Below are 125,950 nucleotides of genomic sequence, written 5' to 3'. Positions count from 1 at the left end.
CAGGGTTAATTATTTGTTGAAGTCAACATTCATAATAAGTGTCCTATTTCTTCGATTGCTTGCATTTTGATATAAATGAGAGCGGGGGTATACGCAAGTGAGCAGTAGCTCACAGTTGATCTTGTTTTGACCTGACTCTTAGTGTTTCTGACCCCTACCATGTCATGTTCTCAAGCTTGAGACTGTTATTTACCTCTGACATCTTGTTTGCTGATCGACTGACCCTTAGCACAAACTTGACTCTGATTCTCATCTCAAAATTTGGATTTGTTTACACTGGTAGCTAAGACTTAGCTACCGACATTAAAGATTATAGACATTTTGCCAAGAATTCCTCTTTAGTTGAAATCCCTCTAACTGTATACTGATTAAAAATAATTTAAGCTAAAATACTATAACTCTAACATAAGCCAGAAAAAGGTAATTTGTTTGTCAGTTACTATATTATTATATTATTACTATACAATAATATTACTATAATATTCTTCAGATAAATCTCAAGTAAAATAGACAATATACAATTAAGAATAAAAATGCTTGTATATTTAATAGCTGAGCTAATTTAAAATATAATCATTACAATTTTGAGGAACAACTTTTTTTTTAGAACTCTGAGCACTTCTGGTTTTCCTTTTCATCACCCAAAACTCAACCATTCCTTCTTCTCATATATAGACAGAATATACAGTCAACTCCAGAGTAGCTGACACCCTACATGCAAATCAGAAAAAAAAGTGTAAAAATAAGAAAATGTGTAATGGCTGACATTAATTTAGTGACTGAATGACAGACATGAGGACATTGTGTTGTTTCAGCACAATTATATAACCAGCTCAGTATTTTGTATGGTATGTATATACCTTAACGCCCTACCAGATACAAAGCCTGTGTGATTACACAGCTACATACTGACTCAAATGTCAAGTATTTATAAATGACAATGCTGTATTAAAATATATTGAAATATACTGACTTTTTTTTAGCATTTGAGAAAATTATGGTTGCAGTCATCAGTCAAAGACATTGGATATATCCAGAGGTAGACTAAAAAATTATTGGGTGGCCTGGGGGTGGTATGAGGACTAAAAGGGATGGGAGAATTAGAGACCGAGAGGTCATGGACATTTCTTGTAGATTTATGGCCATACATACACAGTGCATGTTCAACTTGCATATTCAGAGCTAATGATGTATATGCACTGTCCAAGAATCCACTTGGGTGATTGCTCATAGAGAAGCTCTTGCTTTGGCTTGACCTGCAAGATACTGTACATCAGACAAATAGAGCAGATACTCAAGCTATGTTTTGCCATTTTGTCAGTTTGCTGATTTTTACATAATTACACTTGTAATTGGTTGGTATAATCTATGCCAAAACCACTTTCAAATTCCCTCCCGTACCAGGACCTGATCTTCCCAGGCAGTCTTCTGTCCCAGTACCGACAAGGCCTTTAAGGCACACTGGGTGGAGCTCATCTTCATTTCTATAGCCCTTGGTCTCTCACCTATTACATAGCTGGGGTTATAGTGGGGGGCCAGTCCTCTGGTAACCACAAAAGTTTGACTCCCTGCTCGCATCTGTACTGCAGCATGCCTTCCCAGTTGTCACCAATTTTATGATGGTCTTTGGTATGACCCAACTGCAAGTAGAATTTGCGATCTCCCGATTGAGAAGTGGACATGCTAACCACTAGGCCAACTCATAGTATAAAACCACTTTCGAAGTGTACTTGTGAGGTGGGAAAGCACTGATTCCCAACCATCAACTGCAACATTTCGCTGATCCTACTTGATGTTTGAACTGACAAGACCATAAATAATATGGAGAATGTGGTGAATGGTTTTAACCAATTCTTTGTAAATGTGGGACCAGATTTAGCGGCAAAAATAAAGGAACCCGAGACAACACAATGTGGGGACATAGAAGATATGGGGGACAGAAATCCAAGTACAATGTTTCTAACTGCAACAGATGATGAAGAAATTATGCAAATTGTAAGAAAATGTAAAAACAAAACCTCTGCAGACTGGAATGATATAGACATGTTAACAGTAAAGACAGTTATTGAGGGAATTGTGAAACCACTCATCCACATCTGCAGTTTATCTTTTCAATCAGGTACATTTCCAGACAAAATGAAAATTGCAAAAGTAATACCATTGTTTAAAACCGGAGATAGACACCATTTCACAAACCACAGGCCTGTTTCTTTACTCCCCCAATTCTCCAAAATACTTGAAAAACTTTTTTCAGATAGACTGGACAAATTCATTGAAAAACACAACCTACTTATGGACAGTCAGTATGGACTCAGAACGGACAGATCAACATCGATGGCATGAATGGAACTAATAGAGGAAATCACAAACTGTATAGACAATAAAAAAATAGCAATTGAAGTATTTGTGGACCTAAAAAAAAAACATTTGATACCATTGATCATAGTAGATTATTAAGTAAACTAGAAAAGTGTGGTGTTAGGGGAGTTGGGTGGAGCTGGCTGCCGAGCTATCTAAGAAACAGGCAACAGTTTGTGCAGATAGGTGACCATAAATCTGATTTCATGAACATTACATGCAGGGTACCACAGGGGTCAATATTAGGTCCGAAATTATTCATATTATATATCAATGACATATGTAGAGTTTCGCAAGTACTGAAATTTGTTTTGTTTGCAGACGACACCAATATTTTTTGTTCCGGTGAAAATTTGCAGCAGACTTTGGAGACAATCACAACTGAAATAAACAAACTGAAACTATGGTTTGACAAAAATACATTATCATTAAATCTAAGCAAAACAAAGATCATGTTGTTTGGGAGACACAAAATAGATTATAATGTAGAATTGATAATAGACAATACTAAGATAGAAATGGTACAGGAAATTAAATTTCTTGGTGTGATTTTGGATCATAAAGTCTGCTGGAAACCTCATATAGGATACATACGAGCAAAACTGGCAAAGTGCTCGGCAATTCTGTGGAAAACAAAACATATTCTTGATTGCAAATCTTTGCGTACTCTATATTACTCGTTATTTTTGCCATATCTGACTTACTGTGTCGAAGTCTGGGGAAACACCTACAAAACCACTCTGCAGCCGATATGTACAATACAGAAAAGAGCAATAAGGACAATAAACAAAACAGGATACAGAGATCACACAAACTCACTATTCATAAAATCAAATGTTGAAATTTATGGATCTGGTCAAATTCAGAACAGCACAAATAATGTACAAAGCGAGAAATAATCTATTGCCAAAAAATATACAAGGAATGTTTAGTGAGAGAGAGGGGGGATATAATCTAAGGGGAGACCTAAATTTAAAAAAAAAAAAACAGATTCGAACAAATATGAAAAGCATGTGCGTATCGAGCTGTGGGGTGACTTTATGGAACAGACTGAAGACAGAAATAAAACAAAGTGCAAATATAAATCTGTTTAAAAAAAGGTACAAAAAATATTTTTAAACAAGTATATGGAAGAGGAAGTATGTTAACGGAGATGATGAGGGATAAATCTATAAATGGAATATGGTTGATTGTTATATTAGAACTAACTTAGTATATGGTATATATGGTATATATTTATATTTACAGGGATAGGTATGTAGTAGATATTCATTTTTGCAATTATATATTTATATAGATATTTATGAAGTGTATATATGGTGTGTATATTATATATACATATATATATATATATATATATATATATATATATATATATATATATATGTAGTTATATATTTATATAGATATTTATGAAGTGTATATATGGTGTGTATATTATATATATGTAGTTATATATTTATATAGATATTTATGAAGTGTATATGGTATGTAGTATATATTTTTGTAATTATATATTTATATAGATATTCATGAAGTGTATATATGGTATATATTTTTATAGGTGTATTAATGTAGTTTGGATTTCGGGGTAGTTAAAAAGGGGTGGGAAATTAAAAAAGTATTGTACTTCTTCCCACTCCTTTTTTGAACAATGTGCGGTGTTTTGTAATGTCTTAGCTCTTTATATTATTTTTTTTAATTTCTCGTTTTCTTTCTTTTGTATGTACAAATAGTTACATACATTTTTTTATACATGTTCGAAATAAATTCATTCATTCATTCATTCGAATTCGTACTTGTCAGAAGATGAGTTCCTGTATGCAACTTCTGGAATATTTGAGTGCCCTCTTCTGTCATTCCCAGAGGGATCACCCAGTGGCTGGATGCTTTTGGTCAGGCATATCATTCATTAACCCAAGGACAAATCTTTGAATGTCACTATAAGCTTTTTCTCTGCTTTCCCAGGCGTTTGGCATGGAGATTTAATTCCAGATACTATGACACTACGGAGTATTGTTTGCTTCCGTTATTGCATGTTAATTAGACTGTCCAATTAAGGTACACTGTAAAAAATGTCCATAGAATTAACAGTGAATTTATGTAAAATCATGACAAAAAAAATGTAAATACAAAAACAATGAAGCAGTGTGTAATTTACATCAATATACAGTGCTGCTTGAAAGTTTGTGAACCCTTTAGAATTTTCTATATTTCTGCATAAATATGACCGAAAACATCATCAGATTTTCACACAAGTCCTAAAAGTAGATAAAGAGAACCCAGTTAAACAAATGAGACCAAAATATTATATTTGGTCATTTATTTAGTGAGGAAAATGATCCAATATTACATATCTGTGAGTGGCAAAAGTATGTGAACCTTTGCTTTCAGTATCTGGTGTGACCCCCTTGTGCAGCAATAACTGCAACTAAACATTTCCGGTAACTGTTGATCAGTCCTGCACACCGGCTTGGAGGAATTTTAGCCCATTCCTCCATACAGAACAGCTTCAACTCTGGGATGTTGGTGGGTTTCCTCACATGAACTGCTCGCTTCAGGTCCTTCCACAACATTTCGATTGGATTAAGGTCAGGACTTTGACTTGGCCATTCCAAAACATTAACTTTATTCTTCTTTAGCCATTCTTTGGTAGAACAACTTGTGTGCTTAGGGTCATTGTCTTGCTGCATGACCCACCTTCTCTTGAGATTCAGTTTATGGACAGATGTCCTGACATTTTCCTTTAGAATTCGCTGGTATAATTCAGAATTCATTGTTCCATCAATGATGGCAAGCCGTCCTGGCCCAGATGCAGCAAAACAAGCCCAAACCATGATACTACCACCACCATGTTTCACAGATGGGATAAGGTTCTTATGCTGGAATGCAGTGTTTTCCTTTCTCCAAACATAACGCTTCTCATTTAAACCAAAAAGTTCTATTTTGGTCTCATCCATCCACAAAACATTTTTCCAATAGCCTTCTGGCTTGTCCACGTGACCTTTAGCAAACTGCAGACGAGCAGCAATGTTCTTTTTGGAGAGCGGTGGCTTTCTCCTTGCAACCCTGCCATGCATACCATTGTTGTTCAGTGTTCTCCTGATGGTGTATTCATGAACACTGACATTAACCAATGTGCGAGAGGCCTTCAGTTGCTTAGAAGTTACCCTGGGGTCCTTTGTGACATTGCCAACTATTACACGCCTTGCTCTTGGAGTGATCTTTGTTGGTCGACCACTCCTGGGGAGGCTAACAATGGTCTTGAATTTCCTCCATTTGTACACAATCTGTCTGACTGTGGATTGGTGGAGTCCAAACACTTAAGAGATGGTTTTATAACCTTTTCCAGCCTGATGAACATCAACAACGCTTTTTCTGAGGTCCTCAGAAATCTCCTTTGTTCGTGCCATGATACACTTCCACAAACATGTGTTGTGAAGATCAGACTTTGATAGATCCCTGTTCTTTAAATAAAACAGGGTGCCCACTCACACCTGATTGTCATCCCATTGATTGAAAACACCTGACTCTAATTTCACCTTCAAATTACCTGCTAATCCTAGAGGTTCACATACTTTTGCCACTCACAGATATGTAATATTGGATCATTTTCCTCAATAAATAAATGACCAAGTATAATATTTTTGTCTCATTTGTTTAACTGGGTTCTCTTTATCTACTTTTAGGACTTGTGTGAAAATCTGATGATGTTTTAGGTCATATTTATGCAGAAATATAGAAAATTCTAAAGGGTTCACAAACTTTCAAGCACCACTGTACTGTAAAACTCCTAACCAAATATCACTGTTAATTTAACAGTAAGAATATGTTGAATTGATCATATTTTTTGTAGAATTTACAAATTGTTGTAGTTTAAACACAGACAAACTGTAATACTAAAACAGAATGTGATAGTTAAAATTACATCATTGCCCTGTTAAAAAAAAATTTAAAAAATGTCAGTAGAGGCTCTCCGGCACATTTCGTAAAACTCTAAATCAAATAAAATATCTGTCTAGTAGATCATTGCTGGTAACCATCATTTTGGAGCCACAAAAACCAATAATCGAGAACACTCGCAATTCATTCCTAGATGCTTTGTTATTGTACAATGAATAGCCATAAAATTAACAGTATTGATTATTGTACATTGAATACCTGTAAAATTTACATTGTTATCATTAATTGTACATGGAATCCCAGTGAAATGTACAAGTTATTCTGTAATGTTGTTTACATTTCACTGTATTTTTAACAGGATTATTCTGGCAACCACAGCTGCCAGTATTTTTCCGTAAAAACAACGAATTTTTTTTTTTACAGTGTAGGGAAGGTAGGAACATGTTGCTACTGACTTTCAGGAAAACTGAAATAGCCCTACCAATACCTGTAATCACAGCTAAAACAGAAAAGATAAAATAAATTTATATATATATATATATATATATATATATATATATATATATATATATATATGTACAACCCCGATTCCAAAAAAGTTGGGACAAAGTACAAATTGTAAATAAAAACGGAATGCAATGATGTGGAAGTTTCAAAATTCCATATTTTATTCAGAATAGAACATAGATGACATATCAAATGTTTAAACTGAGAAAATGTATCATTTAAAGAGAAAAATTAGGTGATTTTAAATTTCATGACAACAACACATCTCAAAAAAGTTGGGACAAGGCCATGTTTACCACTGAGAGACATCCCCTTTTCTCTTTACAACAGTCTGTAAACGTCTGGGGACTGAGGAGACAAGTTGCTCAAGTTTAGGGATAGGAATTAACCCATTCTTGTCTAATGTAGGATTCTAGTTGCTCAACTGTCTTAGGTCTTTTTTGTCGTATCTTCCGTTTTATGATGCGCCAAATGTTTTCTATGGGTGAAAGATCTGGACTGCAGGCTGGCCAGTTCAGTACCCGGACCCTTCTTCTACGCAGCCATGATGCTGTAATTGATGCAGTATGTGGTTTGGCATTGTCATGTTGGAAAATGCAAGGTCTTCCCTGAAAGAGACGTCGTCTGGATGGGAGCATATGTTGTTGGATATACCTTTCAGCATTGATGGTGTCTTTCCAGATGTGTAAGCTGCCCATGCCACATGCACTAATGCAACCCCATACCATCAGAGATGCAGGCTTCTGAACTGAGCGCTAACAACTTGGGTCGTCCTTCTCCTCTTTAGTCCGAATGATACGGCGTCCCTGATTTCCATAAAGAACTTCAAATTTTGATTCGTCTGACCACAGAACAGTTTTCTGCTTTGCCACAGTCCATTTTAAATGAGTCTTGGCCCAGAGAAGACGTCTGCGCTCATGTTTAGATACGGCTTCTTCTTTGAACTATAGAGTTTTAGCTGGCAACGGCGGATGGCACGGTGAATTGTGTTCACAGATAATGTTCTCTGGAAATATTCCTGAGCCCATTTTGTGATTTCCAATACAGAAGCATGCCTGTATGTGATGCAGTGCCATCTAAGGGCCCGAAGATCACGGGCACCCAGTATGGTTTTCCGGCCTTGACCCTTACGCACAGAGATTCTTCCAGATTCTCTGAATCTTTTGATGATATTATGCACTGTAGATGATGATATGTTCAAACTCTTTGCAATTTTACACTGTCGAACTCCTTTCTGATATTGCTCCACTATTTGTCGGCGCAGAATTAGGGGGATCGGTGATCCTCTTCCCATCTTTACTTCTGAGAGCCGCTGCCACTCCAAGATGCTCTTTTTATACCCAGTCATGTTAATGACCTATTGCCAATTGACCTAATGAGTTGCAATTTGGTCCTCCAGCTGTTCCTTTTTTGTGTCTAACTTTTCCAGCCTCTTATTGTCCCTGTCCCAACTTTTTTGAGATGTGTTGCTGTCATGAAATTTCAAATGAGCCAATATTTGGCATGAAATTTCAAAATGTCTCACTTTCGACATTTGATATGTTGTCTATGTTCTATTGTGAATACAATATCCGTTTTTGAGATTTGTAAATTATTGCATTCTGTTTTTATTTACAATTTGTACTTTGTCCCAACATTTTTGGAATCGGGGTTGTATATAAAATAAGAGCACTGAATGTAACAGTGGTAAGCAGGAATGTGAAATATGTGGGCTCAGTTATTTCATGGGGTATTTAGTCCTGTATGATCCCTTTAATAATAATCTATTTGACGTACGTCTTGTTCTTTGTAAAATAATATTGAATAGGCACAAGGAATTGACTCAAGCTCTCTTGATGCTATTTCAGTGTTTGACCTCTCTTCCTCTCTCAGTCCTCTACATCAACTTTGTTGTCTATTTCTATAACAAGATAGTCCATACTGTTCAAAGAGCTAGATAGCTCACTACAAACTTGCTTGGTGACCAGATGACTTTCTGTAGATGACTTTGAGTTACATTTTCACTTGCAAAATGCGCTAAATGTATGCTCCAAAATCTTTGTTTCATAAGAAAACTAATTAGATTATAACACCACTATTAAAGGGTTTCCTGTATATTTACAGACTATTTTAGCTAAAGAGCATTATAAATGTGCACTGCTGTATTAGCTAGCTAGCTGACTTAGCCCATAGCTTCTACAATCTTGCTATTTATTTGTCAGCTATTGGTAAATGTTACAAGGTAGCTAGTAATGAAACCTCAGACAACACCAATATCAACACCATTATAAAACAATCAAACAAAATCACAGCAATTTATTAACAATATTTCCAGTGTTTGACAAATTATGAAATATCTCTATTTTAACACAGTTGAATTCTTTAGGCAAAACTGTCCAATTAACTTAAAGACTCCATATAATGGTAGCTATAATTTTCAGCTACAACATTTCAGGTGAATCAGTCATATAGGTCAAATTTCTATATTTACTACGATGTTTGAGAAACATTTGCACTTTCACATATTGTAATCAGTTGAGTAAAACATTTTAAGTGTTGTGTTTTATTAAGGCTGGTAGAAAATTATGTGGGCGGCACGGTGGTGTAGTGGTTAGCGCTGTCGCCTCACAGCAAGAAGGTCCTGGGTTCGAGCCCCGGGGCCGGCGAGGGCCTTTCTGTGTGGAGTTTGCATGTTCTCCCCGTGTCCGCGTGGGTTTCCTCCGAGTGCTCCGGTTTCCCCCACAGTCCAAAGACATGCAGGTTAGGTTAACCGGTGACTCTAAATTGACCGTAGGTGTGAATGTGAGTGTGAATGGTTGTCTGTGTCTATGTGTCAGCCCTGTGATGACCTGGTGACTTGTCCAGGGTGTACCCTGCCTTTCGCCCGTAGTCAGCTGGGATAGGCTCCAGCTTGCCTGCGACCCTGTAGAACAGGATAAAGCGGCTAGAGATAATGAGATGAGAAAATTATGTTCCTATTTGTTCATTAAAAGATCTTTCATGATAGCCTATGTTTTTGCATTTTTCATTTCATGAAATGGTTTGTGCATGTGTATAGTTTATGCCAATGCTTGTTGAAGCACTTCAGAAACGGCAGGGATCAGCTGATCCGCATAGTCCCTGTGACGTGCATCTCGTATTTGAGTACGCATTGATACGATTTCCTCCGATATGTTCCTCATGTGGTACATACGGGCGATCTTTGAGTCCACTCTGACACTGTTCCCCACAGACTTCAAAAATCCATGCACTGTAGTCTGAAACACTAAACGAGGATTTACAATGACTTTGAAATTATTGAACTTTGTAGGATCATTGCTTAACCTGTAGATATGGTCTAAAATGTTGACTCCTGTCACCTTCTTCCAAGAGTCTGGTGAATACTCAGGTCTTGGATCCTTTATGGAAAGAGGAAAAAAGTTATTTTCAAACTCAAAGCCCACACTCTGACTGTATTTCCTCTCCAATTCAGGCAGAAGCTCTTTCCAGTTGTTTAAATTCATAGGCAGGATGAATTCATCCAAGTCTTGCAGAGCTACATAGTGACTCTGGTACATGTAACGATACACACAGTCATTGAGTGCTGCAATTTGCCCAAAGTAATGCAACTCTCCTGGTGATACTGACGTTTGCCAACCTCTGGAAACTTTGATGTATGATGAGACACTCCAAGGGATGATTTCCACAAAGTTCTGTCTGACGTAGTAATCCAGGACTTTCTGTGTAACAGGATCGCAGCTGGTTTTGTAAATGGCAACCTTCTGGACACCGAGTATCTTGAACATCTCCATGGCCTGCACAAGCATCAAGACATTCACAAAATCAAACATGGTAGAAATGCAAACCGTGAATTCGTAAGGAAAAACTTCCAGCTTCTGTTGATTCCTAACAGGTTGGAAGGCATGAACATCCAGCAGGGATCCATTCTCTTTCGGTGATGGAGAAGTGATTGCCACATGTGTTGGTGTTGGACATGTTTCCGGTATTTTGCAGGTAATATCAGCTGTGCCGTATTCAAACCCAAAGTGGTCAGAGTGAATTTCGTATGCAGCGGGTACAGATACGTTCTGTCCATTGCAGCACAGCAAGCAGTGATAATTTGTGTTTTCACTACGAAGCACTATAGCAATTGTCTGGATCATTTTCACCGCATGGCGGTGCTCTATGTAGGAGCTGACCATATATGTTTTAAGATTGTTGACTTTAATGATCAGATCAGTTTGCACTGGAACGCCACACGCCATTAAGGGTGGCTGCTTCTTTTTCCCAACAGGGTAGACAGTAGGAATGTAGTCGCTATTACTTTTTTCTCCAATTATCCAATAAATGAAGAAAATAAATACAAAACTAATGAGAGGGAAGAAGTGTATCCTTGAAAAAGCAAACTCCTTTGATGAGACTTGTTCCGTCCTGTGAAGTAGAAAATGAAAACAGTGATCAAACTTGGGAATTTAATGATGTGTAGGTAGTAGCTTAAAAGGTTATTTGGCTTCAGACTGAAGGGAAAAACAAGAAGACAGAGTCGTCTATATCCCCCGCCCTATATACCAAGTTTCAAGATATTGTCACGTTTTTCAAGTTCTGCTGCAGGAAACCAACCCTACCTCTTTACACTGACCTCAGCAGCCCATGGCATAAGCTCACCGGACCTTTGGTCCAGGTGAGTTAAAAATTAAAATTTCTCACATTTCTTAGTATAAAAAGGCACATATACATTACTTAATCAACACATATACCAACTTTCAAGACCATGCCACTCATAGTTTTCAAGTTCTGCTCTGGAAACAAAACCTACCCCTCAGACTAACCTGTGAGACTAAGTCTAAAATTGTTTCCATGGAAACATGAAAAATTAAAATCTCAAATTTCTTAGTATGTAAAGGCACATCATCATCTTGTTAACATGTATACCAAGTTTCAAATCCGTATGATGAATAGTTTTGGATAAATGCTCCGAAAATGAACAATGCTCTTAGAAACCAAGTCAAAATCTAATTTTATGTAAAAATTTTAAAAATACTTTTTTTTTTTCAAAAATCCAAAATAACAAAAGGCACCAGTTCACATGTTGCTTATATGTATACAAAGTTTCATGAAGATATCTTCAGTAGTTTTAAAGATATGGCCTGGAAATGAAAACGTGGCCGGACGGACAGAACCCGTTTCTATATCCCCCACCAAACTTCGTTTGGGTGGGGGATAATAAACATGAATTCTGCTTTTTGAATCAGATTTTAACCACATTTGCGGTTTCATTATTGGGATTTGCAAAAACAAAAGATTAACAAAACCAAAGTCAGGTTATTAGAGGAGAGTACCTGGGACCGGAGTAATGAAAAGGTGGCCTAGCTCCTTGCTTTATTTAAATACTCTTTAGTTTTTGTTGTCACCAGTGCCAAATATGCTCATCCATGTTAGGAGTACCTAACTATCACTACTCAGTGTATGTCAAGAGCTTCAGTTAGTGTTCACATCAAACAACAGACTGGAGAAAAATGTGGGCTGGTTTGAGTATTTCAGAACATGTTGGGATCTCCTCGGATTTTCACACACAGTCTCTGGAGCACAGAATGGTGCAAATCTCATCTCATTATCTCTAGCTGCTTTATCCTGTTCTACAGGGTCGCAGGCAAGCTGGAGCCTATCCTAGCTGACTACGGGCGAAAGGCGGGGTACACCCTGGACAAGTCGCCGGGTCGAATGGTGCAAATGCAAGCAAAAAAATCTAGTGAGTGGTGTTTCTGTTGGATAGAAATGCCGTGTTGATGACAGGTCAGAGGAGAATGGCCGCACTAGTTCAAGTTAACAGGAAGCCTACTGCGACACAACTGGCATCAATAAAAGAAGCCATGGCCTAATGGATAGAGAAGCAGCTTTGGGACCAAAAGGTTGCTGGTTTGATTCCCTGGTCCAGCAGGAATGGCTGAAGTGCCCTTGAACAAGGCACCTAACTGCAGGCTACTCTGGGTATTTTGTACGTTGCTCTGGATAAGAGTGTCTACTCAATGCCTGTAATGTAACTAACCGCTCTTTACCAACATGGTGAGCATGAGGTTCTACTTCTGTCAGCCAAATACAGAAATCTGAAGCTAATGTGTACAAGCTCACCTGAACTGACCAGTCAATGATTTTCCAATCTTCAATAGTCCAGTTTAGGTGAACCTGAAATACTCACACCAGCCTGTCAGGCACCAACAATCATGCATGCCATGGTCAAAGTCATGAAGATTATATTTTCCCCCCTTCTGAAGTTTGATGCAATCTCCTGGGATTTTCTTTTATTGATGCCATGACTAAGTAGGAGAGAGCCAACAGACTTGGGACAAGTTTTCAGCTTTTGTAGATTGTGTGAAATTCTTTGCAGGTAGCGTCACATTCATATTTCATTAGAGAAGATTTCCTGTACCCTTTTACCACAAGATTAGTTTCTCAGCTTGCCACATATACTGACTTCACTTTTTCTTTCATTATATTTTTGCAGGGAGACCTGAGACACTGAGGAGAGACATGGGACATTATGTTGAGAGATTTGGGACACTCTGGGGAGACATGGAACAAAAATAAAATACCTTGGCCTGCATGTTTAATTTTTATTTATAATCAAAATCTTGTAACATATGAACTGGATGAACACACAATGCTGGTACAGTGCTGGAAAAATATCAGTTTACCCAAAACCTGACACAACAAAACAGTTTCATTCTCAAGAAGGAACGAAAGTTTAATCCTTATTCAGGTACATGCCCACATTTTTAACATACATTTTAAACAATTTTATATTTGTAAACCATAAGAAAATACCTGGAACATGAACTGTCCCAACTCTCCCCATCTGGCCATTTTGAAAAACAAAAAAACAAAAAACAAATCCTTCATCCCCCCGAATTGAAGTTTATATATTATATTATATTATATTATATTATATTATATATATATATATATATATATATATACACACACACACACACACTCTCCAGGCTTCAGACAAATCCCAAATTTACCAGTGTACATTATACCATAGAACGGAGGTGAAGGTCAAGTAGAAAATACAAGTTTTGGTTGACAAAAATATTGAACTGCACAAACCTTACTGCAGTGTCCAGCTTTGTGGTTCCAAAGGAAGTAGGTTACTCTAAGGGGCAACAGCTAATTTCTGATGTAATATAAAACCTGATTAGTTGAAATTAATTTATGGGAATACAAACTCTCCTAAGTCTCCCCCTTGGCCCAAGTCTCCCTGCTTTCCCCTACCGCTGTGACATTCTGCTTATTTGCATTTGCGTCATTATGAAATGTGGTTTTGTTCGATATCTCTTTCAGCAGTAGGCCAAAAAAAGTAGTAGCAGTTAAGTTGAAGCGAGACTAAAATCCTTCACTAACTGCATCTTGTTTAAAAGATGTTTTTTTTTATTTCCCTGAGGGAACCTGCCCAAAGGGATCAATAAAGTTCTATCTTATCTAATCTAATCTAGATAGTGCTCTACTTTTGTAGTGTTACCTATACTTGTTTACACACACAAGAAAACAGTGTATTTACAACATAAGTGCATTTATAAACCCTCATTGCAGACCTACTCAAACAATTTTAAAAAATGATAAAGAACATCCATAATGCCCACTAAGACAATGTCTTTTTTTCCCCACAATAAATAAATAAATAAATAAATGTAGCTTTATATTTAAAACATCATGGCCCTGTTGTATATAATTATTCCCCGGCAAAAACAAGTCCCCCCCCTTTTTTTTAAAAACACATTTAGGATAATGGATTCCAGAATTCAGTAAAAGTTGACAATATCATTAATAGTATTGATAGGCTACTGTTGAAAATGCAAACAATTCAAAAAAGAAACTGAAACTATATATTATATACGGATAGGAACTTGGACATTAACATTATATCCCATATTAATATTAGTTTGTAAGTAAGCATTAATGGTGGCTGGTCAAATAGAAAACTTGGAGATAGCAAAATTAAAATGGTTTAAAAGCCACGTACCTCTGTAGGGCATTCATGTCCATCTTCTCCTGTGCTAGTATGTGTATAGGTGTAACACACAGATGTGTACCATCCCTTTTTGATATGAAAAATAGAAAATTACCAAAATGCTTTACAAAAATAGCTCATCAGCCAAGCCATGATATAGATCACCAATGTCTTTATATATTGGCCTATATCGAAAACAGAGCTTATAATAATAAAATCAACATTGTGACATCCATAAATATTAGGCACTTGTTAAACAGCAGAAAGCAAAAATCATGTGTCTTGGCTTCCATTTTGTATAACGGCTCCAAACCCCATCGAACTGCAGTAAAACCTGCTCTCTCTGTATTCTGTGAGTCAGGAAGTTACACCCATGTGTGTGTGTGTGTGTGTGTGTGTGTGTGTGTGTGTGAGAGAGAGAGAGAGAGAGAGAGAGACAGAGACAGAGAGAGAGCATGTTATAGAAACTGTCTATACAATTCCAAATACCCTTCTGCTGTTTGCAGGGGAAAATACATTTTTTCATATTCAGTCAACACTTTATCCTGGTCAGGTTTGCAGTGGATCGAGAACCTAGCCTAACAATGGGCACAGGACAGGAGAATTCACTCTGGAATGGGCACCAATAGAGATCTTGCAGTCACGTGACCGGAAAGTTAACAGCTGCCATCTTGTCGGTAAAAAACACAGCTGAATATTGCTGCACTCATGTACAGAATGGATCAATTTCAACCGACGGACTACACGGCTCATTTTTCTAATGAACAGATAAATATGTCTAAAATAAACGATCTACAGATTAGTGACCCTTATCGATTACCAGATGTAGTTTTCACGACCGTGTCAGTGGATATTGAACTGCCAGCGGAATACCCAGACGTGTATAATTACCTCATTAACTTTCCCTCAGTGTTCAGTGGTGAAGCACTGTGTGGTTATAAATCAGTTATCTTTACAGAAATTCAGGATTTGTCAGCGACTCAGATGTGGCATCTTGTAAACAAGAAAATAACAATCCTCATTGGACGGGTAAGTCACTTAAGTATTACTAGTACTGCACTGACCAGCCGATTATAGAATAGAATAAGGTAATTCCAGCTGTAATTCCAAATCGTCCGTCTTGTTTACCACGGATCTGGCGTTGGAGAGGTAAAGGCTTAGCAGTGGAGATTTGAGTGGCTGTTTTCTGAGCTTAGTTAACAGGCCGGCTCTGCCTGCAGTCTCGCTTTTGCTTCCGCTCCCGAAGCCGCCTCCTTCGCTTTGCTTCCGATAACAATCCACGGAGACCCCGCTGGTCTCGCTATCTCGTCCGGAATGTTGTGCGTGCGATGGAAATCGCTACAAACCGTCATTTTCTGCTGGAAACCAATGTCCAGTAAGTCCATACGGTTGTAGTGGATATTGAAGTCCGATACAGACGAACAACACGCAAAAATACACACAAAAAACATAAAAAACGTGGGGGCGTCGTGGCTCAGGTGGTTAAGGCGCCATACCATGAATGCGGGCGACCCGGGTTCGATTCCGGCCCGAGGTCATTTCCCGATCCCTTCCCGTCTCTCTCTCTCCCGCTCATTTCCTGTCTCTACACTGTCCTATCCAATAAAGGTGCAAAAAGCCCAAAAAAATATCTTTAAAAAAAAAAAAAAAAAAAACATAAAAAACGTGCACAGGTAGGGAGAGCTTGTAGCCACAGCTGTTGTAATAGAATTGTATATAGTAGGGTTTTCCAGAAGAAAAGGTAGAAGCAGAAGTAGAAGGCGGATGGCGTTTGACCGACAAGATGGCGTCTGTCACAATCTGGATCGGCTGTGACGTCACATGCAAGATCTCTATAGACTACACTGACCATAGCTGCTAAAAAGTGTGTGAATGTGTGAGCTCATGGTGCTGTACCATAAACTGGAGCCCTGGGAAATTCTGTTACAGACAAGATGCTAGTGAATTGAAGGGCACCATGCATACGCACACATTTGTATGTTCTTTCTTACATAAGGACAATTTAGCATAGCCTGTCTGCTTAATTACATGTTTTTGGACAGTGGGAGAATACAGGAGAACCCAGAGGAAAACCCACTCAAAACAAAACTTGCTCACAACCCCCTCCCCCATGATTTAAATATATGATGACAGGACAAAAACTGACCAGCTAGTCACCCAAATAATAGGTGGTCGACCAATAAATGTGGGAAAAGCTGAGTGTGCCTAATAAACTGGCAATTATGTTTATGTACTGTTACCTAAACATAGGTTGTTCTTACCTTTTCCATTGCTAAATAGTTGCTGAAATGACCATTTCTGTCAGATGTTGTATAGTATATTACAGACACTCACCGGCCACTTCAACTCTTTGATGCAAAACATATGCACACCCCTTCTAATGCACAACATGGGTCAAAAATGACCCGCATTCATTTTCCAGGTTATTTCATGCTGACTGAGTTTTTCTTTGCTCTATCTTTTGAAATCAATTTATTTTATGATTGAATATTCCAAGTATTCTTTAAATATCTTGTTTTTAATTACCACAAATCATTAATTTAATTTTTTCTTTCCTACTTTACGAACAAAAATACTTTTTATATTACTACACATGAGTCATCCAAGTGTGATTTAAAATTAAATGTCTTAATACTATAATAATAATTTGTTTCAAGTAATTTACAACACCCGCGTCACAAAAAGGGCACAGAGCATCATCAGGGACCAAACACACCCACAACACAGACTATTCATGCTCCTACCATCTGGCAGATGCTACAGGAGTGTGAAAGCAAGGACTACTAGACTGATGAACAGTTTTTACCCCCAGGCCATCAGGCTTTTGAACCACGGATTATATTAGCAATTTTGCACAAGACACTGCATGGTATATCTACCTCTATGTTTGCACATCGTTTGTTTGCCTCTCTTTTTTTTTTTTTTAAATGTTTTCATTTTTCATTCTACTTTTATATTTTGCATTCCATATGCACTTTATATTTCATATTTTATATATATATATATATATATATATATATATATATATATATATATATATATATATATATATATATTTTGGTCGGGCAGTTGCAAAATAAGAATTTCATTACCCAATAATAAACCGCTGTGTCTGTTATTGTGTATATGACAAATAAACATCTTGAATCTTACTTTAGCAGTGAATGGGGCCAGTTATTTATTTATTAACTATGTAGTTAGCTAAGCCAACTACAATAAAATTAGCTAACTAAAGTAGAATATGTCAACAGCTAGGTAGCTAATAGTAATTACTTGTAACTTTCTGACAAGTAATCTACTCACTCTCAAGGTAACCTAAACATAATCAATTTTTTTCTAAGGTAATGTTAGAACAATTGAAAAACATTACTTACATGTATTAGATGGGCAAAGGGCGCTGTGCTGAGCTGTGAAATCTCTGACACAAGCACAATTCACAGTTCCCACCAAACGCTGTAGTAAATGCATGCGGGTCGTTTCTGACCCATGTGTGTAAACTTGATGTAGAATTACAAAAGCTGTGCTTGCTCATAACTTAAGGAAAAATAAAAATGATGATTTGTGCTAAACAAAAACAAGATATTTACTGCATATTTGGAAAAGTAAATGACAAAATGAATTTATTTCAAAAGTATATCATAGAAACACTCAGCCATACATGAAATAACCTGGAAAATGAATGCAGGTCGTTTTTGACCCATGTTGTGCATTAGAAGGGTAGTGATACAAAAAGGGTTTTTACTCAAAAAGTAAGAAAGGAAAAAATAAGGATGTATGATGATCAAAAACAAGTTAATTGAGGAATACCTTGAATACTGAATGATGGAATTAATTTATTGCAAAGATATATAGAAGATAAAAACTCAGCTGGGTCACTTTTGACCCATTGTTTTGCATCAAAGGGTTAATAGGAACTTGTAAATTCCTGTTCTTGGCTGGCAGGAGTGGAACCCAATGTGGTCTTCTGCTGTTGCATGCTGAGATACTTTTCTGTTCACCATGGTTGTAAAGAGTTGCTATGAGTTACTATATCCTTCCTGGCAGCTCAAACCAATCTGGCCATTTTCCTCTGACCTCTCTTATCAACAAGACATTTCCACCCATAGAACTATCGCTCACTCAGTGTTTTTTACACCATTCTGTGTAAACTCTAGAGACTGTTGTATGTGTAAACCCCAGGAGAGCAGCAGTTTCTGAAATACTCAAATCAGTCTATCTGAGACCAACGCCCATGCCACAGTGAAACTTACACTTTGAGGCCACAATTTCTCCCATTCTGTTTGAAGTGAACATTAACTGAAGCTCTTGAATTGTATCTGCATTGTGCTGCTGTCAAGGGACGGGCTGATTAGAGAACTGCATCAAACAGCAGGTGGATGGGTGTTCCTACTAAAGTGACCAACGAGTGCCGTAATTAGTATATGACACAGTGATTTACATTTCACAGGAAGTTGTGCACATATCACATTTGAGGAATACTGCAGATTGATACATTGCTATATTTCAAAGCATCCTTTAATTGCAGTAAACAGTCAAAAAATAAAAACTTTTATAGATCTGATGCAGCCCAAATGCGAAATTCAATGGACATACTATTGTGTACACACACACACACACACACACACACACACACACACTCTCTCACTGGATATGAGCAATCGTGCATTCTGATTGGCTACTCTACTACTAAGCTAGAGAAAAACAAAATGGCGGAATGTGTTGCTGAACCAACTGAGGATGAAATAAAAACTACTCAAAAACAATTCCCCCCCCCCCCCCCCCCCCAAAAAAAAAGGAACAAAAAGTATTTGACGGTATGTGATGCTCTGAATAATGTATTGGGAAAACTTGGGTCTGGGCATTCATGTGGATGTTACTTTAACACATACGACCTACATCCGATTGTTGCAGATCAAGTACAGTGGCCTCTTTCAGCAGGATAATGTGCCCTGCCATATTGCAAAATTTGTACAGGAATGGTTTGAGGAACATGACAAAGAGTTCAAGGTGTTGACTTGGCCTTGAAACTCCAATGTATCTCAAAACAGACAGGAGGCATCATTTGAAATTATTTTTCTTGTTAACATGTTCTTCTGTGACTCTGCTTTGACAGGAAAATGGGTCAAATGCAAATTAAAGCAATAACCCGTAAGAGGGCATGTGTTCATGGAATGCAGTCTTAACAGTTAGCTTTATTTGCTACATCACATAACAGGCAAATAATCTGTTTTATTGACAGAACATCACCTGAACAGTCTTATTGATTTAACCCAAGCTTATTAATGCATAATTCAAATTATTGTCATGCAAACACAGGTGTGTACATATTAAAGGCTTTATAAACAGCTCTCTATTTTTGTGTCATTTTCACCTCCTGAAGACACTTCCTGTCTTCAAATCGTCTTAAACTACTGGAGGGCAGAAAATGATTATAATAACTATTATTCTATCCACGTTCACTGGATATGAGCAATCACACGCTCTGATTAGCTACTCGACTACTAGGCTATTAGCTCATATACCGTGAATAGAGAAAAAAATGGAGTTGGTTTTCAGTTGGTTTGCCAACTGCCAAAAAAAAAAATCCAAAGAAGAACCACCACCCAAAAATTTGATTGTAAGAACGTATCCTTTTGTTATTTTTCAAGAATTATTATAGCATTTTTCACAAATTGCTACTGTTATTTCGCTGGTTTGTTTACATTCTAAGCCGAAATTATTTTGTCAGACGTTTTGTATCAGGATTTTATTTATTGACTTTGCAAAAAATAACAATAAAAATGCTCCATTTCTGAAAACCCAGTGAATGTGGATAGAATAAAACAGTTATTCCACTCAATCTCATCATACATGGCTTCCATCCAACTCGGCGCTACATGCCTCATCAGCTATCAGCTCGTGTACAACTCGATTTTGTAGAATAACTTATTTATAGCATAATTATAGCATTCATCTATTTACACACACACACACACACACACACACACACACACACACACACACACACACACACAGGATATCACATGCATACAGAGCCCCTAAAGGGACATGAAACTTTCATGTGCGCACGATGACAAACTTTAAAAAGTCTTTTTTTTTTTTTAAACATAGCCTTTTAGGGGCTCTGTACTTGAGTTGTGTGAGCGTGTGCGTGTCTGTGTGCGCACGAGATAGTGAGTGAGTGAGCTAGCGAGAGAGAATATCAGGAAATGTGCAGGCCCTTCAAATGAACCTGTCTGAACACCAACCACCATGTCTCTTACAAAGTCACTGAGATCACAGTTACTCCATTCTTAAGGTAAAGCTGGATACTATAAACTGAGAATTAGTTTTATGTACCATCAGCTCAATATGAATTAATTCAAAAGACTCTTTCAGAATTTCATCCTCCAAGCCTTCAATAACCGTTTCTGTCAAATGTTGCATTGGTATATTTAGCTACTTCATAGGAATTTTTTACATAGATCATCTTTTACACATAGGCATCATGGGAATCCGGAATACCACAGACCGAACTGAGTTTCAAACATTTGATAAATTGTTACTATATTTAAAAAACATTTTTAATTTTCTCTAAAAACTGCATTCAGTTTTACAGTAATCAAGTACAGTAAGTAGGTCAGTTTTTCTTCTGAAAAGAAGAAGAAAGGAAAAAAAAAATCCAGTGCTCTGCTGACAACAATGCTGCTTAGGCTCAAATGAAGCCTGTTAATCCTAGATACATAAACATCTGAGATCTCATACAGTGGGAGCTGGGATTATCTACACAGAAATATTTCATTAAATAGGAGACTTCATTTGTGTGCAGGAAATTGGCCCCAACAGGCTTTACAATTATAATAGACAAGCAAATAGAATTAATCTAAGATGAAGCTTCTGTCAATATGGTTTCACATGATTAAAAAAAAGGATATAGCTTGAATCTAGTGTTCTCATTAATAGACATTTACAATTTTATTTTATCTAAATATGACAAAAGGTCTCATTTCTGGCTGATCAGATCTGTGAGATTGTATAGTATGTCAGAACAATGTATCAATCTGATTAGAAAAGACAAAGTGGATGTACAACCCCATTTCCAGAAAAGTTAGGATATTTTCCAAAATGCAATAAGAACAAAAATCTCATCTCATGCCGCTTTATCTTGTTCTACAGGGTCACAGGCAAGCTGGAGCCTATCCCAGCTGACTACGGGCAAAAGGCGGGGTACACCTTGGAATTCGTGTGAACCTTTATTTAACTGACAAAAGTCCAAAGGAAAGATTTTCAATAGTTTTACTCACCAACTTCATTGTATTTTGTAAATATAAACAGAGTTAGAATTTGATGCCTGCAACACACTCAAAAAAGTTGGGACAGAGGCATTATTACCATTGTATTACATCATCTTTCCTTTAATAACACTTTTTATTCATATGGGATCTGAGGATACTAATTGTTGCAGTTTTGCAATTGGAATTTTTGTCCATTCTTGCTTGATATAAGACTTCAGCTGCTCAACATTCTGTGGTCGCTGTTGTCTGATTCTCTTCTTCATGATGCACCATACATTCTCAATAGGAGCCAGATCTGGACTGGCAGCAGGCCAGTCAAGCACATGCACTCTGTGTCTACGAAGCCACACTGTTGTAGCCAGTGCAGAATGAGGCCTGGCATTGTCCTGCTCAAATAAGCATGAACTTCCTGGGACAAGACATTGCCTTGATGAATACACATCTCTCTAAAATCCCAATATATACCCCAATATATCAATAGTATTTTCACACACGTGTAACTCACCCATGCTGTGGGCACTGACGCCCCCATACCATCACAGATGCTGGCTTTTGCACCTTTCTCTGATAACAAACTGGATGATTGTGTTCACCTTTGACACTGAGAACTCAACGTTTGGTTTTCCTGAAAACAATCTGAAACGTGGACTCATCTGACCACAGCACATGTTTCTGCTGTCTTTTGGTCCATCTGAGATGAGTTCAGGCCCAGAGAAATTGGTGGCGTTTCTGCATAGAATTGATGAATGGCTTCCTCCTTATGTAATACAGTTTCATGTCGCATTTCTGGATGCAGTGGTGGACTGTGTTAAGTAATAACCTTTTTCTGAAGTACTCCCAAGATCATGTGGCTATACTGATCACATTCGCATGACTGTTTCTCAGGCATTGCTGAGGGCTCAAAGGTCACACACATTCATTGCCCTTTACGCACTGAGATGTCTCCGAATACCCTGAATCTTTTCACAATATCATGGACTGTAGATTTTGAAAGACCTTAAATCTTGCATTGAGAAATGTTCTTTTTGAATTGACTAACATTTCTCTTGTGAATTTTGGCACAAAGGAATGAGCCACAACTCATCCTTGCTTGCAAAGATTGAGCGTGCTCCTACCCCATCATGATAGCAATTAACCTGATTATTGTGGAATCTTCCAAAATGGTGCTACTTGAATATCCTATAAATTTTTAGACTTATTTTGACTCTGTCCCAGCTTTGAGTGTGTTGCTGGCATCAAATTCTAACTTTGTTTATATTTACAAAATACAATTAAGTAAGTTGGTCAGTAAAACTATTGAAAATCTTTTCTTTGTACTTTTGTCAGATAAATAAAAGGTTCACACAAATTAATCACATTTTTTTTGTTTTTATTGCATTTTGGAAAATATCCCAACTTTTCTGGAAATGGGGTTGTCATCTGCATTGCTTTAGGTGTTGCACAAGTGATGAGTTAAAGCCAAACAAAATCCAAAAAATAAACTCTCAAGCAAGACATGTTCAATTCACACAAGCTGATAGCCGATGAGGTGCGTAGCACCGAGTCAGCTATAAACCATGTACAGCAAGATTGAGTGGAATAATTGTTTTATTATATCCACAGTCACTGAATTTTGAGAAACAGCATTTTTATTTTTTGCAAATTCGATACAGTGGGGCAAAAAAGTATTTAGTCAGCCACCAATTGTGCAAGTTCTCCCACTTAAAAAGATGAGAGAGGCCTGCAATTTTCATCATAGGTACACTTCAACTATAAGAGACAGAATGGTGGGAAAGAATCCAGGAAATCACATTGTAAGAATTTTAATGAATTAATTGGTAAATTCCTCGGTAAAATAAGTATTTGGTCACCTACAAACAAGCAAGATTTCTGGCGCTCACAGACCTGTAACAACTTCTTTAAGAGGCTCCTCTGTCCTCCACTCGTTACCTGTATTAATGGCATCTGTTTGAACTCATCAGTATAAAAGACACTTGTCCACAACCTCAAACAGTCACACTCCAAACCCCACTATGGCCAAGACCAAAGAGCTGTCAAAGGACACCAGAAACAAAATTGTAGACCTGCACCAGGCTGGGAAGACTGAATCTGCAATAGGTAAGCAGCTTGGTGTGAAGAAATCAACTGTGGGAGCAATTATTAGAAAATGGAAGACATACAAGACCACTGATGATCTCCCTCGATCTGGGGCTCCATGCAAGATCTCACCCCGTGGGGTCAAAATGATCACAAGAACGGTGAGCAAAAAATCCCAGAACCACACGGGGGGACCTAGTGAATGACCTGCAGAGAGCTGGGACCAAAGTAACAAAGGCTACCATCAGTAACACACTACGCCGCCAGGGACTCAAATCCTGCAGTGCCAGATGTGTCCCCCTGCTTAAGCCCGTACATGTCCAGGCCCATCTGAAGTTTGCTAGAGAGCGTTTGGATGATCCAGAAGAGGATTGGGGGAATGTCATATGGTCAGATGAAACCAAAATAGAACTTTTTGGTAAAAACTCAACTTGTCGTGTTTGGAGGAGAAAGAATGCTGAGTTGCAGCCAAAGAACACCATACTTACTGTGAAGCATGGGGGTGGAAACATCATGCTTTGGGGCAGTTTTTCTGCAAAGGGACCAGGACGACTGATCCGTGTAAAGGAAAGAATGAATGGGGCCATGTATCATGAGATTTTGAGTGAAAACCTCCTTCCATCAGCAAGGGCATTGAAGATGAAACGTGGCTGGGTCTTTCAGCATGACAATGATCCCAAACACACCACCTGGGCAATGAAGGAGTGGCTTCGTAAGAAGCATTTCAAGGTCCTGGAGTGGCCTAGCCAGTCTCCAGATCTCAACCCCATAGAAAATCTTTGGAGGGAGTTGAAAGTCCATGTTGCCTAGCGACAGCCCCAAAACTTCACTGCTCTAGAGGAGATCTGCATGGAGGAATGGCCCAAAATACCAGCAACAGTGTGTGAAAACCTTGTGAAGACTTATAGAAAACATTTGACCTCTGTCACTGCCAACAAAGGGTATATAACAAAGTATTGAGATGAACTTTTGTTACTGACCAAATACTTATTTTCCACCATAATTTGCAAATAAATTCTTTAAAAATCAGACAATGTGATTTTCTGGATTTTTTTTCTCATTTTGTCTCTCATAGTTGAGGTATACCTATGATGAAAATTACAGGCCTCTCTCATCTTTTTAAGTGGGAGAACTTGCACAATTGGTGACTGACTAAATACTTTTTTGCCCCACTGTAAATAAAGACTTTATATAAACGTCCGACAAAATAATTTTCGCTTAGGCGGACTTCTTAAAAACCTATCAGTGGCTGCATGAATTGACTTGTGTTTTTTTTTGTAGAAAATGTCGTCTTGCTGTCATGCCAAGATATACTAGAATAGCTTTAGACATTGATTTAATTCTTCCTTGGACATTGCAGTTCTGTAATTTTCAAACTTCTTTGAGCTTTTGAACCAGTCTAAAAAAAATTCAACAAATTTTAATGCTTAAAGATGAAGAATGTAAACAAAGTGGTGAAATGACAGTAGCAATTTGTGAAAAATGTAATAATTCTTGAAAAAAACATACGTTCTTCCCATAAAATGCTTTCATTCCATATTTTGTTGCTTTTTTTTGTATTTTTTGGGGTTTTGTTTTCAAGTCGAGTTTTTATTTTGTCCTCGGTTGGTTCAGCAACACACTCTGCCATTTTGTTTTTCTCTACTCACGGTATATGAGCTGATATCCTACGAGTAGAGTAGCCAATCAGAGCATGCGGTTGCTCATATCCATTGAATGCGGATAGAATAATTACTGTGATCTTCTGTACACTACAACATGAAAACAATGTATGCAACATACTAAAAAATGTCATTGGTTACAGTTTTGATGACAGTGATTCAGGTGGAAAAAGGATAGATGAGAAAGAATGAAGTTACTTTAACTTCTATGTTTGGAAGAGTCAACTTTTTTTTATTTGTATGTAGAATTATGTGATGTAATTGTCTACTACCAATAGAATTGCTATTCAGATGGAATGTGTGTTAAAAATATTGTTGCCTAAGGACATCTGTAGTAATTACAGTGGCATGCAAAAATTTGGGCACCCTTGTTGAAAATGCCTGTTACTGTGAATAGTTAAGTGAGCAGAAGATGAACTGATCACCAAAAGGCATAAAGGTAAAGATGAGACATTTCTTTTCAGCGTTTTATGCAAGATTTGTGTATTATTTTTGTTTTGTACAATTAGAGAGTGAAAAAAGAAAAGGAACACCATGCTAAAGTTTGGGCACCCCAATACATGCGAGTTCTCAGGTAACTTTTACCAAGGTTCCAGACCTTAATTAGCTTATTGAGCTGTGGCTTGTTCAAATTCTTCATTAGGAAAGGTCAGATGATGCAGATTTCAAAGTTGTATAAATTCTCTGACTCCTCAAACTTGTCCCTAAAATCAACAGCCATGGGCTCCTCTAAGCAACTACGTCGCATTCTGAAAAATTAAATAATTGATCCTCACAAAGCAGGAGAAGGCTACAAGAACATAGCAAAGTGTTTTCAGGTAGCTGTTTCCTCAGATTGTAATGTTATTAAAAAATGCCAGTTCAGAGAAACAGTGGAGATCAAGGTGAGGTCTGGAAGAAAGCTTTCTGAAAGAACTGCTCGTTGGATTGCTAGAAAGGCAAATAAAAACCCGTTTGACTGCAAAAGACCTTCAGAAAGATTTAGCAGACCCTGGAGTGGTGGTGCACTGTTCTATGCAGTGACACCTGAGCAAATATGACCTTCATGGGAGAGTTGTCAGAAGAAAACCTTTCCTGTGTCCTAGCCACAAAATTCAGTGTCTGAAGTTTGCAAATGAACCTCTAAGCAAGCCTGATGCATTTTGGAAACACGTCCTGTGGACTGATGAAATCAAAATAGAACTTTTTGGCCACAATGTGCAAAGGTATGTTTGGAGAAAATACCTCTCCAACTCTTAAGCATGGGTGTGGATCGATCATGCTTTGGAGTTGTGTTGCAGCCAGTGGCACAGGGCACATTTCATTGGTCGAGGGAAGCATGGATTCGAATAAATACCAGCAAATTCTGGAAGCAAACATCACACCACCTGTAAAAAAGTTGAAGTTAAAAAGAGGATGGGTCCTACAATAAGACGATGATCCAAAACACACCTCAAAATCTACAATGGAATACCTCAAGAGGCACAAGCTGACGGTTTTGCCCTGGCCCTCACAGTCCCCTGACCTAAACATCATTGAAAATCTGTGGATAGATCTCAAAAGAGCAGTGCATGCAAGACAGCCCAAGAAACTGGCAGAACTGGAAGCCTTTTGCAAGGACGTCTGTGCGAAAATCCCTCAGGTAAGAACTGAAAGATTATTAGCTGGCTACAAAAAGTGTTTACAAGCTATGATACTTGCCAAAGCGGGTGTTACCAAGTACTGACCATGTCAGGTGCCCAAACTTTTGCTTCAGGTCCTTTTCATTTTTTTGGTATTTTACGCCTGTAAATGATGGAAATAAAAATGTCATCTTGTGGAAAATATTAAAGAAATGTGTCATCTTTACCCTTATGCCTTTTGGTGATCAGTTCATCTTTTGCTCACTTAACTATTCACAGTAACAGACATTTTCAGCAAGGGTGCCCAAACTTTTGCATGCCACTGTATAATCGACAGGAATCTGGAATCAACAGTCGAAGATAAAACTGTTTCAATCATAATGAATGAGATTCAAATAAGCTGATTTTTAATGGATTTTTTTTGCAAATAATGTGCCAATGGACATTCATATGCTTCGTTTTACCTTTGTATTTTCACAGTACTGAATAAATGCTTTGAGCTATAGTTTACATTGGCAGGATTTGCTGACATTTCCTGTGCAAAAAGGAAAAGGGAGGTGACAAAGTGAAACAAATTCTTAAAGGTTTCACATATTGCTTCCTGTTTTGTACAATTTAGCTAAACTTCCCTCCAGAAAAGAGGAAGATACTCTTACCACATGATAACTCTCAACATACATTTCACATATAGTTAATGGCTTTTCATAGATTAGTTATGCACTTTAGGAAATGTCCAGTGCTTTCCTAAGCACTTCAGAAACAGCAGGGATCAGCCTGTCTGCGAATTCCCTGAGACGTGTGTCCTGTATACGGGAGTGTGTTACTACGTCTGTATTTGTAATGTTCCTCAGGTGATACTTGCGAGCAATCGCATGGTTCACTCTGACACTACCATTCACCGATTGCAAAAAGCCATGAACTGTAGTCTGAAACACTAAACGAGGATTTACAATGACTTTGAAATCATTGAACTTTGTAGGATCATTGCTTAACCTGTAGATATGGTCTAAAATGTTGACTCCTGTCACCTTCTTCCAAGAGTCTGGTGAATACTCAGGTCTTGGATCTTTTATGGAAAGAGGAAAAAAGTTATTTTCAAACTCAAAGCCCACACTCTGACTGTATTTCCTCTCCAATTCAGACAGAAGCTCTTTCCAGTTGTTTAAATTCATAGGCAGGATGAATTCATCCAAGTCTTGCAGAGCTACATAGTGACTCTGGTACATGTAACGATACACACAGTCATTGAGTGCTGCAATTTGCCCAAAGTAATGCAACTCTCCTGGTGATACTGACGTTTGCCAACCTCTGGAAACTTTGATGTATGATGAGACATGCCAAGGGATGATTTCCACAAAGTTCTGTCTGACGTAGTAATCCAGGACTTTCTGTGTAACAGGATCGCAGCTGGTTTTGTAAATGGCAACCTTCTGGACACCGAGTATCTTGAACATCTCCATGGCCTGCACAAGCATCAAGACATTCACAAAATCAAACATGGTAGAAATGCAAACCGTGAATTCGTAAGGAAAAACTTCCAGCTTCTGTTGATTCCTAACAGGTTGGAAGGCATGAACATCCAGCAGGGATCCATTCTCTTTCGGTGATGGAGAAGTGATTGCCACATGTGTTGGTGTTGGACATGTTTCCGGTATTTCGCAGGTAATATCAGCTGTGCCGTATTCAAACCCAAAGTGGTCAGAGTGAATTTCGTATGCAGCGGGTACAGATACGTTCTGTCCATTGCAGCACAGCAAGCAGTGATAATTTGTGTTTTCACTACGAAGCACTATAGCAATTGTCTGGATCATTTTCACCACATGGCGGTGCTCTATGTAGGAGCCAACCATATATGTCTTAAGATTGCTGACTTTAACGATTGGGTCATTATTCACTGACACTCCACACGCCATCAAAGGTGGCTGCTTCTTTTTCCAGTGAGGGTAAAAAGCAGTGGGCTTGTAATTATTCAAATTTCTTAAGCCAGTGAGGAAAAAAAAGACAGATATGAACACAGAAACGATAACTGTGATGAAGAGGGTCCTTGGAAAAACAAACTGCTGTGAGACTTGTGCTGCCCTGTGAAGTAAAACAAATAAAAGAACTGTAAAACTTCAAAGGTCAGTGCTCTGTGTACACACACACACACACACACACACACAGACACAAAAAACCTGCATAAAACTTTGTGATATGACACATTGGGCCATTTTATGGGGCAACCAAATGGTTAGGTCAGGACTCACCAGTTGAAATACAACTGAAGGACGAGCTTTGAGGATGATATACACAATCTGTGACATTCAGTCATGCCAAGTCATGTTATCTAAATGGTAAATGGTAAGTGACAGACATGCCAGGAAAAAGTAAAAGAAAAACAAAAACTGGGCCCGTTCATGTATCTAACTCCAACTTCAGATATTGTCAAGTTCTATCTGTTCCAAAAGTACTCTTGGATTTAATTTGCTTTTGTTAGACATTCTATTAATCTGTTAATTATAATATGTCTAATGATGCGTTCGATTTGTAATTCACAGCAAGAAATTTCAGCTGTGGAACCTTGTGGTCAACGGGGGCCTTTCTGTGTGGAGTTTGCATCTTCTCCCCGTGCCTGCATGGGTTTCCTCCAGGTGATCCAGTTTCGGGCAGCACAGTTTCCCCCACAGTCCAGAGACATGCGGTTAAGTTAATATGGGACGGCCTTGGGATGAGGTGCCCTTGAGCGAGGCACCTAACTCCCAACTGATCCCCGGGCGCTGTTAGCATGGCTGCCCACTGCTTTGGGTACATGTGCGCGCTCATTGCTCACGTGTGTGTTGACTGCTTCAGATGGGTTAAATGCAGAGAGGAATTTCACAAGCGTGTGATGAATAAAGTTGTGCTTTCGTTCTTTCTTGCTGATAGATTGGCGACCTACCCATGGTGTACCAGGCCTCAGAGTTAACTTTTGAAATGGTCTCAAAATTTTTTTGCCCCCCCCCTTGAATTTCCTTTTACCCTAAAATTTTGCAGTATTTCAGGAAGTTTTCAAGTACATGGTTCAAGGCAAAACTGATATATTTTCTAGGGGTATAACTGAGTTATTTAGACAAGTACATGTTTTTTTAAAAAACAATATTTTTAAAAACAACATTTATTTCTGCAACAGAAGAACAAGACAAGCCCTCAAAACAAGAAACATAAATCAATATCATATGCAAGACTTGCGTACGGTACTAGTACGTAATATGTCTTTTTATACAGAGTTTAGGACACAAAAACACATGTTGTTTTACTGCAAACAATGACTAGCAATATTGCAAGGATGAATTATAAAACTAGAGTCTGTGCTGCAGTACTGTCTTATCTTTCAGTTTGCTATTGCATTTAGGAGGAAATCAAACAACCTTTACAGTGTGGTTTACTATTTGAGACACAACAGCACAACGTTCATATATATTTTATATACAGTGGGGCAAAAAAGTATTTAGTCAGCCACCAAGTGTGCAAGTTCTCCCACTTAAAAAGATGAGAGAGGCCTGTAATTTTCATCATAGGTACACTTCAACTATGAGAGACAGAATGGGGGGAAAGAATCCAGGAAATCACATTGTAGGAATTTTAATGAATTAATTGGTAAATTCCTCGGTAAAATAAGTATTTGGTCACCTACAAACAAGCAAGATTTCTGGCTCTCACAGACCTGTAACTTCTTTTTTAAGAGGCTCCTCTGTCCTCCACTCATTACCTGTATTAATGGCACCTGTTTGAACTTGTTATCAGTATAAAAGACACCTGTCCACAACCTCAAACAGTAATACTCCAAACTCCACTATGGCCAAGACCAAAGAGCTGTCAAAGGACACCAGAAACAAAATTGTAGACCTGCACCAGGCTGGGAAGACTGAATCTGCAATAGGTAAGCAGCTTGGTGTGAAGAAATCAACTGCGGGAGCAATTATTAGAAAATGGAAGACATACAAGACCACTGATAATCTCCCTCAATCTGGGGCTCCATGCAAGATCTCACCCTGTGGGCACAAAATGATCACAAGAATGGTGAGCAAAAATCCCAGAACCACACGGGGGGACCTAGTGAATGACCTGCAGAGAGCTGGGACCAAAGTAACAAAGGCTACCATCAGTAACACACTACGCCGCCAGGGACTCAAATCCTGCAGTGCCAGACGTGTCCCCCTGCTTAAGCCAGTACATGTCCAGGCCAGTCTGAAGTTTGCTAGAGAGCATTTGGATGATCCAGAAGAGGATTGGGAGAATGTCATATGGTCAGATGAAACCAAAATAGAACTTTTTGGTAAAAACTCAACTTGTTGTGTTTGGAGGAGAAAGAATGCTGAGTTGCATCCAAAGAACACCATACCTACTGTGAAGCATGGGGGTGGAAACATCATGCTTTGGGGCTGTTTTTCTGCAAAGGGACCAGGACGACTGATCCGTGTAAAGGAAAGAATGAATGGGGCCATGTATCGTGAGATTTTGAGTGAAAACCTCCTTCCATCAGCAAGGGCATTGAAGATGAAACGTGGCTGGGTCTTTCAGCATGACAATGATCCCAAACACACCGCCCGGGCAACGAAGGAGTGGCTTCGTAAGAAGCATTTCAAGGTCCTGGAGTGGCCTAGCCAGTCTCCAGATCTCAACCCCATAGAAAATCTTTGGAGGGAGTTGAAAGTCCATGTTGCCCAGCGACAGCCCCAAAACATCACTGCTCTAGAGGAGATCTGCATGGAGGAATGGGCCAAAATACCAGCAACAGTGTGTGAAAACCTTGTGAAGACTTACAGAAAACATTTGACCTCTGTCACTGCCAACAAAGGGTATATAACAAAGTATTGAGATGAACTTTTGTTATTGACCAAATACTTATTTTCCACCATAATTTGCAAATAAATTCTTTAAAAATAAGACAATGTGATTTTCTGGATTTTTTTTTCTCATTCTGTCTCTCATAGTTGAAGTGTACCTATGATGAAAATTATAGGCCTCTCTCATCTTTTTAAGTGGGAGAACTTGCACAATTGGTGACTGACTAAATACTTTTTTGCCCCACTGTGTGTGTGTATATATATATATATATATATATATATATATATATATATATATATATATATACACACACACACACACACACACACACAACCCCGATTCCAAAAAAGTTGGGACAAGGTACAAATTGTAAATAAAAACGGAATGCAATAATTTACAAATCTCAAAAGCTGATATTGTATTAACAATAGAACATAGACAACATATCAAATGTTGAAAGTGAGACATTTTGAAATTTCATGCCAAATATTGACTCATTTGAAATTTCATGACAGCAACACATCTCAAAAAAGTTGGGACAGGGGCAATAAGAGGCTGGAAAAGTTAAAGGCACAAAAAAGGAACAGCTGGAGGACCAAATTGGAACTCATTAGGTCAATTGGCAATAGGTCATTAACATGACTGGGTATAAAAAGAGCATCTTGGAGTGGCAGCGGCTCTCAGAAGTAAAGATGGGAAGAGGATCACCGATCCCCCTACTTCTGCGCCGACAAATAGTGGCGCAATATCAGAAAGGAGTTCGACAGTGTAAAATTGCAAAGAGTTTGAACATATCATTATCTACAGTGCATATATCATCAAAAGATTCAGAGAATCTGGAAGAATCTCTGTGCGTAAGGGTCAAGGCCGGAAAACCATACTGGGTGCCCGTGATCTTCAGGCCCTTAGATGGCACTGCATCACATACAGGCATGCTTCTGTATTGGAAATCACAAAATGGGCTCAGGAATATTTCCAGAGAACATTATCTGTGAACACAATTCACCGTGCTATCCGCCGTTGCCAGCTAAAACTCTATAGTTCAAAGAAGAAGCCGTATCTAAACATGATCCAGAAGCGCAGACATCATCTCTGGGCCAAGGCTCATTTAAAATGGACTGTGGCAAAGTGGAAAACTGTTCTGTGGTCAGACGAATCAAAATTTGAAGTTCTTTATGGAAATCAGGGACACCGTGTCATTCGGACTAAAGAGGAGAAAGACGACCCAAGTTGTTATCAGTGCTCAGTTCAGAAGCCTGCATCTCTGATGGTATGGGGTTGCATTAGTGCGTGTGGCATGGGCAGCTTACACATCTGTAAAGACACCATCAGTGCTGAAAGGCATATCCAGGTTCTAGAGCAACATATGCTCCCATCCAGACGACGTCTCTTTCAGGGAAGACCTTGCATTTTCCAACATGACAATTCCAAACCACATACTGCATCAATTACAGCATCATGGCTGCATAGAAGAAGGGTCCGGGTACTGAACTGGCCAGTCTGCAGTCCAGACCTTTCACCCATAGAAAACATTTGGCGCATCATAAAACGGAAGATACGACAAAAAAGACCTAAGACAGCTGAGCAACTAGAATCCTACATTAGACAAGAATGGGTTAACATTCCTATCATGGTGACCTTACTATGATGGCTCCGCGGACGGTTGCCTCGGTACTTCGCTCTATCGTACTTTCTATATTTTTGTGTATTTGTTGTGTTTCTTGCGTTTCTTCGCTTGTCACATACTCTAGAGAAGAACTCATAAACGTTGGATTAACCACCAGTAAAGTTCTTTCATCGGCTTTCATCAATCCGGAAATTTTTTCAGAGTTACTTTTTGGGGGAGCAGCAGCTCTCTATGGATTACGCCGGGGACGCCGGACACACCGGGGGAAGCGAGCCGGTGCGCTCGTCAGACTGAGGCAGCGGGGTTTTCGCACTGCTCTCCCATCTATTCACCTAGCTAACGTCCGCTCTCTGGCCAATAAGATGGACAAACTGGTGCTCCTCAACACAATTAACACAGATTTTAACAGATCTGCTGCCTTGTGCTTCACTGAAACCCGGCTCGGTGAGCACATCCTGGACTCTTCTCTCCACCTGCCTGGATTTCACCTTCACCGAGCGGACCGCGAAACGGAGCTCACGGGGAAAACGAGGGGAGGCGGAGTCTGTTTTTATATTAACGAAGGTTGGTGTACTGATGTCACAGTTCTAAATAAATCATGCAGTCCTCATCTGGAGTCATTATTCATAAACTGCAAACCGTTTTATGCTCCGCGAGAGTTTACATCCCCCCTCAGGCGTGTGCTAATGAGGCGTTACAACACCTGGCTGACCAGATAAACAATGTGGAGAAAAAACACCCAGACTCTTTGCTCATTGTTTTGGGGGACTTTAACAGAGCAAACCTCAGTCACGAACTGCCAAAATATAAACAGCACATTAATGGCCCTTTTCCACTACCCTTTTTCAGCTCGCTTCAGCTCACTTCAGCCCGACATGGCTCGCGTTTCGACTACCAAAAAACAGCACGACTCGGCTCGTTTCAGCCCTGCTTAGCCCCTAAAACTCGCACCGTTTTGGAGTGGGGCTGAAGCGAGCCAAACCGAGCCGAGTGAGGCTGGGGGCGTGAGCAGACACTCCCCTGTGCACTGATTGGTGAGGAGGAGTGTCCTCACATGCCCACACACGCCCCGCGAGCACGCTGTGATCTGTAAACACCACAAACCCGGAAGAAGGAGAATTACGAATTACGAGAATTTCTGAAGCCTTATGCGCCTCGCCTCATCTATACGCTCTTGCCAGTATCTGTTGGCGTTGTCGGTGACAACAAGCCACAGCACCAAGACCAGCAACACTAACGACTCCATGTCCTCCATGTTTATTGTTTACTATTCGGGTCGTGAGACTACCGCTTAAAAGCTCACTGATGTCACTGTTTGCGCTGCTTAACGACATCACGTGACGTCCACCCACTTTCGCTAACTCCACCCAATGTGTCCACCCACTTCCAGCCAGCACGGTTCAGCGCGGTTGTAGTCGAAATGCAACTCCAACAGCCCCGCTCAGCTCGACTCAGCTCGACTCAGCACGGCACAGCTCAGCCGCGTTTGTAGTGGAAAAGCGGCATAAGTGTCCCACCAGGGACACAAACACTCTGGACCACTGTTACACTCAGTGCGTTTACATGCACATAGAGAAAATCGAATTTCTGCCGTTGCTCGTCTGAAATCGAAGTTCTAAATGGCATGTAAACACCTTAGCTAGGCTGAAATTGAACCGAACTTGATTTCTCGTAATCGAGCTACACGACCTAGATTATGCGATTTTTGCCGAGCTACTTAGTGCATGTATACCCTATCAAGCTACGGAGTTGAGCTACTTACTTCAGCACTGCCCCTTCCGGAAGTGACAAATGACAAGACCACAAGCAGGAAACACAACAGCCTCGGTCGGAAAAAAAAAAAAAAAAACAGCCTCGGTCGGCATGACACTTCACCTTAGCCGCCCACTTTATTAGGAACACTTCTGTTCGTACATACAAACTACAAACACTCTTCTTAGAGTTTATTTTATTTTTAAAAGGGACAGTGTACAAATTAAACATTATCCTTGTGGTAAGGACAGATGTCTGTACCAGGTTATAGCAGTACATGCTAATTTCCGCCTGTAGTCCCTTTGTTTATACTCTTGAATAGCTCTTCTTCATGACGACAACCGGAAGTGTACCAACACGATGGGGCGTGTAGCGCCACCTGTGGCTCAGGTGCACAATGCACCTCACTCAATAGCTCGATTTCACAGTATGCATGTAGGATTGGATTTCTCTGGCACCCCTGCTGGGACCCTTTGCTCGATTACCAACAGCAGCTCGATTTGGATGTGCATGTAAACGTACTGACTGTTTTAAAGGACTCATACCACTCTGTCCCCCGTGCAGCCTTGGGACTATCTGATCACTGTATGGTTCATCTTATCCCGTCCTACAGGCAGAAGCTGAAATCTGCTAAGCCTGCAGTTAAGACAGTGAGGAGATGGTCTGATGAGGCCAAAGCGGAACTACAAGCCTGCTTTGACTGCACTGATTGGAGTGTTTTTGAGGCTGCAGCTTCAGACCTTCATGAACTGACTGATACTGTGACATCTTACATCAGTTTTTGTTAGGCTATATGTGTGTGCCCACCAAGACCTTCCACACATACAATAACAACAAACCCTGGTTCACCGCAAAACTCAGACAGCTTCGCCAGGCCAAGGAGGAGGCCTACAGAAGTGGGGACAGAGTCCTGTACAAACAGGCCAGAAACACACAGACGAAAGAGGTGAAATCAGCTAAGAGGAGCTACGCTGAAAGGATTAAAAACAGCCTTTCAGCCAACGATCCAGCATCAGTCACTACGTTTACATGCACATAGAGAGAATCAAATTTCTGCCGTTGCTCGACTGAAATCGAAGTTCAAAATGCCATGTATACACCTTAATTCGGCTGAAATTGAACCGAACTTGATTTCTCTGAATCGAGCTACACGACCTAGTTTATGCGATTTCTGCCGAGCTATTTTGTGCATGTATACCCTATCGAACTACTTGTCGAGCTACTTCCGGAAGTGACGAGTGACGAGACCACAAGCGGGAAACACAACAACCTCGGTCGGCATGACAACGGCATGAATCTTTTCTTTTTGTGGCATTGTTTGCACTGTTAAAATTTAGCTCACTTACTGTATCACCAAATACATCTGTACAGCTGTTGCATAGCTGTGAATTGTGTACATAAACAAGTCATTGTATTTGTGTGTGTGTATATATATATATATATATATATATATATATATATGTCCAACATCTGAAGAATGTCAATAAAAACAAAACAAATGAACTTTTTGTGTGTTTATTAAGACATAAGTTAAATTGTAAGCAAAAAAATATTTTTTTGTAAGCAAAAAATGGACTTTAGAAAAATATTATTGTGCAAAATAAGTTGTCTTACAAAACAGTGGTCTGCGCCAGACAGTTTGTAGCCAGTCTGTTAGAGCAAGCATAACAGCTTGAACACGGAACTGCTAGTGTTGCCAGATTGGGGGTTTTAAGTGCATTTTAGCGGATTTGAACATGTTTTGGGCTGGAAAACGTCAGCAGTATCTGGCAACACTATAGCTCTTCTTCATGACGACAACCGGAAGTGTACCAACACGATGGGGCGTGTAGCGCCACGTGTGGCTCGGGTGCACAATGCACCTTGCACAATAGCCCGATTTCACTTGTGCATGTAGGATTGGATTTCTCTGGCACCCCTGCTGGGACCCTTTGCTCGATTACCAACAGCAGCTCGATTTGGACGTGCATGTAAACGTAGTCAGTGTGGACAGGCCTGAAGAATATCACTAACTACAGGAGACCATCCCCCAACACTGCAATGAACCATCAACTGGCTGACGAGTTGAATGTGTTCTACTCCAGATTCGACAAATTCACACCTCTCCCCACCTCAGACATTAAAGACCCATTCACACCCCCTGCTATTCTGCCTCCTCTCGCCTCTGACCCCACACTAGCACTCAAAATTTGTGAAGAGGATGTTTGTCAGCTTTTTCGCAGACAGAAGATCAGGAAGGCACCTGGCCCAGATGGTGTATCACCCTCCTGTCTGAAGGTCTGTGCTGATCAGCTGGCTCCCATCTTCATCCAGATCTTCAATAGATCCCTGGAGCTGTATGAAGTCCCCTCATGCTTCAAACGCTCCACAATAAACCCGGTTCCCAAGAAAACCACCATCATAGGACTGAATGACTACAGGCCTGTAGCTCTCACATCTGTAGTCATGAAGTCCTTCGAGAGACTGGTGTTGTCACACCTGAAGGACATCACAGACCCCCTGCTGGACCCCCTGCAGTTTGCCTACCGCGCAAACAGGTCAGCGGATGATGCAATCAATATGGGACTGCACTACATCCTGCAACACCTTGACTCTGCAGGGACGTACGCCAGGATTCTGTTCGTGGACTTCAGTTCGGCATTCAACACCATTGTTCCAGACATCCTCCACACCAAGCTCACCCAGCTCACTGTGCCCTCCTCCACCTGTCAGTGGATTACAAACTTCCTGACTGACAGGAAACAGCAGGTGAGGATGGGGAGCTTCATATCCAGCACTCGGACTGTCAGCACTGGCGCCCCACAAGGGTGTGTGCTCTCCCCACTGCTCTTCTCCCTTTATACCAATGACTGCACCTCAAGAGACCCGTCTGTTAAACTCCTGAAATTTGCAGACGATACAACGGTTATCGGCCTCATCCGGGACGTTGACGAGTCTGCATACAGACGGGAGGTTGAATGGCTGGTCTGGTGGTGCGGTCAGAACAATCTGGAGCTGAACACGCTCAAAACTGTGGAGATGACAGTGGACTTTAGGAGGAGGCCCCCCACTCTGCTGCCCATCACCATCAACAACAACACTGTGACTGCCGTTGAGAGCTTCAGGTTTCTGGGTTCCACAATCTCTCAGGACTTGAAGTGGGAGACAAACACAGTCACTATCATTAAAAAGGCTCAGCAGAGGTTGTACTTTCTGCGCCAGCTCAGGAAGCTCAACCTGCCTAAGGAGCTGCTGACACAATTCTACTCTGCCATCGTTCAGTCTGTTCTCTGCTCTTCCATCACTGTTTGGTTTGGATTGGTCACCAAACAGGAGAAGAACAGACTGCAAACGACAATAAGGTCTGCAGAGAAAATTATTGGTGTCAACCTGCCCTCCGTTCAAAACTTATACTTGTCCAGAGTCAGGAAACGGGCAGGTAACATCTCTGCGGACTCATCACACCCTGGTCACAATCTGTTTAATCTTCTCCCCTCAGGGAGGTGATATAGAGCTCTGTATGCAAAAACAACCAGACACAAGAACAGTTTCTTCCCTCAGGCTGTCTCTGTGATGAACAGCTAAAATACAGATTCATATATCAGTAATATCACTTGCAAAATACCTGCACACTCATACTGTCATTCTGTGCTCACCGTTACTTACATTATATTTATACTTATTTAAATTTACTATTCATCTTTGCACTATGCACCATATTGCACCAAAAGGGAAATCCTTTCTGTGATGAACAGCTAAAATCCAGATTCATATATCAGTAATATCACTTGTAAAATATCTGAACACTTATACCGTCATTCTGTGCACACTGTATACTTTATATTTAACTATTCCATACTTGACTTACCTGGATTACTTTGCACTATGCACCTATTTTTGTTGTTGTTTGCTTGCTTGTTTGATTTTGTGCCTACGCTTTTTTATCCGTTTTGTACTATGAGAGCTAAGTGAACCGGAGTCAAATTCCTCGTGTGTGTCCACATACCTGGCAATTAAAGTGTTTCTGATTCTTTTTCTGATTCTGTCCCTAAACTTGAGCAACTTGTCTCCTCCATCCCCAGACGTTTATAGCCCTTTTCCACTACCCTTTTTCAGCTCACTTCAGCTCGCTTCAGCTCACTTCAGCCCGACACGGCTCGCGTTTCGACTACCAAAGAACAGCACGACTCAGCTCGCTTCAGCCCTGCTTAGCCCCTAAAACTCGCACGGTTTTGGAGTGGGGCTGAAGCGAGCCAAACCGAGCCGAGTGAGGCTGGGGGCATGAGCAGACACTCCCCTGTGCACTGATTGGTGAGGAGGAGTGTCCTCACATGCCCACACACGCCCCGCGAGCACGCTGGGATCTGTAAACACCGTAAACCCGGAAGAAGAATAATTACGAATTACGAGAATTTCTGAAGCCTTATGCGCCTCGCCTCATCTATACGCTCTTGCCAGTATCTGTTGGCGTTGTCAGTGACAACAAGCCACAGAACCAAGACCAGCAACACTAACGACTCCATGTCCTCCATGTTTATTGTTTACTATTCGGGTCGTGAGACTACCGCTTAAAAGATCACTGATGTCACTGTTTGCGCTGCTTAACGACATCACGTGACGTCCACCCACTTTCGCTAACTCCACCCAATGTGTCCACCCACTTCCAGCCAGCATGGTTCAGCGCGGTTGTAGTCGAAATGCAACTCCAACAGCCCCGCTCAGCTCGACTCAGCCCAACTCAGCACGGCACGGCTCAGCCCGACTCAGCCGCGTTTGTAGTGGAAAAGTGGCATTACAGACTGTTGTAAAGAGAAAAGGGGATGTCTCACAGTGGTAAACATGGCCTTGTCCCAACTTTTTTGAGATGTGGTGTTGTCATAAAATTTAAAATCACCTAATTTTTCTCTTTAAATGATACATTTTCTCAGTTTAAACATTTGATAGGTCATCTATGTTCTATTCTGAATAAAATATGGAATTTTGAAACTTCCATATCATTGCATTCCGTTTTTATTTACAATTTGTACTTTGTCCCAACTTTTTTGGAATTGGGGTTGTGTATATATATATATATATATATATATATATATATATATATATAATATAAAATGGGTCCAGCTCAGAAACTGGTCTCTCATTTGGGACATTATGGTCAAAAAATAAATTTTCTAATTTTACTATTTTTTCTGCATTTACCTAACACTCAATGTTTCTTTTGTCATGTTTAATAAGAATAAAGATAGTATTCAGAATCAGAAACACTTTTATTGCCAGGTATGTGGGGGGACACAAGGAATTTGACTCCAGTTTCACTTAGCTCTCATAGTACAAAAACAGATAAAAAGCGTAAACACAAAACAAACAAACAAAAAAAAAAAAATGGTGCAATAGGTGCATAGTGCAAACTTATCCAGGTAAGTCAAGTATGAAATAGATAAATAAAGTATACAGTGTGCACAGAATGACGGTATGAAGTGTGCAGATATTTTACAAGTGATATTACTGATATATTACTGATGTATACTAATCGAGGGGGGGGAAGACTCGTGGCGGAGGACTCTATTGGCCCTTTTCCACTACCCTTTTTCAGCTCACTTCAGCTCGCTTCAGCTCACTTCAGCCCGACATGGCTCGCGTTTCGACTACCAAAAACCAGCACGACTCGGCTCGTTTCAGCCCTGCTTAGCCCCTAAAACTCGCACCGTTTTGGAGTGGGGCTGAAGCGAGCCAAACCGTGCCGACTGAGGTTGGGGGCGTGAGCAGACACTCCCCTGTGCACTGATTGGTGAGGAGGAGTGTCCTCACATGCCCACACACGCCCCGCGAGCGCGCTGGGATCTGTAAACACCGCAAACCCGGAAGGAGAATAATTATGAATTACAAGAATTTCTGAAGCCTTATGCGCCTCGCCTCATCTATACGCTCTTGCCAGTATCTGTCCGCGTTGTCGGTGACAACAAGCCACAGCACCAAGACCAGCAACACTAACGACTCCATGTCCTCCATGTTTATTGTTTACTATTCGGGTCGTGAGACTACCGCTTAAAAGATCACTGAATCAGTGACATACAGAGCATCGTGGACGAGTTCGCGGAGCGCAAGGCTCGCCGTATGCCCTTCAAATAATGCGCGCAGTAGGCTATTGATGTTTTATTATGAGCCATGTACAGTATGTCGCCGAATGTTTTTTTTGTTTCTGAGTTACATGTTCGTTTGAAGGACTTAATGTACAAAATAACATAGTTGCACCCCGGAGTGTTGAAATTGGTAAACACAGTGCATTCAGTGAGGTTTGCACCGCCCTCCTTTTATTTCTGACTCTTCCTGTCAGCGTTGCAACCTCTGAGCGCTCATTCGTATGCCCTTCAAATAATGTGCGCAGTATAGGCTATTGTGTTTTATTATGAGCCATGTACAGTATCCTAATGTTTTTTGTTTCTGAGTTACATGTTCGTTTGAAGGACTTGATGTACTAAATAACATAGTTGCACCCGGTAGTGTTGAAATTGGTAAACACCGCAGTTGCGGACATTTTGTAGCCTAAAATGATGTTATGATAAGCTTTAATAAAGGGCCCGGTCATTTGCCCCGCCCCCGGCCCGACTCTGACTTGTTCCGCCACTGTCACTGATGTCACTGTTTGCGCTGCTTAACGACATCACATGACGTCCACCCACTTTCGCTAACTCCACCCAATGTGTCCACCCACTTCCAGCCAGCACGGTTCAGCGCGGTTGTAGTCGAAATGCAACTCCAACAGCCCCGCTCAGCCCGACTCAGCTCGACTCGGCACGGCACGGCTCAGCCGCGTTTGTAGTGGAAAAGCGGCATATGTTTACATCAGTGATGCCTGGTGCCGTGATGCTGTTGTAGTCTGCAAACACTGCTCACCACTGGTGGAGTTTATGATTATTAAGTGCCGGCCATTCTATCTGCCGAGGGAATTTACAGCCATACTGCTGGTAGCAATATACATCCCTCCCGGCTCCAATAACGACAGGAGTGAAGCACTGAATGAACTCTATCAGCACATCAGTGAGCAGCAGACAGCCCACCTAGATGCTTTCCTCATCCTGGCTGGGGATTTCAACCATGCAAACCCCAAAAGCGTGTTTCCAAAACTCTATAGACATATAAACTTTCCCACATGTGGAAACAATACTCTGGACAATGTTTACACTCTGTGTAAACCGTCACTGCCTACATGAGGAAGTGCATGGATGACGTTACGGACGAGGTGGGCCTGAGGACAGCTAGGGCCAATCTGTCACGAGGCATCAGGGTGGCCAAGAGACAGTATTCCAGGCACATTGCTGACCATTTCAACGACAGCAGAGACACCAGGAACCTGTGGCGCGGGATTCAGACCATCACAGACTACAAGCCCTCGCCACAGACCTGTGACGACTCCACGTCTCTGCTGAATCAGTTGAACGACTTCTTCACTCGCTTTGAGGCAGACAACAGCACCACAGCACAGAAGACCCCACCACCTCCCAGTGACCAGGTGTTGACGCTGTCCCCAGACAGCGTGAGGAGAGCTCTCAGGACGACAAATGCACGAAAAGCCCCGGGTCCTGATAACATTCCTGGTCGTGTCCTGAGAGCAGGGCTTTGAACCGGTTCAAGGAACGAAAACGAAAACTTTTTCTATTTCACATGGAACAGAAACGAAACCAGAAACTTTATTATTTTTTATGTTCCGGAACAGAAACGCTTATTAAAAATAATGGTAACTGGTTAATACTGGTTTTTATTTCGTTCCTCAAAGTTTCCGTAGCCTACAAATAAAAAAGCCATTCTTCTCCTGCGCAAGTTTCTATGACCCGCTGGGGTTCACTTCCTGTGTGACGTTCGCTGACTGAATGGAGAGAGCGGGAAGGTGGACTACTATCACGTCTCCACGTGATAATAAGTGAGTAAGTGCATTACTGAGTGTCTGAGCAAAGAAGAGCCTGAACGTTGCAACCTCCCTATTGGCTGTTTGTAAAAATGTATCAGTTGTTGCCCTTCCCACGGGAATCATCGCGGGCTCAAGAGACGAGACCTGACGAGTTAGTTCGTTGGTAGCAGAACAAAATGTCTGGACACAAATCGGGTTTTCAGAAAAGGAAAGAAAATAAACGGAGGGTTGAAAATACAAAAAAGGAGGCAGAAAATGCAAAACGAGTTTTAAGGTAGGACAAATGGTTACTTTTCTGAGGCAGCCCGCCGTGGTTGCCTGCAGGCTTATTTATTATAGCCCATTTAGTTAAAATAGTTGATATAAAATATTTATAGTTATAGTTATGTGATGGTTGTTCTGATTTAGACTGGTGTTTTTTTTTTTTTGGGGGGGGGGGGGGGGGGGGGGGGTTGCGCGATGTTGCACCTGGGTCCAGATTAGGGCAGAACCGGCCCTGGCTACATTTCAGGTGTAGTTTGTTTTATGTATGTATGTACTTGCATAGATGTGTACTTGGTCTTCCAATATGGCGCCTAACAAAATCTCGCGGCGCGGTGACGTCATGCGGTAGCCGTCTATAGGGCCTGACTAGCCTTTGGTAACACACTAAACAAATTATCTTTCATTTTTGGCACTTTTTCTGTTTGTGTAGATGGGAAGACATACTGAGAATCCAAATCGCTAACATTTGAAATAATAATTGTTTTGAATTATTTCTTGTCTTATTTAATGAAGGTTGTAATAGAATTAGCCTACATTTGGCTTAAGCTGGATGAGACAGAGACATAACTTTATAGCCATTTGTTAAACAGCTGACAGGGAACGTAATTAACAGTTCTGGGAATTAAATTTTTTTGTTCTAACCGGTTCGGGAACGTCTATTTAATGGTGGAACCCAAAACCGGAAACGTTAAAATTCCGTTTCTGTTCGGAACGAACCAATAGGAAAAAAATTCTGGTTCAAAGCCCTGCCTGAGAGACTGCCGAGGAGCTCACAGATGTCTTTACAGACATCTTCAACATCTCGTTGAGCCAGGCTGTTGTCCCCACGTGCCTCAAAGCCACCACCATCATCCCGGTCCCAAAGAAGCAGTCTCCCTCCTGCTTCAATGACTACTGCCCTGTCGCACTCACTCCCATCCTCATGAAGTGCTTCGAGCGGCTAGTCATGAGGCATATCAAGTCTGCCCTCCCCCCCGCCCTGGATCCTTTCCAGTTTGCATATCAATCCAACCATTCGACCGATGACGCCATCTCCACTGCCCTCCACTCAGCCCTCACCCACCTGGAGACAAAAGACTCGTATGTCAGAATGCTGTTCATAGACTTTAGCTCAGCATTCAACACAATCATTCCTCAGCAGCTCATTCACAAACTGGACCAGCTGGGACTCAACACCTCCCTGTGCAACTGGCTGCTGGACTTCCTGACGGGGAGACCACAGACTGTATGGGTCAGCAGCAACTCCTCCAGCACCATCACACTAAACACGGGGGCCCCCCCAAGGATGTGTGCTGAGCCCCCTCCTCTTCACTTTGCTGACCCACGACTGCACACCAACATCAAGCTCAAATATCTTCATTAAGTTTGCGACTTAACACAACTTGACATGACTGTGGTGGGTCTCATCAACAACGGCGATGAGACAATCTACAGGAGTGAGGTGAGCCACTTGGCCATGTGGTGCAAGGACAACAATCTCCGTCTGAACGTGGAGAAGACGAAGGAGATTGTTGTGGACTTCAGGAGAGAGCACACCCAGCATGCTCCACTATCTATCGACGGTGCTGCAGTGGAGAGGGTCAGCAGCACCAAGTTTCTGGGTGTGCACATCTCTGAAGATCTGTCCTGGAACAACACCGCATCACTGGCCAAAAAAGCCCAACAGTGTCTGTACTTCCTCTGCAAACTGAGGAGAGCAAGAGTCCCGGCCCCCATCATGCACACATTCTACAGAGGCACCATCGAGAACATCCTGACCAGCTGCATCACCGTGTGGTACGACGCCTGCACCGTGTCCTGCTGCAAGACTCTGCAGCGCATCGTGAGAGCAGCTGAGAAGACCATTGGTGTCTCTCTCCCTTCTCTTATGGATATATATAACTCCCGCCTCACCCACAAAGCCATCAGGATTGCAGGTGACCCCACCCACCCATCTCACAGCCTCTTCAGCCTGCTGCCGTCGGGGAGGAGACTGCGGAGTCTCCAGGCCAAAACCAGCAGGCTCAAGAACAGTTTCTTTCACCAGGCAGTCAGGAGGCTCAACTCCCTCCCTGTTCTCCTGTTCTGCCCCTCCTCCCCCCCCCGCCCCCTGCCACAGATTCTGCTCGCACACCCCCCTTCAGCATCTGACATGTCATCCTCACAGTCCCCCCCAACACACACACACACATATATACATTATATATATATATATATATATATATATATATATATATATATATATATACACACACACACACACACACCACACACACACACACACACATCTCATCGTTCATTAACACACTGAACTCAGGGATCGCACATCTCACTTTACCTCGCCCATTTGCACTATTCCGCACTACCTCACCTTAACAGCTGCTAGTTTGTTTATTCTGCTTATTTCATGTCTGGGCTCACGCTAGCCGCTCGCACGTCCGCAAATTGCAAAGTTTTATTCTAATTTGCGAAAAGAAAATCATCTGTATTCGCATTTTATGCGAAAGTCATTTAAAGTTTAAGCAAAATCCATCAAACAATTGCGATTTCTCAAGATGAACAGTACCTTTCGTGTCCATCTTCGATGTTTTGATTTATAACCAACGCCCCCGAGTTTCGAAGCTTCTTATTGGTTGACCGCAAATTACGTCTTCCAATAGCAGCACATAGACATATAAACATAGACGCCGCCTTCTGCGTAGAATCATATGTCATCCTCGCCGCCATATTGGATGTGGCAAAGTGGAGATTCTTCATCCGTCTCTGGTATAGCGTCTAGACAGTAGCCAAGAATAAAGATGCCTCATTCATGTGCTGCGTTTAACTGTACCAACAGGTTTACCGTCCAAACGAGATCACATGGGATTACTTTTCACAGGTGAGACTGGAAAAATACTTTTCAATACTGTTCCTTCAGTCTTCAGTTTCCCAGCTCATCTTCACCGGATAGGTGTATAGTTATAAGCAGTGAGAATTAGATAATACAGTGCCACACTGTATTTCTGAATGTGAAGGAATCAGTGATGTATTTTGTTTTGGTATGACGTTAGAACCTGGCCGAACTCAGTTTGGCAGTCATTCAGAATATTGACGGGTATTTCGCACACTATTTATAACCATCACATTAAAAGTTATATGTGTTGTTTTGATGCCTGTTTGTTTCCCAAATATGTGTGTGTGTCTTAATGGGTGAATAAAAGGCATCGAGCTAAATATTATTGTAGAAAGGGGCTTTATGAAGTTCAGTCCATTTACTTGCATTGGTTTACGGGGAAGATATGCCACATCAAATATGGTGGACACTCTGACGTATCCCAGCAACGGGGCCACCAGCTCAATGCGGCGTCTATGTTTATATGTCTATGTAGCAGCGGACCTTACATATAAAATGATCAATTTCTGAGTTGTGCTGATAATGTCGGCAATTCTCGCTCATAAGTGAACAAGATTATAGTGAGGTTTGTTTAAAATAAATTATCCGACTTTACGTATGACAAAAACTTATCTAAAAAGTGAGATAACATATTAGAATGTTCTGTTAGCTTTCTCAGTTAGGGATAAAAACACGATATAACCATTCTAAAGACGTATTTTCTACATAATATCAACCCTGACAGAACTTTGGAAGAACTCACAGATGAACCAGGATATATCGACCAAGTGTACCTTGTTTTCAGAGCGTTTTGACGCACATGGTTCAAAGTTTTGACTGCAAGTGTTTCATTTGAGAAATTAATGGTGAATATCATTATATTTGGGTTATGAGATTAATTTATAAGAAACAACCATTGATTTTAACTCCCTGAGCTCCCTTCATCCTACCCATAAAGACACCCCCCTCCCCCTAAACACACACGGATCCCAATTATACACACATATATACACACATCTCAATAATGAAAACACACACACATGCGAGGCAATACCAGTGGTTGAGATGTTAAAATAGAATTTTGAAAAAAAATTAAATAAAAAATAAAATTAATTTAGCAAGGACAGCCACTGATATTGGCCAGGCCAACTTGGCCAGTTCAAATTTATACATGATCCATAGGTGTGATAAATCCCTGATAGAGTTGGAAGCCACTCACCATGCAGTTATGTTACACAGCCAGTCAGCATACTACAGAGGGTGACTAAGGGCTAAAAGGTGCATAGATGGCAAACAATGCAAAGCACATCACACCAGATGTTAGATATAATTATAATGAAAAATATGGACTCCGTAAACCAGATTAAGCGGGTTAAATTAAACACACAATTTCATTACATATATACAGTTGATGAAATGATCAAAATAAGAGGATTCAAGAATAAATAAGCATGCTATGAACATAAATCAAGAACATGGAAAGACAAAGGCAGGAAACAAGCTTGCAAACACTATTGAAACACCAACAAACTACAAATAACAATTCATTTTTCAATATTATGTCAGTGCAAGAAATATTTAGAAGTATAACATATCTTGCTAAAAAAATTACTTTGCTAAAAAGAAAATTGTTCTTTTAGCATTTCTTGCTAAGCGAAATTGCAAATTGCTAAAGAAAAATTTGAGTCTTTAGCATTTTTCGCTAAAACAATTTGGGTCCTAGAGTGAGCACAGCATGTTTCATGTTTACCTGCTATACCTCAAGTGCCCTTGACTGTTTGGTTATTTGTACCAATTTGTGTGTGTGTTAGGGTGACCAGATTTCCCTAGTCTGAAACCGGGACACTTTTGCGTGCGACCATGCTCGTGCATGCACACCTTTTTTTCCATAAACGTGACACTCAGAGAGGTGCTCTTATCATTTTGTTGAAGCTCACATTTATCAACATCTCACATGAAATAAAACAAACAGGCATTTTGTTATCTAGTAGCATAGTGGTATACAGATCAGTTAAATTATGGTCAGACAACAGATTTTGTAATGGCTGAGAATAGGCCAGGCTATGTCCATAGGCCAAATTTAAACTGATTTATTTCACCTGTTTGTGAGAACAAGAAGAATGCATAGGCACACGTAGGCTATATCTTTAAAATTGTATGCACTATAGCATGAACTTACCGTAAAAAGTAGATGTGTGACCTCAACATAGCCTAGGTCAGAATCAACCTTACTAACCATTCCCCACAACTGAATGAATAAAGCAAGATGTGTACAAAAGTGAACACTTTAATGGAAGGTGCAACAAGCTTATGGCCAAACTTATGGCCAAACTGTCAGAATGGTATGTTAAACAGAAACAAAAAAGAGACAAGTGATTTGAGAATATACACTCAAACAAAACAGCAATAAAGGAGGAGAGGGGCGACAGCCCGAGGAAAGCCCCCACAGGAGCGCACATCATTTGCAACATAGGCTACCCAACTCAGCACAAGAACAAAGCACAAGAACAAAGCTAAGGCAACTGTCAATCCACCCACCCTAAACAAAATGCATTAGCCTACATATATTTACAAGAAGAGTGATCCGTTTTAATGTGATCCTGTATATTGGCGTTACCACCGTGGGCTACGGAGAAGGAACACTTACAGTGTGTGCAGTAGGCTTCGTGCGCATTGTTCTGCACCTCTCGGAGGAAGGGGTAGGTGCCCTGTAAATCTTTGGAAAAGGTACATTTTCTTTTTGGCATAATTGCTGTGGCATTACTGCTGCCAGCTGCTAGACAAAGAACATTCGCGCCAGTTAATGTTTATTTTATTGTTGCATGGCAACACGTTCTGTTGTCTGGAATAATGTGGCTAAATAAACACCCATGCCACAGGGACAGGGGGCAGTAACCAGGAAAAAGTTTGCGATTCCTGTCAATTCATCAAAATAGTAAATGCAGACATTTCTCCGCTAATGATTCCCACGCTGCTCAGTCGCAAACGTCGCGAGTGGCGAAAACCGGGACATATCCGTGTCCCGACAGACTTTTGTCGGGACTCGGGACACACAACCCCAAATCGGGACTGTCCCTTAGTCCTTAGTGTGTGTATATGAGTGTTTAGTCTAGTTAATATCTAGAGTGTTTTATACTGTTTATATTGTCTGAGTGTTTAGTCTGTCTTGTTCTTATCTAGTGTTTATACTGTTTATTTATACTGTTCATATTGTTTGAGTGTTTAGTCTAGTTCATATCTAGAGTGTTTTATACTGTTTATATTGTCTGAGTGTTTAGTCCGTCTTGTTCTTATCTAGTGTTTATACTGTTTATTTATACTGTTTATATTGTTTGAGTGTTTATTCTGTCTAGTTCCTATCTAGATTGTTTTTTTTTCAATTATTCTATTTTTATTTATTGCATTGCCAGTTTGCACCGTGGGTCAGTGAGGACTGATATTTCATCTGTGCTGTATGTCGAGCATGTATAGCATATTTGACAATAAAGTTGACTTGATATGAATCTGGATTTTAGCTGTTCATCACAGAAAGGATTTTCCCTTTTGGTACAATATGGTGCATAGTACAAAGATGAAATAGTAAATATAAGTAAGTATAAATATAAGTAACAGTGAGCACAGAATGACAGTATGAGTGTGCAGATATTTTGCAAGTGATATTACTGATATGTGAATCCGGATTTTAGCTGTTCATCAGAGAGACAGCCTGAGGGAAGAAACTATTTTTGTGTCTGGTTGTTTTTGCATACAGTGATCTATATTGCCTCGCTGAGGGGAGAAGTTTAAGCAGTTTGTGTCCAGGGTGTGATGGGTCTGCAGAGATGTTACATGCCCGTTTCCTGACTCTGGACAGGTACAGGTCTTGGATGGAGGGCAGGTTGACACCAATAATTTTCTCCGCAGACCTTATTGTCCGTTGCAGTCTGTTCTTCTCCTGTTTGGTGACCGATCCAAACCAAACAGTGATGGAAGAGCAAAGAACAGACTGAATGATGGCAGAGTAGAATTGTGTCAGCAGCTCCTTAAGCAGGTTGAGCTTCCTGAGCTGGCGCAGAAAGTACAACCTCTGCTGAGCCTTTTTGATGATAGTGACTGTGTTGGTCTCCTACTTCAAGTCCCGAGAGATTGTGGAACCCAGAAACCTGAAGCTTTCAACAGCAGTCACAGTGTTGTTGGTGATGGTGATGGGCAGCAGAGTGGGGGGGGCTCCTCCTAAAGTCCACTGTCATCTCCACAGTTTTGAGCATGTTCAGCTCCAGATTGTTCTGACCGCACCAACAGACCAGCCATTCAACCTCCCGTCTGTATGCAGACTCGTCACTATCTCGGATGAGGCCGATGACCGTTGTATCGTCCGCAAATTTCAGGAGTTTAACAGACGGGTCTCTTGAGGTGCAGTCGTTGGTATAAAGGGAGAAGAGCAGTGGGGAGAGCACACACCCTTGGGGGGCGCCAGTGCTGATAGCCCGAGTGCTAGATATGATGCTCCCCATCCTCACCTGCTGCTTCCTGTCAGTCAGGAAGTTTGTAATCCACTGACAGGTGGAGGAGGGCACAGTGAGCTGGGTGAGCTTGGTGTGGAGGATGTCTGGAACAATGGTGTTGAATGCCGAACTGAAGTCCACGAACAGGATCATGGCGTATGCCCCTGCAGTGTCAAGGTGTTGCAGGATGTAGTGTAGACCCATATTTATTGCATCATTCACTGACCTGTTTGCCTGGTAGGCAAACTGCAGGGGGTCCAGCAGGGTGTCTGTGATGTCCTTCAGGTATGACAACACCAGTCTCTCGAAGGACTTCATGACTACAGATGTGAGGGCAACAGGCCTGTAGTCATTCAGTCCTGTGATATTGGTTTTCTTAGGAACTGGGATTATTGTGGAGTGTTTGAAGCATGAGGGGACTTCACACAGCTCCAGGGATCTATTAAAGATCTGGGTGAAGATGGGAGCCAGCTGGTCAGCACAGACCTTCAGACAAGAGGGTGACACACCATCCGGGCCAGGTGCCTTCCTGATCTTCTGTCTGCGGAAAAGCTGACAGACATCCTCTTCACAGATCTTGAGTGCTGGTGGGGGGTCAGAGGTGGGGGTGGCAGAATGGCAGGGGGTATAAATGGGTCTTTAATGACTGAAGGGGGAGAGGTGTGAATGTGTCGAATCTGCAGTAAAACGCATTCAGCTCGTCAGCCAGTTGATGGTTCACTGCAGTGTTGGGGGATGGTCTCCTATAGTCAGTAATGTTCTGCAGGCTTCTCCACACTGACGTCGGATCGTTTGCTGAAAGGCTGTTTTTAATCTTATCAGCATAGCTCCTCTTAGCTGCTTTCACCTCCATTGTCAGTGTGTTTCTGGTCTGATTATACAGAACTCTGTCTCCACTTTTGTAGGCCTCTTCTTTGTTCTGACGAAGTTGCCTGAGTTTTGCAGTGAACCAGGGTTTATTGTTGTTTGTCTGTGAAGATTCTCAGTCATCCAGGTCATGGTAAACTGTGGGTGGTAAGAGAGAGCAACTGGACTTGCTTGAAGATTCTTGAAGACATTTCACCTCTCATCCAAAAGGCTTCTTCAGTTCTGTCTGAAGAACATTGGAGCCAGCTGGTACCAGTGGCTGTAGGTGGCTGATAGGTGCTTTCTTTTACCACCCACAGTTTATTGTTGTTGTATGTGCGGAAGGTCTTGGTGGGTACACACATCCTCACAAAAACTGATGTAAGATGTTCCAGTCTCTCGAAGGACTCCATGACTACAGATGTGAGGGCAACAGGCCTGTAGTCATTCAGTCCTGTGATATTGGTTTTCCAACTGAAAACCAATATCACAGGACTGAATGACTACAGGCCTGTTGCCCTCACATCTGTAGTCATGAAGTCCTTCGAGAGACTGGAACATTGTCATTCCCTACATTTCTGGTCTATCTGAGAAACTCAGGAGGATCTTCTACAAACACAACATTCCAGTACATTTCAGACCCAGTAACACTCTGAAGCAGAAACTGGTCCACCCTAAGGACAGAATACCCAGACACAAACAGGACAACATAATGTATGCCATTCAGTGCAGTGAGAAATGCACGGACACGTATATTGGGGAGACAAAACAACCGCTTCACAGGCGCATGGCTCAACACAGGAGAGCCAGTTCCTCAGGCCAGGACTCTGCTGTCTACCTTCATCTTAACAACAAAGGACACTCATTTCAGGATTGCAACGTATGCATTTTAGCCAGAGAGGATCGTTGGTATGAGCGAGGAGTTAAAGAAGCCATTTTTGTCAACCTGGAACGGCCATCACTGAACAGAGGTGGGTGTCTAAGACATCATTTATCAGCCACCTACAATGCAGTCCTTGGCACACTTCCCAGACAACTGAATGCACACCAAAACCCAGCTGTTTTCAGTGACTCACAGGAGGACAGAGAGAATCAGCATTCCATTGATCACCCTAACGGGCAATCCATTGATCATCCTAATGACTCTCAAGGCTGTTCATAACCAGCCCCCAGTGACCCACACCAACAGGATGACTCAATGGCACCTTAGATGAGCTTTTCATCCATGAGAGGATAAATACCTGATGCTCCCTACCAGTCAGACAGAACTGAAGAAGCCTTTCGGATGAGAGGTGAAATGTCTTCAAGAATCTTCAAGCAAGTCCAGTTGCTCTCTTTTACCACCCACAGTTTATTGTTGTTGTATGTGCGGAAGGTCTTGGTGGGCTAGTCTGGCTAACGCGACTTCAAAGCTCTGCGAGCATTTGGTCTGGCAAAGATATTAAGCCCAACCGTTTCCCAAAGGCGTGGTTGACCCGCCTCCCTGAAATGCCTCAGTTTGCTACTGGTCGAAGCCAGAAAAGGCTGTGATGAAGCTTAAACCAATCACATCACTCTTTCCTCTGACGTATGTGATGCGACAGAAACTGCTTGAGTAACAGGAAGAAGATAAATACCTCCAGGGCTGCTCTTTGCTCCGTTTTCAATGAGAACTTCCCATTGAATGCTTTCAATACAGCATCTACTGCTGTGTCAGCTTGCCGCTGCTCCATGTTCATAATGTTTCTAGTGAATGAAGCGCTTCCGGCATAGATTCTGTAAACAATCTATGGCTTCCGGTTGCAGTTCTACTACGTTACTGCCTTGAACACGCCTCTACCCAGGGCCGTTGGAGATGCTCAAAGTTGATTGGCTCCCGATTTTTCGGGAGCTTGGAAGAGCTGGAGATAGCTTGCCTTGCCAGACTAAGCTTGCAACAGGCCCTCGTGTTGCATCACACTTAGGATGGGCGGGCCCAGGCTATTGGTGGGCACACACATATCCTCACAAAAACTGATGCAAGATGTCACAGTATCAGTCAGTTCATGCAGGTCTGAGGCTGCATCCTCAAAAACACTCCAATCAGTGCAGTCAAAGCAGGCTTGTAGTTCCACTTTGGCCTCACCGGACCATCTCCTCATCATCTTAACTACAGGCTTAGCAGCTTTCAGCTTCTGCCTGTAGGACGGGATAAGATGAACCACACAGTGATCAGATAGTCCCAAGGCTGCACGGGGGACAGAGTGGTATGAGTCCTTTAAAACAGTGTAACAATGGTCCAGAGTGTTAGAGTCCCTGGTGGGACACTTAATGTGCTGTTTATATTTTGGCAGTTCGTGGCTGAGGTTTGCTCTGTTAAAGTCTCCCAAAACAACGAGCAAAGAGTCCAGGTGTTTTTTCTCCACATTGTTTATCTGGTCAGCCAGGTGTTGTAATGCTTCATTAATACACGCCTAAGGGGGGGGGATGTAGACTCCAACCAGGATAAACGAGGAAAACTCTCGCGGAGCATAAAACGGTTTGCAGTTTATGAATGATGACTCCAGATGAGGACTGCATGATTTGTTTAGAACTGTGACATCAGTACACCAACCGTCGTTAATGTAAAAGCAGATTCCGCCTCCCCTCGTTTTCCCCGTGAGCTCCATTTCACGGTCCGCTCGGTGCAGGTGAAATCCAGGCAGATGGAGAGAAGAGTCCAGGATGTGCTCACCGAGCCAGGTTTCGGTGAAGCACAAGGCAGCAGATCTGTTAAAATCCGTGTTGATTGTGTTGAGGAGCAGCAGTTCATCCATCTTATTGACCAGAGAGCGGACGTTAGCCAGGTGAATAGACGGGAGTACAGTGCGAAACCCCCGCTGCCTCAGCCTGACGAGTGCGCCGGCTCGCTTCTCCCGGTGTCTCCGGCATCCTCGGCGTAATCCATAGAGAGCTGCTGCTCCTCCAACAAGTAGCTCTGGAAAACTTTCCAGATCAATGAAAGCCGATGAAAAAACTTTACTGGTGGTTATTCCAGTGTTTATAAGTTTTTCTCTGGAGTATGTGACCAGCGAAGCAGTGCAAGAAACAAAACAAATACACGAAAACATAGAAAGTAAGAGAGAGCGAAGTACCGAGGCAACCATCCGTGGCGCCATCTTGGAAAACAAATGGATAAAGATAGTATTTTGCTTTATCTGGCCTCCACTGTGGAAATTTTTTTTTGATTACAATTCAAATGCTTTTGTAAAATTGATTTACATATAAAATAACATCATCATAAAGAATTAAAGCCCCTCCTTCACAGAGGAGTGAAAATATTGAATAAATTTCCTCTTTTTGATTGCTTGGGTTAAAAATGCCAAGTTATGATGACTGAATTGATTATTCACTTAAATATAAATAATATGATACATTTGGGGTATTTGATATGGCGAAATAGGACAATAGGACACAATGGAAAAATCAAGAACACACCGGTAAGATGAGAATAACGGCGGTGGTAAAAGAACAGCAATCGGCTGAAGGTCATGCGGGTCTCTGCTGCGGCATGTGAGCAACGGGACATCACTACCGCACCGGACAGAGAGCAAGGCGGGGCAAAATGACTGGCCGTAGTCAATCTAAATTGACCGTGGTTGCAAAATATTGGCCAAAAATATGCAAACACTACAAAATATGAAAGTAAGATGAAAAAGAAACATTCTATTGCCTTATACTGCAAAACTAAAACAAAATAAAACTGTCAAAACTCACCTTTTCAGTGATAACGTCCGAACAGATCACCTGCGTAACAGAAAGACCGCAAATGGAAGCAAGATCAACTAACTGTTGGACTGGAAAATTCCATTCTACACACGCAAATTGTTAATGTGTGTCCTTCCCCGCACACAAATAACACGCTATGGTAAAAAATATACCACAACTCATTTTATAGCTCAGAAATTCATACAAGACCAGCTACCACTGTAACATATTCTGTAAGAAACATTCTACGGTATACCTAACTTTCAGCTTTCTTTTTACAAAACAAAGTCGCAGATTTATAACTACATTTTTATATGGCGTAGTGATTTTAAGTTACTACTTTTGGTGAGGTAATGACCTTGACCCTGAGGCTTTCCGTTTAGATCAAAACACACGATCGTACTAGTTTTGGGTATGCGGAAAATGGAGTTACAACAGTGATCAAATATTTTGCATGATGTTTTATTATGGTTATGATTTTTCTGTGAGCACACCAATCCTTAGGCGTATAAAGTTACAACTTAAAATACAATTAGTGATAACTGTAGACTTTTCAGTGGACTCCAACCTTTTTAAGGGAATGCGATGTAGTCAACCATTTATCATGTCCCAGATCAAGCCGCCATTTTTCCATAAATTTGCAGAATTTTTGCCAAATTCTGAATAGAGAATTCACATCAAATATTTAGTTTTATCTGTATTATTTATTTCATTTTATTTCAAATTAAAACCAACATCACCATTCAAAACCGTATAGTTTATTGACTGAGTATATTTAGTGGGGTACCCCCACAGTACCCAGTTTCTGAGACAGACCCATATATATCAGTCCTTGAAAAAAATCTCCCAGCCTTACTTGCCCAATGAGCAAGCAGCACCCAAAACATACTTGCCCGAAAAACAATTCCACTTACCCAGAGCTTTATTTTATTTTGGAGAGGACAGAATGCAATTGATTTTTTTTTTTATATAGGTGAAGCAGGATAATTATCATAAATCCACAAAACCATAACATCAATATATGCAGACACATTCAGAAAGAAAAGTTCTAGTAGTAGAGGAATGAATAATTTAGGGTATATTAAGCTGTAGAGTTTTGAATGAGTATAATAATAATAATAATAATAATAATAATAATAATAATGTTGGAGCATTGTTTCTGTTATCAAAGGAACACAGTCCTATGCAAAATGTCACCGTGGAACCAGAGTGTAGAAATGAACCTACAGTTCAAGAGAGTTCTACACAAACACACTGAACTTTACAACAGCATGTAAAAGGGAAATAAATCGATTAAGGCAGGAAAAACTATTTTGGATAAAATTGTTGTTGTCCGTTACACCCTGATCAACCTGTGTGACTCAATTGTGCCTTTGAATCGAGAATAAATGAAAAGGGAACTGAACATTAACCATTTATTGAAATTATTCTTACAAGGGTGATTATAGTTACTATATGACTATAGCTAAAACTGGAATGTGCTGATTCTGTTAGTGTTTGTCATTACTGTACCATCCACTATAAGATAAAATTAAAATAAAAATCTTACAATATTGTTTGAAGGTCTAGAGCAATATATTTTGTTATTTTACAAATAACACTTCAGATATTGTTTTAACAATAATAAGCATCACTGTATAGAGTGCAGATAGCTGTGTCCTTGGGGTTGATGAGACATGGACGAGTGGGAATTAGATCTAGCCCACAGTTTAGGTCAGAGCCCTTTGAGAGTAAATGCTTTCTGTTCCCAAAAGCTGATGTCGGGGGAAAAAAAGTCTTTACACAAAGAAGGTTTTCTTGCTTCTGTAGTTTTTTTAAAACTGTTGTTCTGTGTTGGGACTTTTCAGGGAAAAGAATGCATATTCCAACATGTAGCTAATGCTAGGCCACTAATCTGCACCGTCACTCCAGTCATTTCGAGGAATTTTGTATGGATCATAACCGCTAATAACTCTAATTTCCATGTATATCTATCCTTCGCTTCTTTATGACTAAGATTGTCCAAGTAATCCAGTAGTAGAACTTTTTTAGCTGTAGTTTTCTTCGATCAGCAGCAACAGATGGCGGACATCTCCACTTGGCTTCAGTATGTGAACAGCCAATCAGCGGGTCTCGTATGTGTTTACGATTTTTATGTCACGATTTACAACCAATGGGAGACGCCCTTTATACATATACACACACACACAGGTTAGAGGTAAGGAGCATTATTCAGTGATATCGTTTATTATTAACTCCATTCGTGATATAAAAGTTCCAAGTTTGACATCTGCCCACTTCAATCGTGCTGCTGGCACACGATGTCATTGACCCTTGTCACCCTTAGCCAATTGGTATAATTACATCATTACCTGGACCCCTCTGAGCCAAGGTTTTCCAGTACACTTGAACACGCATACTTCAACGAATTATAACCAAAAACAAGGAAATTTGAATGATTTCCTCAAAATATTTTTTGTATTTTTATATATTGTGTTGTTGAATAAAACAACGCATTTCCAGCGAAACGAGACAAGCTACTTTACACTGGTTCCCTGCTCTCTTAGAGCCTGTGTTGCTTAGGTTGCCAGCACTAACTTTTGTCGTCCGATCGGACGATGACCATTAAAATTTTACTCGTCCTTGCACATACTTTAGTTGTCTGGGATGATCGGAGATGAGGTTTTTCGAGCATTGTGGTATGTGTGTGTGTGTGTGTGTGTGTACGTCCTGAAGTCAACCCGGGAGAACATAGAGGGCACCTTTTAATGATGAAAAGCACAAATGTGCACAGACACCTGAAGCGAGCCAATCAGAATCGCCATTACAAATCAGGAAAAAAAAAACAAAATGGTGATCACAGGGGAGATAAGGATGCTGGTAAATATGTCTTGGTTTGTTGTAATGTACTCGCTCGAAAATCATTTTTGTGCTTAAAGGAGATACTCAGAACCATGGCCTTACTTTTTGTTTATAAAGGCCTTGAGACCTCAAGAATGGCATAGGAATAGTTTTAAGCATTAACAATAAATTTAATATAGTAATTTTTATGATTAAAATGATTCATATAGGTAGTGGTCTGAGTGAATGACCTTGAGATCTGTGACATCACTGCAGGAAGGCTGTGGCACTGGAACTGAACTGGTGGCAGGGTTTAAATTTTATTGCTAGTTATGTAAGGCCACATAAAATTATATTCTTGTTCCTCATAATCATTACAGCCCGAACCAAAAAAAATTGACCCACCATAAACATTTTTTTTTTTACACTGGTAATTTAGCGTCATGCCTCTGAAACCAGAGTCTGCTCCAACCATTCCAATTTTTCGTGTTTTATCCCCCACATAGCAGAAAAATAAAACAAAATAAAATAAAAATAAAATAAGCCCGTCCTACCCATTTTGAGGAAAAATAGTGATGAGAAACAAGAAATTATTTTCATATGGCCTAACATGACATTTGTAGTGGTGGTAGTTTGGTATCAATGGTAACATTTTTCAGACTTAAGGCCAGACACGGCACCCCAAACCTGAAACATGACACTTTTTTTCTCATTTTCAAAATTTTTTTGTAAAGTTCTGAAACATGTATCACTAAAGCACCATGAAATTTGACCAAAACATTTTTTAAACTGAAATGTGCTAATAAAGTCATACTTTGAATGTTATGTGTCAATTTGGTTTGTATTTTGTATTTTAATATTTTTATTCTTGGGTGAAGTGTCTGGCCTCAAAGGTGATGGCTTTCTACTTATTCTCCTTCCTTCCTTTATTTCCTTGTTCAATCGGTAGACAAATAGCCTATAAAAAAAAATTAAAAAAAAAAAAACATATCTACATAGCTTATCTAATACTAGGATGTTCTCCACTCTCTAGTTGATATTTAATGACATTCCTTAAATATTGAATTAAGTGTAAAAGGTGACAGTCTAAATATTGATCATAACTAAAAATACTTTAACAATTGCTAATGATTTTTGTATGGCAGATAACGTCTCCATTCTCAATGAAGTTATCCTTTTCAGGTCAACAGAAGTTATTCAGCATTTTCAAGAGTCAGACACCATCACAGCCAGAGCAAGCAACTACATGTGCACCTGCTATTGAGCCTCTCACACCAGTTGCCGACAGAGTTGTCAACGCAGAAGCGATGGTACTATCATATGTTGCTGAGAACTCTAAGCACTTTTCAGAAGTGCCGAAGCTCATTAGCTTAGCAAAAGCCCTTGCTGCGGATAAACCCGCCCTGGATCAATTGTCCATGGACAGGACATCAGCATCTTACAAAATGACTCATGGTTTGTCTAAAACTTTCAAAGATAAACTGATCAATGATTTGAAAACATCAAAGTTTTCATTGAATATCGATGAGGCAACAAGTTCAAACAATCAGAAGGTGTTGGCAGTTATGGTGTCATACTTTTGTTCAGATGCAAATGATGTGATTAAACACTTGGATTCCATTTCTGTGATCAAAGTTGATGCAGATACTTTATTCAAGGCTCTGGACAGTCTATTTCAGAAACACGAGATTCCATGGGAAAATCTTGTCTCCGTTTTGACGGATTCTTGTGCGGTCATGAGAGGATCAAAAAATGGACTTGAACAGAAAATCAAATCTCAAAGAGCTCCACATTTACTGGATATTGATGGAGATAGCTGTCATCACACACATAATGCTGCCAAACGATTTTGTGAACCATTCAAGGGACATATTGAAGGGCTTGTCAGTGACCTGCACTCAGACTTTAAATGGTCTGTTGATCACAAGGAAGCATTGATGCTCATTTGCTCAATTCTCTCTGATCTTAAATACACAGTCCCACAGAGATGTATTCCACACAGATGGCTGTCCATATATGATGTCAGTCTGGACACGATTCGTCTTTTGGATGCCTACACAGTCTTCTTTTACTTTTTCTTGTCTGATGAGGATAAGGGAATTTTTCAAGATGTACTTGAAGGAATTTACACAAAACACAGTGTTGATGCAAGTGCCAAGGAGGGAATCAGGAAGATAATGAAGCCTATCTTGAGAAAAAATCTTACCAGAGAAGGAAAAGAAAGAAAAAACAGGATTACAGTGAAACTCTTTGATCAACGCATCAAAACTCTCTTGATCTTACAGGTACGTATGCTATCTTTGACATTATATTGTATGGACAACATTTCCCCCCATAATCCGTGCCTGCCTAAATGTCATTTATTGCATTAGTAGCTCTTATGTATACATACAAGCAGGAGCAGACAGAAAAAATCTTTGAAAAAGTTCAACTGTAAAGTTCTAGACTGAAAAGTTAAATCCTAATGTAAGTTATGTACACTGCATTTTAATCTGTAACAGCTAAACAGCATTTTGAATGATGATGCTCACACACATACTGACATACACATTAGTTACTTCAATATGTTTTTGGTAATTTTGTGAATTTTCTCTTTTTCAGCTGTACACAGCCGTCCTTGTTCACCTGAAAAAGTATGTTGTACTTTTCCAATCAAAAGAGCCCATGATTGACAAACTCCATGACCAACAAAGAGACCTTGCCATAACCTTCTTGAGCTATTTCATTAAAGCAGAGGTATTAGATGACTTGTCACCCAAGAAATTGACCAAGCTCGACGTCACAGATCAGTCACTACACCTGCCTAAGAGAAGCATGTTCATTGGGTCAAAGACAAAGGGCATGTTGTCCACCTATGGCAAGGACAATAAAATCGTGAATGACTTTATGGACACCACTCTTGATGCTTTCATGAAATGTGCTAGTTCCTTGATTGTGAAAATGCCCATCAACAATGAGCTCCTTAGAGCATTTTCTGCTCTGGATCCAGTTGTGCGCAAACATTCAACAACACAGGTTTACTTGAACAAACTTCCAAAGCTGACCACCATCCTTATTCAGGAAGACCAACTTGATGACTTTGACCGTGAAGTGAGGGCGTATAGCACAGACTGCAAACTTCCAAGCCCACTGGCTTGTGGACAGGAAAAACTTACTGACTGGTGGGCCACTATCTCCCTCTCAGGAAGGTATCCACTCCTGTCAAACACAGTGAAAGCTCTTCTCTCCTGCTTTCATGGTCCAGTTGTTGAAAGCAGTTTCAGTATGATGGGAGATGTACTGAATGAATCTTCTCCAAATATGTTGGTTGAGACATTCTCTGCCATACAAACTGTAAAATTTGAACTCATTTCTAGGGGCACTACTTCTGTGGACATGTTTTTCCACAAAGAGCCAAAAACAGCAAAGGTTGACCATGTTCTTTGCAAAAATATGCGCTCAGCTTACAGGACAAATATGGAAGCCAAAGAAGAAAAGAAAAATCAGATTCATGAAAAAAAGTTGGCACTAGGTTTAAATCCTAGTGAGAAGCCATCAACATCAAAGAGAAAGTTTAATGAAATCATGGAGGATGAACTATTGCAGCGTAGTAGTGAACACCAAGCTGGCAAAAAGAAATGCTGATACATGATATATGAAGCTCACTCCCTCTCTTTTTAATCATATTGATTATTGTGACAATTCATGTACATAGAAGATAATGCTTGAGACATTTTACAAAGGCCAAAGTGAAGTTGATTGAATAACATTGTGAGTATCACAAAATTCAGTTTACTGTTCAATTTTGTTAAATGGATTCATTGTATATTAAGTGCAGTTTATTGGTAAATACTGACAAAGCAATTTCTTATATGTTAAATACTTTGTTGTTTGCTATTTGTTTCATGAGAATCTTTTAGAGTGAAATAAATTTTGAATTTCTAAAATTTCAAAATTAACTTATTTCTGTAACAAAGAAGGAGTAAAGTTGGTGTTCAAAATTGACTTAATCACATTAATAACAGTTACTGTTAGAAAATTGTAAAGACTTAAATATGATGGATTTAACTGCACAAATGCAGGAACTTTAATGAAATTGTCTGAAAATATTCCAAATTTTTTTGGTGGAGCATACATCCAAACCTAACACCAGCTTGAAACTTAACTTTCTGCAGGTGTATTATGTTAGAAATTTTACATTTTATGTGCGTAAAATGTCACCATTTTAAGTCCTTTTTACAAAAATTTTCGTGGGGGAGACCCCCCAGACCCCCACCAATGGGAGGGCACACCCTCCCATACCCTCCCCACGACAACTTCGTTGTCGTGACGACCCCTTCGGGGTCGTCTGTTGAGCCTAAAAATTTTCCTCTTTTTTTAAAATTTGTCACTCACATCCCTGATACTAAAACACAGAGCTGACTGCAACTTCGAGTTTCCATTTTGAGCCAATTTATCACCATGCCATGTAGATGTGTTGCTGTGGGTGCAGCAACACGACAGAAGGTGGATTTACATTGCATTCATGGCCCAAGAATGTTCAAATTGCAAAGATTTGAACATGTTTTGCAAGAAGTTCACAGGCACATTGGGCGCCTGTGAACTTCTGTGGTCTCTCCTCTGCTCTGCACATTTTACTGAAGACTTGTATGAGACCTCTGATCTGTTGAGGAGCGTTGGATATAAGCCCATATTGAAAGAGGGTGCAGTACCAACATTTAAAGGAAAGGAAAACTAAAAGAAAAGTAAGTTCAGTTGCACCAGTTCTCCCAGAGTGTGAGCCAAGGGTTGTTGTCAAAACCTGGGACAGAACGAGATGGGACATGACATACTATCGCTCGGGCAATGACCTCCCCGCGGTTGTTGCTAAAACAAGTGACATCCCGTCCCGGGTTTTAGTAATTGCCAGAGCCAAGCGGTAATGGTGGAGTACTTGGTATGGAGAAAATGGAGAATGAGTGGACCAGCCATCTGATTTCTCCGCTGGATATGCTTGCCTCAGCAGCAATATCTCACCCTTACGTGGAAGAAGCGAATGAACAGAGAACTGAATGAAGAACTCCTCCCCCAATCTGTCCCTCTGAGTTACATGTTGGTCCTGGGATTGAGATGCTGGCCTCTTCTGCCCCTCGGACCTGCTTGATCCATCCTGATATCCTGTGTCTGGTTGGAGTTTTATTGCATCGCTCCTGTGGAGGACAGCCCCATGAGGACAGCTGAGGGTTACACCTGGAGGATGCTCTGGACTCTTACAGTAATGCTTTTATGGCTGAGGACTGCAGTTGACTTGCTAACTTTAGGACTGCAGTTGTCATGAACAGTTTTGCACTCAAGTTTCCATCAATGAAGAGTTACATCAACAAAACTGTCTTCATGTTAAAACTGTTCATGTTATAGTCATGCTGTCTGTTGTTGCCCAAATGAGGATGGGTTCCCTTTTGAGTCTGGTTCCTCTCGAGGTTTCTTCCTCATGTCATCTGAGGGAGTTTTTCCTTGCCACCGTCACCACAGGCTTGCTCATTGGGGATAGATTAGGGACAAAATTAGCTCATGTTTTAAGTCGTTCAAATTCTGTAAAGCTGCTTTGCGACAATGTTTATTGTTAAAAGCGCTATACAAATAAACTTGACTTGACTTGAAAGTCAGATTGTTTCAAAACAAAACAATCGACCACAAGGTCAGCCTTCAAGAAGCGAGAACACAGACAGGTAAGCTGCGACTCTCATTTGGATACAAAACAACAAAAACAGCAACACTTGTTTACCTGCATTTAGATTAATACATGCACTGCAAAAAATGGCCTTTCAAAAATACGAAATAAAAGATTAAAACAAAGCATATTTGCTTGAATCAGGTGTAAAAAATCTGCCAGTGGAACTAGTCAAATTTGACTTGGTAAGATTTCTTAAAGTAAGATGAAAAATATAACCTGTTTTTAGATGAAATAATTCCAAAATAAGATTGGGGAACTTATTATGCGAGATCTGATTAACTCAAAATAATCAAAATAGTTCTTATAACAAGATCGTACTTCTTACATTTAGCCATTCAAGTCATTTTTTTAAAAGATTTTTTTGGGGCCTTTTCCATCTTTATTGGATAGGACAGTGTAGAGACAGGAAATGAGTGGGAGAGAGACAGGGAGAGATTGGGAAATTACCTCAGGTCAGAATCGAACCTGGGTCCCTGGATTTATGGTATGGCGCCTTATCCACCTGAGCCACAACAATGCAATTTGGGGGCATTAGATTCAAAGATTTCAGTAAAGTACATTTATTCCCAAAACAAGCATACGGTACTTTGTTCTTTTTTTCTTGAAACAAGATGAACCGCATTTGACAAATGTCCAAAATGTACTTACTTGTTTTAAAAAAAACTTGTTTTATTTTCAAAGGTGCTCCAAATAAGACTTTTTCAAGACATTTTGTCTATGCAAGATTTTCAAGATGGACTGTCTAAAAACTAGCCTTTCTAGCTAAATGAGGTTTTGCTTGTTGGGCAATTATGTCTTATAATAAGGGTGGCTAGATGTTTTGACTTGAAAATAGACAAATAAACTCATCTCATCTCATTATCTCTAGCCGCTTTATCCTTCTACAGGGTCGCAGGCAAGCTGGAGCCTATCCCAGCTGACTATGGGCGAAAGGCGGGGTACACCCTGGACAAGTCGCCAGGTCATCACAGGGCTGACACATAGACACAGACAACCATTCACACCCACATTCACACCTACGGTCAATTTAGAGTCACCAGTTAACCTAACCTGCATGTCTTTGGACTGTGGGGGAAACCGGAGCACCCGGAGGAAACCCACGCGGACACGGGGAGAACATGCAAACTCCACACAGAAAGGCCCTCGCCGGCCCCGGGGCTCGAACCCAGGACCTTCTTGCTGTGAGGCGACAGCGCTAACCACTACACCACCGTGCCGCCGACAAATAAACTTCCTAAGATTTTTATTTTTTGCAGTGTGTAACTTGTATTGTGTATTTAAGTTACCGGTTGTGGCAGTGGGGGCATGGTCAAGTGTCGGTCTGTGAATGGAGGGCGGAGTCAGGAAAGGCAAGTGGTAGAATCACTGCACCTGATGGGAATTAACCTGTTTGTGTGTCTTCCCCAGTGACCACGCCCTATAAAAAGGAGAGGGAGAGCAGAGAAGGGGAGCTCTCCCCAACCAGAACACTGGTGTGTGTATTAGACCAGGAGAGTGAATGTTTAACGCTGAAAAGCAAGGAATAAGAGAGTTTTATAAGAACTCAGTTCTGGCCTGCCATGCTTCTGTGCTCCACCCACCTGCTCAGATTCTACAGTGGTGCCGAAATTCAGAGTGCAGAAGAGAACAGCCCCATGGAGTCCTCCCCCCCTTCAAGGACCTGGTCCATGCCCTCGTCACGGCCCAACACAGCCAGCACCAGGCACTGATCGCCCTCCGGAAGAAGCAGGAACAACGGTTCGAAGCCCTAGTGCTGGCGCAGCAGGAAGATCGCCAGACATTCCGGCACCTGCTCGCATTGGCGGGGTCCACCACCGCCGTGGACCCGCCCCACCTCACCCTAACGAAGATGGGTCCGCATGATGACCCCGAGGCCTTCCTCACTCTCTTTGAGCAGGCAGCAGAGGCGTGGGGTTGGCCGGTGGAACAGCGCGTGGCGCACCTCCTAACGGGCAAGGCGCAGCTGGCCACACTGCAGCTCCCCACTGACAGCTGGCTGGTCTACGCGGACCTCCACAGGGCCGTCCTCAGTGTTTCCCACACATTGACGAGACTATGGTGGCCCGCCATAGTCTAATTTGGGCCGCCATAGTCTCAGTCCGCGCCCGCCCGCCCGCACGGCGACACTGACGCACCCGGCCTGACATTACGTGCGTTGCCTATCAGACAGCGTGAGGAGACAACTCTGATAAGCTACATCTTGTCTGCATCTACATGTTAAGGTAAGTTTATACAACTTTATGTAGCCTTTGACACGATTGAGAAGGTGACATTTAGGCTACGCTATTGTACTTTATAGGCATATGGAGAGCGCATTGATCAGACCCTCCAGGATTTCACAATGTTGCGAAATCCCCACAAATTCAGGGCGGTATTGCAATTATATCCAATCCCATCCCCGCGAATTCAGGGCGGTATTGCAATTATATCCAATCACCGCAACTTTCCCGCAAATTTGACCAATCGTTGGCGTCGTCTTGAGGTGATGTCAACAAACTACCTTCCGCCTTACTTCCGTGTATACGTTCAAGAGAAGCAGCATGTGCGCAGTGTTGCCAGATTGGGCGGTTTTAAGTGCATTTTGGCGGATTTTGAACATATTTTGGGCTGGAAAACATCAGCAGTATCTGGCAACACTGCATGTGCGAGTCAGTGTTTATGTAGGCTTAAATTCTGTTACTGAAAGTGTATGTTTACAGTGAAGGACTGTGTGCACTTTATTTTTTTACTCAATACAAGAAATTAATGGATTCCAACGTTTTTGCCAAAATGGTATTTTATTTTCCATTGTTTAGGAAGCTTCAGCATCATACTGTGAGATTCTGTTCAAATTGTTTTTTTTTTCTTCTATGAAGCGTGAGCCATTTATTTTATTAGTTTATAATTACTGTTTAATTTAGTCTTCAGGAGAGACTGCCTGCACACAGTACTAGTATTAATAGTTTTTTTTTTCTTACATGAAAGCTGAGGCATTTATATTATATTTTAAGGTAACTTAATGTTGTGCTGTGAGGTTCTATGCACTTTAACTTTTGAACCAACAGATGCGTTTGGATAAGTAAAGCCTATTTTTCTGCATTTTTGTAGTCCTGGTAATCTTTTATATTGTGTAGGTACAGTCATGTCCCATCTAAGAACTACAGATCCCATCAACTAACTTCCGTGATGACCTACGTCACGCCTGGGCAGGATCACCAACATCACATCCTCCATGATTCTATAAGTGACTCAGTAAACTTCCGTCTGTCCTCTTTGGCGCGGATGTGACTTGGGTCACACAGACAAAGAGGTACTCTCTCTTTTGGAGATGTGAATTCATCACACAGACACAAAGAGACATCCTGCTCATCGGAACATCCGAGATAAAGACGTCTGACTTGCAAGAAAAGAAATTCAGCGCATTTTCGTTTACCACTGGCCACGGTAAAACTACTTAAATTGCGCTCGCACTCAGATTGAGTTACAACCGGTTTTTACAGTGGTGCTTGAAAGTTTGTGAACCCTTTAGAATTTTCTCTATTTCTGCATAAATATGAACTAAAACATCATCAGATTTTCACACAAGTCCTAAAAGTAGATAAAGAGAACCCAGTTAAACAAATGAGACAAAAATATTATACTTGGTCATTTATTTATTGAGGAAAATGATCCAATATTACATATCTGTGAGTGGCAAAAGTATGTGAACCTTTGCTTTCAGTATCTGGTGTGACCCTCTTGTGCAGCAATAATTGCAACTAAACGTTTGTGGTAACTGTTGATCAGTCCTGCACACCGGCTTGGAGGAATTTTAGCCCATTCCTCCGTACAGAACAGCTTCAACTCTGGGATGTTGGTGGGTTTCCTCACATGAACTGCTCGCTTCAGGTCCTTCCACAACATTTCGATTGGATTAAGGTCAGGACTTTGACTTGGCTGTTCCAAAACATTCACTTTATTCTTCTTGAACCATTCTTTGGTAGAACGACTTGTGTGCTTAGGGTCATTGTCTTGCTGCATGACCCACCTTCTCTTGAGATTCAGTCCATGGACAGATGTCCTGACATTTTCCTTTAGAATTCGCTGGTATAATTCAGAATTCATTGTTCCATCAATGATGGCAAGCCGTCCTGGCCCAGATGCAGCAAAACAGGCCCAAACCGTGATACTACCACCACCATGTTTAACAGATGGGATAAGGTGGTTATGCTGGAATGCAGTGTTTTCCTTTCTCCAAACATAACGCTTCTCATTTAAACCAAAATTCTATTTTGGCTCATCCGTCCACAAAGCATTCTTCCAATAGCCTTCTGGCTTGTCCATGTGATCTTTAGTAAACTGCAGACAAGCAGCAATGTTCTTTTTGGAGAGCAGTGGCTTTCTCCTTACAACCCTGCCATGCACACCATTGTTGTTCAGTGCTCTCCTGATGATGGACTCATGAACATTAACATTAGCCAATGTGAGAGAGGCCTTCAGTTGCTTAGAAGTTACCCTGTAGTCCTTTGTGACCTCGCCGACTTTTACATGCCTTCCTCTTGGAGTGATCTTTGTTGGTCGACCACTCCTGGGGACGGTAACAATGAACTTGAATTTCCTCCATTTGTACACAATCTGTCTAACTGTGGATTGGTGGAGTCCAAACTCTTTAGAGATGGTTTTGTAACCTTTTCCAGCCTGATGAGCATCAACAACGCTTTTTCTGAGGTCCTCAGAAATCTTCTTTGTTCGTGCCATGATACACTTCCACAAACATGTCTTGTGAAGATCAGACTTTGATAGATCCCTGTTCTTGAAATAAAACAGGGTGCCCACTCACACCTGACTGTCATCCCATTGATTGAAAACACCTGACTCTAATTTCACCTTCAAATTAACTGCTAATCCTAGAGGTTCACATACTTTTGCCACTCACAGATATGTAAGATTGGATCAGTTTCCTCAATAAACAAATGACCAAGTATAATATTTTCATCTCATTTGTTTCACTGGGTTCTCTTTATCTACTTTTAGGACTTGTGTGAAAATCTGATGATGTTTTAGGTTATATTTATGCAGAAATATAGAAAATTCTAAAGGGTTCACAAACTTTCAAGCACCACTGCATTTGTTCATTATAAGTAACATTATGACTGCAGCCCAAAGCAGTTAATTAAAAGTTAGAAGCGACCGTATTCCTTCTGACTCAATCGCTGTGCACATTGTTTGATCAGAGACTTCTCCTCACGAACGCTGAAGTTCGGACCAAGAATTCTCTGCTTTCTACAGAAACCTCCACAAGTTTCTATGAACTCTAGCCTCTTCGGGACATCTCTACAGATTCTACGTAGAAGCAAAATACTGGAAGTAAGATTGGCATTTTGGGCAAAACTAGTCTTAGGAATTAGCTTTATGAATTAGTGTGAATTTAAACTCAAACAGTTTAATTGTGCACACTGTAGACACTCAGGGTGTTGAATTAATCATTGTTCTATTTTTGTTCTCTCAATTTTTAACAGATAGGCTGTTGCATGCTGTTGCTATCCTTTCTCACACTTTTAATTTCATTATTACACATATTTTGACCTCATCAATATTTCAGTGGATTTAGTAATATTATAAGCTAGTGGAATTAGCAATCAGGGCTAATTCTTTGTTCTCGAGGGACCACGAGGTGGAATCCCTTTTGTCTCAAAAGCTAGTGGAATTAGCAATCAAGGCTAATTCTTTGTTCTCCAGGGACCACGAGGTGGAATCCCCCCCTCCCCCACATCTCAGATAACATTCTCACACACACACTCCAACACACACACACATACACACATTCCAACACACACACACCCACATATATCACTGTTGATGCTTATATATATATATATATATATATATATATATATATATATATAGATAGATAGATAGATAGATAGATAGATAGATAGATAGATAGATAGATAGATATATCACTGATGACCATTTGAATGTATTTCAGCTGCTATTACTCATTTTTATCATTGTTATAATAAATTCAATTATTCTGAAACTGTGATTGCCTGTTTTTGCTGATATCCTTGAAGTCATCCAATCTCAAAGAATTCCAAGGTTATGAGTGCTATTGGCTGTGAACCATGCGGTAACAGACATATTTATTGGTGCCTCATGTGAGGAGATTGGTTTGTTGACTTCTTGAATATTGTTGCAACAACAGATAAATTATCTGGTGGGGGAGGGGCTGCTCGCTCACACACACACACACACACACACACACACACGAGGGAGGGGCTGCTCCCTCTCAGAGAGGCACAGGCTTTTCGATCCCGACAATAAAAGAACAAATGTAAATGGTTATTTACGAGAAATTGACCGATACCTGATGGACCTGCCGAAAGCCACAACACGAGAGAAACTTAAACTGATCTGGAAGACCTCCAGTAGCAGCGTTCGTGCCTTTTTAGAGACGCTACCCCCAAACGTTCACAATAGTTATTCAAAACTTCGCAATTACATGAGGGACGAATAAGCGCCATACACGGATGAAACCTCCGCGACATTGTGTGCCATACAAATCAAACAAAAACGGTCTGAGGCGCCTCATGAATATTATAGATGGCTACGTACTGCCTATTTCCAGGGTAGTAATGCACCAGGCTTGGAAGAAGATAGAGGCTTCAAATCCCTCTTCTTACATAACCTCCATCCATGCGTGCGGACTCAAGTCACACTGGCATGTCGACAAGGTTGCTACTCGATGAGGGAAATTAGGCAACTAGCCCAAATTACCTGGGAGACCATTGTCAAACCCACAGACAGAAACGATGATGAACCCAGAGTCCTTAGTCTCCAGGGTGCAGACGGGCCCCCGCTAGCCTTAGGAGGTGAAGCTCCAAAAGGGGGACCCACCCGGAGAAATCCCGGTCCGAACCGCCCCTTGCCGGGCCATCACCAGGGTGAGCGGAAAAATCGGCAAAGTAAGGCCAGGAGGGACCGAGGGCAAAGCCATAGTGACCATGGCAACCGCCCCTCATATGAAAAGGGTCATAAGGAACAAGGCGGTTGGCAGCAGGATCGTCATCCCCGCTCTCGCCAGAGACGGCAGGAGCGCTCCGACCATAGCTCTAAACGTAAGGGTAGAGGTGACTGACACAGTGACTCAGACCAACCTGGTCAATTCCGCTCAGAGCTGGATTCTTTGAAAGCCCAGTTGGCTGAGGTTAAAGAACTGTTACAGAAGAGGTCAAACCCCTCAACAGATAAAACAAAAGAGCCCAAGAAGGATGACGAAGGCCACCCGTTGGCATGACTAGACCAGGAACCACGAGTATATCTCGTGAAATGGGGAGATCATCTCTGTGAAACTGCAGGCGATGGTCAGGATGTAGGGCCCCCCCTGGTGGTGAAGGCAAACCCACAAAACACACCTCTGATGCAGTTCGTAGGTGATCTAGTTAGAAGGGGCAATGCTAAGCACATTTACACCCCCGTGGTGGTCGAAGGTACAATCACCCTCCACGCCCTCCTGGATACTGGATCGGAGATCACGCTCATGTGCGCTAAAGTCTTTGCCACCATCTCTCAGACACAGCTCTCACAAGGTGACCCAATCCCAACCAAGCCCTGCAACATAAACTTAGTCAGCTTCACGCAAAACAAAGCCCCAGTCACACAAATGGCATGGTTGGAACTCACATTCCAAGGCATGTCAATCATACATCCCACATACATGTGCTCTGTGGGTATGGAATAGCTACTGATTGGCCAAGACCTACTCGACAGGTTGGCGCCACTCATTGATTGTCGTCGCAGTTAATTATGGGCCCAAATCACGACCCCACAGTCCTTGGATCCCACAAAACAGGCACAAGCCCGTTGCGACGAGATTAGTACAGACACCACCCATGGTAGCATTCCATGATGACAGCCTCTCTGTCTACTTTATTCCCAACCTAGAGATGTGCACCTCCACTAAAGACATCCACTGGGTCTGCCCAAGCAACCCATTCATTAGAGACACTACAGATCACCTGTGTGGTTTGAGGACAAAAGCGCCCGAACAAAAGTGTGTAGGTCAAATGTCTGTAAAAGACGAGGATATGGAAACTAGAGTAGAGAGAGCTGGTAATCAGTGGGTTGTTAACACTCCAAAAACTGAAGTCTTGATGTCATACGACCAGCACGACACAGCCACCAGAATGAAAATCCCAAACCAAACGGTGTACCTTAGTGTAGCACAGGGAGCCACCATTCACGTAGGTGATATCACCCTACACCATCTTAGTACTGACCGGTACGATTCTGAGATTGAAGTGATAGACTTCCTGGTTTACGCACTTCCTGCTTCCTGAGTTGTTCGCGCTGAGTCCTTTTTCCCGCGAGTGCCAGCGTTAATTACTAATCCTTTTTTAACTTTTTTTCTACAAATAAATTTCCAGTATCCTCTTCATTTTTATTGTACCATCGCTTTCATTTTTGTACTTTTCACTTTCGCTTTCCTTTTTCCGTTTTTTTCCCCGTTTTTTTCTCTTTCTTTTTTCGGAAGAATGCCGAGACCGGAAGCTTTCTTTTTCTCTCCTCCTGTGTAAAGTCCACAAGTGGAGGCCATACACATCTGATCTGCTTTAATATCAACAGATCTTCATTTAAGGTACGTGAATCTTTTCATCATGGCACACCTTCAGCCTGTTCAGTGTGCTGAGTGCAGGATGTTTAGTCATTCTTCCTCCGTCACTAGCGATAGCTCTATTAGCTTTACTTGTGATAAGTGCAGATTAGTTAGCTCTCTGACGGAGAAGATTACAGTGCTAGAAGCGCGTGTCCACGCTTTAGAGCAGGTCAGTGAGCGTGAGAACAGTGTAGTTTCTGTTAGGGAAAGTCTGGACGCCCTAGGTGGAGTTAGCAATCCCCCAACTCCGGCATTAGAGCCCTTACAGCGGGGCAAATGGGTGACGGCTCGGCGGCATAAGCGTAGAGCCAAAGCTACTGCTGAGGCTCGCCCACGGGAGCACCACTCCTCTCCGCGTCACGCGTCGAACAGGTTTGCTCTCCTTAGTGATGCACCCACTGAGAAACCTGAAAGAGCTCTGGTTATAGGGGACTCTATCATACGGCACGTGAAATTAGCTCAGCCTTTAGGGGCACCAGCAGCTTTAGTCAGGTGTATACCGGGAGCCAGGGCGCCGGACATAGCAGGTAATCTTAGGGTCCTAGGCAAGCACAGGTTCTCAAAGACAGTTATCCATGCAGGAGCTAATGATATACGCCTTCGTCAGTCTGAGGTTACTAAGAGTAACTTTGTAGAGGTGTTTAAATTAGCGAAGGCGATGTCCGATGCTGTAGTATGCTCTGGCCCCATCCCAATGCGGCGTGGCGATGTAGCTTACAGCAGGTTATGGTCGCTGAACTGCTGGCTGTCCAGGTGGTGCTCTGAAAACAGTGTGGGCTTTATAGATAATTGGGCTAATTTTGAGGGCACTGCTGGCCTGTTAGGGCGGGACGGTATCCATCCCACTCAGGAAGGTGCTGCTCTCATTTCCTGCAGCATAGGTCATAGTCTCAGAACAGGCCTAGTTAATTTCTGACAATCCAGAGCCAAGGCCAGGGAGCAGACGAACAGGCTAAACCGACTGTCTGCTAGCTGCACAGAGTCGTCACTCAGGGCCCACTACATCGAGACTGCGTCTGTTCCCCGAGCTCAACAAAAAGGTAGAAATTTTCAGAGAGTTTGTTACAGTAACCTAATCAATATAAAATTAGATCATACTGACTGTACAGCTGCTGCCAGCACCTTTGATCTAAAGGTGGGGCTATTAAATATTAGATCTCTTACATCTAAAGCGCTAATGGTTAATGAACTCATTACTGATCAGGAGTTTAATGTACTGTGTTTAACAGAAACATGGATTAAGCCAAATGAATATATAGCATTAAATGAAGCGAGTCCTCCTGGATACAGTTATATACACCAGCCTCGTCTAACTGGCAGAGGAGGAGGCGTCGCGGTTATTTATAACGATTATCTAGGTGTAACACACAAACCTGGTTATAAATTTAATACATTTGAAGTTCTTCATACTCATATAATGTATGTAGCCTCGAAAAATAAGTCTACCCAGTTAATTCCATTCCTTATTATTTACAGGCCCCCGGGGCCATATTCTGAGTTTCTTTCTGAATTTGCAGATTTTATCTCAGATCTGGTTATTTCCTTAGACAAAGCTTTAGTTGTCGGAGATTTTAATATTCACTTCGATAACCCAGAAGACCCTTTAAAAACAGCGTTTGTGTCCATCTTAGATTCAGTCGGGATTAAGCAGAATGTCATAGGACCGACCCATAATGGTGGTCACACCCTTGATCTAATACTAACATTCAGATTAAACGTAGACAATATAGTCATACTTCCACAGTCTGAAGTTATCTCAGATCATTGTCTCATCTCATTCAAAATATGTCTGAGTAATAATATATGCACCTCACCACGCTACTGTATTAAATGTACTTTCACGTCAACTACTGCACAGAGCTTTATAAATTATCTCCCAGAGCTGTCAACTTTGATTGGGTCACTGTCAGCCCCTGCAGAACTTGATCAGGCAACTGAATGCTTAGAGTCAACATTCCGCCATACTTTAGATAATGTAGCTCCTCTAAAAAGGAAAATGGTCAGAGACAAAAAATTAGCACCCTGGTATAATGATGACACTCGCACATTAAAACAGACCACTCGAAAATTGGAACGTAAATGGCGTCAAACAAAATTGGTAGTGTTCAAATTAGCTTGGAAGGAGAGCTTCCTGAAGTATAGAAAAGCTCTTAGTGCTGCGAGATCAACATATTTCTCCTCCCTAACAGAAGATAACAAAAATAATCCTAGATTCCTATTTAATACTGTAGCAAAATTAACCAGGAATAAGTCCACTATCAACACATGCACACCTGCAGTATGTAGTAGCAACGACTTCATGAATTTTTTTAATGACAAAATTGAGAATATCCGACAAAAAATTCAAACTACTAATTTAAGGTTAGATAATGAAAGTGACCTTGTAGTTAACAATATAACTGTATCAGATCATCAGTTAGAATGTTTTACTCCCCTAAAAGAAACTGAATTACTTTCATTAATCTCTACATCAAAAGCCTCAACTTGCGTACTAGATCCCTTACCGACACATCTATTCAAACAGATAATGCCTTGAGTAATTGAACCGCTTCTAAAAATAATAAATTCTTCTCTTATGATTGGCTATGTACCCAAATCCTTTAAACTAGCAGTTATCAAAACCCCTGATTAAAAAACCTGACCTTGATCCCTGTCAGCTGTCCAATTATCGGCCAATATCAAACCTCCCCTTTATCTCCAAGATCCTTGAAAAAGCTGTGGCACAGCAGTTATGCTCATATTTACATAGGAATAACATCCATGAAATGTATCAGTCAGGATTTAGACCTCATCATAGCACAGAGACAGCACTGGTTAAAGTAGTAAACGACCTACTGTTGGCGTCTGATCAGGGCTGTGTCTCGCTACTTGTGTTCCTTGACCTTAGTGCAGCATTTGATACCATTGATCATTCCATTCTTCTGGATAGACTAGAAAATGTTGTGGGAGTTAAGGGAATGGCCCTCTCCTGGCTCAGGTCTTATCTAACTGATCGTTATCAGTATGTTGATATAAATGGTGATATTTCTAGACGTACTGAGGTAAAGTTTGGTGTTCCACAAGGTTCTGTCTTGGGTCCACTGCTTTTTTCTCTATATATGTTACCTCTGGGCGATATTATTCGTAAACATTGTATTAGTTTCCACTGTTATGCTGATGACACACAGTTGTATGTCTCTGCAAAACCTGATGAGAGACACCAGCTTAATAGAATTGAGGAATGTGTTAAGAACATTAGACACAGATGGAAGATCACAGCCGAATGTCAAACCTAAGATTAGTAGGTCTGAAAGAAGGAGAAGAAGGATCGAATGCGATTGCCTTTTTAACAACACACCTTCCGAAATGGATCCCGTCTCTGAAAGACAGAAACATTCGCATAGAGCGAGCCCACAGAGTCTACAGCCCCAAACAGGAGGAAAACGCTCGCCCTCGAACTTTAATCTTCAAGCTACTCGACTATGCGGACCGCCAGGCGATTCTGAAGGGAGCCAGACAACAGCGGATCAAACACGGGGACCTGGAACTGCTGTTTTTCCCCGATTACAGCCAGGACACCACAAACAAGAGGAAGGCTTTCACTCCAGTATACAAGAAGATGACATCAGCCGGATTGCAGCCCTTTCTGCGCTACCCTGCTCAACTTAAAATTACCCACTGTGGACGGAGCGTGGAGTTCAGCAGTCCAGCCGAAGCAGAGGACTTTCTCCGCTCTCTGCAGATGCCATCCATCGCTAAGGTCCATGCCGCCGCCCCCACGTCGGATCCGGCTACGGAGATGATGGACGACACTCCTCAACAGACAACCTCCAGCTAAGTAGTCACATCCTGCGATCTGATATATTTAGTGTCACGACTTATCTGCTTTTGTAACTTTCTGGCTAACTAACAAAAATCACTTGGGGTTGGGACTGTGTTTACATGACTGAATTATTGGCTCTATGGACTGTCATCGCATTTCATATATTACGTTCTGACAGACTGACGGATTGGTCAGCCTAGGTTGTCAGATAAGCTGTCTGAGACTTGTATCCTCACTTCTCTCCTCATATTATATTATTTTTTCCACTTAGTTCTCCGTTTCATAACGCGCTTGGCAAATTTTCAGAAAATGGGACTGAATGCTTATGTTGAGCAGACAGCTATAAAGGACAATGCCGCGTCTCGTAAATGGGGGAAAGGGGGGGAAAAAAAAAACAAAAACAAACAAACAAAAAAAACCGTGGACTGTTTACCATGGCTCGCCTAATAGGCTTTCACGTAACGACTTCTGCCTTGTTTAAATATTTTCTTCATTTTTTCATATTACTTTTTTGGGTGACTTATGATCGCTCAATATCATCAGTAATATAATGGACTTTTCAGTTTGGAGAGCGATATAACGGGAAACAGGGTGGTTGAGCACTGCCTCGCAGAACCACACATCCGGAATGTATAACTCAACTGTGTTGATGCAATCCTTGGGCTCTGCGGGAGCCTGGCGGATTGCTCTTTTGTATATAGTTTTGTTGCGCATGTTAAAGCGCGTCACATTTATTCTCCAGACAGTACAATGTATGCCATGCATTCCCTTTTGGACGTTATGTGTTTGTTATTTTGTGTCTTTTTGTACCCTATGTTTTTATTATTATTATTATTATTATTATTATTATTATTATTTTGGATCTTTTCATATGCCTTTCTACACATCTCTCCTACCTAAATGGCCGACTTAAATGTAATAACTTGGAATGTAAGAGGGCTAAACTCACCCATTAAGCGTACCAGGTGCCTGGAATTTCTTCACCGTAAAAGAGCATCATTGGCATGTATCCAGGAGACACACTTGACAGAGTCCAGTGTTCAATGTTTTCAAAACAAACATTATAAAGTAATAGCTCATTCTTACGCCACTTCCAAGACAAGGGGTGTGCTTATCCTGGCTGATAGGAAACTACAATTGGCCATACTGGATAAGGGTAGTGATCAGCTAGGTAGATTTGTTTATGTTTTACTTTCTGTTAATTATTCCAAGGTCTTACTTGCTAATATATATGCTCCTAATACGCATGAAGATGACTTCCTGCCATCCATTAGTAACTCCTTATTGAAATACCACGACTGCCATTGTATTGTAACAGGTGACTTCAATGCAACTTTATGCCCTGGCCAGGATCGGTCGACTGTGCCACCTGGTACACTGCCTCTCTCATCATTGTCACTAAAGAGGTTTGTTACTGATCTAAACTTAGTGGATATCTGGCGCCTCCAGAATACAGATGTCAAAGCATATACCTTCCACTCAGGTCGGCATGGCACTTCCTCCCGAATCGATTATATATTTCTCAGTTCCTCCTTGATCAACAACGCGAGTCAGGTGAACATACTCTCCATATTAATTTCTGATCATGCCCCTGTTACTTGCACACTAACACCTATTGTTAACCATCCGAAAGTGCAGAGGTGGAGATTTAACACCACTCTCCTCAGTAACGAAAAATTCATCTCACAAATGAAAAAACAGCTGGACGAATTTATCAGTCAGAATAAAGAAAGTGCTTCTAATGCACAAACCATGTGGGAGGCAACTAAATGCTTTATTAGAGGTGTATGCATTGGGTTTTCCTCCAAATTAAAAGCTGACCGAAATAATCGACTCAACGACATAGAAAACCAAATAGAACAAATAGAAGCAGGTCAAACAAAGAAGTCTCAGGGGACAAACACAAGTTTACTCACTGCACTTAGAGGGGAATATAAAAATCTTTCAATAGAAAAAGCAGAATTTATAATACATAGAACAAAACAAAAGTATTACTTCGAAGGTGACCGGCTGAGCAGACTACTGGCACTTAGATTGAAGCAATGTGAGTCTAAAGCAATGATCAATGCGATTCGAACAACTGAGGGCAAGGTTGTAACACAACCCAATGATATTAACAACGTATTCAAAGCCTTTTACAGCAATCTATATAAGACAGACAGTAATATTAATATTGAGGATTGCAACACATTTCTTCAAAGTATGACATTGCCTACTTTGGATGAAGAAGACAGAAATGATCTGGGATCGCCTGTAACAATAACAGAGCTGGAATCAGCTGTGAAATCTCTGAATGCAGGCAAGTCACCTGGTCTTGACGGTCTACCGCCAGAATTCTATTTAACATTTTGGGAACAGGCAGGCCCACTGATATTAGACTCTATTAACTACGCTCATGAAGAAGGATCATTTCATAGAGACCAATGCAATGCACTAATTACTGTTCTTCTCAAAAAAGGTAAAGACCCACTAGAATGTGCCAGCTACCGGCCCATTTCCCTTATCTGTGGAGACATGAAAATCTATTCTAAAGTCCTAGCCACCCGATTAGAAACAGTAGTTGATAAACTCATACACTTTGACCAAACTGGATTCATCAAAGGCAGATTTGCTTCAGATAATATTAGAAGACTCATGCATATCATCGAGGCAGCTGACACACTTAAAGAAGACTCTGCAGTATTTTCATTAGATGCGGAAAAAGCGTTCGACCTCCTGGAATTGCGCTACCTATGGATGGTCCTAGGGAGATTTGGTTTTGGTGAAAAATTCATATCTATGTTACAAACGTTGTACAGTGGGGCAACCGCTTCAGTCATCACAGGCTCTGTCCGATCACCTTCATTTGCACTGAAGAGAGGAACAAGGCAGGGAGATCCGTGCTCACCACTATTGTTCGCCCTATCTCTAGAACCTCTGGCACAGGCTATCAGAGAAAGTAAGGTCATCTCCCCCATAACTGTTGGCCTCTCGAGACACCACGTTTCATTGTATGCTGATGACTGCCTTCTATTTTTCTCCAATATTCAGAAGTCTTTAACCAACCTGCTCACTCTCTTTCATGAGTTTCATAAGGTATCTGGTTACAAAATAAATTGGACTAAATCTGCTCTTCTTCCCCTCAACACAGCAGCTAAAAATACTCCTCTACCACCTAATATCCCTATCTGCACATCTTTTACTTATCTAGGTATAAAGATTTTCCCCAACATAAATAGAATCATAAAAGAAAACTACTATGGAGCAAAAAAGAACATAGAATTGGATCTTAGGAGATGGGGTTCTCTTCAAGTATCAGTGCAAGGTAGAATATCCACTATTAAAATGAATATTTTACCACGTATTAATTTTCTATTTTTTATGATCCCTGCTGCAGTGCCCCCTAAATATATTTCTGAAATGCACTCCATTATATCAAAATTTATGTGGGGAGGGAAACGAGCACGAATCAGACTAACAACACTGCAAAGAAGCAAACTCGAAGGGGGATTGGCTGTTCCGAATCTACATTTTTACTATCTTGCTTTTCAAATAAGGTCTCTACAAGTATGGAGGCGCCCAGATTCCAAAGTCCCATGGAGGGCTATAGAAGCAGAAAAAGTTAAGCCACATAGATTAGAAGATTTATTGTATACAGGAATAGGACTCAAGAATGTACATTTAAGGTATGGGAGTATTATATCCAACTCACTTAATACTTGGAGAAAAACTGAGAAAGAACTAGATATTACATGCTTATTTCATAAAACTTCTCCTCTGTGGAATAACTACCGCTTTCAGTCAGGTGGGGCACCCTTTGTTTTCCCTCCATGGTCACAAAAAGGGGTTGCTGTTTTTGGTGATCTTTTTGATCAGAAAGCCCTCTGCACTTTCCTAGATATAAAGTCTGCTTTCAGTTTACCTGGTACATCATACTTTCTATACCTTAGACTAAGATCAGCCATGAAGGCTTATGGGGTACCCTGGGATCAGCCACTCCCTGACCATCCAATGGAGCGATGGATAAATCCTATGCAATGTTCAAGGGGAACAGTGAGTAAAATTTACAATGCTTTAATTGCTTATAAATCAAAAATCCTACCTATAGAAAAGATATGGGAAAGAGAATTAAGCTCATTTGGAGTAGAGATAGAATGGGAAAACATCTGGAAAAATATTTGTTACTCCTCAAAGAACTTAGCACATCAACTAATACATTATAAACTGATACATAAAGCTTATGCTACCCCTTTAAAACGTTTTCAGATGAAACTAGTGCCGAGTTCGGAGTGCACTCTCTGTCAAGATCATAAAGTGGGAACGACGATACACATGTTCTGGGAGTGCACCCCAATCCGGGAACTCTGGACAGAAGTCTTAGGTGTTTTATCAGAATTACTTGGCATCAAAATACAACCCAATCCATGTCTCTGCCTTCTTAATGATGACTCTGAGCTATCCCTTAATCTCACTCAACGTAAATTACTAATGGCAGGATTCACAGCAGCAAAAAAAGCTATTTTGAAACGCTGGTATCTCCCCTCACTACCTTTGAAAGAATACTGGCTCACCTCTTATCAGTATGTATTAGCACTGGAGCGCACAACTGCACGTCTCAACAAGGCCAAACCAAGAACTGTACAGGCATGGTCATACATGCTACAATCCATTCAAGACATTCTGAAAGAGATTAAGACCCGTGGTTAAATTTCATTTGTTTTACTCCTTTTTTTTTTTATTGATATTAAATTATTTGTAATCTATGCCGCTATTCTTTTTGTTTTGTTACTGTCGTTGTTGTTTGTTTTATTTCCCCCCCCCTTTTTTTTTTTTTTGTTTTGCTTTTCTTTTTTTTTTTTTCCCTGGGGAATGCCATTATTTTGATTTGACATTCTGTAGTAGCATACGCTTACTTCAGCAGAATTTGTACTATTTGTACTGTCAAAAAGATTTTCAATAAAATAAAAATGTTAATCTCAAAAAAAAAAAAAAGAACATTAGACACTGGATGCTTATTAATTTCCTTCTGCTTAACTCTGACAAGACTGAAGTACTTGTACTAGGACCACATACAGCTAGAAGTAAGTTTTCTGATTACACAGTAACTCTGGATGGCCTTTCTGTTTCTTCACGTGCAGCAGTAAAAGACCTCGGAGTGATTATTGACCCCAGTCTTTCATTCGAAACTCACATTGATAACATCACCCAGATAGCTTTCTTTCATCTCAGAAATATTGCAAAGATAAGAAATTTAATGTCATTGCATGATGCAGAAAAACTAGTCCATGCTTTCGTTACCTCCAGGTTGGATTATTGTAATGCCTTACTGTCTGGATGTTCCAATAAGTGCATAAACAAGCTCCAGTTAGTTCAAAATGCAGCAGCAAGAGTCCTTACTAGAGCTAGAAAATATGACCACATCACGCCTGTCTTATCCACACTGCATTGGCTCCCAATCAAATTTCGTATTGATTATAAAATACTACTATTGACCTTTAAAGCACTAAATGGTCTCGCACCACAGTACCTGAGTGAACTTCTGCTCCTCTATGACCCGCCACGCCTACTTAGATCAAAAGGTGCAGGCTATCTGCTGGTACCTCGTATATTGAAGGCTACATCAGGGGGCAGAGCCTTTTCTTACAAAGCCCCACTGTTATGGAACAGCCTTCCAAGTAATGTTCGGGAATCGGACACAGTCTCAGCATTTAAGTCTAGGCTGAAAACATATCTGTTTAGTCAAGCCTTTTGTTAATGGTGTTTATGAGGTAAAGGAGTAGATCTGGAGGGTCCTCAGACATAGAGTGTTTTGGTAAACTGGGATGTATGGATGCTGTCAGTCCCCACTCGCTTGCTCACTCGAGTTTGTTGACGGTGTAGTGGCTGGCTGCTTTATGTCCTGGGGCTCCCTCATGCCTGTGTTACCTTCTGGCTCTCTCCTTTTAGTTATGCTGTCATAGTTAGTTGCCGGAGTCCCTGCTTGTACTCGGTGCAATATGTATACTATTCCTACTTATTCAGGTGACATTGGGCATACCTAACAACCTGTGTTTTCTTTCCCTCCCCCCCACCCCAAATCTGTCCCTCTGAGTTACATGGAGTCAACAGGAAATCTTTTGGTGGAGAGGGTGGAGACCTCGACTGGCTATCGTAGCCTGCAGGGAATCGTCCGTCAGACATTCTGTAGCATGTCCTAGACCCGGTGAAATGTAACTGAATTGTCTTGGCCAGCCCTAAGGGTCCCATCTGCATCTCATCATTGCTGAGGAGTGTGCTCCCATCACCCAATCAAGCATCCAGCCAGAGCAGGTCATGATATATTTTACCATATTAACATGCCATTGTTGTGTGTTATGCCTGATGTAAAGACTCTCGTCTCTGCGAGCCTACCACACAGATTTAATACTTGTCATTTTTAGGGCATACCTAACAACGTGTTTTCTTTCTCTCTCTCTTCCCCCCCCAATCTGTCCCTCTGAGTTACATGTTGATCCTGGGATTGAGATGCTGGCCTCTTCTGCCCCTCGGACCTGCTTGATCCATCCTGGTGCCCTGTGTCTGGTCGGAGTTTTATCGCACCGCTCCTGTGAAGGACGGCCCCATGAGGACAGTTGAGGGTTATACCTGTTAAAACTGTTAATATTATAGTCAGGCTGTCTGTTGTTGCCCAAATGAGGATGGGTTCTCTTTTGAGTCTGGTTCCTCTCGAGGTTTCTTCCTCATGTCATCTGAGGGAGTTTTTCCTTGCCACCGTCGCCACAGGCTTGCTCATTGGGGATAGATTAGGGATAAAATTAGCTCATGTTTTAAGTCGTTCAAATTCTGTAAAGCTGCTTTGCGACAATGTTTATTGTTAAAAGCGCTATACAAATAAACTTGATTTGATTTGATAGACACATTTCAAGGTTATGATCTTGAGATCAATAACACCCTCCAACAGCAACTATTAGTTGAAGGGACCAAAACGGTGAAATTTAGTTTAGGCCAGACTGGAATTTCGACTATGGTCTCCCACAACCAGGTCAGAGAGTCATCTGATCTAGGATCTACTATGAGTCTGATTGCTTTGGGACAACTTCTCAGTGGCTGGGTCTTAACCGCTGGCATCGCATACATGCTACACAAATACATAACACTATACGCCAAGCTGGATAAGATGGTCTGCGTCCCTGACAGCTTTAGCCGCAGTAGCACACGCTTTCTGGCCAGACCACCCGCTGCTATTACCTTTCCAGAAGATTAGGCTTACTAACCCAAGCACTAATACTTCTGTTCTTTCTCTCATTCCTTCTCTTTCCTTGTTTTTATGCATAGGAAATGAAGTATCTATGTAGTGTTTAATGTTTTTTTATAGATATGATTTTGACCTAGTTAGATAGTGATTATATGCCCAAATGCCTACTGCCTGATTATATGCCCAAATGCCTCTGCCTCCAACTGCCTTACTAGGACTCATGAGTTTACACAATTTTCACAGGACACCATGGACTGTACAGAGGATGCTACCTCAAGGTCTATGGACATGTGGACTGTACGGTACTGTGCTCTCAGTGCCACGACTCAGTCATACCCCTGAGACCAAAAGGAGGAATGCAGGTACAGTCACGTCCCATCTAAGAACTACAGATCCCATCAACTAACTTCCGCGATGACCTACGTCACGCCTGGGCAGGATCACCAATGTCACATCCTCCATGATTCTATAAGTGACTCAGTAAACTTCCGTCCGTCCTCTTTGGTGCGGATGTGACTTGGGTCACACAGACATAAAGAGGCACTCTCTCTTTTGGCACTGTGAATTCATCACACAGACACAAAGAGACATCCTGCTCATCGAAACATCCGAGATAAAGACGTCTGACTTGCAAGAAAAGAAATTCAGCGCGTTTTCGTTTACCACTTGCCACGGTAAAACTACTTAAATCACGCTCTCTCACTCAGACTGAGTTACAACCGGTTTTTATTTGTTCATTATAAGTAACGTTACGACTGCAGCCCAAAGCAGTTAATTAAAAGTTAGAAGCGACCGGATTCCTTCTGACTCAATCGCTGTGCACATTGTTTGATCAGAGACTTTTCCTCATGAACACTGAAGTTCAGACCAAGAATTCTCTGCTTTCTACAGAAACCTCCACAAGTTTCTGTGAACTCCAGCCTCTTCGGGACATCTCTACAGATCCTACATAGAGGCAAAATACTGGAAGTAAGACTGGCATTTTGGGCAAAACTAGTCTTAGGAATTAGCTTTATGAAGTAGTGTGAATTTAAACTCAGGAACGGTTTAATTGTACACACTGTAGACAGTCAGGGTGTTGAATTAATCATTGTTCTATTTTTGTTCTCTCAATTTTTAACAGATAGGCTGTTGCTATCCTTTCTAACACTTTTAATTTCATTATTACACATATTTTGACCTCATCAATATTTCAGTGGATTTAGTAATGTTATAAGCTAGTGGAATTAGCAATCAGTGCTAATTCTTTGTTCTCGAGGGACCACGAGGTGGAATCCCTTTTGTCTCAAAAGCTAGTGGAATTAGCAATCAAGGCTAATTCTTTGTTCTCCAGGGACCACGAGGTGGAATCCCCCCCCCATCTCAGATAACATTCACACACACACCCACACACACACTGTTGATGCTTATATATATATATATATATATATATATATATATATATATATATATCACTGATGACCATTTGAATGTATTTCAGCTGTTATAATAAATTCAATTATTCTGAAATTGTGATTGCCTGTTTTTGCTGATATCCTTGAAGTCATCCAATCTCAAAGAATTCCAAGGTGTATGAGTGCTATTGGCTGTAGTTTGGTAAATGATACATTATTGCTGCATTGGTAGTGATCATAATAATTTGGAATATACCACAACTTAGCTGTTTGATAATTTATTAAAATTAAAGGCATTATTAATGAGACTGATTTAATGAGATTGATTTAATGAGACTGATTTGAGACTGATTTAATGAGATTGATCACTTAGGACCAATTGCACCCACAATTGGTAAAGATGTTTATAGGACCATTTCTCAGTGTCTTTGTTTTTTTAATCAATAGTTTTTCAGTAATAACTTAATATTTAACATATCACTCAATTTTAATCACAAAAAGAGAAAATCACAACAATTTCTTGCAACTTTCACTTCCTCCCGCAATGTAATCGCAACAAAAACCTAAAAAACACCGCAACTTTCATCGCAATTTTTTGGAAAAAACCCCGCAACATCAGACGTTTTAGCTCGCAACAATCACAAAAAAGGCCTGCGAAATCCTGGGGGGACTGATTGATGGATGATGTTAAGTGTATTGTTTCAGTAAAATTACTTTGTCCATTTCGTACTGGCAAACCTACCTTTTCCGTAAGGCAACAGTAAGCTATTTTGAGGCAATATTAGTTAGCCCTACGTAGTTATCTAATTCATCAAATTAACTTTATCATCCTACCAGGATCAGGTCGTTTCCAAATTCACCGGCGAAGTGCTTCCCGCTTGACATTGTATGTGCGCAGTCTATCCAAGTGATGGAGACGTGAAGTGACAGCAGTGATAAACTAATCTAGGTCTGCATGTACATGTTAAAAGGGAAAAGTAGTCTATTCTAACAGAGAGTGAACTTCAATGCCACTTTTGAGAATTAGTGCTAGTAGCCTTAACGCGATTTGTTACTGGTGAGACGGAAGACGTTAAAATATTTTTAGCCTTTTCTAATAGGCTACCTTCTAAAGGTGAAGCTATTAGGCCACATAATTAAGGGAATGTAATGTTAGTTACCTACTTAATTAAATTAACTTCTTGACTCGAATTTGATCGTTTTCAAATTTACTGATGAGTGTTTCTCCACTAACGTAGGCCTTAATGCAACGCGTTGAATGTCACGTGACGATGTCAGCCTTATTGTAGATGCTACAGCTGTAACAGAAAATCTCCGATCCTTATTAAACTGATGCTAAATTTGTTTTGTTAATTCAGATCATGAGCATTTTGAATTATTTCAAAAAGAGGGATTGAAATTCACCTCAGGATGAAGAGGTAGTGACTGAGGTAGGCCTAGCATCAACTGCTTGCCGTCTTTGTCAGGATGTCAAATTGGTATAACACTCCTAGCAAGTGAGTGCGATGAATGGGGGCAGATATACCCATTACTCAGCCACTTAGCAGCGATTGCCCTTGTTGTGCCGGTGTCGAGCGTGAATTGTGAAAGAGACTTTTCCACAATGAACAGGGTAAGGACATCTGCAGGCAAACCAGTGATGTGAATTTCAATTTACATTTACCCATTGTTTTTATGCTCAAATCCCACCTAAGTTCAATCTCACTTTCACTTAAATATTTCAGAGTGAGCTCTACAATCACATGACTCATTGTAGTAAGTTGTTTGCCATTTTAGGTCAAAACAGACCTTCGTAACAGACTGCAAGGAGAGCACCTGGCCACCTGCTTGAGGATTTCCATTAACGGGCCACAACCAGAAGATATAAATTATGAAAGGGCACTCGAACTCTTTCTCAAAGCCAAGAAAAATCAAATGCACAAGTGCAGGGTGTGGTCTTTGTAAATAGGGCAGGCATTTGTCAGGGTCACTTTTGACATACAGCAGAGCTAGAAGTCCTTGTTTTGTAGGACTTTTTGTAGGAGTTCAGGGTGTGAAGTATTGTAGGATTTTTGGTTTGGTTGCTATCTGTAATATGTTCTTCTTGTAGGACTGCCCTCTGTAGTAACATGCTAAAATAAAATACAAGGTGCATAACCAATACCAATGAATTTGTTCTTTGTTAGTCTTAGTTTATTAGTATTAGTAGGCTAAACAACCGCCACGCACCCCTGCAATTCAACCGGACACGCGCGACACGCGCTAAACAACCCCCCGCGCACCCCTGCAATTCAACTGGACATGCACGCCATGCCCCCCATGGGCTGCCCCCACAGTCTCCAAAATTTCTGTGGGAAACACTGCGTCCTCCAACGTGTTGGTCGCACCCCGGAACAGCAACGGCAGCGCTTCCGCACGCTGCGCCTAGAGGAGGTCGGCCAGCCATTTGCGTTTGGCCAGAAACTCCAGGATGCCTGCTGGCAGTAGCTGAGGGCCAACAACTGCGATGCTGAGGGAATCGTCGACCTGGTGGCGCTGGAACAATTCATCGCCCAACTTCCGGAAGGAACAGCGGAGTGGGTCCAGTGCCATCGCCCGGCGTCGCTGGACCAGGCGATCAAGCTGGCGGAGGACCATATGGCGGCCATTCTGACGGCAGGACAGGTCTCCTCTTCTCCCCCCCTCTCCCTCTGCTCCCTGTCCTCACCCCATTCCCCCACCGCGGAGGCAGGGGCCGGCCCGCCGCACCCGTGGTGCCCTACCGTTTCCTTCTTCCTTGTCTGTCTCTTCTCCCCCTCAAGTGAGTGATGTCCGGAACACCAGTGCAGAAGGAGATCCTGGGCTGGTATGCTGGTGCTGCAGGGAACCAGAGCACCTCCAGCATAAGTGCTCGGCGATGGAGGTGGGTGCGGTGGTCTGGATCCCTGACGCGCCAGGGTCCGCCCTCGATCGAGCCAGAGTGTATCGCATACCGGTGAGTATCCAAGGGGATACGCATCAGGCTTTGGTGGACTCTGGCTGGAATCAGACCTCCATCCACTAAAGCCTGGCACGAGACGAGGCATTGGGGAGAGCACAATTGGTGAAAGTGTTGTGTGTGCACGGGGATGTTCACAACTACCCTTTAGTATCGGTCCACATTCTATTTCGAGGGGAAAAATTTAGAGTAAAGGTGGCAGTTAATCCTCGCCTTACCCACTCGATAATTCTGGGGACTGATTGGCTGGGATTTAGGGAATTAATGGCACATTTAGTGAAGAGTGGGGCCTGCCATAGTTTAGTGAGGGGAGGTCCTGGAGTGGCATTGGCGGGAGCAGCTGTCACAGAGCCATCTACATCACTGCGTCAGAGTGAGGAGCAGCCTGCTCCTCCTTCCTTTCTCGGGGACTCCCTGGCGGATTTCCCATTGGAGCAGTCGCGATACGAGACTCTGCGGCATGCATTTGACCAAGTGAGAGTAATCGATGGTCAAACTCTCTAGCCAAACACCACACCGTCCTTCCCCTATTTTTCCATTATTAAGGATAGATTATACCGAGTGACACAGGACACTCAGACTAAGGAACCAATAACACAGCTTTTAATCCCAAAGAGCCGCCGGGAATTCATATTCCAGGCAGCTCACTTTAATCCCATGGCTGGACACTTGGGGCAGGATAAGACACTAGCCCGAATAATGGCCTGGTTCTATTGGCTAGGGATTCGCAGCAATGTCCGTAGGTGGTGTATGGCATGCCGCGAATGCCAATTAGTAAATCCCGCGGCCATTCCAAAAGCGCCTTTGCGCCCTCTGCCGTTAATCGAGACCCTGTTCGAAAGAATTGGGATGGATCTCGTCAGGTCATGAGATCGGTCAGCACTAGGGATGTTAACCGATGACCATTTGACCGATGGTTGACCGAATCAACGTCAACCGGTTAATTTTTTTTTTGGTTGTCGGTTAAAAAAAAAAATCAATCATTTTGAAGCTGCCAATTTTGGAGCGGAGAACCTGGAATTCTGTGTTGTAAACACTTGGGGCATGCCATGCGGTGTAAGGACGACAGCTGACAAATCAGAAACACCCATTCAGTCATGTCCCGCCCTCCCGCCCCAGTTGAAGACAGCTGCCACTCGGCGAAAGAAAAGTCTCAAAAAGTATCAGGCTAGACTTTTTAGCTTACAAATTACTATTCTGTTTTTTTTTTAAATTATTATTAGAAGGCACATCGAGTTTAGTCCTGCCTTGGCCAGTGCATTCTGAAAGTATGTTTCGGTCTGTAGCCAACAATGCATGTTATTGCAGATCATATCTCTCCACACAAACTAAAGGCGCAGATGCCGACTTTTGGAGGGAAGGGGAGAGAATGAAATGACAGCGGTGCCTGGAGGGGGAATGATAAACGCAGCTTTTATGTCTGTGAGCCAAGTCGGTGACAGCTTCAGAGCAACTTCAATACCATGCAGTAATGGCGTGTTGATACTGGTAACGGCGTTATAACGATTGTAGCTAATTAATTAGATTACCTGCCGTTATAACAGCCTTTATTTTAATGCCGTTATTCCCATCACTGAATGTTATGTACTTCTTCTAGCACTTGACTATTTTCAACGCCATCATGGCCAACTGAAACTGTCTCTAAGCTGGAGCCATTTGTCCTCCGCTCCAATACAAACCCCTCGACATCAGTGCTGCGTTTGACTAAATGTTTCGCGCTGTAGAAAAGGTAATGTGAGTGGAGGGCAGCGACTGGGACTGAATGTGCGGATGCTCGCGGTTAGAGTTAGAATAGATTCTAATAATTCCAATTCTAGAATTTTAAACTCATAGGTTAACCAACTTTAACCGGCTAATGAGGCTCGGTGGTCGGTCAAGATTTTTTTTAGTTTTCGCCATCCCTAGTCAGCACAAGGATATCGCTTTATCTTGGTTCTGGTGGACTATGCAACACGATATCTGGAAGCAGTGCCTCTTCGCAATATCTCAGCACGTAGTATTGCAGAAGCACTCTTCTGCATCATCTCCCCAAAGAGATTCTGACTGATTAAGGCACTACATTTATGTCACGCACACTGCGCAAACTATATGGGTTACTGGGAATTAAGCCTATCCGCACCAGCGTTTATCACCCACAAACGGATGGTTTAGTCGAACGGTTTAATCGCACCCTCAAGAATGTAATTAGAAAGTTTATAAGCGAAGACGCACGTAACTGGGATAAATGGCTCGAGCCCCTGTTATTCGCAGTGCGAGAGGTCCCGCAAGCCTCCACGGGGTTCTCCCCATTCAAATTATTATACGGGCGTAAGCCGCATGGCATTTTGGATGTGCTACGTGAAAATTGGGAGGAGGGACCTTCAACCAGTAAAAATAAAATTCAATACATTATCGACCTGTGCACCAAACTCCACACCCTCACACACCGGGAGATAAAGTACTCGTGTTGTTGCCCATGTCGAGCTCCAAATTGATCGCCAGGTGGCAAGGACCCTTTGCGGTCACACAGCGAGTCGGGGACGTCGACTATGAGGTGAGGCGAACGGACAGGGGTGGGGCATTATAGATTTACCACCTCAATCTGCTAAAACATTGGAAAGAGGAGGTCCCCATGGCATTGGTATCGGTGGTTCCGGAGAAGGCAGAGCTGGGGCCAGAGGTTCAAAAAGAAAATTGACATCACCCACCGCTCCGGTCCCCTGTAGAGGCCACCTCTCCCCGACCCAGCTCACAAAGGTCGCCCAGTTGCAGACAATTTTCTGATGTGTTCTCACCCCTGCCCGGCCACACCCACCTCATAGAACACCATATTGAGACGCCCCTGGGGGTAGTAGTGCGCAGCCGCCCTTACTGACTGCCCAAACACAAAAAAATGGTGGTTCGGGAAGAACTCGAGGCCATGCTCGAAATGGGCATCATCGAGGAGTCCCACAGTGACTGGAGCAGCCCAGTGGTCTTGGTTCTCAAGGCTGACGGGTCGGTCCGGTTCTGTGTGGACTATAGAAAAGTCAACGCGGTGTCTAAATTTGATGCATACCCAATGCCTCGTATTGACGAGTTGCTTGATCGACTAGGCATGGCTCATTTTTATTCGACACTGGATTTGACGGAGGGATATTGGCAGATCCCCTTGACTCCTCTATCCCTAGAGAAAACAGCCTTTTCCACACCATTTGGCTTACACCAGTTTGTCACACTTCTGTTTGGGCTGTTTGGGGCACCTGCTACATTCCAGCGGCTTATGGACAGGGTCCTCCGCCCCCACGCCACCTACGCGGCCGCCTACTTAGACGATGGGCAGGTGCGTCCCCAAATTAGTAAGACAGCAGTGATTGTGGCCTACCCAAGGCCCAAGACCAAAAAGGGGGCGAGACAGTTCCTGGGGCTGGCTGGCTACTATCGTAGGTTTATACTTAATTATTCAGACGTCACCAGCCGACTGACTGATCTCACTAAAAAGGGAGCACCAGATCCGGTCCAGTGGACGGAGCTATGCCAGCGGGCTTTCTCTGAGGTAAAGGCTGCACTGTGTGGGGGGGCCACTGTTACACTCCCCTGACTTTTCTCTCCCCTTTATTTTGCAGACAGATGCGTCAGACAGAGGGCTGGGGGCTGTTCTGTCCCAGGAGGTGGAGGAACGTCCCATGCTGTACATCAGCCGGAAGCTGTCGGTGCGCGAGGGAAGGTACAGCACAATAGAAAAGGAATGCCTCGCCATCAAGTGGGCGGTCCTCACCCTCCGCTACTACCTGCTGGGGTGCCCTTTCACCCTCTGTTCAGACCACACGCCCCTGCAGTGGCTCCCCTGCATGAAGGATGCCAACGCGTGGATTACCCGTTGGTACCTGGCACTCCAGCCATTTAAATTTGAGGTGGTCCACAGGCCAGGGACGCAGATAGTCATGGCAGATTTCCTCTCCCGTCGGGGGGGGGGGGGGGGGTAGTCGACTGCAGGCCGGACAGCTCCCTGGCCTGAGTTGGGCAGTGGGGGTATGTGGCAGCGGGGACATGGTCAAGCGGCGGTCTGTGAATGGAGGGTGGAGTCAAGGAAGGTAAGTGGTAGAATCACTGCACCTGATGGGAATTAACCTGTGTTTGTTTCTCTTCCCCAGTGACCACACCCTATAAAGAGGAGAGGGAGAGCAGAGAAGGGGAGCTCTCCCCAACCAGAACACAGGTGTGTGTTAGACTGGGAGAGTGAATGTTTAATGCTGAAAAGTAAGGAATAAAAGAGTTTTATAAGAACTCAGTTCTGGCCTGCCGTGCTTCTGTGCTCCACCCACCTGCTCAGATTCTACACCGGTATAAGATTATTTAATTTGCTTCAGAATGTGATTGTCTCAGTTCATCTGATTATTTAATTAGCCTTATGTCTGATCAGTGAAAATGCATGCATGTGCATGTATGTTGCATAAGTTATAACACCTATCCTGTTTTAATGAGAGTCAACCCACAACCCTTAGATGCATAAGTGGGGTACAAACGTACCCCAGTGGTAGTTTTGTTGCAAAATCTTTGTCATTTTACATTTATATTGTCTAACCTTCCATGTATTCCTCAAATAGGGTGTTTTTGATATGGTCTCATTTGGATTTGTATGTATAGTTTTTTTTTCTTTTAAGTTATTTTATATTTTGTATCAATACCCAACTTTTCCATAAGTGGGGTCAAAACGTACTCCAAGCATTTTATATGGAGTTTTGGTTGATATCTCTAGGAACTTTTTATTTTTGTCACCTCTGGTTGTCAGGAATACATTTGTTGCCGATCAACACATCTACTGCTTACATTCTCACCACCCTGAAGAGCATTTTTACTCAGCAACACACATGTAAGTATTATCATCAGTTTTATTCGCCATACAATAGTCCTAAAATGTTAACTTATTTTCAACATCAATGCATCTTGTGTGATTGTGTTGTTACTGCATACTTATGTTGTTCTATACTTATTTTTATTACACTAGCTTACTGTGCTAACAGTAAAGTACGGCTTCCAAACTGCAACCTCAATGATGAGAAAACCTTGAAGAAATTGGGAAGAGGGACATTTGATGTCAGAGTGGAGGAGAACCACAACATTTGTGCTGTGACATGGTACGACACCCGTCAGGTGACACTTGTGTCATCCTTTACTGGCTCGAACCAGTGGAAAAGGTTAAACGTTGGGACAAAACTGCCAAAACATTTGTGGAAGTTCAGAGGCCTAACATCGTGGCGACCTACAACAAAAACATGGGGGGAGTGGATTTGCTGGACTCATTTGCGGCCAAGTACAAGTTTCCTCTCAAGTCCCATCATTGGTACATCTACATCTTCTGGCACACAATTATTCTAGCTGTGATCAACGCTTGGCTCCTGTACAAACGGGACTGCAAGGCCTGGGCTATTCCAAAGAAAGAGATCCTGATCAGGAGACGGTTTCAGGCCCAGTTGGCATCCTCCCTTATCCTGACTGGCACATCTGTCCCAGTGCCAAAGCGAGGGCGGCCATCCTCAAGCCCTAGGAGTTCTGCAGCTGCTAGGCCCTCTAAGAGGAGAAATGCACACCCACCAAGTGATGTCTGCAAAGACATGACTGGGCATTTCCCCATCAAAGCTGACAGGGGAAGGTGCAGACAGTGTGCTAAAGGCTACACTAACACTGTTTGTATGAAGTGTGATGTCCGCCTTTGTTTTTCAGAACAAAGAAACTGCTTTTTGGACTACCATAGGTAAAGAAGGGAGATGTAAAAAATGCATCTTAAGTTTGTTTTCAGATTTGTACATACAGCATTCATCCTTGGACTTTGACATTTTACTGTGTGTTGGTCAATCCAATGAGTGCAAGAAAACACACAATAAATATATCTAGCCAATACTTTTGAAGTTTGAACCTTGTAAACAAAAGTGTTGGCTGCATAAAAGTAAAAAGAGCATTTAGAAATGTTTTATTGTTTCCATACAAAATGTAAAAAAGTATGTCAAGCCAGTGTCGAATACTAATTAGATGGGTGTGCTCTCACCTCTGAATAGCCACTCAAGCACCGGATACTTTACATGTGAATAGCGATAGGTGTGGCCTCGGGGGCTGCTGCAGTCAGACAGTACAGAAAATCCAAAGATTTCTTTTCATTCTCTTTAAAAAGGGCCAGCTATTTAATGTATTTCATATATATATATATATCTCACCTGGATAGTACAGTGGTAATGCTCACTGACTACGACGCAGGAGATCGGGGTTCGAATCCCGGTCGGGGCAAAACATCATCCAGTAAGGGTCCTTAGGCAAAACCCCTCATGATATATCAGCCTACCTCAGGAATGAGTGAAAACATAACTGATAGAGTCATACCGGCTCAGACGTCGCCCGGGTCAACAAGGTCTGCGTCAGTTGCTAGGGAACCAGGGCAAACTGATGAGAAATGGGCTACTGGAACAAGACATTGATGTACGAGGACAGAAAATACGGATTTGCTGGAATGCTACTATACAAGCAATCCCAGAGAGAGGGGATACATGCAGAGAATGTGGGACCATTGGATACTTCGAAACCCACAATCAAGGCTAACAAAGAAACAGCTATTAGCCCAGTGTTCCAACATCCATAATCGAAATCTGCTATCACAACTAGAGATTAATGAAATACAACAACTATGCTACGGCAAGGGGGAGCCAGGAAGACAGGTCAGCGGGGAGATGTCATCATCCCCACAACCAGAGATTGGGTACCAAGCCCCCACAGCTAACAGCCTCAACACAAGAGCTGCTGACCTGAGAAGGAAGATCGTGACCCAACTGGAAACCTGGAGCCCCCGACGAATACCGAAGCTGAGTTGCCAAGTACCTTCAGAAGATCTACTAGTAGATGTGAATGCTGCTCTGAAGACAATCTCCACAAGAACCATCACTGAGACCAACAAGCTGATACACAGTACAGCAACAGTAATCAAGCTGTTCTCCACTGAACCAGCCAAGGTGTACTCTCAATGGCAGGGGAACAACAACCGGTCAGACCCACCAAGAGCTGAGGTGGAAAAATACTGGAAAGACATATGGGAAAGAAAGGCATCACACAACACCGATGCCCAATGGTTAGTGGACCTAAGAGCTGACCACAGCAACCTCCCAGAACAAGAACCAGTAACCATCTCAATGGCAGACGTCCAAGAAAGAGTGTCAAAGGTGAAGAGCTGGACAGCACCAGGCCCCGATATGATCCATACGTACTGGCTGAAGAAGCTAACTGCACTCCATGAACGCCTAGCAGCACAGATGAACCAGCTGCTGAGGGATGGAACCCACCCAGAATGGCTAACCCAAGGCAGGACAGTCCTAATCATGAAGGACCCCCAGAAGGGACCCATCCCATCCAACTACCGGCCAATTACCTGTCTCTGCACAACATGGAAGGCCCTGTCAGGCATCATTGCGGCAAAAATGAGTAAGCATGTGGCTCAATACATGAGCGAGGCACAGAAAGGAATTGGCAGTAACACCAGAGGAGCCAAGCACCAGCTACTGGCCGATAGAACAGTCGCCCGAGACTGTAAGAAGAGACAGACCAACCTGTGCACTGCCTGGATTGACTACAAGAAAGCCTACGACTCAATGCCACACACATGGATACTGGAATGTCTGGAACTGTATAAGATCAACAGGAACCTAAGGACCTTCATACAGAACTCAATGGAAATGTGGAAGACAACCCTAGAGGCCAACTCAAAACCCATTGCCCAAGTCAACATCAAGTGCGGCATATACCAAGGAGATGCGCTATCACCACTGCTGTTCTGCATAGGCCTGAACCCCCTCAGTCAGATCATCACGAAGAGTGGCTATGGGTACCGATTCCGTAGTGGGGCAACAATCAGCCACCTGCTCTACATGGATGACATCAAGCTGTATGCCAGGAATGAGCGAGAAATAGACTCGCTGATCCACACCACCCGGATCTACAGCGATGACATAGGGATGTCATTCGGATTGGACAAGTGTGGCCGGATGGTCTCAAAGAGAGGCAAGATGATCCAGACTGAAGGGATTGACCTACCAGAGGGCAACATAGGTGATATCCAAGACAGCTACAAGTACCTTGGCATCCCACAGGCTAATGGAAACCATGAAGAGGCCACAAGGAAGTCAACCACAGCCAAATACCTCCAGAGAGTAAGGCAGGTCCTGAAAAGTCAGCTGAATGGTAAAAACAAGGTCCGAGCCATCAACATGTACGCACTACCAGTCATCAGATACCCCGCTGGTATCATAAACTGGCCAAAGGAGGAGATAGAAGCCACAGATATCAAGACTAGAAAGCTCCTCACCATGCATGGAGGGTTCCACCCCAAGTCCAGCACCCTGAGACTATACACTAAGCGGAAAGAGGGAGGCCGAGGGCTAATGAGCGTCAAGACCACGGTCCAGGATGAAACATCGAAAATCCGAGAATACATCAGAAAGATGGCCCCAAAGGATGAACTGCTAAGTGAATGTCTCAGGCAGCAGAACCCTGATGAGAGTGCAGAGGAGGAGGAGGAACAGACAACCTGGAGAGACAAACCCCTACATGGCATGTACCACCGTCAGATAGAGGAAGTGGCTGATATCAAGAAATCCTACCAGTGGCTGGATAATGCAGGACTGACAGACAGCACAGAGGCACTAATCATGGCAGCACAAGAACAGGCCATAAGCACAAGAGCCATAGAGGCCAGGATCTACCAGAGTAGATCAGACCCAAGATGCAGACTGTGCAAAGAAGCCCCTGAAACAGTCCAGCACATAGTAGCAGGGTGTAAGATGCTAGCTGGATCAGCGTACATGGAGAGGCACAACCAAGTGGCTGGGATAGTATACAGGAACATCTGCAACCAGTATGGAATAGAAATACCCAAGTCCCAATGGGCCATACCACAGAAGGTGGCTGAGAACAACAGGGCCAAGATTCTGTGGGACTTCAGCTTCCAGACTGACAAACAGATCCTGGCTAACCAACCGGACATAGTGGTGGTGGACAAAGAGCAGAAGAGGGTGGTGGTGATAGATGTGGCGATCCCAGCTGACGCCAACATCAGGAAGAAGGAACATGAGAAACTTGAGAAGTATCAAGGGTTGAAAGAGCAGCTGGAACGGATGTGGAAGGTCAAGGGTTGCGTGGTCCCCATGGTAGTGGGGGCACTTGGGGCAGTAACCCCCAAACTGGGAGAGTGGCTCCAGCAAATCCCAGGAACAACATCTGAAGCCTCAGTCCAGAAGAGCGCAGTCCTAGGAACATCGAAGATACTGCGCAGAACCCTCAAACTCTCAGGCCTCTGGTAGAGGACCCGAGCTTGAGGATGACATGGATACCACCCCCCCGCCGGGGGTGAGAAGGAGATTTTTTTTTATATATATATATATATATATATATATTTGAAAACTAGAAGTTTCAAGGTTTTTAATGGTGTCACTTATATGTTTGAATGACAAAAACTCACAGGGTTACAGATGTGTTTTTGGAGAAGTGTCAAATTGCCCACCGGTGGGCACTTAGACTCCAGAGGGTTAAAGAGTGGAAATTACTTTTTTTGAATAAATTACTTGTCATAAAACAATATAACATGTCTGACTATTATTGTTGTTGTTTGTTGTGAAGATACAATCACTTCTGTGACCCTTTATCAGCAGAAAAGTGAAGACAAACACACCCAGATCATTTACAGTGTGTGAATGATGCCAGTGAAATTCTGCTACCTACCCTTGAGAGCCAACGTTGTAATTTTACAACATTTCCCCCAAAAGTTGCTAAAATGTCAAAATTAAAAAAGAAACACAATTTTTGCATCAGAGCCTTCCTAGAACAACATATATTAGGTTGAAAAAATTTTTTTACACTTTTTTTCTATATTTGGGTGTTAAGGGGATAAGTAAACATGTAAATAAAGTGCATGAGAACATCATACAACATCATACTGTTGTCATTGTGTCATTACTGTTTCTCTCATCATTCTCTCCACTGGAGAATATGTTATCCTCTGAGATACCGCTATACGGATGAGCACACACACACACACACACACACACACACACACACACAAATTCAACTGTACATGTACAGACATACAAAAATAAACAAACAAATTCACACAAGACAAACACAAACATACAAAGTGGTGAATGAACATGTCAAATATCAAAATATGGCATTAACAATCAACTCTGAACAACATAAAATCAGTTTCCACTCAAAAATGCCCTAATTCCAATTGGGGTCATTTTTGACCCCACTCATGGAAGAGTGTAGGTCTGGTCGTCCATGCATCTAAGGGTTAAGTCAATCGGTCTTGGTTGAGCAAGTCAGTCACAGTATTTCTTACTTTCACCATAAATTTTTATTTATATGACTTTGGTCTATAGCTGTCAAAGGCTTCGGCCTTAAAACTGGTCACAGCAGGAACGTCACTCACTCAGGGCTGGCTGGCTCAGCGGGGCAGCTCAAATGCCAACTTTGCGGTCGATTTTAACTCTCAAAAATATATATTTTTATTACCATTTATGCAGCATACAAGTCAAGGATGGAGATACTATCCACTCAGAAATGTATTTAAAAATAAAGGTTCTGCATATCTCCTTTAAAGAAGCCGACCACAGGTGTGGTCGGAACAGGCCCAAGTCACTAAAATATTTCTGCCTGAGCATTTTGGTTGGGCAAATCGGGCAATGCCTGGCATTGAGGCTTGTGTACCCCATATTTTGACTGAAGTCAGCTTGGATTTGCTCCAGCTTCCGCTGCGACCCGGATGGATAATCAGCCTAGAAAATGGATGGCTGGATGGGTCGTGGCAGGTGGCATACACAGTCCTGACACTAGGGGATGGTTCAGGACCTTTTGACGGTGTAAACTGCATAAATGATTTTCTCTTAAAAGAGTCTGCATTAACGCACAGAACATGATCAGACTTTTAGGTAGGCTTACTGAAACCTGAAAAAAATTAAGCTATAGGTTGGGGTTGTCATTAATATAACAATTAATGACATACAATATGATGGAGAGGGGTTGCCATGCTGTAGCCATAGTACCCACAATTCCCTGTTTCACTTTATGGCCCATCTTCTCCCCTTCCACTGTTACAGCATTGAACACAATCCCTGTACCATGTTCTATCTCTGCCCATTCTTCCGACTCCCTATATTGGTATTGGATACAGAGATGATATCGGATACCAAATACGGTGACGTCACAACTGTGCTTTAAAACCCGCGGCGGAATCAAAATCCTCTGTCTCTGGCAGTGGATCCCCATGCGTGAAAGAGACGTCGTTGCATCTGTGCTAAAGAGGAACAAAGAACAAACTATTGATACCATACCTTTAGCCAAAGTTCAATGTATTTGATCTTCGCATAGTTATAATAATAACAACTGAACCGGTTAGTTACTGCAGCCCACACAGTATTTTAAAGAGAAAAGGCGACTGGATCCCTTTTCCCTTTTGCAATGTCAACGAACTACAGACAAGATTCCTTCCAGATCATCGGACGACCGACAGGACACCGAAGATCTTCAGCTGACGAGCTGTAAAAGCAAAAGGAACAGAACTGTTTTCTCCCTGGACCTGCGCTCCACGCTGTCTTCAGATAACAGACAACGCAGGCACCTTCGGTCGCCAAGCAAGAGTGATCTCAAGTAAGGCTGGCAACTGGGCAATTGTTAGTCTTAGCCGTGGCTAGTTAATGCGAAGAGTGTTGTTTATTTGAATTCATTCATGGTTTAAATGTACGCATTTTGATTCACATGAAAGTCGGTCTTAGACTACGTTCAGACTGCACCCTGAAACGACCCATATCCGATTTTTTTGCCCATATGCGACCTGTATCCGATTTGTTATTGACAATCTGAACGACACAGATCCGATTTTTTCACATGCGACCCAGGCCGCTTGGATATGTGGTCCTAAATCCGATGCACATCCGATATTTTCACATGCGACTGCAGTCTGACCGGACAGGTCACATTCATGCGACCTACATGTCATCAACAAGAGACAAACGTCACTATTCTGCGTTGGCTAATCCTGCCTCTTTGGTGGAAAACAACAACATTTGTACAGATTTCAGAATTTAAATAGACTTTTATAGAATTGATCAAGCTAATGGTGGATTTGGTAGGGACCTGGATGTTTATCTGTTAGCCTGATTAAATAAAACAGTTTCTATAACTGATTTATAACTTAAACCATCCTGTATTACAAGATTATAAGATTGTTCTGGAAATTTCCAGTAATTTGACACCTTCAGTCTCATTAGTCTGCTGCCCACATTAATCAGATTATTGTGTGAGTTCCGCCGCCGCCACAAAAACCACATCGCCAGGTCTCGCCTCATCTCCATAGCAAACTGCACTGGTGTTTATGCACCTTGAGCCAGCGCTGAGAGAAGTTGCAGAATTCAGCTGGCTATAAACAATCTAAATAAATATTTATAAAAATGTAGAAAAAGTTTATTAATATGACGAAATAAATATGTGCAAATTATTAAGCCTGAATTAAGAGTTTGGTAATGCAGCGGCCGTATCCCAAATGACTGCCTACTGAAGCTCGAGTGCACTATATGGAGTTTAAAAATCCATTACTTCCTAGTAACATGTAGTGCACTTATATAGAAATTAGAGAGACATTTAGGAGTCAACCCTCGTTACCAGGCTACACGTTTTCTTTTCAGTTCAGAAACAAAAACACACACGAGACCTCACACTTTAACCAGATAATTAAACAAACAAAAAAAATCATTAAACATGAGTGCGCTTTTTTTTTGTTTACGTATTACGTAGATGTGCTTATTACGTGTCAATTTGCGCATGCGGGACACTTTTGGGTCGTTTTCCGTTCATATTGGAGATCGCATACAAGTCTCATATAGGAGATCGCATACAAGTCTCATATAATTGGTAATGTGAACGGCCTAACAAAAAAATCGGATTTCACAACAAATCGGATATGGGTCGTTTCAGGTTGCAGTCTGAACGTAGTGTTAGACCGCGTGTTGTTTGATTTGCTTTGTTTACTATTCGTATTAGTTAGATCATGCATGCGTTTTCTCTCTCTTTTTAACTCCCGTGCGCTGCACACAGCCTCGTTCCCTCACTCCCCTCCTCTTTGTTGTGCGCCTGTGCATGCTCTCTCTCCCTAGCTACTCCTCATCTCATTAGTGCACAGCTGCGCACACACATGCACACGCCTACACTCACACACACAAACACGTGATTTCCCTCTCACATTTTAACATTCACTCGCCCCTACACTGTAACACTTGCATATAGCCCATTACTTCTGATCACCATTAGTGCCTTGGTTATCATCATATTCACTGCTGATTTCTCATCCTGTTTACTGCTGACTATTGATTTATACACTACTGATTATTACTTGTTGTATCACCATTTATATTGAATTATTCCTTGGCTGCTATTGTTGCTATATCTGATCAGTATTAATTTGCTAATTCGTGTCAGCTATTTCAATAAATGGTACCTTTGGAGTAAACTGTGTCCTGTCTATTGCTACAACATTCACTGAGTGCCAACCTCTGCCAACAAGTATTCTAATTGCTTTCGCCCATTTAGTTGTTACATGAAATGTTATAGATCTAGAGTAAACGTATTACATTAGAGTTACAATACTCACTAAAACTATAGCAGCATCACCACTAAGTTATTCCATTGATTTTAATAGTTTAGCTATAATAATAATAATAATAATAATAATAATGTTCAATTTATATAGCGCCTTTCTCAAAATCCAAGGTCACTTTACAATAATAGGCAGAAAAAAGAAAAGAAAAAAGCTATAAACTATTAGACACTTGAATTAATGATTATTTTATGAGACTGATCTCTTTTTACGAGACCGATTTGATAAGCCTATTGCACCTACAATGAAACTGTATTTACTGTAACAAAGAATATAACATTTGATACACTATACCAGGGGTCATCAAACTACGGCCCGCGGGCCGACTCCGGCCCGCCACCCCCCCTTTGACCGCCCCCCCAGCCCCTCTGCCCCCCACCACTTGAACCGGCCCTATGAGGCAATCCCCAAAAGTGGTCATGGCCTATTTTTTTTTAATTGCTTTTTGGCAAATAACATGTCTGCATCTTGTATTTTGTTGATTTTATCAATTAAAATTGATATTTAGTTATAAAATGAACTATTCATATTTTCCGAATTTTTGTCATATGCTCGCGATCAAGCAGTGACAGCCAGCGCACGCGCAGAGAACTGTCAGTGTTCAGGACAGCAAAATGGCTAGCGGTCAGCGAAAAGTTGACAGAGTACAGAGTTTTTAAAGAACTCTGATGGTTAAGGTGAACTTTAACCGAAGTTCTTCGCCTGTATCTGCATGATTTTATCTATTATACTGTCGCCATATGATTGGCTGACTGGATAATTGCATAAATGATCAAGTGTTCAGGTATTGTTATTAAAGTGAGTGTATTTTAGTACATTAACATGCATTGAATATTTTCCATGTGCTGCAAAATGGCAAAACTTGCAAAGTAGAGTATTTGAAGTTGAAAAAGGATGTGCTAAAGGGTGTGGTACTATGAGATGACAAAAAAAAGGACACATACAACATCATTCTGAAGCAGAATCCAGGAGATCACTGCAACATAGTGCAGGAATAATAGTAGAAGTAGTAAAAGTTCAGCATCGTACATAACGTTTCCAGAGAAACAAGACGTTTCAGACAAAAGCGCTTCATCAGCTGTGAAAGCAAAGTGCTTCTGGGGTTGTAGGAGATAATACCAATAGATATTTCAAATGGGGCGGCACGGTGGTGTAGTGGTTAGCGCTGTCGCCTCACAGCAAGAAGGTCCTGGGTTCGAGCCCCGGGGCCGGCGAGGGCCTTTCTGTGCGGAGTTTGCATGTTCTCCCCGTGTCCGCGTGGGTTTCCTCCGGGTGCTCCGGTTTCCCCCACAGTCCAAAGACATGCAGGTTAGGTTAACTGGTGACTCTAAATTGACCGTAGGTGTGAATGTGAGTGTGAATGGTTGTCTGTGTCTATGTGTCAGCCCTGTGATGACCTGGCGACTTGTCCAGGGTGTACCCCGCCTTTCGCCCGTAGTCAGCTGGGATAGGCTCCAGCTTGCCTGCGACCCTGTAGAAGGATAAAGCAGCTAGAGATAATGAGATGAGATATTTCAAATGGTTTATATAATGCAGGGATCAGACTACATGATTTTTTTTTTTGTCTTTTACAACAGCCACAATATCAGATTAGGCAATAATAGTACCATAAAGTCTTGCTGTGTCTTGGTCAGGAGATTGACCCCAACCAATTGTCATTCATGTCCTTGTGCGTCATCAGGAAGGAGGGTCAAGAAATTATCAGTGATGGCTATCAAGGAACACATTGTAAAAGTTGTTAAACTAGGAGAGAAAATAGAAGAAAAAAAATTCTGCTAGACTTAACGTCAGGGTGTCATCAGGTGTCCCAGATGCCACATCGCTGCTCTTTGATTATGTCACACTACAAGGCCTGTTTGTCGTTCCTGACATTCATGTTCAGGACCGACACTGGAAATTTGTCAGCCATGACAAAATTGTGTCATAATTGGGCTGAATTAGTGTAGACTGATCCTGGCACAAGTACTTGCATCAATTAAGAGTTGCTGTTTACACTACTAACGTTTTACATGGATTTTTAAAAATGGTGGTTGCCAGCGCTGCACTGACTTGTGTTCGACCAATCAACATACACTTATGTCTGGACCAATCATGTCACTTATGGTTTTTCTTGTGCTGCGAGAATCCCCAACCTGAAGTAGGAGCTGAAAAAAAAAAACAGCGTTCTAAGAACCATGATTGTTTTTAGTTCCTGCAGACACACCAAAATGGTGGAATTTACACATTATACTTATCAGCCTATTCGGTTTTTAGCCATGTTGAATTTAGTTCGTTTGGTCCACAGCAGGCGTTGCTTATCTGCGCGATCTTCATGAGACTCGTGCGAGACTTCGAAACGTGAAGTGTCAGCCAGGTGTCAGTGCCGCCATTTTGAAAACTGTTTTCCAAACAAAATATTGCACAAAAACTGAGTTTAAATGATGATTACTGCCTACTTTTTTTCAAACTTTCCTGATTGCTATCAAAACAAACAAAACTTCCAGCCTGATTACATCAGCAATCAAAAGAGGGCGCGCGCATCTTTTAACAATGTTGGCAGATGTGGTCACTTTGACTTCTGCTGTACATTTGACTTCTGTCCTACAGGTATGTCGTCTCGCACAGGTTTCAATGAATCTCATTTACGGCTATTGCTTTGACATTATGGACTGATATATCCCTGCAGAAAATGTCCTATAGACTTTCTATAGAACTCCAGTGTTCTATTGGATTTCAGCATTGCTCTATAGGAGACTGTGAATTGTGTCCTATAGAACAAGAATGTTTCTATGCTTTTCTCAGCATTCTGTAGAACTTGCCAAGTGTGTTCTTTAGGACAGAAAATTTCTATTAAAACTCAAGTTCTATTGGAAATCTATATTTGAACATTATGTATTGGCTTGGTGGTTTTGTGTCTACTCAAAAATATTTCCTTTATATGATGATGGTGGCCCCACTGTTGGGTAAACCATACTAAAGGAACTGGAGAGCGCCCAGAGGACCCCAGACCATTATACAGCTTGCTGGCATGCAATATGATTTGTATTTTTAAACTTTAGGTTGTAAGTATGGCTAAAATGTCATGAACATATGAAATTTTAGTGCCTCAGCCAATTGGTTTCAACTTAACTCACCTGATCACCAGAATTATTTGGAGGAAGTAGGAATTATTTTTAAATACAATATGGATTTATTAACAAACAACAGCTTACATGTAAGAGATGCAGAAATCATGAAATGATATGTTATTAAATCAAAATAAGCAAAACAACAAAAACACATCTAAAAATTACAGTTGTAGGTTTATTTTTCTTTGGGAAAATATGGTCGTTTATTAAATTTATGCATTTCGTACTAGTTGAAACTTCACACCACCTGCAGTAATTGCATTTTAGTGGAAATAAACCACTGCATCTATCTTGATGAGTATAAATCCATTAGCAAGATGCACAATGACCTATCTTAAAATATTTAATGATTTTCACTCCAAAATATACTGCAAGTATTTACTGGTATGTGTATATCGAGGTGACAAATTTTAGGGACTGATCAACAGTGCAGCTTGCATGGAAGAATGCCAAAATAACCTGTAGCAATGGTAGCTGCGGAACTGCTGGGTATATGGAACATTATTTCCAGTCTATGGAACTGATCTAAAGGAATTTTTCTCTATAGAGTGTGCCTATAGAACTTTTTTTCCCTATAGAACTTTGGCACGAAAGTTCTACAGGATTTCCATTAAGTTTTCTATAGGATTCCTGTAGAAGGTTTTTAGCAGCATATTTCAAATAACTTGCTCTCACAGTAAGTAAAGTAAGTAAATTTAATTTGTAAAGCACATTTAAAATAGTTTTCACTGACCAAAGTGCTGTACATAGGGTAGCTAAGAAATCAGAAGTAAAATGGACAAACAAGCATAAAAAGAAAAGATGCATTAATAGCTGCAACAAAAATACACATTACACAAACAGAGATTGACAGACAAAGAGGCCAGAATTACACAAACAACAAATAAACAACAACATTGAATAACACCCACTACAAAAAGAACAAGGGAATGGGCAGCTAAGAGGATGCAAAAACCAGTGAGTAGAGGTGAGTTTTGAGCCTGGATTTAAAAGAGGAGATAGAGGGGGCGGATCTAATGTCTGGGGGCAAACAGTTCCACAGACTTGGAGCCGTTACTGCAAATGCCCCATCACCTTTTTGTTTGAGGTGAGTCCGGGCCACATGGAGGAGACCTTTATCAGCAGATCTGAGGGACCTAGGTACAGGGGGTGGTTTCAGAAGATCTGAGATGTAAATAGGGGCTTGACCATGCAGCTTCTTGTAGACTATGAGTAGGACTTTAAATTGGATCCTAAAACTAATGGGGAGCCAGTGTAAAGAAGCCAGGACAGGGGTAATGTGGTACCTGTCTTCAGTCTAGCAGCTGCATTTTGCACCAACTGTAAACACATTAATTGAGACTGGGGGAGACCAAGATAAAGGGAATTGCAGTAATTTAGCCGGGATGTAATAAAGGCACGGATGACTTTTTCTAGGTCTTCAAAGGATAAAGAAAGTTTGACACGGGAGATCATTCTCAGCTGGAAGAAGCTATTCTTAATAACAGTACTAATCTGCTTTTTAAAGCAGAGTTCTGAATCAAGATTGACACCTACAGTAGGTTTTTAGCATACGACTTAACGTATGGAAAGAGATGAGCAAGCTTGTTAGCCACTGAGGATCTAGATTTGGGAGGACCAAAAATGATAACCCCAGTTTCATTTTGTGACAAAATAGCTATCAAAAATGCATTCCTATAGTTAATAAAATGAGATGAATAGAATCTCATTTAGGGCAGCACGGTGGTGTAGTGGTTAGCGCTGTTGCCTCACAGCAAGAAGGTCCGGGTTCGAGCCCCGTGGCCGGCGAGGGCCTTTCTGTGTGGAGTTTGCATGTTGTCCGCGTGGGTTTCCTCCGGGTGCTCTGGTTTCCCCCACAGTCCAAAGACATGCAGGTTAGGTCAACTGGTGACTCTAAATTGACCGTAGGTGTGAATGTGAGTGTGAATGGTTGTCTGTGTCTATGTGTCAGCCCTGTGATGACCTGGCGACTTGTCCAGGGTGTACCCCGCCTTTCGCCCGTAGTCAGCTGGGATAGGCTCCAGCTTGCCTGCGACCCTGTAGAACAGGATAAAGTGGCTAATGAGATGAGATGAGAATCTCATTTAAGATGACCTGTGGATCAATAAGGGCCACATGGACCCTTACCCAGCAACAGTGCTGGACAAGGAGGAAGTAGTCGTAAAAGCCTATGATATCCTGATTGTGCCTTACCTGACTTTTTATTCTGTTTTCTGTCTTACAATTTGGATTTGTGTGCCAGTTTGCATGAATAAACTCTCTTTCAACTTTTACGTCTGACATAAATAAGTTTTAGATGTAATTGAGTTGAAGTATGCTGTAACACACACACACTTTTTTTTTTTTTTTACCTCATAGTACGATACTTTTTATGGTTTTGTTTTGCCATTTTGTAGCCACGTATGAAAGCTCACTGTATTTCAACAATGCACTACAAAAGAAGTATAATAGAAATCAATACTGAGGGTTATTTATTTATTTAAGAAAACAGGAATAAAGGCACGTTTTAAGACTCGACAGTAATTATGGAAACACATGTTTTGCCTCCGAGACAGCTGTAACTTTCCTCTTCAGCCGAGAAGTTTCACCGTGGAAACATCACACGTTCAGAGTAGCTTTACACTGAAATACTCCCAAAGCACGGTGGTTTACTACCACTGTCCTGACAGCCTGTTTCATAAGCGGCTATAATTAGTCCTTTCTTTGTTTTGTCATCTTTTTTCTTTTGGCGCAAGAGATACATTTCAGCAAAAGTGAAGAATATTAAAGTCGCCTTGAGGAGTGCAGGAATAGGAATGTTTTCCTTAAAAACCGTTATACGCCTCTCAAAAAGGAAACGAAACCGAGGTCTGAAAAAAATGGAATCAAAATATTTGAGGTTGTGAAATATTTCAGTACAAAAGGACAACTTTGACAAAAGGGAAACTATATAAACATTAAAATTATTTACCTGCGAAAAGCAGCAGTGTGCATATTCATCTTCTTTTGTTGTGCTGGGTGTGTGTGTACACACGCGCGGGAGGGTCTGTGTCAGTTTCACTGATCACATACAGTAAGAGTCAAAAGTTTAGACACACCTACTCATTCAGAGTTTTTTCTGTATTTTGACTATTTTCTACATTGTAGAAAAATACAGAAGACATCAAAAACTATGAAATAATATATGGAACATATATGGTATCATAAAAAGTGTTTTATATATATATATATATATATATATATATATATATATATATATATATATACACACACACACACAGTGGCATGCAAAAGTTTGGACACCCTTGCTGAAAATGTCTGTTACTGTTAATAGTTAAGTGAGCAGAAGATGAACTGATCACCAAAAGGTAAAAGACAAGACATTTCTTTTCAGTGTTTTATGCAAGCCTCTGCTGAGCTTTCTTCACTAGGTGTGAAGTGTTAAGGGTCCACATCAGATCTTTTGTGATGTGGAGTCCCAGGAATTTGATGTCGTTGACCCTATATGTGTGGGGGTGTTTTCCTGGTTCTCCTGGAGTCCACAACGACGTCCTTTGTTTTGGTTTGGTTCAGTACCAGGTTACTGTCCAAACACCATTGGACCAGGTGTTGAACCTCCTCTCTGTGGGGCTTCTCATCATTTTCTGATATCAGTCCCACGAAAGTCGTGTCATCAGCAAACTTCACGATAGTGTTAGAGTCGTCGATGGATGTGCAGTCGTACGTCAGTAGAGTGAAAAGGGCTGAGCTACGGACACAGCCCTGTGGTACTCCTGTGCTCAGGGTGAGAGTGGACGATGTGCAGTTGCCCACCCTGACATTTTGCAGTCTGTTGGTGAGGAAGTCCAAAATCCATAAGCAGAGTGTGGTGGTTAATCCCAGGTTGCTGAGCTTGTTTACTAGTTCATGTGGGACTATTGTATTGAAAGCAGAGCTAAAATAGTTAAATAGCATCCTGACGTACAGTTAGGTCCATAAATATTTGGACAGACACATTTTTCTAATTTTGGTTCTGTACATTACCACAATGAATTTTGAACAAAACAATTCACACTTTCAGCTTTAATTCAGTGGGTTGAACAAAATGATTGCATAAAAATGTGAGGAACTAAAGCATTTTTTAAACACAATCCCTTCATTTCAGGGGCTCAAAAGTAATTGGACAAATTAAATAATTGTAAATAAAATGTTCATTTCTAATACTTGGTTGAAAACTCTTTGTTGGCAATGACTGCCTGAAGACTTGAACTCATGGACATCACCAGATGCTGTGTTCCCTCCTTTTTAATGCTCTGCCAGGCCTTTACTGCAGCAGTTTTCAGTTGCTGTTTGTTTGTGGGCCTTTCTGTCTGAAGTTTAGTCTTTAACAAGTGAAATGCATGCTCAATTGGGTTGAGATCAGGTGACTGGCTTGGCCATTCAAGAATATGCCACTTCCTTACCTGAATAAACTCCTGGGTTGCTTTGGCTTTGTTTTGGGTGACTGCCCATCTGTATTATGAAATGCTGACCAATCAGTTTGGCTGCATTTGGCTGGATTTGAGCACACAGTACGTCTCTGAATACCTCAGAATTCATCCGGCTGCTTCTGTCCTGTGTCACATCAATAACCACTAGTGACCCAGTGCCACTGGCAGCCATGCATGCCCAAGCCATCACACTGCCTCCGCCGTGTTTTACAGATGATGTGGTATGCTTTGGATCATGAGCTGTACCACACCTTCACCATACTTTTTTCTTTCCATCATTCTGGTAGAGGTTGATCTTGGTTTCATCTGTCCAAAGAATGTTCTTCCAGAACTGTGCTGGCTTTTTTAGATGTTTAGCAAAGTCCAATCTAGCCTTTTTATTCTTGAGGCTTATGATTGTCTTGCACCATGCAGTGAACCCTCTGTATTTACTTTCATGCAGTCTTCTCTTTATGGTAGATTTGGATATTGACATGCCTACCTCCTGGAGAGTGTTGTTTACTTGGTTGACTGTTGTGAAGGGGTTTCTCTTCACCATGGAAATTATTCTGCGATCATCCACCACTGTTGTCTTCTGTGGGCGTCCAGGTCTTTTTGCATTGATGAGTTCACCAGTGCTTTCTTTCTTTCTCAGGATATACCAAACTGTAGATTTTGCCACTCCTCATATTGTAGCAATTTCTCGGATGGGTTTTTTCTGTTTTCGCAGCTTAAGGATGGCTTGTTTCACCTGCATGGAGAGCTCCTTTGACCGCATGTTTTCTTCACAGCAAAATCTTCCAAATGCAAGCACCACACCTCAAATCAACTCCAGGTCTTTTATCTGCTTAATTGAGAATGACATAACGAAGGAATTGCCCACACCTGCCCATGAAATAGCCTTTGAGTCAATTGTCCAATTACTTTTGGTCCCTTTAAAAACAGGGTGACATGTTAAGGAGCTGAAACTCCTAAACCCTTCATCTAATTTTAATGTGGATACCCTCAAATGAAAGCTGAAAGTCTGGACTTTATGTTGATGTCCATTATTTAACTATAACATGTTTCAGTAAACAGGTAAAAAAAACAAAATTTGTGTCAGTGTCCAAATATATATGGACCTAACTGTATGTGTTGGGATGGTCCAGATGAGACAAGGTTGTATGAAGTGCAACTGAGATTGCATCTTCCGTCGATCTGTTTCCACAGTAGGCAAACTTGTGGCTGTCCAGATCACTGGGGATGTTGGCCTTGATGTAAGATAGTACAAGCCTCTCAAAGCACTTCAGAATAACTGGTGTAAGAGCAACTGGGTGATGGTTATTGAGATGCCTGACAGCTTGCTTTTGGGGCATGGGGACAATAGTGGTGGATTTAAGGCATGTGGGGACAACAGCCTGCTGCAGGGACAAGTTAAAGATGTCACTGAACACCCCTGCTAGTTGGTCAGCACGTGATTTCAGTGTGTGGCCTGGCACTCTGTCTGGTCTTGCTGCTTTGGTGATGTCAACCTTCCTCAGAGTGGAGCTCATCTGATGGTGCTACAAGACAAGTACAGGCTCCTCCCTGTATGGTATTGTTATTTCAGCTCTCTTTCTGCTCGTGTGGTTATCAAAGCACACAAAGAACTGGTTCAGGGTGTCAGAAAGCATGGCTGGTCAGCAGGGTGATACTTTTGTAGTCCGTTATAGCTTTAAAAGTAACTAAGCAAATTACATCGGGAAAGGAATATTTAAGTCTCAGTTATAAAAAAAAAAACTGTAGCGAACGTGCGTGGAAGAAGAGACTGGAGACAGAAATGTTAGTTTCTCTCTTAGTCTGTGCTACTTGCTCTTGATAGCACTGGCTTTACTACTTTATTAGCATTCGCTAACACTATTGATGAACGCTACAGTGGCTGGAAGGTGACTTCACTGCTGCGCTGATAGTGCTGACTTGTGGTTAAGCTCACATTGGCCTTCAAGGAGGCCTCGGGCAATAAATTTTTGGTCCCTCCCACTGTAAATCAAAATCTGATTGGTTAATTCATCTGTCACTTCCTACATAAACATACACTGCCATGGCCTTCTGTCCCACCAGTGAAGTCCTAGCCAATGAGTGAGCCAGCTCTAAACTTTTCTCAGCCAAGAGCACACATGGGCATCATACTGCCCGCGGGCCGGATCCGGCCCCCATAGTGCTTCAATCCGGCCCCCGCGATGCCCTCAGAATTTGGAGGAAAGAAAAAAAAATGCCCTGTTTATCCGAACTGATCCTGCTATTAAAACCAATCCAACAGATGTCGCTGTGTGAAATTACAATTTGGTTCATTCTCTTCTTCACTCCTCAAAGTAACAAACTCTAAACGGCCAGGCAGCTGCTAAACAATTTGTCAAGATGAGTGGAGCAAAAAAGAGAAAAGTTCACGCTGAATGTCGAGTATTTAACAAAGAATGGACACCAAAATATTTCATTACGAACATCGGCTCAAAGGTGATCTGTTTGATATGTCAGGAAAGTGTCTCGGTCTTCAAAGAATACAATATTGGCAGGCACTTCAATACAAGACATGCTAATTATGCCATAAATTTGTCCACACGGGAGAGGGAAGAAAAAGGCATGAAATTGTCCTCCAACTTAACAGCCAGGCAGAATATTTTTACAAAGCAGTCTACTGTACAGGAGTCATCAACAAAAGTGAGCTATATGCTGTCATATAAAATCGCCAAACACAGCAAACCATTTTCAGATGGTGAATTTATAAAAGACTGTATGGTTGAGGGCGGCACGGTGGTGTAGTGGTTAGTGCTGTCGCCTCACAGCAAGAAGGTCCGGGTTCGAGCTCCATGGCTGGCGAGGGCCTTTCTGTGCGGAGTTTGCATGTTCTCCCCATGTTCGCGTGGGTTTCCTCCGGGTGCTCCAGTTTCCCCCACAGTCCAAAGACATGCAGGTTAAGTTAACCGGTGACTCTAAATTGACCGTAGGTGTGAATGGTTGTCTGTGTCTATTGGCCCTTTTCCACTACCCTTTTTCAGCTCACTTCAGCTCGCTTCAGCTCACTTCAGCCCGACACGGCTCGCGTTTCGACTACCAAAAACCAGCACGACTCAGCTCGTTTCAGCCCTGCTTAGCCCCTAAAACTCGCACCGTTTTGGAGTGGGGCTGAAGCGAGCCAAACCGTGCTGAGTGAGGTTGGGGGCGTGAGCAGACACTCCCCTGTGCACTGATTGGTGAGGAGGAGTGTCCTCACACGCCCCGCGAGCGCGCTGGGATCTGTAAACACCGTAAGCCCGGAAGAAGAAGAATTACGAATTACGAGAATTTCTGAAGCCTTATGCGCCTCGCCTCATCTATACGCTCTTGCCAGTATCTGTTGGCGTTGTCGGTGACAACAAGCCACAGCACCAAGACCAGCAACACTAACGACTCCATGTCCTCCATGTTTATTGTTTACTCTCCGGGTCGTGAGACTACCGCTTAAAAGATCACTGAATCAGTGACATACAGAGCATCGTGGACGAGTTCGCGGAGCGCAAGGCTCGTCGTATGCCCTTCAAATAATGTGCGCAGTAGGCTATTGATGTTTTATTATGAGCCATGTACAGTATGTCGCCTAATGTTTTTTTGTTTCTGAGTTACATGTTCGTTTGAAGGACTTAATGTACAAAATAACATAGTTGCACCCCGTAGTGTTGAAATTGGTAAACACAGTGCATTCAGTGAGGTTTGCACCGCCCTCCTTTTATTTCTGACTCTTCCTGTCACCGTTGCAACCTCTGAGCGCTCATTCGTATGCCCTTCAAATAATGTGCGCAGTATAGGCTATTGATGTTTTATTATGAGCCATGTACAGTATCCTAATGTTTTTTGTTTCTGAGTTACATGTTCGTTTGAAGGACTTGATGTACTAAATAACATAGTTGCACCCGGTAGTGTTGAAATTGGTAAACACCGCAGTTGCTGACATTTTGTAGCCTAAAATGATGTTATGATAAGCTTTAATAAAGGGCCCGGTCATTTGCCCCGCCCCCGGCCCGGCTCTGACTTGTTCCGCCACTGTCACTGATGTCACTGTTTGCGCTGCTTAACGACATCACGTGACGTCCACCCACTTTCGCTAACTCCACCCAATGTGTCCACCCACTTCCAGCCAGCACGGTTCAGCGCGGTTGTAGTCAAAATGCAACTCCAACAGCCCCGCTCAGCTCGACTCAGCTCGACTCGGCACGGCACGGCTCAGCCGCGTTTGTAGTGGAAAAGCGGCATAAGTGTCAGCCCTGTGATGACCTGGCGACTTGTCCAGGGTGTAACCCGCCTTTCGCCCGTAGTTAGCTGAGATAGGCTCCAGCTTGCCTGTGACCCTGTAGAACAGGATAAAGCGGCTAGAGACAATGAGATGAGACTGTATGGTTGAGGCAGCTAGCATACTGTGCCCTGACAGCAAAAGTCACTTCGAAAATGTGAGCCTGTCTTGCTGTACAGTTACACGTCGCATTGAAGTAATTGATGAGCTGGAATCTGCATTATTAAAAAGGGCCTCCGATTTCAATTACTTTTCGATAGTGCTAGATGAAAGCACTGACAAAGACACTGCCCAGCTGCTTATATTCATCCGAGGAATTACTGGCACATTTGAAATAGTGGAGTTTCTTGCGATGGAATCAATGAAAGGCACGACAAGAGGTTCAGACCTCTACGACACGGTGTCAGGATGTATGCAGAGATTAAACCTGCCATGGACAAAGTTACTGAAAGTGACTACTGATGGCTCGCCAAACCTTACCGGCAAGAATTCTGGGCTATTGCGTAGGATACAGGACAGGGTGAGAGAGGATGACCCCACACTGTAAAAAAAGAATAGTTGAGAATACTTGAAATTTCAAGGCAACAGTCTGCATTAAGAATTTTATGTTTTGCCAATGATGTGCCCATGATAATCCAAACTATGATAACACTGTTATCTTTATTAAGAATTCTTAATTAAGTCAATTTTCAATTCCTCATTCTGCCAACATAGATTTCTCTTTTTGCTGAACAGTGGCATTCACAGTAGTACAAAAAGGCAATTGAGGTTATCAGACTTTTTTGGGGGGCTTTTTTCACCTTTATTTGGATAGGACAATGTAGAGACAGGAAATGAGCGGGACGGGGAGGGATCGGGAAATGACCTTGGGTCAGAATCGAACCTGGGTCCCCGGATTTACGGTATGGCGCCTTATCCACCTGAGCCACGACGCCATACCCACAACGTGGGTTTTAAAAATTGTTGTAATTGTGTAGAACAATGAAAAAAGGCATGTATAGTTTAATGATAAATTGTGAAAAAAGCCCCCCCAAAAAGTCTGATAACCTCAATTGCCTTTTTGCACTACTGTGAATGCCACTGTTCAGCAAAAAGAGAAATCTATGTTGGCAGAATGAGGAATTGAAAATTGACTTAAGAATTCTTAATAAAGATAACAGTTTTATCATAGTTTGGATTATCATGGGCACATCGTTGGCAAAATATAAAATTCTTAATGCAGACGGTTGCCTTGAAATTTCAAGTATTCTCAACTATTTTTTTTTTACAGTGCAACTCAACTCTGATTTTCTTGTACTGCATCATTCATCGGGAGGTCTTGTCTAAATCGGCGTTAAAGCTTGACCACGTCACCAAAACTGTGACTAAACTTGTCAATTTCATCAGGGCCCGGGCGCTTAACCACTGCCAGTTTATTCAGTTGTTGGAGGAGTGTGAGACAGAACACACTGATGTGCCATACCACTCGAGCGTTCGCTGGCTGAGCCTGAGCAAAGTGCTGCACCGTGTGTGGGACCTGAGAGGTGAGATAGGGTTGTTTCTCGAGAATGTTGGTAAGGCTAGTGACTTTCACTTAAAGATCCTGATTGGATGCTTGACTTTGCCTTTGCTGTGGATTTAATGGGCCATTTGAATGACCTCAATCTGAAGCTGCAGGGGAAGGATGTATTCCTACACAAACTGTATTTCTACGTGCGAGCATTCAGAGCAAAACTGACCCTGTTTTCCCGACAAATGTCAAACAAGAGCTTTACACATTTCCCAACTCTCGCCACAATGAAGGATGTGCCATCTTGACTCACTGTCAAATACACCACTACATTCAAGGATCTGCACACTGAATTCAACAGGCGTTTTTCTGACTTTGGCAAGATTGAAAAAGAGATGGAGCTGGTATCCTCCCCCTTTACATTTGACAGCGACCAAGTGCCTCCGGAGGCTCAGCTTGAGTTAATTGACTTGCAGTGCAATCCCACTCTCAAAGAGAAATTCACTTCGTCATCATTGGACAAAGTTCTACGGTGCATTGAACGAGGGCCAGTTTTTTAACATGCGGAAGCATGCACAAAGGATGCTAGTTTTATTCGGCTCCATGTATGTATGTGAACAGACTTTCTCTGTGATGAACTATAACAAGTCCCGCTACAGATCACGGCTAACCGACGGACACCTGTCGTCCATTTTGCACATCTCAACATCCAACATGACACCAGACTTCGATGGTCTGGTAAAGAGATCGGACCACCTTAATTGTTCACATTAAGATACATAACATTGATGAAAAGCTTTTCATCTCAGTTGTATAGGCCGTAATACTGTGTTCTAAAGTAGCCTATATACACAGATCAGTTCACCTGAATTGAGGACGTTATTTTCTCATCATTGTTCAGTTGTATGTTGGCATTTTTGTCCCACGTAGATGAGACAGCTAAATCAAAGTTCCAAATTTTTGAGATGTAGCATATTCCATATTGCCCTTTTACACCTGTCAAGCTAAGTGTAATGAAGTTGATCTGCACTTCATTTGTGTTCCATTTCATAAAAAGATTAAAATATGTGAAAGAAATGACAAAAACAAATGACAAAAACAAAATGAATAATGACAGAAATCAGCTGGATAAGCATGTATGTGTCATTCAGTGATGAAGGTCTCCCTCTGGTAACCTAAATTAAATTTGATAATTCCATGCCAGTCTGCCTGTTGTCTGTATGTTGATGTAACCTGCACACATACTTTTAAAGTTTTATTAATAGTTATCTATTGAGCTACAGTTGGTATGAATGACAGTTGAACAAGATTGCATGATAGTGTAGTAAATGAGTCCCTTGAATGTAAATCCAGTTATTGTAACCTTAGAGTAGCCAATGTCAAATAGACCTAGCAAAAATAAGTGTCAGGCTTTGAAATAGGCTGGCAAAGTTGAGGCAACTGTAAAGTACCCCAATATATCTCATCTCATTATCTCTAGCCGCTTTATCCTTCTACAGGGTCGCAGGCAAGCTGGAGCCTATCCCAGCTGACTATGGGCGAAAGGCGGGGTACACCCTGGACAAGTCGCCAGGTCATCACAGGGCTGACACATAGACACAGACAACCATTTACACTCACATTCACACCTACGGTCAATTTAGAGTCACCAGTTAACCTAACCTGCATGTCTTTGGACTGTGGGGGAAACCGGAGCACCCGGAGGAAACCCACGCGGACACGGGGAGAACATGCAAACTCCACACAGAAAGGCCCTCGCCGGCCCCGGGGCTCGAACCCAGGACCTTCTTGCTGTGAGGCAACAGCGCTAACCACTACACCACCGTGCCGCCCTATCCCAATATATAATTTGCATCAAATTAATTTGTACCATTTAATCATGTAACTATGTTTTATTAGCAATGATCCAATGTGGCCCTCCGCTTACTTTGCCAAAAAGAATGCAGCCCCCAGACTAAAACTGTCGCCCACCCCTGGGCTAGGATGAGTCTAGCGAACACTTTGCCAATGATGCTGAGTAGGGAGATGCCCTGGTAGCTGTTGCAGTCACTGCAGTCACCCTTGTTCTTGTACAGAGTCATGATTTTGGTGTCACGCATATCCTGCGGTATGGAGCCCTCCCTCCAGCACATGCAGAGTAGTTCATGCAGATCCTGGAGCAGTGCAGCTTTCCCATGCTTGATCACCTCTGAAGGTATCCCATCCACTCCTGGGGCCTTCCCAGCTGACAATCTATGGCCTTGCCCAGCTCTTCTTCACTTGGGTCTGCGTCCAGATCTTCTATGACAGGCAGGTCATAATTTCACACAGCGACATCTGTTGGATTGGTTTTAATAGCAGGACTGGTTTGGATAAAGAGGGCATTTTTTCCCCCTCCAAATTCTGAGGGCATTGCGGGGGCCAGATTGAAGCACTATGGAGGCCGGATCCGGCCTGTGGGCCGTATGATGCCCATGTGCGTCTTAGCCTGATTACAAGTCCTAGCAGTATACATATACCCAGAGTCGCAGTGCAGGTTCCGACCAGGCAGATCAACCATCAACATGATTTTCTCCGTCAGATAGCTGCAGGAAAAATGCCGAGAGCAAAACCAGCCCCTTTTCCTTGCCTTCATTGACTTGACGAAGGCCTTTGACCTTGTCAGCAGGAACAGACTGTTCCAACTTCTGAAGACAGGTTGCCCCCCGAAGTGGCTGGCCATCGTCGAATCTTTCCACAAGGACATGCACAGCACAGTATGCTATAATGGAGCAGTGTCAGAACCATTCCTGTTCTGCAGCAGAGTCAAGCAGGGCTGCATCCTTGCCCTGACACTTTTTGGCATGTTTTTCTCCATGCTTCTATCCTATGCATTCGACAACAATGAAGACGGAGTATACCTGCACACATGATCTGACGGAAAGCTATTCAACCTAGCCAGACTCAGAGCCAAGACCAAGATCAGGCATGTCACCATCAGAGAGGCCCTCTTCACTGATGATGCTGCACTGGCAACACACATTGAGGAAGCACTTCAGAGACTGATGGACCACCTTGCGCATGCGCGCAATGAGTTTGGCCTCACCATCAGCCTCAAGAAGACGGAAGTGATGGGACAAGGTACCAACTCCCCTCCTAACATTCACATAGGGGACTACAAGCTCAACTCCATCCACTTCCAGTACCTGGGGTCCACAATAACCTCAAACCTCTTCCTTGAGCCAGAGGTCAATGCAAGAATCACAAAGGCTGCAGGGATCCTTTCCAAGCTTCACAAGAGGGTGTGGTCAAATAAGAACCTGACAGAGAACACCAAGATGCAGGTGTACAGAGCTTGCATTCTCAGCACCCTACTCTACTCCAGTGAAACATGGACCACATACTCCGCCCAGGAGAAGAGACTCTTCATCTCCGCTGCCTAAGACACATTTCTTGGAATCCAATGGCAGGACAGGATCCCCAGCACTGAAGTGTGGGAGCGTGCAGGCTTGCCGACTGTATTCACTCTTCTGAGCCAACATTGCCTCTGCTGGCTTGGCCATGTTTATCGTATGGACGAGGGCCATATCCCCAAAGACCTGCTGTACGGCAAACTATCAGAGGGTTTTAGGTCTCAGGGCCGTCCCCGGCTACGTTTCAAAGACATCTGCAAACAGGAGCTGAAAAGCGCAGGAATTAATGTCCAGTCCTGGGAAAGCCTGGCTGAATCACATGGACTCTGGAAGTCTGCCATCCAGAGTGGGGTGCAGCAAGCAGAGAGAAGCTGGATCGACTTGCTGGAGGAGGAAAAGAGCCACTCGCAAGTCAAGTCCCATAGAGCAATCATCCACAATCTACATCTGTCCATCATGCAGCAGAGACTGCCACTCTCGCATTGGTCTACATAGCCACAGCAGGAAATGCAATTCACAGCAGTGACTATACTCTGGTGCAGCCATCATCTCTCGAGACAGAAGGAGGCCGACAACAAATGAAATTATGAAAGAATGAAAGCAATGAAATAATGAAACAAACATTAAATAAATATTAAATATAACATTTGAAATGCTGATATGTTTGGGCCTTTCCTGAAGGCCCTGACAGTTCCCCTCTGTTTACAAGAGAAAAACAAACCAACGCACATCAAAAAACTGGAAGAGTGTGTGTGTATGAATAATAATAATAATAATAATAATAATATTGGCTGGCTTTCTCGTCTTCGACTCATTCAGTATCATGCTAGCTGAATGGAACATAATCGGATAGACCACTCAAAGCCTGCCAATATTATTTAAATATGTCACTCAGATCTGTGATGTATTTCGTATGAAAAATGCAAGATTTTCAACATAAGATAAACTTCATATCTTCAAGCCAACATGTGATTTTCTCTTTATTATATAGACACATTCACATACAAAAAGTACCCAAATTTATCAAAATTCATCAATTTCCTCACACATGACATTTAGAGATTTATGTCACTGTTTTGGATCTCCATGTCCCTGATGTAGCTTGTATGAAAACAACGAGTGGTATATTTCCCAGTAAAACACTCATGTGCATATAAAATGTACATTTGTGACCAAAAGTTTTGAGACTGACACAAATTTTGGTTTTCACAAATTTTGCTGCTTCAATTTTTATGGTGGCAATTTGCATTGACTCTAGATTGTTATGAAGAGTGATCAGATGAATTGCAATTAATTGCAAAGTCCTTCCTTGCCATGAAAATTAACTTAATCACAAAAAACCCATTTCCACTGCATTTTAGCCCTGCCAACATTGTTTCAGTGATGTCGTCGTTAGCTCAGGAGAAAGTGTTAATGAGGACAAGGCAGCTGATGTCACTCTGTCATGCTGATTGAATTAGAAGAGCAGTCTGGTTGCTTTAAAATGGTGGTGGTGCTTGAAATCATTGTCTTTTGTTAACCATGGTTACCGCCAAGGAAACACGTGCAGTCATCATTGCTTTGCATCAAAAGGGCTTCACAGGCAAGGATATTGCTGCTAGTAAGATTGCACCTAAATTAATCATTTACCGGCTCATCAAGAACTTCAAGGAGAGAGTATGTCTGTGAAGGTTCTCAGTCATCCAGGTCATAATCAACCGTAGGTGCTAAAAGAAGGCAACTGGACTTACTTGAAATTCTTGAAGATATTTCACCCCTCACCCAAAAGGCTTCTTCAAGATGATGATGTGAAATGTCTTCAAGAATTTCAAGCAAGTCCAGTTGCCTTCTTTTAGCACCTACAGTTCAAGGAGAGAGGTTCAATTGCTGTGACTTCAGGGAGCCCAAGAAAGTCCAGCAAGTGCCAGGACAATCTCTTAAAGAGAACTTGGTGACAGGATCAGGTCACCACCAGTGCAGAGCTTGCTCAGGAATGGCAGCAGGCAGGTGTAAGTGCATCTGCACGCACAGTGAGGCAAAGACTTCTGGAGGATGGCCTGGTGTCAAGAAGGGCAGCAAAGAAGCCACTTCTCTCTAAGAAAAACATCAAGATCAGACTGACATTCTGCAGGAAGTACAGGGATTGGACTGCAGAGGACTGGGGTAAAGTTATTTTCTCTGATGAAGCCCCCTTCAGACTGTTTGGGACATCTGGAAAAATGATTGTCCAGAGAAGAAAAGGTGAGCGCTACCATGAGTCCTGTGTCATACCAACAGTAAAGCATCCTGAGACTATTCATGTGTGGGGTTGCTCCTCAAGGGAGTGGGCTCACTCACAATTTTGCCCAAGAACACTGCCATGAATAAAGAACAATATCAAAACATCCTCCAAGAGCAACAATCCAGGAGCAATTTGGTGAACAATGCATTTTCCAGCATGATGGAGCACCATGTCATAAGGCAAAAGTGATTAAGTGGGGCTTGGGGAACAAAACATTGAAATTTTGGGTCCATGGCCAGGAAACTCCCTAGATCTTAATCCCATTGAGAACCTGTGGTCAATCCTCAAAAAGTTGGTGGACAAACAAAAACCCAAAGATTGTGATAAACACCAAGCACTGATTATGCAACCCATTCTTGCATTATCAGTGCTTGGAGTTTATCACAATTTTGGGGCTTTTGTTTGTAAATGCTGTTAGTAAATAATTCCACAAATTAAAACTAAGCACTGGATTAAAAACCCAACTATGTTATGTAAATAAAGATACAAATTTCATTTTCTGGTGGTATCCGTAATGCTGTCGAGAGCACCAGTCCAAACCCAACTACAAACATGGCCACTCAGAACTACAACACCCATGAACCACAGCACCCTCTATCGCCTGCTTATTAAATACACCCGTCACTCGTTTCCTGGTTCATCAGCCCCTGCTATATAAAACACCTCTCCCACTTGTTGTGAAGTATTGTTCAGTGTTTATTCCTGTCATACCGAACCTTTATTCTACTGCTTGCTTTGTGTTCTTGACCCTTGTGCTTGTATCTTTCTGGTTATTCTCTAGCCCTGTCCACATTGCCCCGTCTACCAATCGATTGACCCTTGCCTGTCCCACAACCTCAATTCTAGTCTCATGTTTTGGCTTTGTTTCCAGTTTGCTTTCCCTGCTCTCCCCTGCACATACATCCATAAGTGCCTACACCCTGACAGGTGGTCAACAGTTTGAGATATGTTGCCTTGCACTTACTTGGTGTTCCCTGTGGTGGTAGGCATTCGTCATTTGTATGGACATTTGACAGTCTCAAAAGCCATCAAAAATCAGGTCAATGCATCACCATATTCTCCCAAGTATGGAGCTTCGCACCACATGTGGGGAGCTCTGCTATTAGTTCAAGAACTGCTCAACTCAGTAAAGAGAAACGACAATCCACCATTTTTTAAGACATGAAGTGTCTTAATTAATAAAAAAAATAAAGAAAAAAACATTGAACTAGAAGGAGTGTCCAAACTTTTGATTGGTACTGTAGTTATACAGTGATCCTACCTGTTAATCAGTATCTTCCATCTCCTGACAACCGTGTTGTCACTGATCAATTTGCTGTTTTTTTTTTCTCTGCCCAGATTACTATGGACAATGATCTCAATGTTAAAAAAAACAAAAAAGAACATTATTGATTCTAATGACTGTGTTACTACTGATGCCCTTGCTATGTGCTCTTTTGAATTCTCCATGTTTGCTGAAATGAAACCAGAGGACATCAGGGCACTAGCCATTATATCACACTCTAAATCCTGTGTCTTGGATCCATTGCCATCATCCATTATAAAATCCTGTGTTGACCTGCTGTCATGCTCCGCCCCGGAGATTTATCATCTCCCAGTTCAGTGCTATTCGGATCCGGGATGGAATGGGACTTCCATCTTGCCGGCATTCACTTCCTGGTTTTCTCTGCTGTGTATAAAAAGACCGTTCTCAGAAGGGGACTTTGCCAGAACATCTCATTGGTTTTTCACGTCATCTCTGCGCCATTATTGCTTCTTGGATTTTGCTCTGTTTTGCCTAGTTCTTGTCACAGTTTTTTGCACTACATTTTTGTCTTTTTTCATGTTTGTTGTGCCATGTTTTTGTTTCAAGTGTTTTGTCTGGACTATTTTTTATGCAAGCATTTTTTGTCCTTGCCTGCCTCATTTTTTTTTGTCCCCAGCTTTTTCTGGATTATTTTTGGTTTACTTTTTACTCCTATTAAATCTTTTTTATTATTGGATTTACTGGTCTGTGTTCTGCTCTTGGATCCTACTCACCACATCTCACCACCCATAACAGTACGTTCTGGCCAACATGGATCCAACAGAACTAAACCATCTGACAACAGCTATGCAGCAGCAAGGAGCCCTCCTTGGGACCCACCAACAGGAACTCAAGCAGATCACCCAGAACCTGGCCACCCTGTCCAACTCACTCAACCTTCTAGCCACACAACTCCAGCACTCCCAAGCCATGCCTACCCCTGCCCAGCTGCCTCTTTCTTCACCTCCCGCCACCGCTGCTTGCCACGAACCAAGACTTCCTTCGCCTCAGCCCGACAGCAGGGAACCAGGTACCTGCAGATCTTTTCTGTCTCAGCGTTCATTGATCTTGGAGCCACAACTCATGGCTTTCCCCACAGAATGCTCCTGGGTAGCTTATCACACTCCTCACCAGCAAGGCCAGGGAATGGGGAACAGCGGTCTGGCACGCCGACGCGTCCTTTTGTTCCAGCTTCAAGGACTTCTCTAAGGAAATGAGGCAAACATTCGACCACTCTCTCTCCAGTCGGGAAGTGGCTAGGGAGCTCATAGAGCTGCGGCAGGGGCCCCGATCTACCTCGGACTATGCCATCGAGTTCCGGACGTTGGCGGCGTCACGCGACTGGAATGAGAGTGCCCAGGTCAATGTATTCCTTCATGGCTTGTCCAACATCATCAAGGACGAAATGGTATCTCAGGAACTGCCGTTGGACCTTGCCAATCATATTGATGCTTGGGTCCTACAACGTAGGAGATAGAAGAGCTGCCTCAGTTACAACTTCTCCCCACCTCCTGCCTTGTCTGTCAAACCCATGCAGGTAGATCGGGTACAGGTGTCAGCGGAGGAACGACTGCGCCAGCGGAACATGGGGGCCGCCTTCTACTGTGGTCAGCAAGAACACATCTGCTGAGCCTGCCCGCTAAAAAGGACGAGCCCACCAGTTAATCAAGGGGCCCTGGTGGGCAATGCTCAGAACCAGTCCCCTGCTGACTGACCGTTGCTCCCCATTATCACTTTCAACAACCAGCATCACCATCTTCAGGCACTCATCAACTCGGGGGTGGACAGGAACCTGATCTGCTCTGCCACCGCCAAGGATCTTGGAATCCCATTACTCGCCCTCAAGGTCCCTCTCATCGTCCTGACACTCAATGGCACTGGCTTGACCACCATCACTCACCTCACCACCCCACTCACCCTGAGGATTTCAGGCAATCACTCCAAAATGATACAACTTCACATCATGAACAACCCTCACATTCCCATTATTCTTGGACGACCCTGGTTGATGCAGCACAACCCCCACTTAAACTGGACTGATCACACCATCTTAGGCTGGAGTCCTTCCTGCCTGGCCTCCTCTCTGCCTCCCACCAAACTACCACAGCCCTCAGCCAGTGGGTTTCCCGACTTCTCTCACATGCCTCCGGAATATCTGGGCCTCAAGCCAGTTTTTAGTAAAACCTGAGCAGCGTTCCTCCCTCCTCACAGGCCTTACAATTGCAGGATCGACCTCCTGCCTGGGATGGTGCCACCCAAGGGACGTCTCTACTCTCTCTCACCCACCGAATGACAGGCCATGGAGAAGTACATCACGGAGTCACTGGCAGCTGGGATCATCCGCCCTTCCTCCTCTCTAGCAGGGGTGAGGTTCTTCTTTGTTGAAAAGAAGGACAAATCACTCTGTCCCTGCATTGACTATTGAGGTCTCAACGCCATCACAGTCAAGAACCGCTACCCACTACCGCTCATGACCACAGCCTTCGAACTACTCCAGGGAGCTAAAGTGTTCACTAAACTGGACTTACGCAATGCCTATCACCTAGTTAGGATCAGGGAAGGGGACGAGTGGAAGACGGCCTTCAACACCACCACAGGCCACTATGAGTACCTCGTAGTCCCTTTTGGCCTGACCAACGCGCCCGCGGTATTCCAGGCGCTAGTTAACAACGTCTTAAGGGACTTCATTAACACCTTTGTCTTTGTATACCTGGATGACATCTTGATTTTCTCTCGCTCCCTGGAGGAACATCAGGGTCATGTCTGGCAGGTCCTCCAATGCCTGCTAGAAAATAAGCTGTTCATTAAGGTGGAGAAAAGCGAGTTCCACCAAAGCTCCGTCTCGTTTCTGGGGTTCTTCATCGCTCCGGCAAAGATTCAAATGGACCCCCTCAAGCTGGAGGCAGTCGCTGACTGGCGCACCCCATCTTTGAGACGAGAGCTCCAGCACTTCCTAGGATTCGCCAACTTCTACAGGCGCTTCATTCACAACTTCAGCACAGTGGCCGGACCTCCCTCAGCCCTGACCTCGACCAAGACCCGATTCAAGTAGGGGGAGAAAGCAGAGAAAGCCTTTTCCACGATCAAGCACAGGTTTACCACAGCACCCGTTCTCACCATACCTGATCCAACCAAGAAGTTTATTTTCGAGATCGACACTTCCGAGTCAGGGGTTGGAGCTATACTATCCCAGAGGGCCAGTGACAACAAGGTCCACCCATGCTCCTCCTTCTCCTGCTGGCTATCCCCAGCCGAATGGAATTATGACATTGGCGACCAAGAACTACTAGCTGTTCAACTAGCCATGGAGGAGTGGAGGCACTGGCTCAAGGATCAGAGCTCCCCTTCCTAGTCTGGACCAACCATAAGAATCTGGAGTACCTCAAGTCTGCCAAATGCCTGAATTCCTGTCAAGCCCGTTGGTCTCTCTCCTTCTCCCGCTTCAACTTCACGCTCTCCTACCGCCCAGGCTCCAAGAACGGCAAACTCAATGCCCTGTCCAGGATGTTCTCTTCCCACCAAGAGGAGTCCAAGCCACCCGAGACCATCCTTCCTCCACACTGCCTGGTGGGAGCCACCATTCTAGAGGTTGAGACGCTCATGCAGAAGGCCCTGGAGCAGGACCCCAGTGAAGGTAACCCCAACAACACTCCTCCTAACCATCTGTTTGTTCCCTGTCCTGTGTGAACCCAGGTGCTGCAGTGGGGTCATGGCTCCAAGCTGGCCTCTCATCTGGGAGCTGCCCGAACCCTGGCATTCATCCAGCAGCGCTTTTGGTGGCCATCCATCAAGGAGGATATCCAGGAGTTCGTGGCAGCCTGTGACACATGCTCCCAGAACAAGACAGCCAACTGACCCCCTGCCGGCTTGCTAAGACCCCTCCTGACTCCGCATTGACCTTGGTCTCACGTCACCCTGGACTTCATCACAGGACTCCCCAACTCAGGTGGCAACACATGTATCCTCACTGTTATTGACCGTTTTTCTAAGACTGTCCATTTCATTCCTCTGCCCAAGCTCCCCTCAGCCAAAG

General features: G+C 42.2%; 1 protein-coding gene and 1 pseudogene across 5 annotated transcripts; one reads left to right on the top strand and one right to left on the bottom strand.

Annotated features, from left to right (window-relative positions):
- Window positions 1–7,959: 7,959 nt before the first annotated feature.
- Window positions 7,960–107,827, bottom strand: si:zfos-464b6.2 (beta-1,4-galactosyltransferase galt-1). 5 transcript variants are annotated; one of them, XM_060923343.1, is made up of 3 exons: window positions 107,754–107,827; window positions 14,747–14,821; window positions 7,960–11,157 (listed from the first exon to the last, which is right to left on the bottom strand). In XM_060923343.1, the coding sequence occupies exons 1-3, from the start codon at window positions 107,780–107,782 to the stop codon at window positions 9,807–9,809; spliced, it is 1,455 nt and encodes a 484-aa protein (XP_060779326.1). In that variant the 5' UTR covers window positions 107,783–107,827; the 3' UTR covers window positions 7,960–9,806. The 5 variants fall into 5 exon arrangements, with proteins under 5 accessions (XP_060779326.1, XP_060779328.1, XP_060779330.1 ...); XM_060923347.1 differs by lacking the exons at window positions 7,960–11,157; window positions 14,747–14,821 and adding exons at window positions 27,704–29,425; window positions 55,573–55,602 and having other exon boundaries at window positions 107,754–107,810; XM_060923348.1 differs by lacking the exons at window positions 7,960–11,157; window positions 14,747–14,821 and adding exons at window positions 27,704–28,412; window positions 28,653–29,425 and having other exon boundaries at window positions 107,754–107,810.
- A 6,037-nt stretch (window positions 107,828–113,864) lies between these two features.
- LOC132887644 (general transcription factor II-I repeat domain-containing protein 2-like) lies at window positions 113,865–115,309 on the top strand (annotated as a pseudogene).
- Window positions 115,310–125,950: the final 10,641 nt, after the last annotated feature.

Source organism: Neoarius graeffei, chromosome 6 (genome assembly GCF_027579695.1).
Source record: "Neoarius graeffei isolate fNeoGra1 chromosome 6, fNeoGra1.pri, whole genome shotgun sequence".
NCBI classification, from domain to species: domain Eukaryota; kingdom Metazoa; phylum Chordata; class Actinopteri; order Siluriformes; family Ariidae; genus Neoarius; species Neoarius graeffei.
This window is presented reverse-complemented; position numbering and strand designations above follow the sequence as displayed.

Coding starts and splice junctions, on each gene's coding strand:
- si:zfos-464b6.2 (XM_060923343.1), bottom strand. CDS start 107,782: ATGAATATGCACACTGCTGCTTTTCGCAG. Junction 14,822..107,753: donor CACACTGCTGCTTTTCGCAG/GTAAATAATTTT, acceptor CATATCAAAAAG/GGATGGTACACATCTGTGTG. Junction 11,158..14,746: donor GACATGAATGCCCTACAGAG/GTACGTGGCTTT, acceptor TCTACTTCACAG/GACGGAACAAGTCTCATCAA.